The sequence below is a fragment of the Lygodium microphyllum genome, chromosome 4 (genome assembly GCF_053477565.2).
Source record: "Lygodium microphyllum isolate KBCC chromosome 4, Lygodium_microphyllum_v1.1.10, whole genome shotgun sequence".
Classification (NCBI taxonomy): Eukaryota; Viridiplantae; Streptophyta; class Polypodiopsida; order Schizaeales; family Lygodiaceae; genus Lygodium; species Lygodium microphyllum.
Window position 1 is genome coordinate 162617445 of NC_141138.1, and position 131642 is coordinate 162749086.

The 131642-nt window shown below is 41.8% G+C and overlaps 1 protein-coding gene across 3 annotated transcripts; it reads left to right on the top strand.

Annotated features, from left to right (window-relative positions):
- The first annotated feature begins 2184 nt into the window (after positions 1 to 2184).
- On the top strand, positions 2185 to 106043 carry LOC148037850 (Flavodoxin family protein). Of its 3 annotated transcripts, XM_087676810.1 has the most exons (13): positions 2187 to 2386; positions 2479 to 2834; positions 35744 to 35821; positions 35900 to 36004; positions 37497 to 37588; positions 50297 to 50457; positions 50547 to 50674; positions 51909 to 51983; positions 52079 to 52189; positions 54704 to 54823; positions 84955 to 85074; positions 104165 to 104381; positions 104898 to 106043. In XM_087676810.1, the coding sequence occupies exons 2-13, from the start codon at positions 2697 to 2699 to the stop codon at positions 105425 to 105427; spliced, it is 1875 nt and encodes a 624-aa protein (XP_087532936.1). In that variant the 5' UTR covers positions 2187 to 2386; positions 2479 to 2696; the 3' UTR covers positions 105428 to 106043. The 3 variants fall into 3 exon arrangements, with proteins under 3 accessions (XP_087532937.1, XP_087532936.1, XP_087532938.1); XM_087676811.1 differs by lacking the exon at positions 84955 to 85074 and having other exon boundaries at positions 2185 to 2834; XM_087676812.1 differs by lacking the exons at positions 50297 to 50457; positions 50547 to 50674 and having other exon boundaries at positions 2187 to 2834; positions 51909 to 51978.
- Positions 106044 to 131642: the final 25599 nt, after the last annotated feature.

The following is a 131642-nucleotide window of genomic DNA, read 5'->3' on the forward strand; positions in this document are numbered from 1 at the left end:
CGTGGTACGAAAACTAAATGGATGTTGCTAGCTCTTGCATGACCTCATTGGCATCTCTCTCATTCTGATGATGAGCTTTGTCATTCTCAATTCAATGTTCAAGATGCTCCCTTTGCCAAATGAGACTTGCATCAAGAGCCTCCCGCTCCCATGCAATTCATCTCTCCTCCGTTTTGGCAAAGTGCTCCATCAACTGCTTGGTTCTTTCCTCCAAGTCTCTTTCTAAGGTGATTTGATTGGGTTTTCAACACTTGTGTCCCCTTGTTGTGAAATTGTCCTGTGAAGGTTGCCACTTTGCAATGTCCTCTCTGTCATCTACCAGCAATGATGGCCCAACATCCATGTTTTTTGTTGCAATTCCACATGATGATGCAGCTAATGTTGCAAACAAAACACCAAATCACTTAATCAGAATGAATTGGTTAGATTACAAATATACAACCCTTTGCTTGAAACATGTATTTCAAGATCGTGAAACCAAATCAAACCAACAAAAGAAACCTAATGCACATGGAGTATTTGTAGATGTGTCAGTGACTTCATCTCCAAGATACGTTGCCCACCCACATGACTTTCGATTGTGTGATATATGTTTTGATTGAAAGATATTGGTAGCTTCCTCGCCCTCTTCTTTTGAGGTATCATATCTCAATAGGATGGATGACCTAAGAGTATTTGCTTTTTCTCATAATCAAATATTGACTTCCATTCCATGTACACTCTATTCCATCTTGTCTTGCATCACTTTCCTCATCTACAAATATTAGACCTGGAGCATTTCTCAACCATAAAATCCCATCTACAACTAGTTCTCTATAGATCAACGGGTCTTGTCATCCAAGTCCATCTTTGCTGTAATCAACACCAAAGTCTTCCAAGCATCCCATGGCTTATTGTTGAAGGTGAGAGGGTCATCGTTAGTATGCTCGCTTCCTAGTGGAACCCCTAGCTAGACATCTTCTTCAATTGGTGCAAAGGCTCAATTGGGACCATGCAATTCAACATTTTCAAGGGTTGCACAATATTCCCTCTGCACATCCAAGTCTTCATCAATTCTAGGATCTTCGGTGGGAGCTTGAATAAGATCAACCAACCTCATCACTAGAATCCTAGGAGCAGGTCTATGAATGGGAAAGAACACTTGTGCATGCATGGCGAGATTGCATTGATATACTATGCATGGGCAAAGTAGTCAATCAATGATGAGGCAATGCGAATGTTGTGTGACAAGGCTCTAGGGTTGGTTGTCATGTGTGGGAAATAGATGGGACACAAGATTATGGCAGGCCGATAGTGCGAATAGGGTAAGAACTATTGCTATAACCCCTCCATTGTCTTAGTGGAGTGACAAGTGGAGGTGCAGTTCAGAAAGGGGAGTTGAATTTAAGGAAAAAAAGAAAAAAGAGAATATGATGAATATAATAGTTTCTAGATGCAATAGGCCCTAAATCTAATGCAAAAAGCTTGCACAGTAATTTTATATTCTAGGTCATTATTGATAGACCACTCTCCATTGAGTAAGTTTCAATATCATATGTTAGTACGAACATTCTACAAACAAAAAGAGGCCCAATTCTATAAATGTTATGGAAGGGGGGAACTTGTGAAGTGCATTATAGGCAAGTGAATTCCATGATAATACATATGGAAAGCATGCTTGCATCCAATAAAATTTATTAACTCCTATAATCCTTTCAACACAAGCATTACATAGGGCCTTTCATCACCATATAGCACAAGACAACCACTAGTGCATGAATTGCCAAGAATTGGAAAAACTCATGATGTTGGATATGCTAGCTAAAAATAATAATTCCAATACATAGCAAAAAATTTCAGTTCTTATAATTAAGACACTTGCTTGTTTTGCAGGTTTGCACAACCATACAACATTGTAACACACGTGTGCATTGTAGAATTCCAATGAAGCTCGTGCTTGGTAGCTAACAATCAAACATGTTTACAAAAAAAAAACAAGTTCCTCTGGGACATGAGCAAGGAGAAATCATTGATGCAATACATGGCAAATTGAGCCTTAAAACTTTTCGATGATTAATTGCACATAGTAAACAACTCCACAGCACCCATACACTTTGTATAATCAAGTTTCAAAAATAAAGAAATCACAAACATAAATTGTGGATCATCATGCTTCCAATTCTGTTTTACAGGCATAAGGAAGCCTCGTAAGTAAGCCCATGTTCATCATGACCTTAAATCCGTGCATTTCATGGGACAATCTAAAGAGAGAGAATCGCCAAACATGTCTAAAAGTCATTCACCCTAGGTGGCGATGGCTATTCCTTCACCCAATTGCATCCGAATGCACTCGGGATTATCATACAGACCATGACACTTCCATCGAAGGGTGAAACATTCAGAGCGAGTGGGTGTACGTGTGTCTTTCTCTCTCGTAGCGACACCCTTGTTTTTCTGTGTTGGATAACAAACCTTTCGTCCTTGTGCCACATACGTTAGGGGGTCTTCTGGTTGGTTCCGGGGTTACCAAACCAAAGCTTTACATTTATAGAATAAAAGATTTTTGGACGGAGGCTGCTGGGATTCCAGCATCTGGTACACGCAGCCTTTTGATGCTTCCGATCGTTATCAGTTCATTTGATTTGAATTTCTGGTGATCGTGTCAAGGCGGATATCCGGGAAACACAGCCCCATCTGATCTGTATTACTTACTACTCATGGACCACCAACAACGGCTCCTTGTACTCTACGCCTCTCAAACTGGAAATGCTCAGGATGTCGCAGAGCGCGTTGGTCGTGAAGCTGAGCATCTACAACTTAATGCTGTTGTCATCTCGATGGATGCTTATGATCCAGTAAGTAACTATCTGTATCTTCCATTTCTGATTTGCTCTGCAGCACACTCAGACCCTCTAATACGATAATACCTGTAGCCCCTTGGATTTTTGTTTGGGGTTTTTTGTTAATCTATATATTTCAAGCACGTGCATTTATGAGTTCAAGAAATGGAATTTGGCGAATTATGTTATTTGGAAATGAACCCAAATTTCACATATGTAAGTCCTTGGAACTGCTATTTTCGTATTTGGGAACCCACCGTCGCATTGGTCTTTTCGGATGGACCTTTGAAAAAAATAAGAGAAAAGAGAAAAGCAAAAATCCTCTTAACACACCTTAGAACAAAGTGTCCCAAGGCAAACAGCCAAGTACAAAGCTTGAGTGAATAGCTAGCTAGTCACGAGGTTTATAATGCCAAACCATGTGGGTCTTGCAAGAGGAAAAGGATGCTAGAATCCCATGTCTCGAGAAAAGCATCTCTTCTCTTCATCGTAGCCTCTGTGCTGCCCTATATTCTCTCTCATCTCCCAAGAAGAGTATGCACAATCCTTATCCAAATCCTGAAGAAAGTCTTTGTAGTAGATATGTCCAAAAAATCAATAGCCTAGCTACATCTGGCTGTCCATACATACCAAGCAATAATGCTAGCTATGAGCATACCAATCAATAATGCTAGCTATGAGCTCCCATATGTGACAATGCCCTTGAGTCCATACTGTTTGTGAGAAATTTGGCATGAAAGTCCTACTCACAAGCTGCCCGGAGATGAGATAAGCTTGACACCTACCCTTGTACATCCTCATACTCACAAGGTGGGTCTTTGTTAGGGACCCATGCAGCTATCCTCCACGTAGCAATCATAGAATTTGTAGTGCCATGAAACACCATCCTAAGTGCTCTTCTCTAGACCTCCTGAGCCCGTGGGCAATCCCATAAGCAAGGCCTTTGAGTCTCCTCATGCCTCTCATATCTAGCCCAAGGAATAGAGTCTCTACCATAGCCAAGCTATCTACCAACTGTCAAAAATAATAGGTATGCTCTAATACCATGTCAAAATAAGCGATAGTGCAGAGAGACAGTAGGGTTTGTGGGGAATAATGCAAAGTGTGTATGGCAAAAATCAAGAGAGAAGAGAAACTCAGAAACACAAGAAGAACTCGGTGATGGGTTTGTGGGGAGTAACGCAAAGTGTGTACAACAAATATCGAGAGAGAAGAGAAACTCAGAAACACAAGAAGAACATGGTGATGATGCATTGAATCATGCTATGAGAAGAAAAGTTGATACGACAGAGCTGAAGCTCAAAATATTGTTGCCCTATTGTGTTTGAATCAGACAGCAACACCCGTGGGAAATCTGCACAATCAAGGGAGCGAAACGCAGTCCTCTGGGCAGTGGGCTATCAAAGTAATCACTCGAAGGTGAAGGACAGCTGTTGAGGGAGCTAACCGTAGTCCTTTGGTGCCGTCGAAGATGTGGAATATGATCACCAATTGTCGAGGAAGCGAAACCGTAGTCCTTTGATGTCGGGGAGTGATGTGGGCAGTAAAATGCAAATCCTAGATTGTTGGTGTTGTCAAACGCAAGGAGAGCAGCTAAGATGCTGACGCTAGGTGGATAATAATGATGCCAAATGATGGAGAATGAGCTAGGCTGCAAAAATGCAGGTCCCAACAGCCTCTGTCACACAGACGAGTGACGCCAGGTGATGGAGGAGTAGCTAGGCGGCAAAAATGTAGGTTCCAACATTCCCTGTGATAGACGAGTGATGCTAGGTGATGGAGAAGCTAGGCTGCAAAGTGACACTACGCAAGGAAAAGATCTACATACTGAAAAACGTAGGTGAAGGTGGAGCTTGAAGGAGAAGGGTGTTGACGCTAAGTAGATGATGGTGACGCTAGGTGGAAGATGGTCCAAACGCAAAGCTTGATTCTGGAACAGGGCGCTTGAAGCACAAGAGGCAAGGCGAAGGCAACCATGAGCCATGAACCGCAATGTCCTCCTAAAGAGGTGAGAGGGCAATGGAAAGGGCTGGTGAGAGAAGGGAAGGGTATTTGAAGACAGAGGAAGAGAGGTGAAGAATGACTGAAGAGTGAGATGAGAATGAATGAAATGATTGCCTATTTATAGGCATAAGTTGTCTAGGGTGGCACACCACTGTGTGGGTGCCCACTGAAAAAGTGACCAAAAAGTGGACACTAGCCCTTTTTGGGGCTGACAGTGCGAAACCCTAAATGAATGTGTGAATTAAAGAAGTGGTTTCTCAATACCAGGTGTCAAACTCTTGTATGCTAGTAACCAAAGAAAGAGTGAAATCTTTCTTGGTCTTAAGCTGTCCTACAATCTCCTCGAGAAGTTTGCAAGGAAAACTTGGATAATCTAATGCTAAGCTGTAGCTGGTACCGCTCTGATCCTTCTCATTTGTAAAAGTGGTATAGTCAAAGAGGGGCATGTCCTGAGGTGTCTCTGCAAATGGATCTCTCCATACCCACTTGGTAGGATCCCACTGAAGCCTCTGTAGTGGCCTTCCTATATGCCCAATGTCTCCATCCATCTTCCATGCAAGTTGGAGGGTCTGGGTCTAAGTACCAAGTCCTATCACAATGAGCCACAACTCTAATCCTTTGATGAGTGCATGGAGTGAACACTAACTAATCCAGCTCCTCTTGCCTAAGTGTGCCATCCATCTCGACTAAAAAAGTAAACACACTCTCTTCGTTGGTGGCAACCATTGTAAGAAGGATCTTGCCTATAGTAAAGAGTCCTATCTACGCCTAATTTGTCACCGTGTCATTTCTCCATTGAAGGGATACTATCTCCCTGATACTCTCCATTATGACTTTGGCCGCCCTGATACCTCAAAGTCTTTGTCTTTGTATATGGGCCGGCAGCTCCAAAAAGGCAAACCACTTCCCCACTGTAGAAGCTACTCGTGTAGAGAACCTCCCCGAAGATAGGAGGGTCCTCTCTTCAATGGTGCGGCCTCTCTCTGTCCGAGCAACTCCTCAAACTCTGGAATGGGAAGTCGGATGCCTCGAATACTTGCATTCCTTGTTAAGATTTGAAAAGAGAACGAGAGGGAAAGTCTACAAATACAATGACAGAATGAAAGTACAAAGCAAATGATATGTTTATTCTTAAAAGATGGGTGTTCTTTAATAGGCATACAACAAGATGGATTAGGGTTTTCTAAAGAGAGAAGGTTTGGTAGCTAAAGTGCATTCACACAGTACGAGGTGGGTGTAGGGAGACTCTCCCTTTAGATGGGTACAAACCATAGGATAAAATAAATTAGGCTAGGTAGCGTGTGCCTCTTGTGTAACCTCGAAAGTACATCATGTGTTTGTGGTTTTAACACCCCTTGTCAAACTCATGATTGTAGCCAGCTTTGTGCATGACCATCTTACAATAGCTTGGTCACCATGACTTACCAAGCACATGTCCAACCTTAAGCAGCTCAAGAGGCACATTGGCTTGTCTACTCAAGATGATTAGAGGCATTCTTTACTTTATTACTTCTGACTCAGAGGTTTGGATGGTTTAGGGGACTCGGGCCTTAGTAATGACTGTTACAAATAAATTTTACAAGCATTACATGACATGACTTGAGAGTTACAAAAGAGAATCACACATTTAGAGCAATCCTTCATAAGCCTTCTTAGCTCCCTTCTTCTTCTTCTTCTTAAAAGTCATGGATAATGCTTCATGCTTTTCTTCTTCAGCTTTTGCTTTTTCCTTGTGTTTTTCAGCTTCCTCTTCACTTTCTTGGGCAATCTTCATGAGAAACACTTTTTGAGCTTGCTTCCTGTGAAAGCAATCTTTTTCTTTATGATCGGGCTTGTGATAAAAGTCACATACAAGGGGTTGGTTATGAATGATTTTATTCTTTCCTTTGTATTTGGATTTGGTGTAGAGTGCTTTGTATTTTGAAGTAGTGTTGTTGGTCTCTTGTTTAAATTTCAATGTCTTTTCCTCTTCAAGCAGACTCTAGAGATGCCTCTTATTTCCACCAGTTTTGGAGAAGGCATATTAATGAGAGTAGTGACCACATGGTCATACTCTTTAGGCAATGACTTTAGTAAGACACCAATGATGATATCCTCATCAATCTTTAGCTCAATACCTATAAGTTGAGTTAGAAGTCCTTTCATATGATTAAGATGAGATGCAAGAGGGGTTTGAGACTTCATTTCAAGACAAAAAAACTCACCTAAAAGACCAAAGTTGGAGCTCTTTGACTGAGCACCAAACAATTAGTTGAGTTGGTCCCATGTGTCTTTGGTAGTATCACAACCATCAACATGGTGTACATAAGTGTCATCTAGTTCAAGCTTGATGATTGCTTGTGCTTTGTCATCCCATGCTTCCCAAGCAATTTGTTGAGCCGCTTCATGGGGTTTCTTCTCCTTTCCATCGGCTATATTCCAAAGGCCCTTCTTTATTAGAATCAATTTGATTCTAGTTTGCCAAGTATGGAAGGCAAAGCCTTTGAACTTGGTAGAACCAATCTCATTACTAGAAGCCATGGAGCCGTGTTAAAAAACACAGATTCTCTATTAGGATTATGTAGCAATAGATCAGAAATGAGCAGCAGTAGATGACATAAATTATCTCCTACTTGCTCCATAGTGAATATAGTAACCAGCAGTTCATTCCTTGTCTGGTTCAGCAGTGATCATTGAAGCATTTTCCACTTAACAAAATGCAGCAGAACAATGAGACATCAGCTGTAAATCTATCAAGAATGGACAGCAATATTCATGGCAGCAGCTCACGTGATTCAGGCTGGACAGCTCATCATTTGTATTACAGGAGATCTGATAGGAGAGAGCATCCGATCATGTGCTGTATAGCAGCAGCAATATTGTGTTGTTCAGGGACTGTAGTTCAGCGTGGATTGGCAGAATAATGCGCCTGATTCAACGTGTTTTGTCAGCTGAATAACAGCAGCATGTTTTCAGCCTCCATGTCAGTGTGTTCACCAGAGGAATGACGCCTTCATAATCATGTGGATGACAGCCAATAATGGCATCTGTTTTGAATAGCTCAAGTTTGAGTGGTAGCTGCTGCTGAGAGCAGCATCCACAGCTCATTCAACTTAGATCTGATCATGTTGTGCTGCCAGGGGCTTGACAGGCCACAAATCTAGGCTTGATTTTAGGCAGCAGCATGGATGAATAATAACAGCTTCATTGGTGTGAAAACAACAGCCATAATCTAATCTTGAACAAAAGCACAATGGTATCTTCATCCAGGAGTAACTGGCAGCCCATTTTGAGCAGAGAATGACACTAAAATAACCAGCATGAACAGCAGCATAACCAACAGATCTTTAGTGCAAAGATGTCTACAATAATAATGTGCAGCTCATTCTTGCTCTGATTCAGCAGTGAATGAAACAGTAGGTCAGAGCAAGAGAAGGTAGTCATAGATTAGGCTTCATAAGCTTTTCTGGGCAGCAGAAGGAAGCTTGAGATCTGATGGACCTTCAGTGAATAGCAGTACCAATGACAATGAGCTTCAAGGGATGGGTAACAGCAGGAGCTCAAGGATCCATACCTATTATTGCTCTAAGATACTATGTTAAGATTTGAAAAGAGAATCAGAGGGAAAGTACACAAGTTCAATGACAGAATGAATGTACAAAGCAAATGACATGCTTATGTTGTTAGCAGGATTGTCAGCTCATGTGTGAGTTTGTGCATGCTTGTTAGGGCTAGCACATTGTCCTTATTTTAGGCATTATTGTTGTGATTTATTAGTGTCATTTTAGGCATTTTATGCCAATCAGCCAGCATTTAATACTAGCCGACCATCTACTGTTTATGGCCTATTTTATGCCTATTTATAGTGGGGCTCCTCCTCCTCCTCCTCAGTCATCATCATCATTAGCAGGTGGACTTCCTATTGGAGAGAGGAGCCAGTGCTCGTGTCCACACAGCCGATGATTCATTGTTGTACGTGATTGTCGTGTTTGGTATATGGATTCCATTTCCCGAGTACACCTCTGAGTTCTCTTCTTTTGCAGTGTTCTTTTGTTTTCTTTCTCTTTTGTCGTGTTCAACAGTTTATTTCTGTCACGGGGACATGAAATTTTAAGATGCTTTAATCTTGCAAATAACATTTGATTAAGTTATTAATTAAATGTACAAGGTGGTTTAGCACATGTGATGCACATGGCAGTTATTTCATGGTAACAGGCCAAGGACCCTGAGGATGCAGTGGGTATCAAAGGCAAAAGTTATGATAAGTTATGTCTGACAAGTACTAGGTGGTACTCGGTGTCGAATTTTGGCATAGACCAATTTATTGGCCACTAATGTTAGTGGGTGACATGAGAGACTAGGCATTAATTAATTAATTAATGCTTGTCTAAGGATCAATAATTGCTCAGGATTACTTGGAAGACGAATTGGCCTAACTATTTTAATTATTGGTTGATGAAATTAATTTTTTGAACATTGGAATAATTATGAAAATAATTTTTAGGATTATATTTAAAAATTAATTTAATAAGTTGGATAATGCTGGAAAATAGTATCGGCAAAACTTGCCTATGCAAGTGGAAAAACGTTTTTAGGGGTTGGTGGAAGTCTATTTCAGCCATTGTGAGAGAGAAGAAGGCTTTTAGAGAGCAAGGAGAGACTATTGATGTGATTTGCAGCCACTAAAGATCAGTCCTACAGCATGTGATAGCAGTTTGGAGCTCTTTAGGAGTAAGTGACAGCAGCCCAAGATCCTAATGGTGCAGATGATAGTATATAGGAGAGGGCAACGGTCTTTTTGGTGGTCCTAAGCTGTAGATGACAGCTTCCATGGCTGTTTTGAGCAAGACAGTTGTAGCTTTCTAGTGTTTCTTGCGATGAAATTGTGAAATTTCTCTCTCTGTAGTATCCTCTCTCATCCCCCAGCCATCTCTTAAGTTATCTCAGCATTTTCCAATAGTCCGAGTGATCAAAAGAAGAGATTTTAGTCAATCTCTGTTGTAAACCCTAATTTATAGTAGAAATTAGGGTTTTGATAGCCGCCTTAGGATATGTGCTTAAAATTAAGGGCCTAGGACTTGAATTCTAGTAGCTGAAATTGAGGAATTTCGGAGAGATTCAAAAAGGCCAACCAGCCAATATGAGATCTGAGGTTGAATTTATCTTTCAAGGAGCAAGGTGAAGGCCAATCTTCAAGCAAACCAAGGGGCAAATTGGTTTGGAGACTTGCTGGTCAGTTTTGATTGTAAAAGGCACTTGGATTAGTGGAGGAGATCAAAGGATCTTAGTTGTATTTCTTCCATTTGCAATATAAGATAAAGAAATACCACAAGGGGCACGGCACCCGTTTTGGAGCCAACGAGTGTTGAATGTCCTAAGATTAAAGTGGTAAAGTGTGCATTTTTAGTTTATGTGAATTTTATGATTGCCGTAATTAGTACTTAATTAGATTATTTGCCACCCTATCCAAGGAGGAAGGCTGATTTCAAGGTTCCATTGTGCTGGCATACCACTCAATCCTTTGATTTGGTGGGCCCAAGATACATGATTAAAGGTTAGAAGCTTTGCTCTAGTGCTGAAATTGTATTTAGCTAAGCATTATAGCAAGAATGTCTTCAGATAGTGAGATGGGATCAAGAAGGGATGATGCCTCTCAATTTGAAAATTCACAAAGTGTTGGGGAAAATGCAATGCCTGATCTTGGACAAGGCACGTAGCATGAACGTCAAGTTAAGAATGAGGGAATTGGATAAGAGGTGGGTCCTTCTAGGTCTCTTGAAGTTGATGAGCAGCAAGAGCAAGATGAATTTAATTGGCAAATGATTCTCAGTTTATAAGCTTTTGAACCCTTAAGGGAGGGCAGTAAAGGCAAGAAGAGGAAATCATCTCTGAGAGCTTCGGGATAGCAAGATGCACCGAAGGAAGAGTCAATACAATAGCACGATGTTGCAAATGTGGATAGTGAGCATAAGCAAATGATGCATATGCAAGGCTAACTTGGAAGTGCCAATCCAATGCTTTTTGGATAGTAGAGCATGCATGCAATTATGGGGCAGCCAGGTTACTGTGGTGGTGGCACTAGTTTCCATGCTATGGTGGGTTAGGGATCGCATATGGGGATGTATAACACAACCCCTTATCATATGTAGCAATCAATATGTGGGGTGCAAGGCCCAATGCCTAATAAAGATTTTACTCGCTTTATGGTCCTTGGAATAGGCCAATCAAGCATTGCTTGAACCTTTTCGGGATCAATTCGGATGCCATCAATTGAGATGACATGACCAAGATATAACAGCTTCGTACGAACAAATTTCCATTTGGATAGCTTCGCAAACAATTGTTCTTGTCTTAAGATATAAGATGATACACAAATGTTTTGCATGTTCCTCCAATGACTTACTATAAATAAGGATGTCATCGAGGAAAATGTCTATTCACTTTTCGAGATATGGATGGAATAAGTTATTCATGTCCACAGAAGAGGCCTTAGAATTCCACAAGTGACATTTCTTAACAAATCAATTAAACCTCCAGATGTCTGAGTATGCAGAGCTTCTTGTCAGCTTCTAGGAGAAATGCAGAGCAAATAATTTGCTTAGATGGCTGCATGGCTGTAGATCAGCCTTTGCTTGTGAATAATGAAGCCTAGCAGTTCATTGGTAGAACCAGTGCATTGATCAGTTTTGATTGCTGAAATAAAGCAGATATCAGCCTTGCTTGAAGATGATGTGGTCTTTAGCCCTGGCTTAGATGGCTGTGGATCAGCCCTCCCTTGTGAATAATGAAACCTAGTTGGATCATGGTTTGCTTGGTAGAAGCAGTGCATTGATCAGCCTTGACAGGTGAACCAAAGTAGATATCAGCTTAGCTTGAAGAGGATGTAGCCCTGTGCAAGGTTAGAAAAGCAATGTAGCAGCTCCATTAAGGATGGCAATGGTAGTAGATGATCTCATTCTGGTTGGGAGAAACCCTAACAACTTTGCTGTAGTCTGCTGGAGGAGTTTAGGGAGGTTGAAAACAACAAAAGATGAAGGCATAATTGGTCCTTGGTACACTGTTCAGGAGGATCATGCATTGGCAAAGGCTCTTATAGTGTTGTGTTGTTGCGTGCTTTGAGGAGTTGTGCTAGTTGAAGGAAAGTCGCAGTTGTGTAAGGTTGCTTGAAGTGCAGGATCCATCCTCGGCATGTTTTAAGTGGGCTGCGCACTAGAGAGTGACCTAACATGTGTAATCAGTTGTCACTGGTCCATTAGGTCTTTCTAGCACTATGGTGGCTGCTTCTTAATTCGACCAGTCAGAGGGAGGATCATGGGAAGTGGTGTTGGTGAGGGGGCAGCCAATGCTTTCACTAAAAGCGTCTGACATACATCTGTTGGTGTTTGGCTCTTGTAATATTCCCGTTTGAAAAATATTACTAGACCGACATTCCACACCCCGCGTGAAACTCATGCAAAGGTTATTTTCGGCATTGGAGTTACCAGCAGTGCAACTTGTAAACTATACGCGAGGAATCATGACCTCCGCATTGGCAAACCGGGACCGGGGTTCAGAACCGCAGGTGAACTCCCTCTTGGGAGGAGGTTAAGAGGATAATGTTGAGATAAATTTCAAAATTTTTTTATTTATCTTCCCCAGCCGATGCGTGGCTGAGGGAAGGGGATGGGCTAGTAGGAGCTCCATGAGGAAAGGAAGGGAGAAGGCCATGCAAGGTACCACGTGGGGGGGAGGTCCCCTCTCTCCCAGACTATAAAAACCCCCCTTTGGGGGGGGGTAAGGGAAGGGTGGAAGGAAGTAAGGAAGGGAGAAGCCGCAGAATCCATGCGTGGAGGAGGAAGGAGCTGCCGCCGTGCTGGAGGGAGCCGCCAACTGAGAATGCCGCCGGATCCGCCTTCACTATGCCAACGATTGGCTGCTGCTGACGCCGCCTGCTGTCGTGGAGCTCACGGCCACCATTAAGCTTCCAAGTCCTCTATCTCCACGCCGCCACGTAGCTGTCAGAAGCTGTTAGAAGCTTCTAAGGGGGCTTCTCTAAGCCCCCTTCCCATTGGATCTTCATAAGTCCATATTACCCCCGGGATTTAAAGCCCCCTTCCCCCACCCACACCACCCCCCCCCCCCCCCCCCTTCCCGAGCTTCGAAGAGGAAGCTTATAAGGCCTTCCCATTAGTTTCCCAATAAGCCCTTTCCGAGACTTTGAAGGAGAGGAAGCTACAAAACCCTTCCCACCAATCATCCCTAGTTCGGGATTTGAAAAGAAGAGGAGAAAGCCTATAAACTCCCTTCTCACTAGATCCCCCAATAAACCCATCCTTATCCCCGGGTCTTTGTGGAAAAGAAGAGGGCTTCCTTAGATCCCCTCCCCACTGGATTCCACATAAGTCCGTTCCTACCTCTTTTTCCCCTGGAATTTCAAGGAGAAGAATAGCTCTCAAGCCTCCGTTGCCGCATGGGCCTTCACAAGAACCCTAAGGCCTTCCAAAGCCAAATTCCGCAAGTCGGTACTTCTGTCAAGGAGCCGTACCTCAAAGTGAATTGCGCGTACGAAGGAGACGGCCAAAGATCATAAGGCTGCAAACCAAGGCAAGTAATTCAAATCTAGGAAGGCTAACCGGAGGTCGAATTCACGATGGCCCCTAAAAAGTCACAAGGCGCAACCGCAGGAGCATCATCTCCTAATATTCATGTGGATATTTCACCGAATCCACAAGTCCAAGTTTTCTTCCTATTTTTTATTTACGTCGAAGTATTGCAATTATGCATGGTTAATTCATGGAATTATGATGCACTTATGCTTGTCAAATCCACCTAGTTAGATGCGATTGAAATACATTGGCTATTTTAAAAGAACCACTTCACGATTGAAGATTGGTCATTTGTATTTTTCAATGGAATGAACGAAAAGGAACATAAGGTGTCTATGCATTTTTAGCAAGTTGCCTTTCTGCATTACAAAGTAACGAATCTAGAACAACTAATGACTATCATTACAAAGTCGAAATTATTGTAGTACACCTTTGATTATGCATGGAAAGATTAAGTCGCATGTCGCAATTTTTAGACAAATCCTCTTCGTAACGATTCATTAGAAAAAGTAGTTATCAACCATAGGAAATTGCAAGGCATTGAAAGATTCTACGGCTGCATGAAGTAGGTTAACTCTAGCTTCAATTGGCATAAATCTCATTTAATTGCGTAGTAGTTAGGAAAGGTTGCATGGTTCATTTTAATATAAAACCTTAAAAGCTTAGTGGCATAAATCGTGAGTGCATGTCCTAGTAGGATCAATGGAAATTATGCCGTTAACTTAACATGTGCTTTGGTCTTAACAAGTAAAGTTAGGGATTGTGAATTTAGTTGTACGTAGAGGTAATGAATCGCGTGCTTACGTGAATTACGACGTAATGCGACTAGTTTTCCCATTTTAGATCAAATCAACATCCCTACGATTGGTTCGTCCTTGTCGTAAGACAAGTAAACTGGATTACCCAAAATACCTAAACCACAAAGGATTTGCTTAGGATGGTTAAATCGATACAATATACTCCAAGTGCTAACTAGGGTTAGCACGTTAAGGACTTAACCTAGTCGCACTTGTTGCCAAGTCGAAACCCTCATACTCTAAGGTCCTACCCACATTCATGGAATGTAGGGGCAGTTGGACACGCTTGCAAGAAACGATCGAGGGTTTCTACCCTAAGGACCACTTGTTCAAAAGATGAAACTCGGATTGAGTTGGAACCCCTAGGACCGAACGATATCAGTCTAGTGCAATCGGGAATGGATTGGATATGAAGACACCCTAAACCCTGTTTCTTATCTAATCATGATTTCGTGATTAGAAGACGCCGTTCGATGGGTGAAATAGTCCCATGGATTAGATGCGACACTTGTGCAACAAGTTGCAACGTTGCATGATCTTGTGGTTTGATCACAAGAGAATGGCCAATTCCTCGGAATGAGATTGACAGATTCTTGCGAAAGTTTAACTTGCAAGAGGATGAGTAGTCATCTTGCTATAAAATTGCCAAGATAAGGGAATCATGTATTTGCTTGGAAGCAAAGGAACAATCAATAATTTGGAGCAACATATTTGCCATGATTTACTGTTAATAGAACTTAAGGTATTGGTTAAGTTGGGTTAATAGGGTACAGCCCTAACCCAAGGACATAAGGGATTAACAAACAAACCCTTGGGGATTTTGCCTAGTTGCAATCGGTCCCGGATCGAATGCTGGATGCATTCGGAGAGAAGGAGTCACTCCTTAGCAGTTAGCCAAATGACGACCACTGGAAATGATTGTGCTTGTAACAATTTAAGGAGGACTGTTTGCTTTGTTTGCTCAAGGAACTAAAGGATGAAGAGATATCTAATGCTTCAGGTTGAAGGCCTGAAGAGAGAGGCAGCCTCAATTATCCCCGACTATCTGCCTGACCCTAACCAAGGGGGTTGTTAGCCGCGCCGGGAAGGTGGACCGAACCCGCCGTGTGAGGTCTCTCCGTTGAGCGCTACTTGGAGCAGGAGGACGCTCGGGTGCGAGGGGGGGACTTTGGCCGTAAATCCCTTGCCTTTCGGGCCCTGCACAAGAGGCCAATGTGACTCGGGATTGTATCTCGAGGCCCGCATACTAGTCTACGGGCGGAATCTTGGATTAGTAATCCTTGTGGATTGCTGGATAGCCTTCGGGCGGATTATGGATAAGCTTGCGGGCTGGACTTTATGAATGTATTCCAAAGATAAATATGATAACCTGTTGAAAAGGAACTTGTTTGGCACTGTTTTATTAAGGAAGCTGCTTGATGCCTGTTCAACTAAATTTTGTAGGTAATTGGACAACTAAAACAACTTGAGGAAAGTGCGGTGGATGTGGCCATGGGTCGGTCCTACGGATGGGTGGTCCTAGTTGGCTGGGAACTTTTCTCAATCATAATGGATAGCAAGGGGATCTTCTCAAAGGAAATAAATAGCAAGGGCGCTGACTTAGAGTCCAGGTTATAATAATCCCGGTTTATACTGTTTTAGGGGAACGGAATGGGATTATGCCTTATGGCAGAGAGGTCGAGCCTTGCATCCCTTTTGTTTCCCATTCTTCTTGAACCAAGTGCAGCGTGAATCCGCTTCGGCCCTGGCGTTTTTGCGTAAGGTAGTTTGCTCGGGGTTCGACGCTAGTTGCCATTTAGGAAATGACCAGTAGGGGAAACCCTGAGTCAGGTTGGTCGTAAATGGGAACGGCTAGAATACTTTCGCTACGTAGCAGATGTAGAAAGTCCTAGATCGCAAACTCCGTAACATTCCATGGGAGTGCCGGGCGGAGCTTTCTAGACCTCCTTTCCGATGGATTGCTAAGACGTGTCCTGAAGGGAACAGGTGGACACGTTACAGTTGGTATTAGAGCGAACCAACGAAGGTTTTTTTTTTTTTTTGTTTGAGAAATCTTAATAAGAAGAAGTAAAGCAAATGTTGCTGTTAAGAACATTTTCTTACTTTCGATGCTGTCTTGCAGAATTATGAAGTATGGAACAGGTTCTTAGTGTTCCGAGTCATGTTTATGACCGTGATGCATTCCCCGGATTATCCACAAAGGATCGATATGATGAACATCCTAGACCGTATTTATAATCCATTGCCTCTGTACGTGGAATGGAGTTGGATGGGAGACTCAGGAATTTACTACATAGCTGCCCACCGGTTTACGTACCTTCGAACCAACCTAAAGAGGATCAAGTGGTTGGAGGACTTGAAGATCGTGAAGTTGTTCATTTTTGTGGAGGCTCACGTAGACTCAACTTTACATATCAAAGGTCGGAGGGTTGAGTTGAACTCATATGTATACGAGGAAGTGACCCGCGTAATCCCCGCCGACAGGATCAAGGTGTTGGGACGCTACTTGAAGAATGGGTACCAAAGGAAAGGATACCCTAATCTTCCGATGACTTACCGATTCCTGAAGATCCATGACCCGAAACCATACTATTATCTGGTTCCCGTAGCTAAATGTAACACGACATTATTCTCCCCGAACTAATGTAACAATTGCTCTATCATCACAGGAATTATTGTACTCCGAAAGGATTATGCTCATATAAATAAAATAAGACTTTTTTTTATCAGTGTTTGTCTTGTCTACGAGAATTGATAAAAAGTTAAGTGGCTAGGTTTCTTGGCTGATAGTTGAATTGGGTATGAAATATAAATCATAACGATTAGCGAGTTATAACGTTAAGAATCCTTTATCCAGGCACAACACCAGGTACAGATTCCCAGTTTGCCTCCTACATCAAGTATTGCCGTGATCTAGGAGAAGAAGTTTCTTCTCAAGCAGATCAAGCCGCCAGAATTTGATGGGAAAGGTAGGACTGTCCAAGCGGATGCTGAGATTTGGATAGAGTCCATGGAAGATTACTTTGAAGCAGCCTGTATTGCACCCGCCAACCAGGCTATGCTCGCCAAGCTGAAGCTCACCGGTGAAGCCAGGCTTTGGTGGAAGCAATGATGCAGAGATCAGGGGATCTCGGAAGGATCCGTTGCTTGGGAAAAGTTGAAGAAAGCTGTGCAAGGAAGATACTTACCACTTGTGTATCGCACGCAGAAAATGAATGAGTTCTACGAGTTGAAATAACTGGGACTCACTTTTGACGCATACTACTCAAAATTCGTTTTACTTCTGAAGTATGCGCCACAGATGGACATGACATAGTAGGTGTCGAAGTTTTGTGCTGGCTTAAACCCACTAGTGTATATCCGCCTCGAATTTATGCGCCCAACAGATCTACAGGACACACTCATTCGAGCTGCGCCCATAATTCAGGAGGTGCAGGCTAGGCCAAGAGGTAACAAAACTTGGTCTTATAATGACCAGAACAGAGGAGCATATCGGCCCCAAGTGAAGAGAGTTCAAGGTCAAAACCGGGGACAAAGAAAGAAAGCACGGACTAATAATGTCAACAACTTTGTCCCTACCCAAAGCAATGGTCGAAATCTCCGTTGTTTCCACTGCAACGAGCCCGGTCATTTCAAAAGGCAATGTCCCAAGCTTGGTGGAGGACATCGTCAAGTACCTTTCCAAAGAATTGGCCGTGGCCAGGGAGCCGCCACCCGAGGCAAAGGAAGAACCGTCTTTGTTGCCAACAAGGAAATGTGCGAAGAAGAAGATCCGACCATGGAAGCAGAGTTTGAAAGGGTGACAGTCCATGCCGCCCTTTACAAGAAAGGCCCAAATCGCCAGTTTTCGGTGATTCAAATACCATCGGACTATCAAGGTAAAGGTTTCAAAACCTTGATTGATTGTGGAGTACACATTCCTTTATCTCACCAGCTTGTGCAAGAAGATTAGGAATAGCCACAGTAGAAGCACCTACCTTGCTTGTGGAATTAGCAAATGGTCGTGAGGTCACTTATACCAGGTAAACTGCTAAGGTGGAATTCTTTCTGGGAGAAAAGACGACATCAGTCAAATTCAGGGTCATGAACCTAGGTAACCATGAGTGTCTACTCGGAATGGATTGGCTTAAACCTAATGACGCCCACATTCATTGTGGAAAGGGCCAAATTTCCTTTCGAAACTCTGAAGGGGAATTGGTCACAACTCAAGGTGAGGCTGGAAAGCCGAAAATTCGATTGGCCAAAGCATCTCGGATTATAAAGGGAGTTAGAAAGGGACTACTTGTCTACTTGATTAAGCTCAATAAGTTAGATCAGAAGCAGGAGTCTAGTGAAGAACCTTTATGGCTAAAGGAGTACGCGGACGTATTTCCTGAAGAGCTGACAGAACTCCCGCCTCAAAGAGAAATGGATCATGAGATCAAGCTAGTGCCAGGAGCTGCGCCAATTGCAAAGAGACCTTATAGGATATCCATCCCGGAAGCAATTGAGCTGAAGGAGCAACTCAAGCAACTGCTAGATCAGGGCTATATCCGTCCTAGCAGTTCACCATGGGGAGCTCCAGTGCTGTTCCAGAAAAAGAAAGATGGAACCCTTCGACTGCGTATTGATTACAGAGGGTTGAATCAATCAACTGTTAGGAACAAGTACCCTATTCCTAGAATAGATGAGCTTCTTGATCGTCTTCAGGGTGCGAAGATTTTCTCCAAGATTGATCTTAGGTCTGGTTACTATCGGATAAGGATCAAGGAAGAAGATATCCCAAAGATGGCCTTCAACACAAGATATGGACACTTTGAGTTCCTAGTTATGTCATTCGGGCTCACGAATGCGCCTACCACCTTCAACAGGTTAATGCAGGATATCTTTAGACTATATCTTGATGACTTCGTACTCGTCTTCTTTGACAATACCTTAGTCTATTCCAAATAGGAGGAAGATCATGAATCCCAGCTTCGCATTGTCCTTGAGACAATGAGGGCACGCAAGCTCTATGCTAAGATGAAGAAGTGTGCGTTTTTCAAGCGTTAGATTGAATATCTGGGATTCATCGTCTCAACGGAAGGAATCTCAGTGGATCCGGCCAAAGTCAGAGATGTTCTAGAATGGCCAATACCAACAACTGTCAAAGAAATATGCAGTTTTCTTGGATTGACAGAATGGTATAGGGTCTTCATCAAAGACTATGCTTTGATTGCAGCACCTCTGACAGATTTACTGAAGAAGCAAACATCTATTGCATGGTCAGCTGTTGAATAATCTAGCTTTGATAGATTAAAGCAAAGTTTGGTATCAGCACATACTGAAACTTCCGGACCTCAGGAAGGAGTTCGAAGTAGTAACTGATGCTAGCACACTTGCCTTAGGATGTGTGCTCAAACAAGGTCATCCTGCAGCATACTCTTCAAGGAAATTGAAGAGCCATGAGAAGAATTATGCTACCCATGATCTAGAACTATTAGCTGTCATTCATGCTCTAAAGCTATGGAGACACTACCTGTTGGGTAACAAGTTTACTCTAGTGATGGATCATAAAAGTCTCAAGTGGATCTTTACCCAGAATGAGCTCAATATGGGGCAACGTCGGTGGATTGAGGTGCTGGAGGAATATGATTTTGAAATCAAATACCGACCTGGGAAGGAGAATGTAGTTGCCGATGCACTCAGTCGCAAGGCATCCCTTAATTCTCTAATCTTGCAAAATCCATCAACAGCTAGATCTCTAGCCACAAAGGTATCCATGCCAAACAACCCAATACTTGAGCTAGCTAGAGAAAAAGCATGCCATGATCTAGCCTATCAAAAGATGCTAAGGGTGATCCCTATCAAGGAACAGGTTCAGAAGCTACAGGCTAAGTATCATGAATTCTCTATCAATAGTGGACTTGTCTACTATAGAACGAGATTATGTATACTGGCAAGCCAATCACTTAAGTAGAAGATACTGTGGGAAGCTCATGATTCCCCTCTCTCAGGATATCCTAGCTATGCCAAGACTCTCAATGCAATTAGGAAGAGCTACTATTGGGAGAGGTTTAAAGGTGACGTCCTCAAATTGTCACTGAGTGTTTGTCTTGTTAACGTATTAAGGCCGAACATGTCAAAATGCCAGGAAAGTTGCAACCACTTGACATTCCCCAAATGAAATGAAAATTCATCAGTATGGACTTTGTTGTTGGCCTACCCCAAGTTCAGGGAGGATACAACTCCATCATGGTTGTGGTTGACATGCTTACTAAGGTTGCACACCTTATTCCTGTTAAGACAAACTATAAAGCCTCAGACATTGCAAGGTTGTTTATCAAGGAGATATTCAAGCTACATGGGTTACCCAGAAGAATCATTAGTAATCATGATTCTCTTTTCACATCACACTTTTGGAGAGCTATCTTTGAAGCCATTGGGACTCAACTCTGTTTTAGTACAGCTTACCATCCCTAAACTGATGGCCAAATGGAGCGAGTCAATCAAGTCATTGAGGATATGCTAAGGGCACATTGCTGCCGTGAACCAAAAAGGTGGATTCAATACTTGCCCTTGGTTGAGTTTGCCAATGCTTCTTACCGACAAACCATTCAGATGACCCCTTTCCAAGCATTGTATGGGCATGACTGTCGAAGTCCCCTAAACTTCTCAAATCCAACCTTGAGGGTTGAAGCTTCAAGGCAGATGCTGGAAGAGATGGATGACCAAGTAAAGTCAATAAGATAGACAGAAGGCATACGCGGATTTGAAGCGTCAAGATAGAACCTTCGAGGAATGAGACATGGTCTTTATTCGCGTACGCCTAAAGAAGAGTTCCGTATCCTTAGGAGATTGCAAGAAGCTAAGTCCAAGGTATTGTGGACCATACAAGATCCTCAAGTGCCTAGGACCCAATGCTTATAGGCTGCAACTCCTTGAGAACCCAAAGGTTCATAATGTATTCCATATCAGCCTATTGAAGAAGTATGTACCTAATCCTAGCCATGTACTTGATGACCAACAATGCTAGCCAAGGAGTCCTTGAGCTACGGCTTGACAGGATCTTAGATGTTAGGGAGAGACAACTGAGATCCAGAACCTTGAGAGAATGCCTCGTCTAGTGGAAAGATTATTCCAAGGTAGATGCCACTTGGATGGATGAAAGCACTCTCAATCAACAATATCCCTAGTTTATCTCAAGATGAGAACATCTCGATTCCTCCAAGGGGAAGAGAATGTAATATTCCCATTTGAAAAATATTATTAGACTGACTTTCCACACCCCGCGTGAAACTCATGCAAAGGTTATTTTCGGCATTGGAGTTACCAGCAGTGCAACCTGTAAACTGTATGCGAGGAATCATGACCTCCGCATTGGCAAACCGGGACCGGGGTTCAGAACCGCAAGTGAACTCCCTCTTGGGAGGAGGTTAAGATGATAATGTTGAGATAAATTTCAAATTTTTTTAATTTACCTTCCCCAGCCAATGCGTGGCTGAGGGAAGGGGATGGGCTAGTAGGAGCTCCATGAGGAAAGGAAGGGAGAAGGCCATGCAAGGTACCACGTGGGGGGGAGGTCTCCTCTCTCCCAGACTATAAAAACCCCCCTTTAGGGGGGGGGTAAGGGAAGGGTGGAAGGAACTAAGGAAGGGAGAAGCTGCAGAATCCGTGCATGGAGGAGGAAGGAGTTGTCGCCGTGCTGGAGGGAGCCGCCAGCTGAGAACGCCACCAGATCCGCCTTCACTACGCCAATGGCCGGTTGTTGCTGACGGCGCCTGTTGTCGTGGAGCTCACGGCCGCCATCAAGCTCCCAAGTCCTCTATCTCCACGCCGCCACGTGGCTGCCAGAAGCTGTTAGAAGCTTCTAAGGGGGCTTCTCTAAGTCCTCTTCCCATTGGATCTCCATAAGTATATATTACCCCCGGGATTTAAAGCCCCCTTCCCACCAATCATCTTTACCTCCCCCCGAGCTTCGAAGAGGAAGCCTATAAGGCCTTCCCATTAGTTCCCCAATAAGCCCTTTCCGGGACTTTGAAGGAGAGGAAGCTACAAAACCCTTCCCACCAATCATTCCTAGTTCACGATTTGAAAAGAAGAGGAGAAAGCCTATAAACTCCCTTCTCACTAGATCCCCCAATAAACCCATCCTTACCCCCGGGTCTTTGTGGAAAAGAAGAGGGCTTCCTTAGACCCCCTCCCCACTGGATTCCACATAAGTCCGTTCCTACCCCTTTTTCCCCTGGAATTTTAAGGAGAAGAAAAGCTCTCAAGCCTCCGTTGCCGCAAGGGCCTTCACAAGAACCCTAAGGCCTTTCAAAGCCAAATTCCACAAGTCGGTACTTCTGTCAAGGAGCCGTACCTGAAAGGGAATTGCGCGTACGAAGGAGACGGCCAAAGATCATAAGGCTGCAAACCTAGGCCAATAATTCAAATCTGCGAAGGCTAACCGGAGGTCAAATTCACGATGGCCCCTAAAAAGTCACAAGGCGCAACCGCAGGAGGATCATCTCCTAATATTCATGTGGATATTTCACCGAACCCACAAGTCTAGGTTTTCTTCCTATTTTTGATTTACGTCGAAGCATTGCAATTATGCATGGTTAATTCATGGAATTAGGATGCACTTATGCTTGTCAAATCCACCTAGTTAGATGCGATTGAAATACATTGGCTATTTTAAAAGAAGTAACTCACAATTGAAGATTGGTCATTTGTATTTTTCAATGGAATGAATGAAAAGGAACATAAGGTATCTATGCATTTTTAGCAAGTTGCCTTTCTGCATTGCAAAGTAACGAATCTAGAACAACTAATGACTATCATTACAAAGTCGAAATTATTGTAGTACACCTTTGATTATGCATGGAAAGATTAAGTCGCATGTCGCAATTTTTAGACAAATCCTCTTCGTAACGATTCATTAGAAAAAGTAGTTATCAACCATAGGAAATTGCAAGGCATTGAAAGATTCTACGGCTGCATGAAGTAGGTTAACTCTAGCTTCAATTGGCATAAATCTCATTTAATTGCGTAGTAGTTAGGAAAGGTTGCATGGTTCATTTTAATATAAAACCTTAAAAGCTTAGTGGCATAAATCGTGAGTGCATGTCCTAGTAGGATCAATGGAAATTATGCCGTTAACTTAACATGTGCTTTGGTCTTAACAAGTAAAGTTAGGGATTGTGAATTTAGTTGTACGTAGAGGTAATGAATCGCGTGCTTACGTGAATTACGACGTAATGCGACTAGTTTTCCCATTTTAGATCAAATCAACATCCCTACGATTGGTTCGTCCTTGTCGTAAGACAAGTAAACTGGATTACCCAAAATACCTAAACCACAAAGGATTTGCTTAGGATGGTTAAATCGATACAATATACTCCAAGTGCTAACTAGGGTTAGCACGTTAAGGACTTAACCTAGTCGCACTTGTTGCCAAGTCGAAACCCTCATACTCTAAGGTCCTACCCACATTCACGGAATGTAGGGGCAGTTGGACACGCTTGCAAGAAACGATCGAGGGTTTCTACCCTAAGGACCACTTGTTCAAAAGATGAAACTCGGATTGAGTTGGAACCCCTAGGACCGAACGATATCGGTCTAGTGCAATCGGGAATGGATTGGATATGAAGACACCCTAAACCCTGTTTCTTATCTAATCATGATTTCGTGATTAGAAGACGCCGTTCGATGGGTGAAATAGTCCCATGGATTAGATGCGACACTTGTGCAACAAGTTGCAACGTTGCATGATCTTGTGGTTTGATCACAAGAGAATGGCCAATTCCTCGGAATGAGATTGACAGATTCTTGCGAAAGTTTAACTTGCAAGAGGATGAGTAGTCATCTTGCTATAAAATTGCCAAGATAAGGGAATCATGTATTTGCTTGGAAGCAAAGGAACAATCAATAATTTGGAGCAACATATTTGCCATGATTTACTGTTAATAGAACTTAAGGTATTGGTTAAGTTGGGTTAATAGGGTACAGCCCTAACCCAAGGACATAAGGGATTAACAAACAAACCCTTGGGGATTTTGCCTAGTTGCAATCGGTCCCGGATCGAATGCTGGATGCATTCGGAGAGAAGGAGTCACTCCTTAGCAGTTAGCCAAATGACGACCACTGGAAATGATTGTGCTTGTAACAATTTAAGGAGGACTGTTTGCTTTGTTTGCTCAAGGAACTAAAGGATGAAGAGATATCTAATGCTTCAGGTTGAAGGCCTGAAGAGAGAGGCAGCCTCAATTATCCCCGACTATCTGCCTGACCCTAACCAAGGGGGTTGTTAGCCGCGCCGGGAAGGTGGACCGAACCCGCCGTGTGAGGTCTCTCCGTTGAGCGCTACTTGGAGCAGGAGGACGCTCGGGTGCGAGGGGGGGACTTTGGCCGTAAATCCCTTGCCTTTCGGGCCCTGCACAAGAGGCCAATGTGACTCGGGATTGTATCTCGAGGCCCGCATACTAGTCTACGGGCGGAATCTTGGATTAGTAATCCTTGTGGATTGCTGGATAGCCTTCGGGCGGATTATGGATAAGCTTGCGGGCTGGACTTTATGAATGTATTCCAAAGATAAATATGATAACCTGTTGAAAAGGAACTTGTTTGGCACTGTTTTATTAAGGAAGCTGCTTGATGCCTGTTCAACTAAATTTGGTAGGTAATTGGACAACTAAAACAACTTGAGGAAAGTGCGGTGGATGTGGCCATGGGTCGGTCCTACGGATGGGTGGTCCTAGTTGGCTGGGAACTTTTCTCAATCATAATGGATAGCAAGGGGATCTTCTCAAAGGAAATAAATAGCAAGGGCGCTGACCTAGAGTCCAGGTTATAATAATCCCGGTTTATACTGTTTTAGGGGAACGGAATGGGATTATGCCTTATGGCAGAGAGGTCGAGCCTTGCATCCCTTTTGTTTCCCATTCTTCTTGAACCAAGTGCAGCGTGAATCCGCTTCGGCCCTGGCGTTTTTGCGTAAGGTAGTTTGCTCGGGGTTCGACGCTAGTTGCCATTTAGGAAATGACCAGTAGGGGAAACCCTGAGTCAGGTTGGTCGTAAATGGGAACGGCCAGAATACTTTCGCTACGTAGCAGATGTAGAAAGTCCTAGATCGCAAACTCCGTAACATTCCATGGGAGTGCCGGGCGGAGCTTTCTAGACCTCCTTTCCGATGGATTGCTAAGACGTGTCCTGAAGGGAACAGGTGGACACGTTACAGTTGGTATTAGAGCGAACCAACGAAGGTTTTTTTTTTTTTTGTTTGAGAAATCTTAATAAGAAGAAGTAAAGCAAATGTTGCTGTTAAGAACATTTTCTTACTTTCGATGCTGTCTTGCAGAATTATGAAGTATGGAACAGGTTCTTAGTGTTCCGAGTCATGTTTATGACCGTGATGCATTCCCCGGATTATCCACAAAGGATCGATATGATGAACATCCTAGACCGTATTTATAATCCATTGCCTCTGTACGTGGAATGGAGTTGGATGGGAGACTCAGGAATTTACTACATAGCTGCCCACCGGTTTACGTACCTTCGAACCAACCTAAAGAGGATCAAGTGGTTGGAGGACTTGAAGATCGTGAAGTTGTTCATTTTTGTGGAGGCTCACGTAGACTCAACTTTACATATCAAAGGTCGGAGGGTTGAGTTGAACTCATATGTATACGAGGAAGTGACCCGCGTAATCCCCGCCGACAGGATCAAGGTGTTGGGACGCTACTTGAAGAATGGGTACCAAAGGAAAGGATACCCTAATCTTCCGATGACTTACCGATTCCTGAAGATCCATGACCCGAAACCATACTATTATCTGGTTCCCGTAGCTAAATGTAACACGACATTATTCTCCCCGAACTAATGTAACAATTGCTCTATCATCACAGGAATTATTGTACTCCGAAAGGATTATGCTCATATAAATAAAATAAGACTTTTTTTTATCAGTGTTTGTCTTGTCTACGAGAATTGATAAAAAGTTAAGTGGCTAGGTTTCTTGGCTGATAGTTGAATTGGGTATGAAATATAAATCATAACGATTAGCGAGTTATAACGTTAAGAATCCTTTATCCAGGCACAACACCAGGTACAGATTCCCAGTTTGCCTCCTACATCAAGTATTGCCGTGATCTAGGAGAAGAAGTTTCTTCTCAAGCAGATCAAGCCGCCAGAATTTGATGGGAAAGGTAGGACTGTCCAAGCGGATGCTGAGATTTGGATAGAGTCCATGGAAGATTACTTTGAAGCAGCCTGTATTGCACCCGCCAACCAGGCTATGCTCGCCAAGCTGAAGCTCACCGGTGAAGCCAGGCTTTGGTGGAAGCAATGATGCAGAGATCAGGGGATCTCGGAAGGATCCGTTGCTTGGGAAAAGTTGAAGAAAGCTGTGCAAGGAAGATACTTACCACTTGTGTATCGCACGCAGAAAATGAATGAGTTCTACGAGTTGAAATAACTGGGACTCACTTTTGACGCATACTACTCAAAATTCGTTTTACTTCTGAAGTATGCGCCACAGATGGACATGACATAGTAGGTGTCGAAGTTTTGTGCTGGCTTAAACCCACTAGTGTATATCCGCCTCGAATTTATGCGCCCAACAGATCTACAGGACACACTCATTCGAGCTGCGCCCATAATTCAGGAGGTGCAGGCTAGGCCAAGAGGTAACAAAACTTGGTCTTATAATGACCAGAACAGAGGAGCATATCGGCCCCAAGTGAAGAGAGTTCAAGGTCAAAACCGGGGACAAAGAAAGAAAGCACGGACTAATAATGTCAACAACTTTGTCCCTACCCAAAGCAATGGTCGAAATCTCCGTTGTTTCCACTGCAACGAGCCCGGTCATTTCAAAAGGCAATGTCCCAAGCTTGGTGGAGGACATCGTCAAGTACCTTTCCAAAGAATTGGCCGTGGCCAGGGAGCCGCCACCCGAGGCAAAGGAAGAACCGTCTTTGTTGCCAACAAGGAAATGTGCGAAGAAGAAGATCCGACCATGGAAGCAGAGTTTGAAAGGGTGACAGTCCATGCCGCCCTTTACAAGAAAGGCCCAAATCGCCAGTTTTCGGTGATTCAAATACCATCGGACTATCAAGGTAAAGGTTTCAAAACCTTGATTGATTGTGGAGTACACATTCCTTTATCTCACCAGCTTGTGCAAGAAGATTAGGAATAGCCACAGTAGAAGCACCTACCTTGCTTGTGGAATTAGCAAATGGTCGTGAGGTCACTTATACCAGGTAAACTGCTAAGGTGGAATTCTTTCTGGGAGAAAAGACGACATCAGTCAAATTCAGGGTCATGAACCTAGGTAACCATGAGTGTCTACTCGGAATGGATTGGCTTAAACCTAATGACGCCCACATTCATTGTGGAAAGGGCCAAATTTCCTTTCGAAACTCTGAAGGGGAATTGGTCACAACTCAAGGTGAGGCTGGAAAGCCGAAAATTCGATTGGCCAAAGCATCTCGGATTATAAAGGGAGTTAGAAAGGGACTACTTGTCTACTTGATTAAGCTCAATAAGTTAGATCAGAAGCAGGAGTCTAGTGAAGAACCTTTATGGCTAAAGGAGTACGCGGACGTATTTCCTGAAGAGCTGACAGAACTCCCGCCTCAAAGAGAAATGGATCATGAGATCAAGCTAGTGCCAGGAGCTGCGCCAATTGCAAAGAGACCTTATAGGATATCCATCCCGGAAGCAATTGAGCTGAAGGAGCAACTCAAGCAACTGCTAGATCAGGGCTATATCCGTCCTAGCAGTTCACCATGGGGAGCTCCAGTGCTGTTCCAGAAAAAGAAAGATGGAACCCTTCGACTGCGTATTGATTACAGAGGGTTGAATCAATCAACTGTTAGGAACAAGTACCCTATTCCTAGAATAGATGAGCTTCTTGATCGTCTTCAGGGTGCGAAGATTTTCTCCAAGATTGATCTTAGGTCTGGTTACTATCGGATAAGGATCAAGGAAGAAGATATCCCAAAGATGGCCTTCAACACAAGATATGGACACTTTGAGTTCCTAGTTATGTCATTCGGGCTCACGAATGCGCCTACCACCTTCAACAGGTTAATGCAGGATATCTTTAGACTATATCTTGATGACTTCGTACTCGTCTTCTTTGACAATACCTTAGTCTATTCCAAATAGGAGGAAGATCATGAATCCCAGCTTCGCATTGTCCTTGAGACAATGAGGGCACGCAAGCTCTATGCTAAGATGAAGAAGTGTGCGTTTTTCAAGCGTTAGATTGAATATCTGGGATTCATCGTCTCAACGGAAGGAATCTCAGTGGATCCGGCCAAAGTCAGAGATGTTCTAGAATGGCCAATACCAACAACTGTCAAAGAAATACGCAGTTTTCTTGGATTGACAGAATGGTATAGGGTCTTCATCAAAGACTATGCTTTGATTGCAGCACCTCTGACAGATTTACTGAAGAAGCAAACATCTATTGCATGGTCAGCTGTTGAATAATCTAGCTTTGATAGATTAAAGCAAAGTTTGGTATCAGCACATACTGAAACTTCCGGACCTCAGGAAGGAGTTCGAAGTAGTAACTGATGCTAGCACACTTGCCTTAGGATGTGTGCTCAAACAAGGTCATCCTGCAGCATACTCTTCAAGGAAATTGAAGAGCCATGAGAAGAATTATGCTACCCATGATCTAGAACTATTAGCTGTCATTCATGCTCTAAAGCTATGGAGACACTACCTGTTGGGTAACAAGTTTACTCTAGTGATGGATCATAAAAGTCTCAAGTGGATCTTTACCCAGAATGAGCTCAATATGGGGCAACGTCGGTGGATTGAGGTGCTGGAGGAATATGATTTTGAAATCAAATACCGACCTGGGAAGGAGAATGTAGTTGCCGATGCACTCAGTCGCAAGGCATCCCTTAATTCTCTAATCTTGCAAAATCCATCAACAGCTAGATCTCTAGCCACAAAGGTATCCATGCCAAACAACCCAATACTTGAGCTAGCTAGAGAAAAAGCATGCCATGATCTAGCCTATCAAAAGATGCTAAGGGTGATCCCTATCAAGGAACAGGTTCAGAAGCTACAGGCTAAGTATCATGAATTCTCTATCAATAGTGGACTTGTCTACTATAGAACGAGATTATGTATACTGGCAAGCCAATCACTTAAGTAGAAGATACTGTGGGAAGCTCATGATTCCCCTCTCTCAGGATATCCTAGCTATGCCAAGACTCTCAATGCAATTAGGAAGAGCTACTATTGGGAGAGGTTTAAAGGTGACGTCCTCAAATTGTCACTGAGTGTTTGTCTTGTTAACGTATTAAGGCCGAACATGTCAAAATGCCAGGAAAGTTGCAACCACTTGACATTCCCCAAATGAAATGAAAATTCATCAGTATGGACTTTGTTGTTGGCCTACCCCAAGTTCAGGGAGGATACAACTCCATCATGGTTGTGGTTGACATGCTTACTAAGGTTGCACACCTTATTCCTGTTAAGACAAACTATAAAGCCTCAGACATTGCAAGGTTGTTTATCAAGGAGATATTCAAGCTACATGGGTTACCCAGAAGAATCATTAGTAATCGTGATTCTCTTTTCACATCACACTTTTGGAGAGCTATCTTTGAAGCCATTGGGACTCAACTCTGTTTTAGTACAGCTTACCATCCCTAAACTGATGGCCAAATGGAGCGAGTCAATCAAGTCATTGAGGATATGCTAAGGGCACATTGCTGCCGTGAACCAAAAAGGTGGATTCAATACTTGCCCTTGGTTGAGTTTGCCAATGCTTCTTACCGACAAACCATTCAGATGACCCCTTTCCAAGCATTGTATGGGCATGACTGTCGAAGTCCCCTAAACTTCTCAAATCCAACCTTGAGGGTTGAAGCTTCAAGGCAGATGCTGGAAGAGATGGATGACCAAGTAAAGTCAATAAGATAGACAGAAGGCATACGCGGATTTGAAGCGTCAAGATAGAACCTTCGAGGAATGAGACATGGTCTTTATTCGCGTACGCCTAAAGAAGAGTTCCGTATCCTTAGGAGATTGCAAGAAGCTAAGTCCAAGGTATTGTGGACCATACAAGATCCTCAAGTGCCTAGGACCCAATGCTTATAGGCTGCAACTCCTTGAGAACCCAAAGGTTCATAATGTATTCCATATCAGCCTATTGAAGAAGTATGTACCTAATCCTAGCCATGTACTTGATGACCAACAATGCTAGCCAAGGAGTCCTTGAGCTACGGCTTGACAGGATCTTAGATGTTAGGGAGAGACAACTGAGATCCAGAACCTTGAGAGAATGCCTCGTCTAGTGGAAAGATTATTCCAAGGTAGATGCCACTTGGATGGATGAAAGCACTCTCAATCAACAATATCCCTAGTTTATCTCAAGATGAGAACATCTCGATTCCTCCAAGGGGAAGAGAATGTAATATTCCCATTTGAAAAATATTATTAGACTGACTTTCCACACCCCGCGTGAAACTCATGCAAAGGTTATTTTCGGCATTGGAGTTACCAGCAGTGCAACCTGTAAACTGTATGCGAGGAATCATGACCTCCGCATTGGCAAACCGGGACCGGGGTTCAGAACCGCAAGTGAACTCCCTCTTGGGAGGAGGTTAAGATGATAATGTTGAGATAAATTTCAAATTTTTTTAATTTACCTTCCCCAGCCAATGCGTGGCTGAGGGAAGGGGATGGGCTAGTAGGAGCTCCATGAGGAAAGGAAGGGAGAAGGCCATGCAAGGTACCACGTGGGGGGGAGGTCTCCTCTCTCCCAGACTATAAAAACCCCCCTTTAGGGGGGGGGTAAGGGAAGGGTGGAAGGAACTAAGGAAGGGAGAAGCTGCAGAATCCGTGCATGGAGGAGGAAGGAGTTGTCGCCGTGCTGGAGGGAGCCGCCAGCTGAGAACGCCACCAGATCCGCCTTCACTACGCCAATGGCCGGTTGTTGCTGACGGCGCCTGTTGTCGTGGAGCTCACGGCCGCCATCAAGCTCCCAAGTCCTCTATCTCCACGCCGCCACGTGGCTGCCAGAAGCTGTTAGAAGCTTCTAAGGGGGCTTCTCTAAGTCCTCTTCCCATTGGATCTCCATAAGTATATATTACCCCCGGGATTTAAAGCCCCCTTCCCACCAATCATCTTTACCTCCCCCCGAGCTTCGAAGAGGAAGCCTATAAGGCCTTCCCATTAGTTCCCCAATAAGCCCTTTCCGGGACTTTGAAGGAGAGGAAGCTACAAAACCCTTCCCACCAATCATTCCTAGTTCACGATTTGAAAAGAAGAGGAGAAAGCCTATAAACTCCCTTCTCACTAGATCCCCCAATAAACCCATCCTTACCCCCGGGTCTTTGTGGAAAAGAAGAGGGCTTCCTTAGACCCCCTCCCCACTGGATTCCACATAAGTCCGTTCCTACCCCTTTTTCCCCTGGAATTTTAAGGAGAAGAAAAGCTCTCAAGCCTCCGTTGCCGCAAGGGCCTTCACAAGAACCCTAAGGCCTTTCAAAGCCAAATTCCACAAGTCGGTACTTCTGTCAAGGAGCCGTACCTGAAAGGGAATTGCGCGTACGAAGGAGACGGCCAAAGATCATAAGGCTGCAAACCTAGGCCAATAATTCAAATCTGCGAAGGCTAACCGGAGGTCAAATTCACGATGGCCCCTAAAAAGTCACAAGGCGCAACCGCAGGAGGATCATCTCCTAATATTCATGTGGATATTTCACCGAACCCACAAGTCTAGGTTTTCTTCCTATTTTTGATTTACGTCGAAGCATTGCAATTATGCATGGTTAATTCATGGAATTAGGATGCACTTATGCTTGTCAAATCCACCTAGTTAGATGCGATTGAAATACATTGGCTATTTTAAAAGAAGTAACTCACAATTGAAGATTGGTCATTTGTATTTTTCAATGGAATGAATGAAAAGGAACATAAGGTATCTATGCATTTTTAGCAAGTTGCCTTTCTGCATTGCAAAGTAACGAATCTAGAACAACTAATGACTATCATTACAAAGTCGAAATTATTGTAGTACACCTTTGATTATGCATGGAAAGATTAAGTCGCATGTCGCAATTTTTAGACAAATCCTCTTCGTAACGATTCATTAGAAAAAGTAGTTATCAACCATAGGAAATTGCAAGGCATTGAAAGATTCTACGGCTGCATGAAGTAGGTTAACTCTAGCTTCAATTGGCATAAATCTCATTTAATTGCGTAGTAGTTAGGAAAGGTTGCATGGTTCATTTTAATATAAAACCTTAAAAGCTTAGTGGCATAAATCGTGAGTGCATGTCCTAGTAGGATCAATGGAAATTATGCCGTTAACTTAACATGTGCTTTGGTCTTAACAAGTAAAGTTAGAGATTGTGAATTTAGTTGTACGTAGAGGCAGTGAATCGCGTGCTTATGTGAATTACGACGTAATGCGACTAGTTTTCCCATTTTAGATCAAATCAACATTCCTACGATTGGTTCGTCCTTGTCGTAAGACAAGTAAACTGGATTAGCCAAAATACCTAAACCACAAAGGATTTGCTTAGGATGGTTAAATCGATACAATATACTCCAAGTGCTAACTAGGGTTAGCACGTTAAGGACTTAACCTAGTCGCACTTGTTGCCAAGTCGAAACCCTCATACTCTAAGGTCCTACCCACATTCACGGAATGTAGGGGCAGTTGGACACGCTTGCAAGAAACGATCGAGGGTTTCTACCCTAAGGACCACTTGTTCAAAAGATGAAACTCGGATTGAGTTGGAACCCCTAGGACCGAACGATATCGGTCTAGTGCAATCGGGAATGGATTGGATATGAAGACACCCTAAACCCTGTTTCTTATCTAATCATGATTTCGTGATTAGAAGACGCCGTTCGATGGGTGAAATAGTCCCATGGATTAGATGCGACACTTGTGCAACAAGTTGCAACGTTGCATGATCTTGTGGTTTGATCACAAGAGAATGGCCAATTCCTCGGAATGAGATTGACAGATTCTTGCGAAAGTTTAACTTGCAAGAGGATGAGTAGTCATCTTGCTATAAAATTGCCAAGATAAGGGAATCATGTATTTGCTTGGAAGCAAAGGACCAATCAATAATTTGGAGCAACATATTCGCCATGATTTACTGTTAATAGAACTTAAGGTATTGGTTAAGTTGGGTTAATAGGGTACGGCCCTAACCCAAGGACATAAGGGATTAACAAACAAACGCTTGGGGATCTTGCCTAGTTGCAATCGATCCCGGATCGAATGCTGGATGCATTCGGAGAGAAGGAGTCACTCCTTAGCAGTTTGCCAAATGATGACCACTGGAAATGATTGTGCTTGTAACAGTTTAAGCAGCACTATTTGCTTTGTTTGCTCAAGGAACTAAAGGATGAAGAGATATCTAATGCTTCAGGTTGAAGGCTTGAAGGGAGAGTCAGCCTCAGTTACCCCGACTGTATGCCTGACCCTAACCAAGGGGGTTGTTAGCCATGCCGGGAAGGTGGACCAAACCCGTCGCGTGAGGTCTCTCCGTTGAGCGCTACTTGGAGTAGGAGGACGCTTGGGTGCCAGGGGGGGACTCTGGCCGTAAATCCCTTTCGGGCCCTGCACAAGAGGCCAACGTGACTCGGGATTGGATCCTGAGGCCCGCATACTAGTCTACGGGCGGAATCTTGGATTAGTATTCCCTGTGGATTGCTGGATAGCTTTCGGGCGGATTATGGATAAGCCTGCGGGTTGGACTTTATGAATGTATTCCAAAGATAAATATGATAACCTATTGAAAAGGAACTTGTTTGACATTGTTTTTCTATGTTAAGTGCTAAGATTACGTGAAGGAACCAGTGTCCAAATGGCTAATTAAGGAAGCTGCTTGATGCCTGTCAAACTAAATTTGGTAGGTAATTAGACAACTAAAATAACTTGAGGAAAGTGCGGTGGATGTGGCCATGGGTTGGTCCTACGGATGGGTGGTCCTGGTTGGCCGGGAACTTTTCTCAATCATAATGGACAGCAAGGGGATCTTCTCAAAGGAAATGAATAGCAAGGGCGCTGACCTAGAGTCTAGGCTATAATAATCTTGGTTTATGCTGTTTTAGGGGAACGGAATGGAATTATGACTTATGGCAGAGAGGTCGAGCCTTGCATCCCTCTCGTTTCCCATTCTCCTTGAACCAAGTGCAGCGTCAATCCGCTTCGGCCCTGGCGTTTCTGTGTAAAGTAGTTCGCTTGGGGTTCGATGCTAGTTGTCGTTTAGGAAATGACCATTAGGGGAAACCCTGATTCAGGTCGGTCCTAAGTGGGAACGGCTAGAATACTTTCGCTACGTAGCAGACACGGAAAGTCCTAGATCGCAAAGCCCGTAACATTCCATGGGAGTGCCGGGTGGAGCTTTCTAAACCTCCTTTCCGATGGATTGCTAAGACGTGTCTTGAAGGGAACAGGTGAACACGTTACAGCTTTGCAGTGATTTGGTAGTGGTGCTTGAGAGAAAATTCATGAGTCTAGCCTTTTCTGTGTTTGGTGGCTTTGGGCATGGCTTTGCTTCTTGAATGTTGTGTGACAACTAGTCATTACGAATGGTTGAAGACTATTGGATGGTCTTCTTGGAGCTTTGAGTAGCTCTTTGGACATTAGGGAGTATCTTGAGCCCATGTTTTAGCTTGAGGAGTTTCCTTCATGGCACATTGAGTCTATGCATAGGACTGGAGCATCCACAGTTCCAATAGTTATTTGGTTTCGTTATATCATTGTATCCTTTGTTGCTCTATATTTACTGTGCATCAAGAGGGTGTTTGAAATATGCTTTGTGCTCTTTAAAGTGCTGAGGTGTTCATAATGAATCCTTTAAGCGCTATTATTCATGTCAAAACTCTCAGTGTCACACAGTTGTTGCCTCTATAAATACACCTTATGTGGCTTTGGCACGTACACTCATTGTTGCCTGTTGCTTTTGATTGAAATATGGTGCTATGCTCTTGGTGTCTACCTGCTGTGAGTCAACATAGGTGGCTCACTTTGGGTAACTCTTGTATGTACATTATTTGGTAAGTAGTAACTTCTGTTGTCTTCATTTCCCACCACGCTTTCAAGACTGTTAAGAGATTGTGTATGGAGATCTGTTTCAAGGCACTTCTAATAACGGAGTCCAAGCTAAGTACTACAACTCAAATTGTCTTTTAAGCTTGAAACATAAAATCCAGGGGGTGAGCTTTTCTCACCCAAGCCTCACCTAAGTACTAGGACAACCCCTCAGGCCGTTCTGGCCTTTGTGCTATTGCAGCAGTCTCTGCTGCTAGATTTTATGTTTAAAGTCCCCATATTTAACACTGTCTGAACCGCCTTTTTCTCACACATCTAGGCAGCTACCCTTCTCATTGAAGCATTGGATTGTGTTGTTACATTGATCAAAGCATAAGGTCATCCTGAAAAAAAGTCCATAGACACTATGCAAGATTTCAAGGTGGTCTTAACCAGCTAATAATTGTTCTTATCACGAAAGTTTCAGATTTATCTTATGTGTGAAATGTAGCTGATTATGTTATCAATTCATCAATATTTTCATAAGCTTGAGTCTAAAACTCAAATGATTTGTTTTCATTTTCACCACAGGGCAAACTTTCAGAGGAAGATATAGTGATTTTTGTAGCATCTACAACTGGTCAGGGTGACCCACCCGACTCCATGAAGGTTTGTTTCAGATTGTATTTCTAACAACACACTTCCACATTTGTGAGGAAATGTGGCTAATCTTTTTTCAATTATCAGAGCTTTTGGAGGTTCTTACTGAGGCGAAGTTTACAGTCAAGCTGGTTGAAGAATTTGCATTATGCAGTTTTTGGCCTTGGTGATTCAGGCTACTTGCAATATAACGTGAGTCAATGTCCTATATACAAGATTCGTCTTGTTATTCCTTTATGAGTTGTGAGATAGGTTTGCCCATGATGTATGGAATCCAGCCTACAAAAGAAACATATGTTGTTCTATGTAAGTGAACCTTTTTCTAAAGCTAAGTGTAGCTAAGTTGGGGTCAGTTTTGTGCTGGAAAGATAGTATTAGATGCAGGCTTAAATTACATTCTTCTGAAATTGGAGCAAATACATTATTAGGAACGGCATATTAAATTTTAGGGGGTAATCCTAAATTGAGTGCCTTTGAGTCTTCAAGTGATGTTCACATCTAGTGTGTAAAGTTGGTCCATGTTAGCCAAGTGCCTATTTTTTGTGCCATTACCAGAGAAGGTCACCTTTGTGGCTGTGAGCTGTCTTACAGTCTGCACCATTATCTGTGTAGCAAATCTGTAGATAATTCTGCTTCCCTCAAATGCTTAATAGCATTGCTCTCATCCAAAATGATGTATGCATAACCATGTATCCCTGTTTGATGATGAAGCCTTCCTTGAAAAGACAGAGAAGATGGTTCTTATAGGCTTAAACGAGGCCCTCTTTGTGCAAAATGGTGCTGTTGGTGAAATCCATGTCCTCTCAAGATCGATCCTGGTGATGTCCATCCTAATGACTCGGTTCAGCTTGGCATGGCCGAGCTGCATGATATACATGTGCAGGATGTATTGTCATGCCTAGTATGTACTGTAATGGTGGGAGCAGATGGTATGTACTAGTTTGTGAAAACCAGCATCCTGCATCCCTTCTTCTGGGGTGCTGCTATGAGGAGTGTAGTTGGCAACAGGCAGCACATTCTGAAACAGAGCAAGTGTGGGTCGGTAGAGGCTGATTAGCAGGGAAAAATATTTTTCTTAGATTGTTCCACATGTTCTCCAAGAGCATTGAGAAATACAGGATCATAAGAAGTGAAATGTAATGAGACCCAACTTTGGTTTACAACGTCTCCTCAAAGCTCTCATGTAGATGGTACACAAAGGAGTCTCGAATTGAGGTCAGTATATTTTACTGTTTGGTAAACTGGTAAAAAATAAACTGTTGCAGATAATATAAAAGAAATGATAGTTGTAGATGTTTTTACCAAGACCATAGGAGGAGTTGCTCTTATAGTCTATTGCCACTCAGCCTAGCCATCTCATTTGAAGCTAATTTTAAACCATCAGGTTGGTTATGCTGTGAGGAGTGCAGTTGTCAACAGGTGGTACATGTCTAGAGTTAGCTCTTGTAGTGCATTGCCACTTTGACTGGCTATGTCGTTGATGCTAATTTTGAACTATTAAGTTGGGTAGGTGCTCTCATTTGCCTTCCTGATTCAGAAGAAAATTTACTAGCTTGAGACCCAGCGAATGGACTTTTTTAAAATCCTAGCATGCTATTACCATCTGTGAAGTTTGCCAAATCATGTTATAAAGGAAGAATTAAACATTCTCTCTTTCAATTTAAAGTGCCTTTGTGATATTCAGGTGGTGGCAAAGAAGCTTGATAAGAGGCTAAGTGACCTCGGTGGAAAACCAGTTATTGCAAAAGGTCTTGGAGATGATCAGCATCCCTCTGGGTAGTTTGTCTGATCTTTTTCTTTTTGGGTCAAGTGTCTCTCTGATACATCATAGCTCGCTGGCTTGAAACCTTAAGATAAGTTGACTTGTAATAACTCAGTTCTTACTGTTGATTTATGCAGCTTTCAACTCTTAGGGTCCTGTTTGTTTTAAACAGCTTTTAACTTTTACGGTCCTGTTTGTCTTCATGTTTAAACACAAGCTCCGTATTCTTTATGAGCAACATAACTGTGAAAGAACAGGATATGCAGCTGCCATTGCTCATAATAAAGTATGAAACATTTCATTTCAGGCCACGCCCATATCTATGCAACCATTTGAAAGAAAATGGAGGAAGTTTAGTGAGGCATGCTAACATCCAACATAACTGTGAAAGAACAGGATATGCAGCTGCCATTGCTCATAATAAAGTATGAAACATTTCATTTCAGGCCACCCCATATCTATGCAACCATTTGAGGCATGCTAACATCCATATGTATAAGTTTGGACATAAGAAGTTATTCTGTCTTCTCATGCTGTCTCACCAGGCACCTATTGACAAATAATGTTGCTACTATATCCGCTTGCTTGAGTTGGTTTTCTCCTTCTCAGTGATGTGTCAAATTCTTGCTGCTGACATTAACCTGTTGTTTTGTCTATTTTGGGCTTCCTTTATTGTTGTTGTCATGATCTCTTTTCTTAGTGGGAACATGAGCCATGTGTCCTTTCTTTTTAACTGCCTCAACCACTTGGAAATGATCTCAATGAATTGCTCCAATCCCATGTCAAGTATTTTGTGTTTCAGAATTTTCCCCTATGCTAGATTTCTCCAAACATTTCTTTTTATTCACCTGCCTATCTACTGTTTTGTCAGTGTAACCAGTGGCTCTCTCATGGCATGTGTGTTTTGTCAGTCTCACTCAAGCTTCAGGTTCTTCATTGATCCATAGAAATTGTAGCTCTCTCGTGGCATGCTTTTTTTGTCAGTCTCACTCAAGTTTCAGGTTCTTCATTGATCCATAGAAATTGTAGCTGAGCAGCTGTTTGATGTTTCTTAAATTTGCTAGATGACTTGAGCTTGGCATCTCGGAACTCGTGTGGGCACTGGATTTTCATCTGTGTTTCTTCAAGTAAAACCTTTCAATTTCTCATCTTGTGGATGTGTCTTACATGCACAAGAGCGTGGTTAGCAAGACGTTTGTGACCTGCCTAAAGTGGCTATTTGTTGAGCTTTTGTGAATTTTAAAGGGTATTGCCTTGCAAATGGGTTTATTCTAGGTCTGGCTGCTCGTGTTTTCGTGTTAGTCTTGCCTAGACAAGCCACTGTGGAACACAGCTTTACCGTATAAAGCTGCTGCTCCTCCTCTTCTGTTTCTTCTTTTAAATCATTGCTGATTAAACTGCAAATGAAGGTAACTATTATCTGCTAGGATCGCCATTGTCAGAGGTTTCAGGCCAGAACAGCAACTGTCAAGTTCAAGAAAGGGTAAGAGAGTAAAGGAAGACGTCCTGATTGTTAGCAGTTTAGTCCACTCATTTGTGAATCTGGGCATGTCTAGTTGTGGGCTGGACACTGTAGACTATTTTAGGTATTTTTTTATTGTCATCGTTTTGGTGATTTGGGCCATTTATTACTGGCTGATTGCATATTTATGCTGGGTGGCCTGTTATTTTGATGACATTATTTTATGCCTACATATTATGGCTCCCTCTTCCTCAGTTTGTATCATCATCCACTTGTAGATTCCCATTGTAGGGCCTGTTGGAGAGAGGGAGTCCATGCGAGTGCCCACACAGCCAGTGACTCACTGTTGTACACAATTGTCTCATGTTTGGTATATGGATTCCATTTTCCGAGCATATCTCTGAGTTCTCCCTTTGCAGTGTCCTTTTGTTTTCTTTTGTTTTCTCTTTTCTCTCGTGTTTTTCAGTCTATTACAGCAGTCTTCTATGCTTCACACACCTATCTGCTGTTGTTGATCAGCCTCCTATTGTCTGCTGTAGCCTAGGCAACCTGTCCTTGTCGTGGATCGGCCTGATTTTCTTCCCCTGAAGCTTGTGTATATCTCAGAAGCCTGAGTTTTTGATTTTCTACATTAAATCAATGCTGACGACTACATTTAAAACCTTTTCTGTCTGCATTTTGATCTGCAGCTGCTGTTTTTCTGTATTTAATGCTTGCACAGGCTGGGTGGCAGGTTTTTTGGCCTTTAAACAGTGCTTTCTGATTGTTTTCACCTTGGTTATCTCAGATTTTGCAGTCATTTTCTGATCGGCACCTCTTGCCACTGCATTTGAACTCATCATCCATGCAGTCTGTGTTGTGTTTAGTTGTTCTCTCTCTCTATTCTTTATCTTCTCTTCCTTATGCTTTCCAAATGGCTCCTCTGTGCTGTTCTACCGATAAAAAACTTCACGGTCCTGATTACTTAACATGGAGTGTTGTTATGAAAGCATAATTTGTATAGAAGCGATTATGGTATGTGGATTCTTGAGCTATTGAGCATCCTCAGCCTCCCACTTCTCTTCTAGATGATTGCAACCAGGACAACCATGAGAAAGTTATGTGTTCATGGGATTTTGATGATATCTGTGCGTATTTTGCTCTTCTCTAATGTATCTCGAAAGAGGTACTACTAGTGCTCATCTCTTGCAGGGTAGCTTCCGTGGTATGGGAGAAGCTTTAGATATTGTATGAGGCTTGCTCAACTATGCGTGCATTGATCCTCTATGGCCAGTTCCAGTAGATGAAGTTTGAGCCTAAGGATACTATCTAGTCATTTATGCTTCATGTTACACAGGTACAGTATCAGCTTCAACACATGCAGTCCTCCTTTCCAGAGGCTCATCTCATTGGGACTATGCTCTATAAGCTTCCTCTCGAGTTTGATGGAGTAGCCAATGCTTTGTGGGCCTAGACATCATTGATGCCAATGAGCTTTACACATATATCCTCAATGTTGCTTGAGCATGAGGCATCTTTGAGATTATAGGGGAGGCTTCCATCTTGGTATGGTGGCCATGATGAGGCATTTGTAGCTTCAGAGAGGGGGAGACAGGGAAAAGTCGAAGGCCCAATACTATCATTGTTGGGTTTGATTCACGTCTACGCTCACAGAGGAGTATCAGTGAATTGTGGTAGGACAGTGGGGCAGTTTTTACTCTCCTTATGAGAGGTTTTTACCACCAATTGTATTATCTTTTATTTTATGTGCTTATGTTACACAATTTGAGCACTTATTGTGTTTTACATCTTTCGGCTGTGAACACATATTATCAACCCTTAGGTTTAAGGGTTGTACTTTGTACTTGCATTACAATTTTTGGTATTTGCATTGGGATTTGTGTCTTCAGTCTCTCACTCTCTTCACTATCAATTGTGCACTCTCAGATAAGCTTCAATCTTTCCCATCTCACATTTAGTATCAGAGCAGGGATTTAGCTCAGCTTTAGCTCGTTGCAAATTGTCCTGCTGCAGCTCACCATCTACCCCCAACAATAGTTGTCACCACCTCGTCTAGCTTAGTTGCCCATGCCAGCAGGTTAGCTTCTTGTGCCACCGACAACAATGCCAACAGCCAGCACACTGCCTATAGCATCTCCCCTGCCCTGGCCGCTAGTGCTAGTGTCACCACCACTGGACAATGCCGCCTGGGGCTTAGTAGACTGTGCCTTCTACTCCAGCTCATCTGTCTAGTCACCTGTCCTCGTAGGCCTGCCAGCGTTGCCTGCTCTTGCTCCTACTGCGCTTGCAGGTCTGTCCCCTAGCTGCCAGTTGCGCCATCAGCACCAGGCCCGCCAACGTCTCCTCCTGTAGCTTGCCACTGCCACCAGCATCCTCGAGTCACATAGAAGGTAACAGAGACACATTTAAAAAAAATCAAAATTTTGAATTTTAGTAAGGGTCTTCTTTTTGCTTGGGCAGTCTTGTGTCGTGGACATATATCTAGCAGTAATTTCTTGGGAAGCGAGCCAAGAAATTTGGGGCTTTTTGGTTTAGTGCAGGCATTGGCACATGTACTACAGGTTCAATCTGAAATAGACTAAAATTGTGCATTTTGGACAACAAAATTTTGGGGCTTCTACATTGATTGTGTTGTTGAGCACTGTTTGCACAAATTTATCAATTATAGCGTGGTGCATGCTGTAATTACCATGCTGTAATTCTTGGAAATTTCTAGGCTGTTTCAGCTTTAGCTCTTGCTCTTGTGTTCTTTGAAACAATGACATTGGCTTTTGGATGGAAGCAGTTATGTGTGCTTGTCATGTTTTGAACAGGTGCACTAACAAGGCATTTAAAAATGTTACGCCATTTGAGGCTTGGAACAGTCAAAAACCTTCAGTTGGCTATTTTCATACTTTAGGGTGTCTTGCGTATGCTCATATTCCCAAAGTACTAAGAAAGAAGTTGGACAACAAGGCTATTAAATGCATTTTTGTAGGGTACAACAGTGAGAGCAAAGGATTCAGACTGTATGATCTTGTTTCCAAGAAAGTCTTTGTCAGTAGAGATGTGATTTTCGCCAAAAAAATCAGAATTATCCCTTGCTGGTTTTGATACATATTAGGCTGCAAATGATGTGTTTGAAGGGTTTCTGCCCATTTCTTTTGATGATACAGCTAGAGCTTCAATAAATGAACACAATGTTCAGCTAGTTACTCCATTGAGCAATGCAGAAATTCAGTCTATGGCTGATCTGAATGTTCAACACGATGTTGAATTTGAGATTTAGTAGGAGCTTGTACACAATCAAGAAGCTAGGCAAATGCCTAGATAGTACTTGTAGAGTATGAAAGATAGTTATTTGGATGCTCCTGTTACTGGTCGTACTAGAAGACAAGCTCGTTTGCATGATCATGCTAATACAATGGAGTTTGTTATGGTAGCACACACACTTGATGAGGAGCATGGATATTTTGAGGATGCACAACAAAGTGTGTATTGGACGGCAGTAATACAAGCTGAATTTGATTCTATCATAAAGAATCAAACATGCGATTTAGTGACGTTGCATGTTGGAGAGAAAGCCATTGGTACAAAGTGGGTCTATAAGCTGAAAAGAAATGTGGATGGATTCCTTGATAAGTATAAAGCAGGCTTGTGTCCAAAGGCTACGCACAAAAGAAAGGCATTGACTATGAAAGGCCTGAAGATCATGGCATAGATCTTATCCTTGGAAGTAGGCCACCTAATAAGCCACCCAATAGAGTCAATGCAGCCCGGCAAGAGGAGATTATGAGTCAGGTGAATGAGCTGTTAGAAAATGGCTGATTTAGCTCAGCTTCTTTTCTTTTTGTTCTCCGGTGCTTTTGGTGTAGAAAAAGGATAGTTCATGGTGTATGTGCATTGACTATTGTGCTTTGAACAAGATTGACTATCCCACAGATTGATGATGTTATGGATAGATTTGTTAGGGGGCAACTATATTCAACGGTCTTAATTTGAAAAGTAGGTATCATTAGATACACATTAGATAAGAGGATGTACTAGCTTTCAGAATATCTTTTGGATTGTATGAGTTTCTTGTCATGCCTTTGGACTTCCAAATGCTCTTGCCACTTCCAATCTAGTGATGGATCGCATCTTTAGGCCACATAGAGCATTTGTGGGCACTTTCTTTGATGACACGATTTTCTATTGAAAGAATAATGTAGAGTATAGAAGACATTTAGACATTGTGTTCAATGAGTTGATAAGCGTAAGCTGGTTATTAATTAGAAGGAAAGTGGAAATTTTTGGTATGAAATTCACTTTTTGGGGCACATTGTATATGCTAATGGTATTCGTATGGACCTTGCTAAGGTTGAGGCAATATGTTCATGGCCACCTTTGAAAAATGTGACTGAGATCCATAGCTTGTTGGATTTATGTTCTTACTATAGGAAGCATGTATGTGGATTTGTTGAAATTGCATCTCCATTGCGTGCTTTGTAGAATAAGACTGTGCCATTTACATGGACTGGAATGGAAAGTTTAGCATTTGAAAGATTAAAGGAAAAGATGACTTTAGATCTTGTGCTTGTGTTACCCGATCTAAGGAAGTCATTCATAGTTTAGTGTGATTGCCGTATCAATGTATATGATCAGTTTTGCAACGGCCTGAGGCATGAGTACTCTGTGCTAAGAGATGGATTTGTGATGATGCATGGACGATTGTGTGTCACAAAGTAGTTGAGAGCCAGAGTGATAGCTGAAAGTCATCTTTCTTCATATGTAGGACATAGAGGTATTGATGCCACAGTCAAGGCAATAGAGCATTTCTTTTATTGGCCAGCTTTGAGACATGTTGTAGAGCAATTTTTGAGAACATGTATCGTATGTCAGAAGGTTAAGCATAATAGACAGAAGATGCCGGGCTTGTTGCAGCCCTTGTCTACTCCAAATAGGCCTTTGCAGCATTGTGATGGACTTTGTTTTTGAGCTTCCTAGGACACCTATAGGGAATGATAGGATATGGACTATCATTTGCAAGTTTAGCAAACAAGCCCATTTCATTTTGGTGAGGAAGAAAATAAAGGCTGATTATGTAGCACGATTATTTTTGCAGCACATCTTTGAGCATCATGGTATTCCAGAGTTGATTGTTAGTGATCTAGGCCCTTGGATGACTAGTTTAGTTTGGAAGGGGTTGTTTGAGAATATGGGTACCAAGTTGAAATTCTCATAATTCTTCCATCCGTTGACAAATAGTTATTCTGAGGAAGCAAAGTCGACAGTATTGGATCTTTTGAGGTGCTATGTTTGAGACCACAAGATACAGTGGGAGCATAGTTTCATTGATAAAGCTCCCGGCAATGAAACCATGAAACTAATCTCCTTTCTCGGATAGGGTGGTAATTCCTGATTAAGCACTTAATTACAGCAATCAGCAAATAAACATAAACTGAAAATGCACAATTTACCTTTAAATTCTTGGATAGTAGATACCGTGTTGGCCCCAAAATTGGCATGCCATCCAATGTCTCTTTGACTTTATTGACTATTGGTTGGGTATAAGCTAAGATTTCACAATCTCCTTGGCTGATCCAAAAGTCCCTTGCTGTAGATGCAATCAGCACGCAAAATGGGCCAATTGCTGCCCCGAATTCATAATGGATGGGCTGGCATTTGAATTCCGTAATAATTCCACAAATTTCAGGTGCTGAATTCAGTGTACAATATCTTCTACTGACGGCATGGGTCCCAGGTGTTTGTTAAACCCTAATTTCTGCAGAAATTTAGGGCTTTACAGAAGAATTTTCTCTGTTGTCAACCAAATTTGGCTGAGATCTGCTCCAAGTGGCCGAGATAAGTTGAGATCTTTCAAGAATTGATTGAAAGAGGCGAGAGATTGCGAGAGAGGGAAAAGTAAGAGATTTGTTGTAGAGAAACCGTCCAATCTATTTGTTGCGTGTTTCAACTAGCAAGAGAAGTAGTCGCTTGCAGCCTGGGAGCACCAAAATTGCGGTCGCCAGCTAGTTGACGATGTTGCCAGCCTTGATAGGCCTTCTCCTATAGTGGCTTGCTTGTTGATGGCTCTAGATGGCTGTCACTTGCTGTAATTTGCTGTTTTTTTGCTTAGAAAATGGAGTAGTAGCCTTCTCTCTCTCTCTCTCTCTCCTCCTCCAGCTTAAAATTGATCTGAATAGTTGAGATCAAACCTCAAAAACGTTCTCTCAGTTTGCATGGGTAGTTTTTCCAAGTGATAGCCTTCTAAACCTAATTTCCAACATTATCTAGCCATCAAATTAGTTTTTGGAATTAAATAATTTTGATGATTAATTTCAGCCCTTCTGACCCTACCCAAAATTAAATGTGGCCATCCATAATTAAATTGGCTAGGGCATTTGCAACCTTGAGTGGTCCCCAACCTCTGTTGATTCTTAGACTATCATTAATCAATGCGAGCTCGTAGTGTCACCATTGATACTTATTGGCCAAACAACCGTCCTAGGGTCAAAGCTTAACCAACTATCCACCAAAGCTTAGCTGGCATAACTTGTCAGAACTTTTGTCTTTGACACCCATTGCATCCTCGAGGTCCTTGGCTTATTACCATGAAATAACTGGTATGTAGAAATGGCCATGAACCAAGATACATAAGCAGAGATGTTATGCATCAGATGTGCTAAACAACTTTGCACATTTGATTAGTAACTTAATCAAATGTTATCAGCAAGATTAAAGTAGGTGAAAATTTCAGGTTTGCGTGACCGAAGATGCCCAAGTGCCATCTATCAAGAAAAGCATCACTCCTCCTCATAGAAACAGGGAACGCCCGTTCCGGCGCATAGGAACGGATTAACGCGTTCCGGGAGGTACGAGCCCAAGAAACGCCGGCGAAACGTTCCAGCCCGTTCCCTGGCCCGTTCCAGCCTGTTCTATCCCTTTCCCTGGCCGTTCCCTGGCCGTTCCCTGTTTGGAATGGCCGTTCCAGCCCAGGCATGTAAATTTTTAATTTTTTTAAAAAAATCTGTTGACGTTTCGCAGCTCGCTCCCGCCTCCCGCTGTCGCCTGTCGCCTGTGTCTGTCCCCTCCGCTTGTCGCGTGCGCCTGTCGCGTGTCCCCTCCGCCTGTCGCCTGCGTCTGGACTTGTTCCCTGTTCCCTGTTCCCTGTCGCCTGTCCCTGCGCCTGCCCCGCCTGCCCCGCCTGTCCCCTGCGCCTGCGCCTGCGCCTGCCCCGCCTGTCCCCTGCGCTTGTGCTTGTCCCCTGCGCCTGCGCCTGCCCTGCCTGTCCCCTGCGCTTGCCCTGCCTGCCCCGCTTGCTCCGCCTGCTTGTGCTCCTCTGCCTGCTCCTGCTCCTCCGCCTGCTCCGTGCACCTGCGCCGCCTACTCCTGCTCCTGGGACCTTTTCCTCCGCCTGCTCCTGGGACCTGCTCCTCCGCCTGCTCCGTGCACCTGCCCCGCCTGCTCCTGCTCCTCCGCCTGCAGGCTGCTCGGCTTTGACTCTCCCACCTGCCTCTGAGTCTCCCGCCTACGTCGCGTGCGGCACACGGTACACTTTGGACCTTGGTTTTCATTGAACTTTGACGCATGGATGTTGAAATGTTGGCTGCAAATTTCTGTAATTACTAATTTCATTGAAGTTTACAGTTTACTGATTATTTGTCACTTCTATATAGATGGCAGCATTGACATCTATGGGATCTTCATCATCCTCAGCAGGTACTTCGTCAACAACAGGACGAAGTCGAAGCACTACTTGGTCATGGTGGGATGAGGTAGATGCAGGGGTGCCATTGAGCGGTGGAGGGGCTCGCCCTTGGAAATGCAAACTTTGCCCTTATGCTCGCACTAGTGGGGCTGATAAAGTGAGAGCCCATCTTCTACATGAGGAGGGGAAAGAGGTGCGTTTTTGCACCAATGTATCAATTGAGAAAAGGCAGGAGTTACTTGACCGCATAGCCACATCTATGGGGAATTCACATGCCAGGAGGACGCCAAATATAGCAGTGGATCCAACAACATGGACTCCAAGACCAGCAGGGCATGGTGCTTCATGCAGAAGACCACCAGGATTAGTGGCTATGCAGCCTTCTCGTGGGCCATCAATGGCAACAGGTCGTGGTGCTAAACAGAGTTCATTGCACACTTCATGGGAACCAAAGAAAAAAGAGGAAACAGATGCAGCAGTGCCACGCTTTTTTTACCATGACCATATTGCATTCAAATCAGCCAGGTCACCTTATTTTTTAAATATGGTGACAAAGATTGCAGAGTATGGACCCACATATAAGCCCCTTTCATCAGAAACTATCAGGACTACATTGCTTCAAAAGGAGAAAGTAGCCATAGAGATTGCAACAGCAAATATTCGCAATCAATGGGTAAGAAATGGAGTGACATTGATAGCAGATGGATGGAGTGACACACGCCATAGGTCCATACATGGTATTGTTGCATATTCTCGTGGAGATGTATACTTCATTGGTAGTCATGATGCTTCAGAGACTGGAAAGAGTGCAGATGTATTGGCATCCGAGTGGTGCGAGGCAGTGCAGGCTGTTGGGGCAGAAAATGTAGTGCAGTTTGTGGCAGATGGTGAACCTACAAACAGGGCAGCAGGAAACATTTTAATGGCAATGTATCCACATATCACCTTTAGTCCATGCATGGCGCATTGCTTGAATAACTTGTTGAAGGATATTGGGGACTTGCCATGGATTGCATCTCTTGTTGCGAAAGGCAACAAGATTATCACATTTATATGTAATCATCAGTACTTGCATGCTGAGTTTCGCAAGAGAAGTGACAAAGAACTTCTTAAATACTCGGATACACGATTTGCATATAACTTTCTTATGCTTGGTCGATTGCACTATTGCAAAGGTGCAATTAGGGAGCTATTTGCTAGTGATGAGTATGAAAATTGGACTGGGGCTGCCACTGCTACTGCTGTGTTATGTAATGCATATGTTTCTGATAGAGATTTTTGGGATGAGGTTAATCGCACCAACCAAATGGTTGATCCTATTATGCACATGTTGAGGCTTGCAGATGGCATGGATCCATGCATTGGGAAGATCTATGAAGGTATGGATCGCATGATTGAGAGGTTGGAGAGTTTGGAACCAAATGCAGATAGGTATGAGCAAATCAAGGAGTTATGCATCAGCAGATGGAATGAGTATGACTCTCCTATGCATGCTGCAGCATATGTGCTTGATCCTGAGTTTCAAGGAAAGATGCAAGAAAGAGACCTTGAGGTGGTCAAGGCTTGGAACACATTGCTTGCAAGGTTTTATCCTAGCCGTGAAATGCAACGCAAAATTAAAAATCAGCTCTCTGTATATCGACAAACATTAGGGATGTTTGGTACAGAGGATGCACTAGAGGACAGGACAAATATTGGGGCTGCTTTATGGTGGGAGGACTATGGGGCAGAAGCTCCAGAGTTGCAGAGTTTGGCTATTCGTATTCTTAGCCAAACAATTAGCTCTTCTTGTTTAGAGCAACTATGGAGCTCCTTCAATCACATTCACTCAAAGAAGAGAAATCGTCTTGGTACAATGAAGACGAATGACCTAGTTTATGTGAGCTCCAATCTTCGCTTGCTAGCTCGTACATCAGTTGCAAAGGCTGATTCTTTTATATGTTGGGAAAAAGATGACGATGATGATGATGGTGATGATGATGGGCAGGATGTTGTTTAGCAGGATGAGCATTCAGGCACAGTGGAGCCATCTTCCATGAATCAGAGCACTTAGTAGCTAGCCTTTTGGAACTTTAGAGTATTGACTTGGAAATTGGAGCTCTTGTAACTTGGATCTTTACTATTTAGGCTTTAAAGTTTACTGTTTAGTGCATATTTTGTGTTTTTGCAATGCACACTTGTTGCCAGTTGGACTTATGCAACATTGTTGATTACAGTGTTGAATTATGAATGCGACAATCCATTGCTGGTTACAATGTTTTGAATCTTTATTATTGTTGAAAGTTGAAACTTGATTATTATGTCTCTAGAGTCTAATTTCATGAATTATAATTCATGGTTGATAATAGATATGATCTGTCTCTCTAGATTCTAAGACTAGTGTTGACTCTCTCTCTCTAGAGGATATATATATATATATATATATATATATATATATATATATATATATATATATACCGTTCCCGTTCCCTCGCTTTGGGCGTTCCCCCCGTTCCAGGGGGTCCCGTTCCCCGTTCCTGGTAACTATGCTCCTCCTCCTTCGCTCAAGAGTCACCTTGCAATCTCTCCCATCTTCCACATATGGATGACCTTTGTTTGAATCCTAGAGTGCATCAATGTTGTAGAAGTGTCATGTAAATCAATGGGGTGAGTAGATCCTGCTGTCCAAATGAACCAAGCAATCATACTAGCCCCATATATAAGAATATCTTCTAGCTACTTTGTTTGTGGTCAGATGCGGGAATCATGCATAGTTGCTATTTAGAATTATAAAGGGCTTGGCTCCCTTGAAAAATCCTCATAATATGTTGGACTTCTATCTATGAGCCAAGTTATTATCCCCCAATTCACTAGCGTCATTTGAGCTGTACCATGGAAGACCATCCTCAAGAGTCTTCTTCATAGCTGTTTGGCCTTGGGGTGATCCCATATATTCTTTGGGGTCTCCACATTTGGCACAAACTACTAGGAGCCTGCTACAACCTAGACAAGTGCAACTTGACAAACCCTTGTGTGCGTGCTAACAATAGGAAAAGAGAGGATCTTCCTAAGTCTAAAGTTGCTGTGTAGTCTCCTCCAGAAGTTAGCCAAGAGATGTGAAGTGTCTATATCATGATAAAGATAATGTTGTGGTATAACCAATTGCTTAACTATTGGACTGGACCAAGCATGATGCCTTGTTTGTGCCAATGCTGGGCGACAACTATTATCACTCTGGTCGTGCTCATCTGAATTTTGAATCTTCCTCCCTAGCCTGTTGGGACATCCAAAGAATGAGATTTCACATCTTGTACTGTAAGTGATGTGTTGGCTGTAAATTTGAATTCTTAGACTTTTTTCTCAATTGATAGAGGCACTTTTCCAGACAAGACCTCTTCTTATCAGCTTGAAGGGTTGTGCTGCATTGTGTATATTTGCAACCTTTTCCTTCTATAACTATTCTGATTGTGGCAGTACTGATTTGTGATGGTATTTTTCAAGAAGTTCCTTAGTTTTTTTTCCCAGTTTAGATTGTTTGTCATGGATAACTTCCACGCCTTTTCTTTGGAGTTATCTTTTATATCAAGAACTTGTTTCTGTCTGGATTTATAGATATGAAGCAGCATTAGACCCTTGGCTGGTCTCTCTTTGGAGTTCCTTGAGGAAAGTCTTTCCTTTGCAGCTGGGGTCATCACTTGTACTGTATGATAACACAAAACTAAGTAACCCAAAATATCGAGTTACATTTTGTGGCTCATCATTGAGGAAACAAGGTAATGCTCAGCTCAACCAAGTCAAGCATAATTGCTGTGTTAATGCACATTCCAGGAAGATAAGTATCCGAAAACGATGTGAAATGCAGGTCACTTTGCGAGACAGGACTATAGGGAAGTTAGACACATGTTTGAAATTGCAGATGGACTGATTGATACTGCAGAACGAGATGATCCTTTGATTATTGGTCCACAAAACCCCTTTCTGGCTCGTATGGTATAGTCTGAGATTAAGTTCTTGCGACGCTATTTTTGGTGAAGTTGTGTTTACTGCCCCATTTTTGGGGATGCATTTTCTTGTTGAGAATTAGATATTTAAATCCATTAAAGATTTCTTATGTGATAGTTGCATCGATTTTTCCCCTAACCTTAGATAACAGATGAGTGCCTTTTTCAAATTCATTATATATTGAATTTTCAGTTTCTTTTGTTCAAGAAAGTAAGAACCACGTCAATGCTTTTGAACACATTCTTTGAATTTATTAGTCTTTTTTTGATCCTAAAGATTTAGTAATAGCTTCAAATCACTTCTGCATGAGAAAGTTCAAATGCTTAACTGGGATTGGATCATTCTTCCAATGATAGCCCAGAATTCTCCTATCCCGAGGTAGGGTTTCAGGATTCACAACAATGAAGCTCTTGATATTATTATCCATAGTTGCATTCATACTACGTACAGACTGGTTCATTCCATATGGTTTGTACCATACCGTACAGTACATATCTGTACCAATTTGTACCAAAAAATAGACTACTTTTTGCCCATGAAGACTGGAGCATACAATATCTTCCAACTTCCAAGCCTTATGTTTATTATCATAATTTCAAGCCTCTCTTACACTCTCTCCCAACTTCCAAGATGAATGTGCAATTCCAAGCCTCTCTCTCTCTCTCTCTCTCTTTCCCCCTCTTTTTGTGTCTCTCTCTCCCCCTTCCCCCCCAAACTGCCAAGCCTCTCTCACACACACACACACACACACACACACACACACACACACACACACAAAAGAATGAAGAGCCTCTCTGTCCATCCACCCTACACTTTACTCTTTTGTATGATGTATGATGTATGATGTATACATTCCCATCTGTTTACTTGTAGTGCGTTGTGCATGTTGCACATCAGGTTTTGCCTTGTTACCCTTGTGTATTCATCTTATTAACTTAAGCGACATCTGATGTATAATACATATAGTATGGACACAGGGGTTTTATAATGTTTTTGAATATGAAATCATTCATTAAACCTATTGGATTATCTAGTGATTTAAACATCACATCTTTATAAATATCTGCCATTTTGTTGGACATTTCATAGTCAAACACAAAACAATTATGTACCATATAGATTGGTTTATGTCCATATTTCTTTATATAATTTTGAACTGTATTAAAGAGTTTTCTATGGTGGTCTTACGAGTTGAGATGTTCACATGAATATTTTTTTACAGATATGCAATAAGCGACTTACAGAAAACGCAGATGACAGAGATGTTCGTCATATCGAATTTGACCTTAAAAGTTCTGTACGGATATTTTGTGTGCAATGTTTCAGAAAATTCAAATTTAACTTGCAATTGCATCTTACTGCAGGTTCTTCATGTGCTCATTGACTGTGCAGGGTATTGTCTATCAACCTGGAGATGCCTTAGCAGTGTTGCCTTCTCAAGATGAGAAATCAGTGGATGCCTTTTTTGATCGATGCTGTCTTGATCCTGATACATTAGTGCTGGTACCAACTGAAACTACTAGTTCATTTGACTTGTGAGATGACTTCTTACTGATGTAAAGAACAGACATTAACTTCTTTCAGTTATGTTTACCATAGTCGGTTTCTTCCCAGATGGCCTTTCAGATAAAAACTCCAATAATATCCGACTTGTTGATTAGACTTGTACAAGATCTGGAGGGGTGCATGTTGTTCTGTATTACAACCACCATATCTCTGTTTTTAGATCATTACTCACTACTTTAATGAAAACTGCACCTATCCCGCCTGTCAGCTATCAGGCCTTATGTTCACATCATTCACTTGAGGGGGTTTGTTATACTTATTGTGTTCCTCTATCTTTCTGGTGTGAATGCTCCCTTATCCACGGGCACTTTTTACTTTCTAGCTGGAGAAAGGTTTCTTCCCTGTGTGAACACCTGTTAGTGGGTGTGGTACTTTAGTACCTTAGAGATTTACTTCCGTTATCATTCTCACATAGTGGATGTCACCTTCCAGCAACTCTCCTCTCTCTTGCCGTTCACTTATTCACTATGTGTGTGAGTGTGCTCATGCTGTTGAATCCTGAGCTAACATGTGGTGCTGCCACCTTGATTAGCTGAGGCAGTGTAGTCATCTTGAGTGAGTTTGTGAACTCCAGACTTTGTGACTTATGCCTCAGCTACAATCCTAGAGACATGGGGGCTTGAGGCCCCAGTATCATCATTGTACATTATTCATCATTCGATTTTGTGATTTGTGACTTCATTTACTATTTGTGTTTATTGTACATTCTATTTTCTTCACTGTAAATCCTATGGCTTCGTCTTATGCTCTTAGAGCAGTCTTAGGGTTCCCTTGTGTTTTTCTTCACAAGTGGTGCCCTTTAGAAAGTACCAATCAATTCCATATGTCTTCTTGAAATCAAGAAGTAATATAATGAGATCTTGTCACCTAAAGCACACAAGAGCTGTGGATTTCCTGAAGATAAAGATATTGTCCTAGATACTACGCTCCCAAAGAAATCCTGTCTAGGTAGGGTGGATGATGTCTAATATGAGGAGGTATAGTTTGAGACCGATTGCTTTAGCAAGGATCTTATATGCCATTCCAAGCAAAGTGCTTAGTCTCCATTGAGTAATCTCCAATCTATCTTTACCTTTCAGGATGAGATGAATTAATCCCTTAGACAATCTCTTCAACATATCTCCGGATGCCATTATCTCCTAAAATGCTGGTCAAGTCCTAGTGCTCAAGAGGAAGGCCTTGTCTAATCTATCATCCCTTGGTTCCTTGAGGGCAAGGCTACTAAAGTGTTCGTGAGCTTCTCCTTTGAAAAGGTGGTGAGGCACAAGAGCAATTGGGCATGCATGCAATGTGCTATGGACATGTAATCATCAGCAGCATGATGCAATGGAGGCACCTGCTAGAGTCCATTTGGGACAGTTTTATTGCATGAAATGGCACTTCTGTTGGTGAGAGCCATAGTGGACAAATGCACTAGGACAACCCTGAGTTGAATTTGAAGAATGTGCACTGAAGTATCAATGGCAAATTGGAGACTGATTTGTAGCAGCCAATATGATGGTTTGCAATGGGGCATTGATTGGTGTACCAGTAGTGCCTGGTCACTGGCAAATTCCATTCTGGACTTTGATCAGCTGGGCAATCAGCATGTGTAACACTCCATTCATGAGGATGTAAATTACTTCATTGCATAATAGTCCATGGTTGGTGAGAGCAACTAAAGGTAATTGAAGACAAAGGATTGAGCAAACAGGATTCCAGCCAGTTTTGTGTGTGAAGGGTCACTGTTGTTGCGAAAAAGAATTACAAAGGCATGGGGGACTAAGTGGGACTATGTACAAGGAACACCAATTAGTTTTGTCACATGAATGGTCATTATTTGTGGAAGAAACAAATGCATGAAGACAATGTGGAACTAACATGGAAGAGGGTGCTTAAAAATTAGGTGCAGAAATGAGGACTGAACTCTTTTGTAAGTCAGGGTTCTCTAGCACTGTTTTGCTGCTGTATGGACTAGAGTTTACACAGCTTATGGGCATAGATGGTTATTGACAAGTACGGGCCTGTATCTTAATCAGCTGAGGCTTCAGCTTATGTATTCTGAATTGTGAAGCTCTTCAATAAAAGTAAAGAAATACTGCAACAGGAGCGGCTTTGGGGCCAACTGGTGTTGTTGCTAGAGTAGGAGCATTTTAGCTCCCCTATACATGATCATTTAATTTTCTGATTTAGTGTTTTTAAGTCATTGTGTTTTTTGCCAAGTTTGCGTCAACTGCCCTTTGGCTTGACATTTTGTTGTAGCTTTCTCTTGAGTCCCACAAACATCTATCTTGTTAAACTGCAAGCTGAAAGCACATAAACTAGCATGACAATATCATAAGAAGATTTAAGCTAACTTTGGCTTCATGGATTTTTCATGATCATGCCCATTACTCTACATTTATTTGACTGTTTTGGCATTTATTAAAAAAACTTAAAGTTTGGTGCTTTTGTTTACTTTGTAAATTTCAGGTAGAAGCTCGAAGTCCAACTGTGCCAAACACAAGGCCTGCAAAACCAGTGACATTGAGAGCAATTGTGAATTCCATGATGGATATTGCTTCAGCGTCTCCTAGGCGTTATTTTTTTGAGGTACTTCTTACAGCTTATTATGATTTGAGGTGCTAAAGCGGCAAAAATGAATGCTCTTGTTTTTACCAACTCATGCCCTTTATCTTGAACCATAAAAAATCATAATGTCTCTAGCTGGTTCTGCTGGACATGTTTGTCCAAGGTGATTTTCACTTTAAAAGGAATTAATCAAATACTCTATAACATCAATTTGGTAGGGACAGTACCTTACGAATAGTGGTACAAAGAGTGGGTACTAAGACCATAAATTGCTCAAATTTGCTATTATATGGATTGTCGAAATCTCTACAAAACGGATAATAGCTAGAGCAAGAGGATATAACCAAAGATATCTGCATCATGCTCATTGGGCATGCCATTTATCATTGCTTGTCTGCATCTACAGTTATTGGAACTCTACCTACACGAGGACATCTCTGTGATTAGAAAATTCTTATATTATTGTAAATCATAATTTACCTCAGTCCTAGATATAGTAAAGAAGAGCCATGGTTAAAGATCTCAAGGGCACTCTGATTAGAGACAATGGCATAGTGTGAGGGTAGCAGGGTGGTGATCTGAAATAGGTTCCATGTCAAGCCATTGCAAAGGCAGCTTTGGCCGACTATCTAGCAATGGACATTGTTGGTGGTGAATTAGAGGGTCTACTGAGAGATCTAAAAGGCAAGAAAGTTTGGGAGCAGGTAGCTCAGAACTGGTACACTATTTTGTAGAAAAGATTCACATATATAATGCACATAAGATTGTAAATGCTAAAGTCTAAATTGTAAAGTATAAACTCATGCTCATCATAGCCCTCATCATGCGTATGTTAGTGCGGCAATAGACTAGTCGCTCCAACTGTCATGTGCTAAGCCAATTGCGAATCTTCGTGTGAATGAGAGAATAGACACTCCAGTTTCTCTCACATGCACTCGAAGAGCAATCTTGAGCAAGGACTCTCATGGCTAAGGACTGAAGGATCTCCAGCGTGTATCCAAAAATTTACCAACAAAATAGAGATTTCACAAGTAACTCTCTCATCTAGCAAGTGAGAGAAGCAAAAACCATATGCCCTCTTTGATGTGCATAACATTCTATCTCCTCCAGCATTGCGTTGTGGTCAACCATTGAAACCACATGAGTCAAATAAGCAAGTTGGTTCAAACAGAGCTCTCTATCATTTGTGACCGTTGGCGACTTGTGGGCCGGAGGTATCAATGCTGGAAAACCATAGATGGGCTTATGCATCCATGCCCATCTTCTCTGTGCTATCTCTAGAATATGTCCATGTTGTGTCTCTATGATTGCCATGCAAGCATGTGCCTCCACCAGTGCTGCTTTAAAGAAATGAACGAGAAGGCCCATTGTAGAACCCTCGCATTACTCATATGTAACATCCTATAAAAGGGAGTCATGACAATGACAATGGCATGGACTTTCTGCCAAAGATGCTCATTGAGGCACAAGCGCTGCATGGCTTTGGCCTCGTCTGTTTCATGCTTATCCTACACATTTCATAGAGTAGATACCATAGTCGGCAGACCACCCCTTAAAAATGCGCTTGAGCAACAACCACATGTAAGCAAAGTGAGTTAAAGAAGGCTTCTTCAACTCGAGTGTGCTATGCTTGTGATACATTGTCAATTACCTTTACCTTTACCGTGAAGAAGGTGACAGTTGATGTAGCGTACGGCCCTCTTCACCCACTTGAGCTTCTAGATGTCCTCCATGAGCAAGTCCAAACAATGACTTGCACATGGAGTCCATATAATCCTAGGGAACTCGGCCTTAGGCAAAGGGTCCATGTATTGACAATTTGATGCATTGTCATTAATAACTTGCACCACATTTGAGAGGTCCACCTACAACCACAAATTACATTACTTAGAGAGAGAAAGAGAGAGTTGTGTCTTGAAAGAGTCAACTTTTAAGGATCAAGAGAGATAGAGGCTTGGGGGAAAGAGAGAATTGAGATAGATGTTCGAGAGGATAGGGAGATAATTATGAACAATGAAATAAATAAATTTAAAAGACAATGTATACCTCAATGATAGCTTGCCGAATGTGGCGATAGATGAAGGCGCGTATTGTTTTTCTCCCCCTGTTGTTGGTGTGTTTGTCTTGTAAAAAGTAGGTGCGGAGATATGTTGATCATACCCTATTTCTTATGATCACTCCATCCATTAGTGAGGATGGAGCAACCATATTTGTCCATTCGGCCCGAACAGGATCATGGGCTCTATCAATCTTCTCTCTCTCTTCATCAAATTTTTTGTCCTTATGTCATTGTATGTGACACCTGTCCATCCTTCACATGGACCCACATTGGCAATGGTTTTTACCATTCCGGATGCTCATGTAGCTCATGTGTTGAGCATGACTACTTATCTATCCTTCGGTTTTGCTTTAGTGGGAGCTACTTGACACTTGGATGCTTACATTGAGCTTGAGCTCATTTGATTGAGACCATGGGACACTTATTTCATGTCTATGCTCTTTGGATGCTTTGGATGTAGTTATTGCCTAGTGGGCTGATCTGATTCATGTTTTGGAGCCGACATCTATCTCTATTAGTGTGTTGTTTGTGATGTATTCATCCTAGTTGGCTATGTATTGAGCTTTGTTACCCTTGCTCAATATGTTATGCATTCGGCAGTTCTCTTCCGTTATATATTTTTGAGGCCTACTATATGCATGATCTTTATGTCCATTGGATGTATCTCTCCCTAACACGTTGAGTTTGACGGTTCTCGGTACTAGTTACATGCTCAGTCACTGCTAGTTGCATGATATACCTAGCAATTGAACTTTCAAGTTTCTCAGTTGATTTCCCCGCACTTGGTTTTGGATTTACTGCTGTATTTATTTCAACATGCTGTAATTGCAGTTTTCAGCATTGTTTATGTCTTGATAGTTCATTGGTTGCGCTTAGTGGACAACTCACTATTTTGGCATTTTGTGTTGCTTAGCCCTTGTATTATTTATAATTTTTGGCTTATTTGCAGTAATTTACAATAACTTGTTTGCTTGTCTTGTACTTTAATTTCTTGGTATGATGGCTGGTGGATCAAATGATAGTGCCATCTTTAATATTGAAAAACTGGATGGCATCAATTACAGCTATTGTAAGGCACAAATATGGCAAGTTTTGGTGCAAAAATTGAAAATCAAGCCATTGAAACATGAGGGTGTAAAGCTCGAACGCTTTGATGCAGAGGATTGGGCTGAATTGGATGAGCTATGTAAATCTACAATCATTTTGTCACTCTTTAAGTAGATCTACTATAATGTTATCTCTGAAGGGCAAACTGAGCTTTTGAGACACGAGGGTATAAAGTTTCAAAACTTTGATGAGGAGGATTGGGCTAAATTGGATGAATTATGTTAATCTACAATCATTTTGTTACTCTCTAAGCATGTATTCTGGAATGTTGTCTTTGAAGGGTAGATTGTATAGTAGTTATGGGAGAAGATCCATGATGTCTATGATAAGGAGAGCCCTCCCTCTCAGATGTATTGACTGAAGAAACTCATGGATCTTTGTATAAAGGAGGCAATTTTCATGTTCGCTTACTTAAATGAGTTTCATTCTATTTTCAGCCACTTGTCTTCACAGGGGATTGACTTTAAGAAGAATCTTCCACCATTGCTCTGTGAGAGTGCGCAACGGAAGAAGAACACGAACACAGAGGAGGGGAGAGAGAAAGCAGGGAATGAAGGAAGAAAGTCTGCACTGATTGAGATGAATGCTGAATACACTGAAATGGACGGAGCAGTCCCTGCACGCAGCCCGGAGCGTCAGTGAGGGCACCAGAACAGACTGAAAGCAATGGCAGCACCAATGCCGGAGCGGGAGAGGACGGAGAGAGTGCTGAGCCTGCAGAAGACAATGCTGGGAATGACTGGGGGGCTGCTATATATAGCCCCAGGCCAGAAAACTGGCTGACCTGCCAAATCTGGCCGACTTGGCCAGATCTGGCCGACCTGCCAAATCTGGCCGACTTGTCCAGATCTGGCCGACCTGCCCAGAAATCTGGGCCGACTGCACATGAAAAAGCCCAGTGTGGGCTGTGTGACTCCCGAAGGCTGAATACAGACAAGAACAACAACTACTAAGCTGACAGAGCTCCTCTGTCTCCTGTCAGACTCTGACAGGAGCTCACAACGAGGAGATGACAGACCGAGAACGATAAAAGAGCAAGCTAACACCCCCTCTCAGATCTTGGGAGGATCTGAAGACCTAAGAACCGCATGTGATGAAGCAAAGAAGCCTGAGGCAAAGGCTTCGTGAAGAGATCAGCCGCATTGGCTGCCGTAGGACAATAGACCACCACCAGCTCCGAATCCACGATCCGCTCTCGAAAATAGTGATACTGAATCTCAATGTGCTTCGTGCGAGCATGAAACACCGGGTTCTTTGCTAGAGCAAGAGCACTCTGGTTGTCCACGCGCAGCTCCGTAGGTCCGGTCTGGGAAAAGCCAAGCTCCGCCAGTAAGCGACGGAGCCACACTGCCTCCATAGCGGTCGAACATAGGGCCCGATACTCAGCCTCTGTAGAAGAAAGTGCCACAGTAGGCTGCTTCTTGCTGCTCCAAGAGACAGCACCGGATCCAAGGGTGAAAGCATAACCTGTAGTGGATCGTCTCGAAACCACATCACCTGCCCAATCAGAATCACTCCATCCAGAAAGGGTAATCCCATCTCCATACATGATCCCGGAGGATCGAGTCCCCTGTAAATAGCGAAGAACACGCAAGGTTGCCTGCCAGTGATCCTGTGTAGGAGTCTTCATAAAAGAAGACAACAAAGCTACTACAAAAGAGATATCCGGCCGAGTGTGAAGCAGCCAGATGAGAGAGCTGACAAGGGACCTGTAACGAGTGGCATCTGGAAGAGGGACTCCATTTGCCAAAAGCTTGGACTCAGGGTCCATGGGGCATGAAATAGGCCGACACGCGACCATATCAAACTCCGAAAGAAGCTCGGAGATGTACCTGTGCTGCGAGATAAAGATACCCTGTGTCATCTGATAGATCTCCAGTCCTAGAAAGAAGTGAAGGATCCCTAGTATGCTCCACCTGCGACCATATCAAACTCCTGCTAAAGAATGGACCGAGTATGCTCCACCTGCTGAGTGTCGCTCCCTGTGATGATAAGATCATCGACATACAAAATAAGGAAAACAGAAAGGGAATCCACAACCCGTAAGTAGAGATTGGGATCATGAGCAGAGCGCGCAAAGCCACTCTGTAGAAAGAAGCGGTCAATCCTCTGGTACCAAGCACGAGGAGCCTGCTTCAGGCCATAAAGAGCCTTCGGCAGCCTGTAGACATGATCCTCCTTCCCCTGCACAAGAAAACTAGGAGGCTGTGTAACATAAATCTCCTCCTCAAGGACGCCATTCAGAAAAGCAGACTTGACGTCCATCTGATAAACAGGCCAACGGTGGTGAGCGGAAAGAGCCAAAAGAACTCGAATAGTGGACATCCTAGTTGTAGGAGCAAAAGTCTCGAAGTAGTCCAAGCTTGCGTGCTGTGCAAAACCCTTGGCAACAAGCCTAGCCTTATGGTTGTCCAAGGAGCCATCTGCAAGATACTTGGTCTTAAAGACCCATTTCACACCTATCACCTTCCGTTTCTTGGGACGCGGAACAAGCTCCCAAGTATGGTTTCGCTCGATGGAATCGAGCTCGGCCTGCATAGCCTGTCTCCAAATATCCTGTGCAAGAGCCTCCTCCACGGTGGAAGGCTCGGAATCCTGAAGAATCTGTGACATAAGACCATAGTTCACACATAGTGAACTATCCTGTTGGGCCTGTAAACGGGCTGATCGACGTGGACCTATAGAAGAAGCAGGAAAGTGAGTAACATCTGAATCCTGCATGAGCCGGCGATACCATAAGGGAATCCTAAGAGACTCCTGCTGCTGCAAGGGAGACCGGATAGTCTCCGGAACTTGCAAAGCACCCAAATCGGAGAGGGACTCCCCCTCACCAAAGGAAGGTAGATCCTCCGCATTGGAAGAAGGCTGTGTATCCCGTGAAGATCCCGAAGTGGAGGTGGAAGAGCTCGTAGAAGACGGAGGCACATCCACCAAAGGGGAAAGGGAACCCGAAGGAGGAGGAATAGGGGGGGTGCTAAGGGGTATCCTGGAAGGAAGAGAAGGTGGGGGGGTCCGTCGATGACGAAGAAGCACCTGTAATGGAACCATCAATCGGATCCTCAGAGGCCGAAGCCTCATCAAAGATTACATTCCTGCTCACCTCAACCTTCCGTGTCGTCGGGTCGTAGAGCCGATATCCCTTCGTGGTCGTGCTATAACCCACGAAGATAAGCTTTCTCGACTTAGAGTCGAACTTCGTTTTCCTCTTCTTCTTGTCCACATGGACAAAAGCGTTGCACCCAAAGATGCGAAAATGGGACACGGAAGGCTTCTTCCCAAAGAAAGCCTCATAAGGAGTCATGTCCTATAAAGCCGAAGTCAGAGAGCGGTTGCGAATATGCACCGTTGTAGCCACCGCCTCACCCCAAAGGAAATGAGGAAGACTCCTATGCTCTAGCATAGATCGGGCCATCTCCACCATGGTCCGATTCGCACGCTCCACCACACCATTCTCAGATGGTGTGTTCGGATGTGAATACTCCACCCGAATACCATGATCCCTGCAAAACTGAGAGAAAAGGTGAGAAGTGAACTCGCCACCGTGATCAGCTCGAACGCCACGAACCTTGGAAGTTGTTTGGGTCTCCTCAAGCACCTGCCACTCACAGAAACGGGAGTACGCCTCGCTCTTATACTCGAAGAAATAAGGCCACACATAACGACTAAAGTCGTCCACAATCAACATCAAATACCTGGCCTTCCCAAGGGAGGCCGTGCCCATAGGTCCGCAAAGGTCGGTGTGAACCAACTCAAGCGGAGAAGTAGCCCTCCTAGAAGCAACCTGAGGGTGAGGCTGCCTATGCTACTTGCCCCTCAAGCAGCTAGGACACAAAGTGTAAAGAGGAGGGAAATCTGGAAGTCCCTCCACCATCTTCCTCCGAGAAGCCCGCCGAAGAGAATCGAGGTTCAAATGACCATACCGAGCATGCCAAAGCAGCCCAAGCTCATGGGAAGTCCTCGCAGCCAAGGCTGTGAGCGTATAAAGCCCACCCTCCTGTGTACCTGTCCAAAGAGCATCACCTGTAGAAGCATCCTCCACTGTGATTGCATCCTGAGTAAAAATGACTTGGGTACCTAGCTGAGTAAGGCCATGCACAGACAATAGGTTAAAACCCAAATCAAGGACATAGAGAACTTTGGCAGAGGAAGACCGCCTATCAGAAAACATAGGTAGAGTCCCCACGCCTCGAACAGGGACTGTAGAATTGTCACCAATGGTGACTGTACCCCCTCGGGAACGAAGATCCTGAAGCCAATCCTGGCGGAAGGTCATATGTGAAGATGCTCCACTGTCTACGAGCCAAGGCTTCTCCAGAGTGGTAGAAGCTAGGGCTGTATCCTCCTCAACAAAGACATGTACAAATGCAGATTCTGTCGTGGCTGGGGCCGCCTTCGAGTCCTTCTCCTTGGGCTTCAAATGGGGATATTTCTGCCAACACTTCTCCTCGGGATGAGTGCCCTTTCCACAGTGGGGACATTTGGGCTTCTTCTCCTTCGCATCCTTCTTGTCCTTCTCCTTCTTGTCCTTTGCCTTCTCCTTCTTTTGTTTCTTCTTCTTGCCATCACCTGTGCCTGCCGTAAAAGCCTTGGTGGAGCCACTGGCTCCCACCTCTTTGAGTCGCTCGTCATGCTCCAAGACAAGCGGGGAAAGCTCCTCCCATAGGAGTGTCTCACAGGTCCTCGAGGTGATGAGGCTGGTATAGAAGACATCATAACGGGGTGATGGCAGCCGAGTCAACAGAATCATTGCCATATCCTCAGACGATATCATACGACCAAGAGAGGCTAACTCGCCTCGCATATCCTCCATCTTCGTGATGTGCTCCTTCATGGAAGGAGAATCATCAAGACTGAGCATCCACAACTTCTTCTCCAAGAAAATCTTGTGGGCAAACATCTTGTGCTGATACAAAGACGCAAGCTTCTTCCACACTTCCGCTGCGGTCTGTAACCTGTGAACATGTACAAGAATATAATCATGTAGACTCATAAAAAGAAAGGAAAGGGCTCGAGAGTTGAGCCTATCCCACAAGGCTGCACGGTCCATAGAGGTGCCATCGGACGAATCCGCGGGGGGACGGTCGATGGGCGAAGAAACAAGCTCCCAAAGGTCAAATGTATCGAGGATGCATGCCACCTTGCACGACCAGAGGGAGTAGTTGGAACTATCCAACTTATCTTCCTTCGGAAAGGAAGGGAGAATCGGCACCTGAATGGAGGGAATCAAGGAAGGCATCCGCACATCTGAAGCAGTCTTCACGGAAGATACCTTCACGGTAGATGGAACCCTCTGAGATGCACGGACTGAAGAAGGACGAGTGCGAGGAGGTTCTTCCCGACGTCGAACCTCCTGATAATCCCGCCTCCGCTCAGAGGAATGATGAGAAAGGAGTTCATCCTCTGAGTCGTCCAAGCCTGAAAACTGGTAAGACATCTTCCAATCTGCAAAATACCAAAGAAAATTGTGCCGATGTCGAAGTATGACCAGCAGTTTGGTCACCAACCACCAAGACGCAGGCTGAGAAAGCCTACAAACACCTGGATCTGCAAAACGCAAAGACAACTGATGACGATCACCAGAAAAGAGACCACCAGCACCAGGACACAGCCAAAAAATGAGTCGCCAGCAGGAAGTGTGCCGCCAGGAGTGGTAGCGACCAGCAGAACTGCAAAACGCAGGCTGAGGATGTGTCGCCCAGCAGAAGGAGGGACAGCCTGATGGAAAACACAGGGAAGAAGGGTCGCTGGATGACGTGGCAGCCTCGGAAGACTGCGTTTACAGCAAACGCAGGAAGAAGAGCCTCCTACAAGAGCCGCCTGGGCAGTTGCAGATGAGATGACAGCAGCAGTGAGGTATCTCTCCAGCGGTTATGTCCTCCGTGCTCTCAGTCAGGCGATGATACCATGTGAGAGTGCGCAACGGAAGAAGAACATGAACACAGAGGAGGGGAGAGAGAAAGTAGGGAATGAAGGAAGAAAGTCTGCACTGACTGAGATGAATGCTGAATACACTGAAATGGACGGAGCAGTCCCTGCACGCAGCTCGGAGCGTCAGTGAGGGCACCAGAACAGACTGAAAGCAATGGCAGCACCAATGCCGGAGCGGGAGAGGACGGAGAGAGTGCTGAGCCTGCAGAAGACAATGCTGGGAATGACTGGGGGGCTGCTATATATAGCCCCAGGCCAGAAAACTGGCTGACCTGCCAAATCTGGCCGACTTGGCCAGATCTGGCCGACCTGCCCAGAAATCTGGGCCGACTGCACATGAAAAAGCCCAGTGTGGGCTGTGTGACTCCCGAAGGCTGAATACAGACAAGAACAGCAACTACTAAGCTGACAGAGCTTCTCTGTCTCCTGTCAGACTCTGACAGGAGCTCACAACCAGGAGATGACAGACTGAGAATGATAAAAGAGCAGGCTAACATGCTCTTGTTGGTTACATTGCCTGAATCATGGGACATATTCCCTACTACTTTGTGTGCAAATATGCATGTTGATGGATTGAAATTGCTGGATGTAGAGGGTGCATTATTAAATGGATAAGTTAATAGAAAGAATATTGATGCTTCCCATAGCTCTCATGCTTTGACAATTAGAGGTAGTAATACTAAGAGTGTTAATGACCATTGTGGGAGAGACTCTTAGAAGTCTCGTTCTTAGTCATGTGAACAGTTTTGAAGTGAATCCCGTGGCCATAACTACATATTGACTTGTCATTATTATGGGAAGCCATGTCATATTTGGCCATAGTGCCATGAAATCCGTGATGACAAGCGTAAAAGAAAAGGAAAATGGCAAAGTGCAAGAAAAAAATGATGATTGTAGTATTGTTTTTAGTAAGTCCAGCATCAAGCTTGAAGAGATTAATGTACTGTAGATTAATTGAGATAATGATCACATACTCACAACTTCTTCTCTTGATGTTTCATAGTTGACTGATGTCTTGTCTTCTTATACTCAGTGTTGGCTGATTGATTGAGAGGCTTCATTTCATGTTACGCATCATTGAGAGTAGTTCCACTCCTATCTTAGCATAACAGGCTCTGTCAGATTGGGTAATGACCTAGCCTTAGATATTGTTGGTATTGGAGATGTACATCTATAGTTTGCTTTAGGCAACATCTTTACTTTGCATGATGTATACCATGTTTCAGCTTTGACTATAAACCTATATTTTGCTAGACAGTTGGGTGATGTAGGTTATGTTGTATCCTTTGGGGATTCCTCATGGAAGATCACCAATGGGAATCTTGTCCTGGCATGAGGTGCCAAGTTTGACACTTTTTATCCCTTACTTGTCTTTGGGCCTATCAACCATGTTTTGGTAGTGGTTGCAATACCATATATATTGTTATAGCATCGTCGCCTTGGGCACATGCTTAAAGGGAATGAAAATGGTTACCCTTTTGTAGTGTCTTCCATCCCTTGATTATAAATGCTTTGATTCTTGTGGTCATTGTCTTTATGGCATGCAGACCCATAGTTCGCATAAGAAGTCTGGCATTATGTGCATGGGTGAACCTCTGGCTGTTAAGAGTTCATTTTTATGTTTGTGGACCTATGGCCTATAAGTCATTAGGTGGTGTAAAGTGTTTCATTACTTTCATTGATGATTACTCACATAAGCTCTAGGCATACCCCATAAAGTAAAATTCGAAAATCTTGGATACGTTTCAGCGTTGGCTTGCTTTTATTGAGAACTAGTCCATGTATAGGTTAAAATGCCTACAATTTGAGAATGAGGGTGAGTATATATCTTTAAGCCTTTGAGTAGTTTTGTGATAAGAGGGGCATTAAGCATGAGTTGCCTATACATCCCACCCAAGAATGGTATGGTTGAGCGCATAAACATGACGATTGAAAAATAAGTCCGAGCGAGGCAGGCTTACTATAGCATTTTTGAGCATTAATGTAGTGGTGTTCAACACTAAAAAACCACCTAACTAAAACATTGGGCACTGCCCATAGAGTTGGCAAATTTTTAATACCTAGGACAATTGATTTGCCAATAAGTGTGAGTGGTGACATTAGGGACTAGGCACTAATTAATTAATTTGTACCTGCCCAAGGGTCAATTAAGGCAGGGTACCACTTGGGGTTGCAAATGGCCTAGCCAACTAAATTGTGGATGGGCACATCTAATTTTAGGTAAGGTGAAAAGGGTTGAAAATAATTTTCTGAATTACTTAATTCTGAAAATTAATTAAATGACTAGAATTCATTGATAAATGGGATTAGAAGGCTGCCACTTGGCAAAAGTACCTATGCAATGAGGGAGAAGGTTGTTTGGGGGCTGTAGAGGTCCATTCAATTCATCCAAGTTGTGTGAGAGAGGGAGCAGGTGTTGTTGATCTGATTTTGGGATAGGAAATAGCCATTAGCAGGCGACAGCAGCTAGAGGCCTTTAGGAGGCAAGCGACAATAGTTTGGTGATTCCTAAGGGCTAATGGGGGTTTTTCCAGCATGGAAACTTTGAGTTTTCTCTCTTCTCAACATTCTCTTACTTTCTTTAGTCCATTCTTGTTATCTCAACAATTCTCAGCCATTTCAGAAGTTTCTCAACTAGATTTGATGGGCAGCAATGAAATTTCTGCAGTAAATCTTAGTTTACAGCAAAAAATAGGGTTTAGCAGCCACCTTGGGACCCATGCCAGCAGTTAGAGGCATTGTACACTTAAATCAGCAGCTGGATTTCAAGGAATTGCCAAGGATTTGAAATGCCAGCCCATCCCAATAGGTAGATTTGGCTAGTCATGGGTCCAATTTGTACAAGTTTTGGGTAAAGATCAGGGGGGCAAATTGCTTGAAAGACTTGATTGGTTGTGATAGTAAGGGGCTGTTGGATTAGCGGAGGAGATTAAGAAATCTTAGTTTGTGCTTCATCCAATAGCAATACAAGTTAAAGAAATACCGCAAGGGGTGCCAGTTTTGGGGCAACAAGGTGTCCAATGTCCAAGAATGCTATGGTAAAGTGTGCATTTTGGTCTATGTTTATTTGTTAATTATTTTAATTAAGTGCTTGATCAAGTTTTACCACCCTCTCCAAGAAAGGCGGCTGGTTTCAAATACAATTATTTGTTAATGCACGCAATGACTTTCTTTGCTCAACAAGCTAGAATCACAAGTATCTTTGGCTTTTCAAGGAGGCTTGATTTCTACTACTAATACCTTTGGGAGAAACCTTTCTTGAAGTGAAAATACACATTAAGCCGTGTGTAGGACCCCAAAGATGTATAACAAACATGGACTCCATTACAAGGGAGCATGTGGATGGTGGAGGTGCCCCAATAGTGGAGGCTTGTCCTCCAAACAAAATACTTTTGGGACATTCTTCGCATGGGTTATCTACTTATGTATTCTCCCTCTTGAGTATTGACTATTTGGTACCACTGTTTTGCTAGCATGGCATTACTACTGGACCTTCTAGTTATGTTCTTGTGTCTTAGTAGTTGGACAAGGATATCATGTACTAGTACCTCCTCTTGTAGTATCCTATGGAAACCCTAATCATATTCTTGCCTGCCAATCTTACCCATCCTACTCTTCTTAACCCGTCTTACCCTTCTTATTCGACAGCTCATAGTTCTAGCTTCTTATCCGCCTACTTCTTGAATTTCACTTATAAGTACAACACTTTGACCTTGCATCATGAGCTCCAAGAGTTCAATATCATAGACCAAGATGACCTTAAGGTCAAGTTAGTAAAATACCAATGTTTACTTGCTTAGTTTGCTAATACAAGACTTCCTAAGTTGCCTATTGACTAGGTCACATTGTCTCTGAAGTTCAACAAGTGATCTCATAGCCTACTATGTCCACCTTTATGAGTTTGAGTATTAGCTATTGCATTAGTATCGGCTGCTCGATCAATTCCATAAAACTCTCTCTCACGTGGAGAGTGGGCCCTTGTTACTTCTCAAAACAGGAAACAATGGAAGGGCAAGAAGAATCAAAATCAAATTCAAATTCAAAATAGTGCGTTACAAGGGAACACCTAGTCCTAGCTTAAACCATAATGATAAAATATATCCACAAAAAACAGATACTATCAACATTTTCAAAAGGCTAGTTGTTTTGAGGAGTATCGCTCAAAGGCTAAAGGTACACAATCGAGATACTTGATGTTATAAGTGGTTTAGTGATTGCTTGCAATGAGGTACATGCTAGTGGCCTCTATATGATCACACACTCTCTCTCCTAGTTAACACTTGAGAACTTTTGAGTTCCATCAACCCTAGCCACTACTAGGGAGTCTACGAATGATGGCCGTGTCTGGCAATTATGCTTTGGATACCTTGGGTACGCTTGAAATTGTCCAAGGACATCTATCAAGCTTATCAATTTGGAAAACAACGTTGAGCTGAAAATTCATTACATAATGATTAGCTCTTTAAAACAACCCCAAAACAGTAAATTATGAAATGTTTCATTAAATGGGGAGTTTCATCCCTCCAACCAGCTTTGCCACTACATTTGGACTGGTTGGTGCGGCAGGCCACCTCTCCAATCTATTTGGGATGATTAGGGACCCATCTTCTTCATTTGCTAGGCCCAATGTCAAGTTCACAATTCCTTTTGAGTTGTATGAATCAAAACCCTTCAAACTTTAATAGAGGGGACTCTCGAAGTAGACATCCTTCATTAGGTATATCTACATTTTCTGTTTCATTTGAGCATGCAAACCACTTTTCTCAAATCCCTCCCACCCTCTCTTCTTCATTCCAAAACCTCAAATTGCACTCCACTTCAGCATCCAACACCCTAGGAGTTGTATCCTCCTAGGGAATGCTACCCTTCCCCACCCTTCAACAATGTGCTGTCCACATACCCACAAGTGAGCACTTCATTTCACCTCGGAATGGTTGTGATGGGCACCCCCTCACTACCCCTAGTTACTCACCTTTCCATTCATCGACCAACACCCTAGGAGTTGTATCCTCCATCTCCACTCCTAGCGCTCTCTTTCTTCACCCCATATTTCACCTACCCTCACTTCACTATCTCTTTGCACCACAATATATTGTTAGGGGAAATGACACCCTTTTAACACTGTGCCTATACCCAAAAGTGAGCACTTCTTTTCACCTTGGGATGGTTGTGATGGGCATCCCCCTCGTTACCCTTGGTCACTTACCTTCCCATTCATCGACCTTCCAGACGCAATGATTTCTATCCTTTGCTTATGGTGTGTCAAAACATTGTCCATTGGTCATTCATACGCATAGATTTCCATCTTGTGCTCCACGTGTCTCTATCTCTTCTCTGTTGGCTACTCATGCGGTTACCATGCCCATGTCCACATTTGGATCCACTATGCACACTTTTCATATGCATGGTGGACATTGTGGGATTAATTCCCAAGTATGCTTGACTCTCCCTCCCTATCCACCCTACCGCCATTACACACCTTATCCATCTCCTAGCACTACCACTCCTGTTACAATGGCCAAGAATGCCTTTACAAATAAGACTTGTTTTAACAGGTCAAATTTCACTACTTGGTCGAACTTCATGCAACAAGTGCTTGAATCTTTGGGCCTTTGGGACCTCATCCTTGGTCTAGTGTCTATGCCAGACCCTCGATTAGCTCACCCTGGTTATATCCATCAATGGAGAGCCTGCAATGTTGAGCTTAGGTGGGGATTGCTTCTTGAGTTTCACTCTGGCTCACCGAAGTCAAATGACGATCAAGTTATGTTCTTCTTAAATAAGATGCCTGAAAGATACTTCCATTTCATTCAGCACATTATCAATTGTCTTGATTGCCGACCTTCTCTGAGTTCGAGTGTTAGTTCTTGTGTTACGCGAGGTTGCACAATCAAGTCCATAGGAAGTCCTTCACATATTCTTATTGAAAGAGGGGTCTGGTTGCCTCTTCTTCAGAAGGGAAGATCGTAGGTGGCAAAGACTCACAAGATGCAAAGGCAAGCCAAAACAAAGGTGACACCCCTTCCTCTAATAGAAACAAAGAAAAAAACACATCTGGCAATGACTCCCTTAAGAAAAATAGGTTTTGCACACATTGCCAGAGATCAGGCCATACGGCGGAGTGTGGTACCAAGGTCCAAGGTCTTCATTCTAAGAAACCTCAACAGACCACTACGACTACCTCCACTTTTGTTGGACAGTCCAGTGGGGCTATGCCTCTCGCTGCTGCCCCATCAACTCCTTTTGCCCAAGTGGCCATTGGACATGTGGCACATGGTCAATCCCAACAGCATGTATCCTTTAGTGCCCCCGAAGGATTAGTTGATTGGTTTGCTAGTTTCTCATCCATTGCACTCTTTGCATCCATTCTGAGGTAATCCTTTGCACCTCAATCTATGACCACTTCTCTACCTCATCAGGCATTTCATTGGCAGTGACCTGTTGATGAATGTATGCAATAGTGGCCACATCCTTAGTTTTTCCTTCTTTAGTCTTTTGCTACCTTCACTGATATACACGTACTCATTGTATGTCTTTCATTTAGCGTTAATTTTCTATTTTGTCTTCTTTTGGAGCATCTCATCATTGACCATTGTTTTGCAGATTCTAATCTCTCTTTGTAGGGTTTTGTGTTTTAGTGTAGGTCTAACATGCAGTTTTGCACATGTTCTTCCTGGGCTGGAGGATTTTGATTCATACAATTCAAAGGGGATGTACGAATCTAACACTGGACCTAGCTGAGATGAAGATGGGTCGCCAATCGTACTAGATGTTGTATGTCCTCCATGATCAGAGAGGTGGCTAGCCACACCAACTACAGTGATGTGTGAGTACTCTTGAAACTCCTCTATCATGAGATTGAAATCTAGAACAAGAGAACAAAAAGAAGGTGAAAATGACGGTGATGTGTGATATTCCTCGTCGAGTTCATAATACCTTGCTAGGGCCTCCAATGATAGAGAACCCTGATAAGATAGCGTGGGATCCCGAGAAGGTATCTGAGGCATTATGAATCAGTTATGTATCGTTCATGAACCTCGCACAAAACCAAGCCTCCATAATATCTGTAGGATACTCTTTACAAGAACATCGGTTCTAATACTATGTGAAGATATGCTAGGGTTTGCACTAAGGAAACACAGAATGTATGGCCATGACTGAAACACAAGGACCTAAAGAGTGACATGCACAACTAAAGTCCTAAATGCAAAACACAAAATACAACAAAAATACAAACAAAAAAGAAACAAGATGCTCAAGGGTAGAGCTGTCCAACAGCTAGTGGCCCTCATGAGAGTGGATTGAGGGAGGTGTTGAGGTGTATTATCCACCAAAGAAGGATCCCAAATGCAATAACCACCAACCCAAGCAAAGGCTGATGAAAAAAAGTGCTGAAAACACAAAAACGCCCAAATGTAGATGGCGGAGGCTAATCACTGGCAATGGTGGGAGGTTGAGCGATAGTTGTAGACCATGTAATAGTAGTCGCTGGGGATTGGACAGCTAGTGGAAGACGGTTGATGGCTGAAACCTGCAAGACAAGGAGAAGGCTAAATGGTGGGCAGCCTGTTTATTTATAGATATGGAAGGATCCTCCCAAATTAGGCTTTTTTATTTGGGACATTGAAACTCTCTAGAACCACTCTCCATTCAATGAAACATTTGGTAATTTTTGTTTTGGGGCCATTTTAAAGAGCTAATCAGTATGTGATGAATTTTTAGCTCAACACCCCCTCTCAGGCCCAAAACTAGAACCAAGAAAGGACTAGAAGCAGAGCTCAAGCCCAGTTTTATCCCAAGTCATCCCACCCCAAAACAACCAAGCATCGAACAAAGGGTATAGGTTGGCTGCCCAATGGCCTTGCAAGACTACAAAGGCAATGCTTATCTTATCAAGGGATTCCAAGTAGTCATTCCAAAGAGGACAAGGTATCAGACAAAGAGTGCTCGTCAACTACCAAGTGGCCTACCAAGTCCTGCAAAGGAAGATGGAACCATGTTGAACTAGGCCTTTCAATAGATATGAGTGGAGAATAGATATTGTTTGCGGCCTTTTAAGTAATTGGGCCCCATGGTAAGTTGGTAAAGAATCATCGGTAAGAACAGCCAAGTGTGCTTTGAACAATGAGATGCATAGAGTAGTGTGCTACATAATGAAAATGTACATGCAACAGGTGCCACTTGGAGAATGTCCCTCACGGCGAAATTGTTCACTTTTCCAAGCACCCTTTATGAAGATTATAAAATCATGCCATGCAAAGAAGAAGATAACAATAGGAGGGGAGGCCGACATCAAAGATAAATGCCGAATCCTGTACAATACCAAGGAAGGATAGGAACCCCTCTCAACCCTAGATGTTGATGCAAAAGGAAAAAGCAGAGCCTAATGTTGGTCTTCGCATGGTGCCAGAAACCATGATGATACATCTGAATGAATCATCATGACAAGAAGAGCAAGATAGAACTCACTACCACAATAACATCAAGAGAGATGTTGCACGATCCACCTTCAAAGAGAAAGTGTCCATACTAGTAGAAAAGCAAATCTCCTACAAAGATAAAACGACAAAAGGAACGGTGTGCATCCATGTTTCTTCTTTTGTTATGCAAGGTCTAGATGATTTTTAATATGTAAACTTTAATAGAAGGGGTTCTTGAAGTAGACATCCTTTATTAGGTATCTACATCTTCTGTTTCATCATTAGTATGAAGACTAAACATATTGATGTGTGCTACCATTTTATTAGAGAGCAGGTTGAGCTAGGTACAATTCGCCTAGAGTTAGTGCCTTGATCCGATAATTTTACAGACATTATGACCAAGCTAGTCAATAGATTGATTCTTCAGTTCTTGCTTCCACAAATTGACGTACTTTACCTTGATGGGGAGAGGGGCTTCCCTATAGCTTTTCCTTCCATTGTTTGGTGGTGAGAGGGGGTGGCTTCTTTGCTTGGGGCTTATAGGATTTTGGTCACCATCTCTTCAATGATAGATGTACTTTATATCATCATCCATTTGCATATTGATGAGCATGATTGTAAAAGGGTGCTTGTGAGAAGTGCACAATTCCCCTATGATAGAACTATCCAAGTGGCACTGTTGCATAACATTTTCCTTGAACATAACACTCTGCATTGCCCCTTACATTATCCCATGCATTGGCATTCCGTTCTTGTAAACATGAATCTGTGCGTATTTATCCCTTTTGCTCCATCAGAGAGTGGTTGACTTGGATCCATCATATTCATGGTAGCTTATATGGCAATCTCCATGACAGGACCTCTATGGCAGCATTTTGCATATACCCCCATATTTTCTCCATCACTGACACCCGTGGGTGATTGGGATAGCTTTATGTTTTGTGATGTTGGATCTGGTCATCCCTTATTTTTGCCATGGGCACAATTACTTTTCACTATTACAGCCTGTTTGAAGCAGTTTTCAGCCTGACAACTATAGCAGAGGCTGTGTTTTCTGCTTAGAAACTGCCTTACGTTGTTGATGTCATTTGATCTACCGTTGCCCTCACCTCAGCACTCTGCATTTTCAGTGTGGACCTTCCACCCTGCTTCCACACTGCATTAGGGAGGTGTTGCTTGTCTTGGAACTGCTGCGCACTTTCTCAATCAGTTCACATTAAGTGCAGCCCTTTGTTTTTGGGAAAGAGCAGACTCCATTTCTGTTTATAGTAGCTGATTACTGTATGGAGGCTGCATGTTATGTTTCGGGATCTGTTTAGAGACGCAAGTCTTCCGAACCATGCAGAGAGCTCAAGCACCATGCTCGTGGTTTTGTAGAAAGGAGGATTTCCTAAGATCTCATGGCTTCCATTCCACCCCATGCGATTCAAATCTTTAGATCAAGACCACTTGAGAGGGTGTCAGCTATGTGTTGTTAAATGTTGATGATCTATTAATTACAGGCTCGAATGCTACTATTATTGCACATCTTAAGGCACAACCCTTTTCTACCTTTTAGATGTTTTTGATCTTGGTCACTTTTTTAAAAAACCATAGAGGTTGTCTAGCAAGGGAATGGTATGTTTGTATCCTAGCAGAAATATCAGTACTGCTCACATGAGACAACCAATTGTCACACCTGTAGACCTTACTATGAAGCTCACAAAGGATTTTCATGCACAACTTTTTGACGAGCATACATACCGATCGGTACTAGGAAAGCTCATATGGCTCATTCACATTGGGATTCCATACTTAGTTTATACTTTTAATGTACCAAAGATATCACAATGCATCTCCTATTTGTGTGTTAAGGTATGTCAAGTGTACTTATGCTTATGGTTTAAATTTCAACTAAGGGTTAACTCTATAGGGATACATTGAAGTTTGATTCTGACTAGGCTAGAGACCTAGATACCTGGTGTTCCCATGGCAACTACATGGCCTCTCTGGCCTTGGCTCCCATTGTTTGGTTAAGCCAAAAGCAAGATACAATTTTTGCATCTTCAACCGAGGTTGAGTATTGGGTTCTCTTTGATGGTACAATTAAAGCCAACTATTTGAGGAGTTTGCTAGCAAAGATATAGTTTCCATGTCACATCTTGATATTGTGACTTATTGTGATAGCCGAAATGCCTTAGTATTTGCTTGCAACTATATCATTGGTTCGAAGACAAAGCACATTGAGGTCCACTCTCATTTTACTAGACAGCAGGTGGAGCTAGGCATGATCTATTTAGAGATCATGCTGTCAAAAGATGACGTACCAGCGAGATAGTAGGGTTTGCGGGGAGGAACACAGAGTGAACTCGGCAAATATGGAGAAGAGAAGAGAAGAGAGAAGAAACTCTGATGAATGGAATGATGAAGTTTTGAGTCATTGAGTGAATGTGATATAAGGGAACAAGGGTGCCGTAGCACAAGGAAGATGATGAAGACAACCGCAAACCATGAACCGCAATGTTCTCTTGAAGGGGTGTGAGGGTAGTGGAGAGGTTGGAGAGAAGAGGTGACAGACTGAATGAATTAGCCGTGAGGAATAAATGAGAGAGTGGCCTATAAATAGGCATAGTCAGTCTAGGATGGTGCCCCTTTTTGGGGCTGCAAAACCTAAACACAAAATGTAGAAACGCAAAAATGTTAACTGCGGGTGAAGGGTTTCTCAACACCCCCTCTCAGGCCCAAAAAGGGGAATAAGAGAAAAGTGAGGTGGAGATGTAATCTACATGCTGAAGAATGCTTATGTAGCAAGTGCCACTTGGACAGTGTCCCTCATGGGGAAATTGTTCACTTGCCCAAGCGTCCTAGTACAAAGATGATGAAAACATGCAATGCATAGGAGGAATGTTGGAGTTTGTGAGGTGCCGAGAACTATAAGAATATGCCCCTACTTGATCTCGAGAGGTGGCTCCATGCTGACCAAGAGACAAAGAAGATCCACCCTGCAATCTGAGAATACCACTTGAAAGGATACCTTTGAAGATAGTGAGGACTCAAGAGACTGGATGAGCTGTAGAACCCGAAACTCAACCTTGGGAGAGAAGCCACTAGCTCCGTGACTCCATGCTGGAAGGAATACGAAGGCCTAGCTACCAAGTTGCTGTTGAAGACCCAAGGGCCCCAATCTAGGTAGATCCTCTAGATCTAGGTTATGAGTAGAGGAAATGACTGCTCAAAGGAGAGCCACTCCTCGAAAGTGAAAGGTGGTGGTGTGTGAAGAACTTCATGGCACATAGGGTCCCTCTCTAAATCTGAAGGAGTAGAAGTAGAAGCCTCCTTTGAAACCGAAGAAGAATTGGAAGCCCCCTCTAAGGGCGAAGTAAGAAAATCCCTCTTTGAATCCCAGTTTGAAAGAGAATGAGAATCCAACCACTCATGGCTCATGGATTGCGAAGCATTTGATGATGAAGGAAGTGTCGCCGGTCGTGCCGAAGAAGGTATCCGGGGCTCGGAAGAAGAAGCTGGAAAGCACCCAAACGTGGCCTCTCGAACTTGAGTGAAAGAGGGTGGAGAAGATGGAAGCTCCTGATGAGCTAGGGGTGGGGAACAGTCATGGACTCTCAGGAGAGTGGACTATGGAGGAGATGTGGGCCATGGAAGCCACTGTATCCGAAAGTGGGTGGGGGAAACCTCCGCGCAGTGGGGTGGTCTCCAGGAGGGCTTATCGCCTTGTAAGGTCTTAGAGCCTCCATGTGCTCGAAAGGACTTAGTGCGCATCGGGTGCGGCTTATTGCCTTGAGCAAAATACTCTGATAGCCGATGCAGAACGATCTCTGTGGCCCAGAAAGGAGAGGTGGCACAAGGAGTGCTTGGTGGAAGACGCATATACTTCGGAGAGGTGGGGAGCTAAGGCCGATGTCGACAGTATTTGGTGGGATGACCGTTCGTGCCGCAGTAGTAGCACCCAGTAGAAGGGAAATTTGTTAGTGGAGACGCCATGGTACCGGTGTGGCAAATTGGAGAAGGGAGGGTGGGAGGATAGAGAAGGGCTGGAAGTGGCTGAACCACCAGTGGTTTGGGAATAACCACCAGCAGTTAAAGTGCAGCTGCCGGCTGTGGGAAAAAGCCGCCAGTTGGGAAAAATAGTGCTGGTTGTGGCGCCAGTTGACTGGCTGAGCCACCAACAACAGCTTGTGCAAACGCAAGGAGATAGGGAGGAACCGCCTGCTGTAAACACAGATTAGTAGAAGGAAGGACCGCCAGCTGGCTGGGCAGAACTGCCATTCTGCAGCCAGTGCTGCTAGCAGCAGTCGCCTGAAAAACGGAGGCAGATTGAGTGTAGCCGCCGGCAAGAGGAGCTGAGCCACTGGCTGATAGGAAACGGCCACCAGGATGTAGGGCGGAGCAGGCCAGCGGCAGAAGACAGCCGGCAGGAGCTAGGCGGAGCAGGCCAGCAGTAGAAAAACAACTGCCAGGAGCTGGGCGGAGCAAGCGGAGGTCAGCTAGCTGCAAAGGCAAGCTAGGCTGAGCCTCGGGCTAGTTTGGCTGAGTTGCAGGCTGCAAACACAGCTTAGAACAGCTGCCAAAAAAAGTGTTGATGCAGCGGAAGAAGAGAAGTGGATGCCAAATGCGCCACTGGTCTTTGCCTTCACTGGAGTGGAGGATCTTCGCTGCTAGGTGAGTAGATCCAGCTGTGATACCATGTCAAAAGATGACGTACCAGCGAGACAATAGGGTTTGCGGAGAGGAACATGGAGTGAACTTGGCAGACATGGAGAAGAGAAGAGAAGAGAGAAGAAACTCTGATGAATGGAATGATGAAGTTCTGAATCATGGAGTGAATGTGATACAAGGGAACAAGGGTGCCGTAGCACAAGGAAGATGATGAAGATAGCCACAAACGACGAACCGCAATGTCCTCCTGAAGGGATGTGAGGGTTCTGGAGAGGTTGGAGAGAAGAGGTGACGGACTGAATGAATTAGCCGTGAGGAATAAATGAGAGAGTGGCCTATAAATAGGCATAGTCGGTCTAGGATGGCGCCCCTTTTTGGGGCTGCAAACCCTAAACGCAAAACGCAAACTGCAGGTGAAGGGTTTCTCAACACATGCCATTGTTTGACAATTTTGAGGACATCTTGGCCAAATCCCAATCCAATAATATCTCCTTCTCAGATTAGTGTTGGAGCTGCCTCCCCTTTGACATTCGCATGATGGGGAGAGGGGGTCCCCAAAGCTTTCCCTTCCATCATCCAATGGTGGGAGGGTGTGGCTACTTCTCTTGGTGCTTACAAGATCAGTGTTGGAGTTGCCTCCCCTTAGACATCCGCATGATGGGGAGAGGGGGTCCCCAAATCTCTCCCTTCCATTATCCGGTGGCGAGAGGGGGTGGCTACTTCTCTTGGTGCTTATATCATCTGTATACTTCTCTTAACTTCCGCATGATGGGGAGAGGGGGTCCTCAAAGCTCCCCCTTCCATCATCCGGTGGTGAGAGGGGGTGGCTACTTCTCTTGGTGCTCATATCATTATCTGTATGTTTGAGCCTGTCACCTTGCATACATCATGCATTTGCATTGTGTTTATGTACAAATGGGGCCCATTGGATGGGGAAATCTTGTATTTCTAGGTGCCCATCCAAGGATGAAGACTCTTTGCATGTGGCTTACTTATGTATTATCTCTTCATAGGGCGGTCAACTTTGGATCCAACAATTTTGCAGCATCTTCATATGGCAATCTATCATTGCAGTGTATCATGGCAGTATGCAGCAGATACCTCATGATTGTCCTCACCATTCACTTTGTCATTTACCTCGTCACCCATGCCTCACCTTGCATGGCTTTTGTTTATGAATGATGTTACTTTTTCCCCCTTACAGTCATTAACAACCGTTTTCAAAATAATGCATGAATTGAAAATAAAAATCAAATAATCTTTAAAACTGTGCATTCGTCAACAGGCAAAGCCCCTTTTGAAATTGTTGAAGGTGGTAAAAAGGTTCCTCCCATTTTGCATACAAAGGATAAGATTTTTCAGGTAGATCAGTATGTGTAGAGTATGGGTGAAATGTATCAGAAAGTTAAGCATGCCCTTGAAAGGACTCAGGCAAAGCAAAAGAAAGCTGCTGATTATCACCGTCGTGAATTAATATTTTCACTTGGTGATTGGGTACTGTTGCGGTTTGAAAAGGCACGCTTAAAGAAGCGGAAAGGCAAGGAAAGTCTTTTCACTAAGTTTAGTATGCGATACTATGGGCCTTTTCAAGTAACATAGAAGATTAGTGATGTCAGCTATAGGCTGAAATTGCTTGACAATTGGAAGATTCATAATGCTTTCCATGTAAGTCTTCTTAGACCTTATGTGGGTGATGTGCCAGAAGATACGCCAGCTGAGGAACAGCCCGAAGTTGAGGAACTTGATGAAATTCTTGTTCCAGAACAGATATTGGCACACAAGGTAAGGAAAGTGAAAGGCAGAGTTGCTAGAAGGTATTTCGTTAAGTTCAAGAACTATCCAACTATAGATGCTAAGTGGATGGATGAAGGTGAACTTGCAGAGTCACCTAATGTGTTGGAACTTTACCTTGAAGCATTTCGCTTGCAACCTACCTTGACCCCTTGTATCTCTAAGCTGAAATAGGTTGTCAAAGTGACAATTGCTTAAGAAAGAAATTATGTACAGAAACAGATTTTGTACAGGTTAACACTTATTGTGTCCATATGGTTTTCTCAGTGCTAAAGAAGTAAGTATTGCTTGCAAGAATATAGTTTTTACTTCTATTGAATTGAATACATGTTGTAACAATGGTTACTCGACCGGGCATGTATTCTGTGAATTGACTCAGTGGGGATATCATTTTGATGTACCGGCCACTAGATCTCTAGTCAGGGTGATGTGGAGTCATTAAATGAGAATCTGCCACTATGGGGATATCATTGTAGTGTACTGGCCACTATCTCTGGAAACAGTGATGTGGAGTCACATGATGATAGTCTACCATGTTTCACAGTTAGAACATACATGTGTTAACAGTGTGTTCAGTACACAATGTTGACTGATAGCATGTATATGTTGTACATATGCTGCCAAGTGTAAGTTCACTGGGTTAGGTGGAAGCATGTATGACATTCATGCAAACGAGGACATTTGCGATTTCGAGAGGGAGGTATGTCACAAGACTGTGACAACTAGTACATTTTTGTTGATTTTTTTATTACATGTTTTATTTGGTTTTTCTTTTTGGAAGGATCCCTCTTGAAATCTAAACGCCTGAGTTGCATGGCTAGTATGTGAAACAGACAGGAATGTCTCGTAAGTCAAGATTGGACAGTTAAGGTCCAGTACGAGTCTGGAAGGGACTGATGGCACTGTAGATTGACAAGCCTGGAAGAGACTTGTGAAAGTGTATATGGACAAGTGTGTTGAAGAACTAGCCTGGAAGAGACTAGTTCAAAGGGAAGATGGACAAATCTTCAAGAGATTAGTCCATGTGGGGTCATCAGTGGAAATTCACTTTCAGTTGAGCTACATTATAAATTTGGATGTAGCCATAGTCTGCAAAGATGGTTAGAAGACTAGTGGGGATGCAATGGAAGCAACTCCTAAAATTTAGGGAGTTACTATTTTTGGACCCCAGAATCTGTTTGCGTCATTATTTTCGTTTTTGTACGAGGATTAATCCTCTGGTCTGTGCCGAGGTCAAATTTTGAACCGAGGATGGAGAATTTTAGACCGAAAGGTTTAAACAGGAAAATTGTTACATGTATGCCATGTGTCACAATTTGGCCATAAATTCCCAAATGAGAGAGAGAGGGCAGCACAAAAACGAGTTTCAATGCATGGGGGGCTTATTTTTTGTGAAAGGGAGATGGATTGCTGCAGATGGAGAGCTCTTGAGAGCTGGTCTACCTTGTCTATGGTGCACAGAGGACTGGGCTTGCTTCCTACTCTCTCTCTCTCTCTCCCTGACAGTATGGTTATGCTGCAGAATCAAGGGCTTTTCTTCTGATTCAGGTACAGCTGTGTGGAAAATGTTGTTTTTGCATGAGGCAAGAGCCTCCTTTCTTCAGGAACAGGAGCAGCTGTTTGCAGTTCCCAACAGGGATAGGTGAGGGTGGTAACCTCACCAAGCAAGTGTCTGAAACAGCACTAAACCAGAACTGATTCTGGACTGTTCAGAGGCTATTTCAGAGCCCAATTGATGCCAGAATCAAGGGGCATTTGGCCCAAATGATGCAGGACAGTGCAGGGAACAATATGAGCTGAGAACAGGTCTGAACCAGTGATTACAGTGGGCTGAATAGTGCAGGGAACAGTATGAACTGAAAACAGGTTTCAGAACAGGTCTGAACCAGTAATTACAGCAGGCTGAAATGGTCAGTTCTGCACTCCAACTAGAAGTTTCAGACTTGGGCAGAGTTTCCCCTCCTGGTTAACTTGTTTTGGGTCAGTAGTTGTACTGTTATGCTGCCAAATTTCACCCAGAATAGGTGAAAGACAGCCCATTGTACTCTCTCTTTTTTTAAAAATAAAGAAATACCGCAAGGGGCGCCTAACTTAGGGGCCAACAGGGTGTCTGTGTGGCAACAGGAGCATTTTAGCTTCCTGTTTTTCTTCTTGATTCTGTGTCTTTAAGTTCAGGTAAAGTGGGCGACTGTTAAATTGGGTGAAAGCATTTATGTATTTTGGTTGTACACTACCACTCTCTCTAGTGAACAGGCCGGTTACAGGGAAACCCTAACCCTAGCCATCTAGAGGCTATATAAATAGCCTAAAGGTCACTTTTAATGTAGAGGAGAGTGTACTAGTTATACTTGTGAACAATTGATTAAGCAAGATCTTCTTCCTGTACTTGAGCTCTCTCTCTCCCTCTTGTGCACACTCATACTCTCACTCTGATATTTCAACATGTTATCAGAGCCATCTCGGATCCAACAAGCTTCCTTCAACTCCATTTTCCACTAAGTGCACATAAATATGTCATTTTCTCACTATACCTCTTTACCTCCATAGTTGCATGTCATACCCACCTCTGTTGGAGGACCGTGAACAAAGAGTATATTTTACCTTGCTTTCTTTTGGAGAGTTACTCCGTAGCTCGGGTCCCTTTAGCATGCCAAAACAAATCTCAACATTGGGCAGCTAGGAGGACGCCATTGCGAGAATTTGTGAATCTGGCGCAGATTTCGTTGAGATCAGTTCAGCTCGATGGCGGAGCCTATTGAGGGCACAATCATCCAAAGCTACCATAGGGCTTTGTTAGCTCCCCAAGTGAGCTATCTCCACCTAAGAGGGTTTGGTAAAATTCCATCCTTATTGCTCACACAGAGCAAAATCCTAATTGGGCACCTTGTTGGCAGCCATAGCCACAAGCTTGAAAGCTCGACTTTCTTGCTTTTTTCATCTTTTACTGTCATCAACAATGATTTTAATCACTGAGTCACTGTCTCCAGAGTTTGTTAATGACGTGTAGTCTTCATTTCAATGATGATTCTTCATTTGGTAGGCATCACTAAGCTTGCCAAGATGGATACTTAACATCTCAAGTGGTCTTAACTTTGAGATGAGTGCTTCTTAGCACTAAATGCATTTAGTTGCCATTAGTTACTGTTGTTTTATGATAAGACAGAAATATGGATGTAATTGAAATCTCCTCTAACTCCTCTACAAGTATTGAAGTCCTTGGTCGACCTTGTTTAAACAAACACTCATCCACTAGACCACAAGATTGGGAGGAGCCAAAAGTTCAATCCAAGTTCACTTCATTAAAGCCCAAGACGACAATGAAAAGTAAACAAAGGGCTGTCCAAAGGAAAGGACCACCAAAGTCTTATTTTGAAGTACTCTACATGTATGACTTTTAACCTTTCTCATCCTTGCAGTTTTAAGTCTACACAGTTGTAAGGCTTTGTGGCATCTATGAACACATAGATTATTTCCTTTAGTTGGTTTGCACTTATTGGCCATTGTGTAAAGGACTAGACACTGTCATTGCCTAAAGCAATGGGTAAGACCTTCCTATCATGGCCATGGCTCATACCGATGTAAGACCTCAAATCCGTAAGTTTGATGGAAAAGACTTTTATCCATAGCAGGTACTAGTGAAGTATAAAATGATGGAACGGGGCTATTGGCCATTCATCAAAGGGACCAAGGTTATTGATCTATCAGACCCACTTGATGTAGAAGATGATGAAAGAGCCCAAGCCATAATAATGCTTTATCTAGATGAATCACTAATCCATCACATTGACCAACTCTCCACTACCAAGGAGAATTGGGATGAGCTTGAAAAGCTTTATGGTGCTATATGAAAGAACTCTAAAATTTTCTGTAAGATCAAATTTTTAAGCTTGGAGTATAAACAAGGAGAAAACCTTGGTAAGATCATTTCTTACATAAAGGGGCTCATGGCATAGCTAGCCTCAGTTCAAGCTCCAATCCATGATGAAGATGCCATTGCAATTCTCTTGAAGGCTGTAAAGAAGGTATTTTCAACCCTTGTAACTACTCTTACCAATATCCCCTTGTTTAGATAAGGAGAGAAGAAATTAGAAAGAAGGTAGCACTAGTCAGGCATCCACTTCAACAGCCCATGACCAAGTCTTGGTTTATACTGTATCCACTAAATGCTCCTTTTGCTACAAAAAGGGACATCTTGTCAGCAACTGTTGGAAAAAATATATTGACAAAATGAAGTGCAACAAATGTAAGAAGACAGGGCATATTACCAGTAAATGTCCTACCATTCTTGAAGTACCAAAAGCATTGGAGGCCAACTTTGTCTCCAACGCACCTGATGATCAACTTTTCGAAATCTATAAATCCTCTACCTATAAGCACTCTTGTAGCCTAATTTATAAAGACATCCCACTTTGTTTTTGGGGGGGTGGGTGGGGGGGGGGCATTAATATGTCTTGTAGTCCAATGCCAGTGTGGCATTGAGGGGAGGTGTTGAGAGATAGGCATGTGAACCCTATGTATGCAAGGGTGGATAAGGATAGCTAGGTGTGAATGAACGAGAGGGCAGGGGGAAACCCCATAGAAACAGGGAACGCCCGTTTTGGCGCATAGGAACGGATTAACGCGTTCCGGGAGGTACGAGTCCAGGAAACGCTGGCGAAATGTTCCAGCCCGTTCCATCCCATTCCCTGGCCGTTCCCTGTTTGGAACGGCCATTCCAGCCCAGCCATGTAATTTTTTAATTAAAAAAAAAAAACTCCTGTTTGACGTTTCGCTCCCGCCTGTCGCTTGTCCCCTGCGCCTGCGCCTGTCCCCTGCACCTGCCCCGCCTGCTCGTGCTCCCCTGCGCCTGCGCCTGTCCCCTGCGCCTGCGGCCGCCTGCCCCGCCTGCTCGTGCTCCTCCGCCTGCTCGTGCTCCTCCGCCTGCTCCTGCTCCTCCGCTTGCTCCGTGCACCTGCCCCGCCTGCTCCTGCTCCTGTTTCTCCGCCTGCTCCCCCGCCTGCTCCTGCTCCTGCTCCTCTAGATTCTAAGACAAGTGTTGAAACTGTATTATTGTTGAAACTTGATTATTATGTCTCTAGAGTCTAATTTCATGAATTATGGTTGATATGATCTCTCTCTCTAGATTCTAAGACAAGTGTTGACTCTCTCTCTCTCTCTCTCTCTCTCTCTCTCTATATATATATATATATATACCGTTCCCTCCGTTGCCGTTCCCTCACTTTGGACGTTCCCCCCGTTCCAAGGGGTCCCGTTCCCGTTCCCGTTCCCCGTTCCTGGTAACTATGGGAAACCCTAATCCTAGCCATCCACAGGCTATATAAACAACCTAAAGGTCACTCTCAAAGTAGAGGAGAGTATACTAGTTGTACTTGTGAACATTTCATTAAACAAGATCTTCTTCTTGTACTTGAGATATCTCTTTCCCTCTTGTGCACACTCATGCTGGCTTTGATATTTCAACAATGGCATATATGGACAGCTTGGTCATAGACATGTAGAAAATACTGGAAGTGCATCTAGGACACTTGCAGCACATGGTTGCTCTCAATACTGGTCAGTTTGCACGTCCCCACCCCTGACTTTAGCATAGACTATGCATGTCTCATCTGAGATGATGCTAGCACAGCATGCCATATATGGACAGCATGCTTGGTCATAAATGAGGAGAAAATACTGAGTATGCATCTAGGCAGCTTGCAGCACATGGACCAACTAGTCTCTCTAGGTGTGGGCTTTAGGGCTTTCCGTGAAGAAAAGCAAGGCAATATGACCCAGCAATATAGACCACCACTATAGTAAGGTGGCTAGCGATCCCCACAGTTTTCTTTTTGACCTTTTTAGTTCTGTAAAGCAACTTGACAATTTTTCGCAGAAGTGTTGTCTATCCTGATTCACATGGTGAGGAAATTTGAATCCAAGATTGTGGCCAGTATCTGTTTTAGATTTATTGAAGCAATCAGGGGCATTCTGACTAAAAGTTCATGATCAAAATTTTTAGTGCATCAGCTAATCTGCAAGAGTTTAGCTTCTTCCCACAGTGCTGATACCTGATATTCATGTGTGTTTTCTTGAAGGCATCAAAACTCCTGAGATCAGACATTGAGAAGATCATTGTGATTAGATTGTAAAGCATATATTTTAGTTATTGCTCTGATCGGTGTATTAGTCTTATCATGCAGTGTTGGCAATGTTAGGTGATAAGTCACTTTGCGACCGCCGAACATGAGAAAGAAAGACTCAAATATTTTGGAAGCCCTGAAGGACGAGACGATCTTTATCAATATAATCAACGAGAACGGCGAACTGTTTTGGAGGTACACTGAAATTGGAACAGATGTAGTGTATAATTTTTTCTTAATCATTGAAAGTTGGGTTAACGTAAAAATACAAATAAGCCTTGTGTATAGGATCATACCATTTGGACTTATGAATGCTCTAGCTATGTTTAATCATATGATGGACAAGATCTTTAGACCACAGAGTATTTGTGGAAACATTCTTTGATGACATGATTCTATATTCAAACAATGGAGAGGAGCATAGAAGACACCATGACATGGTGTTCAATGAGTTATATAAACATGATTTGCTTGTGAATGACAAGACAAGTGAGTTTTTCTTACATGAACTCTGCTTTTTGGTCCATATTGTATCAGTTGATGGGGTATAGATGGATCCTACAAAGGTTGAGGTGATAATTCATGGCCATATTTGAGAAGTGTACATGAGATTCATAGTTTCATGGGCTTATGTTCTTATTGTAGGAAATATGTTCATAACTTTGCATGCTTTGCAAAAGAAAAGTATGTCATTTAAGTGGACAGCAGTGAAAATTACAACCTTTATAAGTTAAAGGAAAAGATGACTTCGGATCCAATGCTTCTAGTGTTAAATCTTAGGAAGTCAGTTGTTGTTCAGTGTGATGCATTTGGAAACAACATTAGTAGCATATGTGAGCTGGCGGAGAAAGAAATTTGCAAGTCTATGAGAATGAACTATTGTTTATAGTTAATGTATTTTCCACATAGAAACACTCTTTCTTGGGGACTGATTTTACTATACAAACAAATCATCAGACATTGCACTATTTTTTGACTGACACTAAGTTTTCTGAGAAACATATGAGATGGACTTTTTCTCTCTACGTCTCATTATCAGATTGTACATATAGATGGCAAGAAGAATGTAGTGCATGATGTACTGTCTTATAAGCATGAGATTTTAGATGGTAGTATGGTTTATCACACTGAGTTAGATACCATGAAGGATTACTATGTTGCTGATTTTAAGTTTTCTAATATTTATGATCAGCTTTGCAACGGCCAAAGGCATGAGTATTATGGATTTAGAGATGGATTTTTTACTATGCATGGGTGATTGTGTGTCACGAAGTACTTAAGGTCAAAGGTGTAGAGAATCATGCTCCTTCTTATGCAAGGCATAGAGGTATTGATGCTACAATTAAGGCAATGGAATACTTTTCCATCTACCAACTTTGAGATATGATGCAGAGCAGTTTATCCATACATGCATTGTGTGTTAGAAGGTCAAGTATGATAGGTAAAAGATGCTAGGCTTGTTGAAGTCTTTGCCTATACTTGATAGGCCCTAGCAATAAGTAGGCCCACTACATTCTCCTCAAGAAGAAGATAAAGGGTGATCAAATGGCATGATTGTTTACGTAGCACATATTTAAGTATCATGCCATGCTCGAGTCAATCATCATTGATCAAGATCCATTGATGACCCTGCTTGTTTTGGAAGGGGCTGTTTGAAAATATGGGTACTACGCTGAAATGTTCTTCATCTTTCCATCCACAGACAAATGGTTAGTCCGAAGAGGCAAATTCCGTTGACTTGGATCTCTTGAGTTGCTATGCATCAAAGCATAAGACGCAATGAGAGCAGTACTTGCCTTTGGTTGAGTTTGTGTATGACAATATAGTGTATAGTTCCAGTGGTAAGGCTCCATTTGAGGTTGTGGAAAGTGGCAAGAAAGCGCCTTCTATTTTGCACAGAAGGATAAGATCTTTGAGGCTGATTACTATGTTGAAAACATGGATGCAACTTATCATGAGGTAAAACAAGCACTTCGAAGGTCGCAAGAGAAGCAAAAGAGGGTAGTTGATTGCCATAGATATTGGGTTTCACTCACGCCTACACCCGTAGAGGAGTGTCGGTGATCCTCAGTAGGACACTGGGACACCTTTACTCTCCGTACGAGAGATTTTTTCCCCCAGATTTATTTCCTTTATTTTATGTGCATATGTTACAGAGTTTTGGGTACTTATCGTGTTTCACACACTTCGGGTGTGAATACCCTTTTACAACCCTAAGGTTTAAGGGTTGTAGTTTGTACTTGCACGTTATACTTTAGTCTAATTGCATTGGGTGTCGTGCTTCCACTCTCCACACTGTCTACTTCACTCTCAACTGAGCTTTGATCCATTCCTGTTCTTACAGTTGGTATCAGAGCTGAGTTCAGCTCAGTCTTCTCTCTCTACTCTGGCTTGAACTTGGTCAGTTGCTCACTAGCACTACTAGCTGACGTGTGCATCAGAAGTCATCACTTCAGCAGGAGCAGTCCTGCTCCAGGAGTCCCCGTCAAGTGCCCCGCCCTGTACTAGTGACCTGTAGTTTGTGCTACCCAACGCCCCCTCAGCTGGATCCGTCTAGCTCCCGCCAGCCAGTCGCCCACTTGCACCAGGGACGCAGCCCCAGCCTCTTGCCTGAAGTCAGCGCTGCCTACCTACAGTCTGTGCTGTCTGTGAGCCAACGCCCGTTGTTAGCCATCAGTGCAGCTCTGCTGCTGCGCCTTCGAGTGCTCACCCATTTGAAGCTTCGCCCTCTCCCTGGTGTGGCGCTTGCTCGTTTGGCTGCACCTCGTTTGCAGCTCCTGCGCCTGCCTGCCTGCCTGCCTGCCTGCCAGGTCTGCTCCCGCCACTAGCTCGACTGTCTCCTGCGCCACCAGCCCGATTGTGTCCTACGCCACCAGCCTTCAGTACAGGCCGTCGCCTCTAGCATAGGCTGTCACCACCACCATAGGCCTCTACATTGCCTCTCCTATTGCTGCCTGTCAGCTTAGAATTGGAGGTATAAGTTTTTTTCAAATACTTTTTAATTCAGACTCACTTCTGAAGGGGCTTTTACCTGGGCAAGCACTATCAGCTTCAATACGTGTCTGGGACACCATTATTGCAGAGATTTCTTGGCAAATTAGTCAAGAATTTTGGGGCTTTTGGGTATTGAGCAGACACTGGTACATGCAGTACAGTTTCAGTCTGAAATAGACGAATTTTGAGCATTTTGGGGCAGGAAATTTTTGGGCTTTTGCTTCTATTGTATTGCTGAGCATTTATTGCACCTTGGACTGTGTGCATTACATACAATTTTGACAGAATGTGCTTCAATTCGCTAATTACAGCCATAAAATTGCTGTAATTTCTTGAAATTCTGAGATTTCTAGGTTGGTCCAGCTTGGGACATTGCTCTTTTGCTCTCTAATCAGCATTGTTTATCATGGAAAATCAGGGAGGTGATACATTTACTTACGTATCCAAGGAGGATTGGTTGGATGGTAACAACTATTCACTCTGGTCCTTCATGATGAAAAATGTGCTGATAGCAAAAAATCTTTGGGATTATGTCAGTGGTGAAGAAGTGAGGCTCGGAGTTGTGGCTCCAGCTACTCCTCCTCCAGGAGGACGTGAACAACAGGCAACTCAGCTTGTTTAGCCTGCTCCAGCTCAGTCATTTCCCCAAAGATCAGTAGCACAAAAGGCATGGGATACAGGGGATGCACAGGCTTTGTCATTGATTGCATTGGTAGTTCAGCGGACTATTATCCCTCACATTTGGTCTGCAGCTTCTTTACGAGAAGCTTGGCTAACCTTGGAGCAGATGTTTGCTGGAAAGAATGAGACTTGTGTCTCTTTCTTGAAGAAAGAGCTTGAAACAATGAAGATGGATGAGGGTGATTCTATGTAGGATCACCTAAATAAAATTCAGGACTTGCGTGAGCAGCTTATGAACGTTGGTGAGTATTACTTAGATGCAAGTTGATATCTACTACATTAAATTCATTGCCACTCTCATACTTGGCCTTTCATACGGCCTTGAACCTTACCATGAGGATTGCCCCACAACCACTTACTTTCCTTCAGCTGGTCAGTTTGCTCCTAGAGGAGGAGTAGACACAAAAGAACAGTGTTGTGGATATTATAGCTTGTGAGCAGGCTTTTATGGCACGAGAGAAGGGTAAGGGCAGCCAAGCAAAGAATGGTTTGCAGAGCTTTGGGAGCACAACAACCTCAACCTTAGCCTCATTCCACCATGCATCCTAGGAATTCTTAGAATATCTAAAGTTTTCATACTAGAGCCTCTTGCACTGCATGTAGAATAGATAGAACTACTAACCCTCACCACTAGAACCTTCAAGTCCTTAGGATCAGCCTCTTGCATTGTATGTAGAATAGGTAAAACTACTAATCCTCACCACCAAAACCTTCAAGGTCTTAGGGTCAATCTAGTTGACTCTCACACTGTACCTAGGTGTAGTTTATCTAGGATTAGGCCGTTAGGGTCTCATTTCACATAGGCATATAGGTTAAAGTTTCATTTTCTCTAAGTCCACTCACTTATCTCTACACAAGTTAAGCTTCATGTATTGACACCTTGTTTTGGTTGTATAAAGTATCTCATCTCCTAGGCATTCCAATAAGGGGGCACACAAACAAGGAATGGTAAGTGCCAGTATTGCAAAAAGCCAGGCCACTACATCACTGAATATAGGAAACACATAGCCAAGGAGAAGAAGAAGGAATGAGAGATGTCTATTTCTGATGCTCCTTCCACTGGTATTGAGTTAACGTCCTTTGTTGTAGATAGGGACTATTGTTTTTATACATGTAGTTATGACTCTTCTTGGATTGATAGAGCATTTAGCTCTACTGAGGATGCAGACACATGGTTTTTTGACAGTGGTGTATCTAGGCACATCATATCTCGCAGAGATTTGTTTGCTTCTGTTATTGCAGCCCCAGTTGGCAAGTCTGTACAGTGTGCCAACACTGCATCATACCCAGTTAGAGGTATTGGGGAGATGTCCGCTTACATGATGCTTTGTTTGTGCCAGGTATAAAGAAGAATTTGTTATTTATTTCTTCTTTGGCACGGTGTGGTTTGTAGATCACCTTTGATGATGACAGATGCATGGTGAGAGATAAGGAATACATGACTTTGTCTTGATTGGCACTCTATGTCATGGGTTATATGAGTTGGATACTCTTTCAGTTGATTAATCGGCCTATTTAGCGTCCTCTCTTACTCATGTTATGTTACAAGCGGAGTTATGGCATGCTCACATAGGGCATGTAAACTATGGTAGCTTGATGCTTTTGCAGCATATACAGATGCTTGATGGATTCTCTCTCTTGGAGAGACCTCTTGAGCACTTATGCAAGGGATGTATTTTGGCGAAAATGCATCGGTTTTCATTTCCCCGTGATGTTGTTTTAGAGTCACTGCCAGGTTACAAATAGTGCACTCAAATGTATGTGGCCCTATGCAGACAAAGTCATTGGGTGGCTGTTACTATTTTGTCACTTTTACTGATGACTTTATCTCCTTCTGTTGGGTCTACTCTTTAGTGAAAAAGTCAAAAGAGTACGATGCATTTCTGGCTTTTCTAGCACTTGTTGAAAACCAATCTGGCTGCAGGGTGAAGACTCTCTGTTTGGACCGCCGGGAGGGGGGGGGAGGGGAATGCATGCCCTCTATGCTGAATTCTTTTTTGAAGCAGAAGGGCATTGTTCATCAATACACTACTGCTTATACTCCATAGTAGAATGGGGTTACAAGAGAGAAATAATCTGTCACTCATGGAGATGGCCAAATGTATGCTGAAAGCAAAGAGCTTGCCACACAATTTTTGGATGGAAGCAGTTATGCGTGCTTGCCATGTTTTGAATAAATGCCCCACCAAAGCATTAAAGAATTTCATGCCTTTTGAGGCTTGGAATAGCTGGAAACCTTATGTTGGGAATTTTCGTACTTTTGGATGTCTTGCATATATACACATTCCCAAGGTACTTTGAAAAAAGTTGGATAACAAGACTTTCAAATGTATTTTTGTGGGGTACAACAGTGAGAGCAAAGGATATAGATTATATGATCCTGTCTCTAAAAAGGTATTTGTTAGTAGGGATGTGGTTTTCGATGAAAAATCAGAATTATCCCTTGCTTGTTATGACATATATCAGGCTGCCAGTGATGCATTTGAAGGGGTGCTGCCCATTTCATTTGGTGATACAGTTGGAGTTTCAGCAAGCAAACATAATGTTCAGCCAGCTGCTCCATTGATGAATGCAGAAAATCAGCCCATGGCTGATCTGAATATTCAGCAAGGTCCGGAATCTGAAATTCAGCAAGAGCTTGTACACAGTTAGGAGGCTAGACAAATGCCTAGATGGTATTTATAGACTATGAAAGATAGTCATTTGGATGCTTCCATGGCTGGTTGTACTAGAAGGCAAGCCCATATGCATGATGGTGCGCATACCATGGAGTTTATTATGGCAGCACATACAATTGATGATGAGGAGCCAGAATGTTTTGAGGATGCACAACATAGTGTGCATTGGATAGCAGCAATGCAAGCTGAGTTTGCTTCCATCATAAAGAATCAAACATGGGATTTAGTGTCTTTGCCTATTGGGAAGAAAGCCATTGGAACAAAATGGGTCTATAAGTTGAAAAGGAATGCAGATGGATCCATTGACAAATATAAAGCCAGGCTTGCAGCCAAGGGCTATGCACAGAAGAAAGGCATTGACTATGAGGAGACATTTGCTCCTATCTCTTGCACGACCACCATTAGGTCTATGGTTGCTTTGGATGCCCATTATGGATGGACTGTGCATCAGCTAGATATAAAGATTGCATTTTTACATGGGGAACTTCATGAAGAAGTATATGTACAGTAGCCCATTGGTTCTGCAGTTGAGGGATCCGAGCACTTGGTTTGTAAGCTGAAAAAGGATTTATATGGCTTGAAACAAGCTCCTCGAGTTTGATATGCAAAGATTGATGCTTTTTTACTCAGCCAAGGATTCATAAATAGCTCATCAGAGTCTACTCTTTACGTATGTAAAGAGGGGGATCCATGTTGATCATTTGTCTAAATGTCGATGACCTTTTGCTTATAGGGACACATGCTGATCAGATTTCAGCATTCAAACAAAATTTACAACAAACTTTTGAGATGTCAGATTTGGGATCTTTGCACTATTACTTGGGCATTCAGTTCATTCATGATGCTAGAGGCATTGGTTCATATCACAATTGAGATACATTGGTAAACTTATTGAGAGGTTTGGCTTACAAGATTGCACGCCAATTTGCACAGCAATGGAACTTGGGCTAAAGTTGTCATTGCATGATGACAATGACTTGTTTGATATCCACACATATGCTCTAGCAATTGGATGCCTTATCTACCTATGTAATACTAGGCCGGACATACAGTTCGTAGCTTCAGCCCTGAGCAGATATATGCATCAACCACGCATGTCACATTGGCAAGCTGTCAAGCGTGTTTTTAGTTACTTGCAGGGTACCAGGACTTTTGGATTGCTTTATGCCAAGGGGGGACCACTGCACTTACATGCTTACAATGATTCTGATTGGTTTGGTGATTATGATTCTCATCACTCCACCAGTGGCGATTGTTTCTTTCTTGGCTCATCTTGCTTTTCTTGACTTAGCAAGAACCAATCCATTGTTGCCACATCGTGATGTGAAGCTAAATATAAGGCAGCTTTCACTACCACAGTTGAATGTGTATGGCGTAGACGCTTGCTAGCTGATCTGGATGTATTTGTCATTGAACCTACTTCTTTGTTTACTGATAGTCAGAGTGTCATTGCAGTGGCACAGAACCCAGTGTTTTATGCACGCATGAAACACATTGAGATCCATTATCACTTTGTCAGAGAGAGGCTACATGCCGAAGATATCAGCCTTGTCTATTGTTCTACCACGAGTAATGTGGCAGACATCTTCACCAAAGCTCTTTCTCGTGACAAATTTGAAGCATTTCGCAATGCTTTAAATTTGATTTCCGTTGGTGGATGATCCTTGTATTTTGATCACTCTTCACTCCAGGGGGGTTGGTTGGGTTTTACTCATGCCTACGCTCACAAAGGAGTGTGGATAATTCTCAGTAGGACACTGGGGCACTCTTTACTCTTCATATGAGAGGTTTTTTCCCCCAGATTTATTCCCTTTATTTTATGTGCCTATGTTACATAGTTTTGGGCACTTATCGTGTTTCACATACTTCGGGTGTGAATACCCTCTTACAACCCTAAGGTTTAAGGATTGTACTTTGTACTTGCACGTTACACTTCAGTCTAATTGCATTGGGTGTCGTGCTTTCACTCTCCACACTATCTACTTCACTCTCAGCTGAGCTTTGATCCATTCCTATTCTCACAATAGACATGCTTTGCATTTTGTTGAGGGCGATTATGTATGTGTTTTGGAAAGGCTAGGCTGAAAAAGATTAAGGGTAGAGAGAGATTGTATTGAAAGATGAATACGCATTATTATGGGCCCTTTCATGTGTTGAAGAAGATTAGTGGTATTGCTTATCAGCCAAAATTGCCTTCGCACTAGGGAATACATGTCCTAAATCTTTCATATGATCTTAGTGAGATCTTTTCATCACGATGTTCCAAAGAATATGTCTGCCGAAATTCAGCTTGAGATTGAGGAGATGAATGAGTTTTTGATACTTAAGAGCAAATTTTGGCATAAAAGAAAACAAAGATTAGAGATAAAGTTTCTAGAAGGTATTTAGTGAGGTTTCAAAACTATTCACCAATGGGTGCTAAATGGATGGAAGAGGGTGGCTTGGCAAACCATCCTCAATTGGTATAGCTTTACCTTGATGTTTTTCAGTTAGAGCGAGGGCTCAATCAGGTTTAGCAAAGTAGGGGTCTAAAGGATTGCCTAATGCTCAAGGGGGGAGAGGTAGCACTTCCACTTCTCTAGTCATGGATAGCTCTAGTGTATAGTGGATCTTAGATGTATTCAACATGCATTCAAGGTATTGTTGTTGATAGTATGTATGCCATGAGGATCACTATTCAATATAATAGTCATTGCAGTTAGTATACACATAGTTACATTCGTACTACGTACGGACTAGTTCATTTTGTACGGGTTCGTACCGTATCATACAGTACATATCTGTATCATTTCGTACCAAAAAATAGACTATTTTTGGTCTATGAAGACTAGACCACAGAATATCTTTCAACTCTCAAGCCTTATTTTTATTATAATAATTTTAAGTCACACACACACACACACACACACACAAAAGAATGAAGAGCCTCTTTGTCCATCCGCCCTACACTTCGCTTTGTTCTATGATGTATTACATATACACTCCCATTTGTCTTCTAGTAGCGTGTTGCGCATGTTGTGCATGAGATTTTACCTTGTTACCCTCATGTATTTATCCTATTAACTCAAGTGACATTCGCATTTTAGCTCTAAACATGTGTTCTATTATCTATAATCCAAAATAACCAAGTTTTTGTTTTTGTTTTTTTTTTTCGTACTAATATCATACCGTACCTTATAAAATCATAAGGTACCAATTAGTACCGTATGTTATCGTATCGTACCGTATTGTACCTTTCCTACTTGACAACCCTGAGTATACATATGGATATAGTTTTCATTACAGCTTTGAAACTATCTTTTACTTTTGGCACATTGTAGTGCAATTGACGATAATTGCAAGGATTTCAAGGAGAAGCTTTGTCATGGGAAAATGATTTTTTATGCTTTGACATTTGGCTTAGGCATTAATCAAATGTGCATAGGTGAGGTGCATATGTAATGTGCAAGTCAATTAAGTCACAATGAGGGGCTGAGGACCCTCAGTTTGTAGTAGGTGTGAGTGGCAAAAATTTTAATAAGTTGTACTGGTTAGATACTAGTATATGCTTGCTATCAGTTTGGGTGTGCCTCAAGTCCCATCTCAACAGACTAGTTGGAGCTCATGAAAGTCACAAATACATCATATATACAAGCCTCTCAAGGCGGTCTGGGGGGGATTGGGGCAAGAAGCCATGGAGGGGGGGTGTATCACCATCTGGGGCTGCCTGTCTGCATCATTAAAAACAGTTCTTGGCCACCCCAAGTGCGCATGAAATGACATCAGAGCTCTTGACGAGCCCTGGACTCGCCCTGCACCTCATCTCATCGGCCGTGGAGGGAGTGGATGATGGAGGTCTAGAGCTCTGCCAAGGTCGCTTGTACTGAAAGTCTCTCTCTGCTAAAAGCCTCTTGACACCGCGCCTTCCAGATATGCCAACCAGTAAGACTCCCTATGATCTCCCATACCTCAGAGCGGTCTGTTGTGGGCTCTAGTACCTGGCAGATGGGTAGAGCCTCCCAACCGACCACTGCGTACGACCCTGCCTTGATAATGAATATTGTGTCTTGCATCCCGGCCTCATACAAAAGGTGACGGCCTGGTTGACTGCTTGTCAGCAGCAAGCTTCCCATGAGATACATTCAAGACTGAGTGTTATATGGCAAAGGATGTGGCATGCTCCTCTCCACACAAGCTGCGCCACCTTACATGACCAAAGGCAGTGCTTTGGGGTTTCCAGAGGCTGCAGTGTGCAGCGCTTACAACCTCCCTGTCACGAGGACGTGAAAATTTGATACTTTGCTTATGTTTAATTGACATTTGATTAAAGGATTAATCAAATGTGCAATTAAAAGATGCACATGTGTTGCACATGTGAGGTGCAAGCTACTTTTTCACAGTTGAAGGCCGAAGGACACTGTGAAAAAGATGGGTGTCAAAGGCAAAAGTTGTAACAAGTTACACTTTTTAGATTCTAGGTGAATTTTGGTGTCAATTTGCCCCTAGGACCATTAATTGGCCATTAAATATCAGTGGTGACACTAGGGACTAGGCATTAATTAATGGATTAATGCTTGTCCAAGGGTCAATCAATGCATGGGACCACTTTGGGTTGCAAATGGCCTAGCCAATTAATTTTTGGACGGGCAAGGTCAATTTTCTGGACATGGATTAAGGGCTGAATTAATTTTCAGAATTAATTAATTTTGAAAACTAATTAAATGGCTGAAAATTACTGAAAATGGATTAAGAAAGTTGCCACTTGGCAAAACTTTCCCATGCAAGTGGGGGAAATGCTAAATAGGGTTGAAGGGAGAGGGAGATCTCGTTTTTTCATTTAGGAGCTGTTGGAAAGAGGTGTTGGACTGTTGCTGCCAGCTTTTGGGGCCAATTCCCAGCCATTGGAGACCATTTTGGTGATGGAGATTGCATATTCTTAACCTTGGGAAGATGACAATCGCTGCTGATGCACTTTCTCTTGAAGATCACAGTCTTTGATGCTCCTATTGTTGTTGGTGCATCCGTTTGGGGCTGGTACAGCAGGGCAGCAACTGATTTTGATCAGTTCTTCGCAACAAATCTCAAAATTTTCTCTCTTTACAGCATTCTCTCATCTCCTTTAGCCTATGCTCAGCCATTATCAGCAATTCTCAGCCATTTTTGGTGGGCTGATCTGTAATTTCTGCAGTAAACCCTAATTTACAGCAGAAATTAGGGTTTAACAGCCACCTTGGGATCCATGCCAGAGATTGAAGGCTCAAGGGACTGAAATCAGCAGCTGATAATTGAAGATTATCAAGGGATTTCAGGAGCCAGCCCATCCCAAATTGATTTGGGGCAGCATTTGGCCAGCCAAGGGTCAAATTGGAAAAGAAGTCCTGGGTGAATCAAGGGATAAATGACCCAAAAGGCTTGCTGGTCATTTATGACAGCAAGAGCAATTGGTTAGCAGGAGGAGATTAAAGAATCTCGAGTTGTACTCCTTCCAATTGAATGAAAGCTAAAGAAATACCGCAAGGAGCGCCAATTTTGGGGCCAACAGGGTGTCTACTATCCAAGAATGTTATGGTAAAGTGTGTATTTCATTTTATGTGCATTTATTTATTGCTGTAATTAAGTGCTTAATCAGGTTAAACCACCCTATCCGAGAAGGAAGGTTGGTTTCACTCCCTCCTGTATCTGGGCAAGCTAGCTTCCCATCACCTAGCCTCCATGTGCCACCAGCCATAAAAATACGATACCCTCCTTGGCCTCGAGCTATCCCATAGGCGGCGCTAGAAGGTCCGTCGGAAAGGCTCCATGGTGCTGTGCTTCGCCCAGTGCCTGCGCCAAGTGCCTGTTACCTGACGGTGCCCAATCCATATTCTCCCGCATTAGTACGTGTTTGCTAATCCTGGTGGTGTACTCTAGGAACCTTGGTGGCTTCTTGGCGACCGCAGTGTCCGGCCATAGCCACTCTCTCGGATCTCACTCCAGCTCATTAAGTGGCCTGCCCTCCCAGATCTGGAGGTGCCACTGCCTGAGCTCCTTCCAAAAGACAAAAGGATCGAGCCGCCATATCTTTCCCTGAAGGCCAATCACCGGGATCATCTTCCATGAAAGAACAGCTATCCCCTCATCCTGCTGCCCTTTGTCAAGAGCTAGATGCCCCCCCACCTGTACGGTGAAGAAGGTCCTAGGTGGAGCGCGGCCCACTCTACCTGCCACTTGTAGGGGGATGCCTGCTAGTGAAAACCTAGCGGCCCATACCTCCCTGGGCTCTATCGGCTCTCGTATCGGGGGAGCAAGCCACTCCTGAGGTATTGTTGCGTCTATCTTCCTTCTCCACAACTTCACTTCTCTCTGGCAGCTTGATACTCGCTGTAGCACCTCCTCGTCCACCATCCTGTATATCTCCCGCTATGTCCTGATGGTACAAGCTGGGCCAGCTTCCCAACAAGCCCACCGGATGTAGGGGCGCTTGCCAATCTGTGCATCTTCCCGATCTTTGACCTGGGGGTTCCAGATCACCGGCTGGTAGTCTATCTCCTCTTGCCAGCTTGGGGGGCTTTGGATTAGGGCCTTACAGAGGCCCTGCCACACGCGGAGCAAGCTACAAAGGAAAGGTGATCTGAGGGGGGTGATTTGGGCTGACGTGAAGATCCATCTCAGGATGGCCATACTGATCTCGAAGGCTGCGTATTTGCTCTCTTGAGGTGCGAGGTTGGTGCACCTGGAAAAACTCCGTGCACATTGTGTCCCCCTTTCGCGCCCAGAAAGGTTCTGAGGTGCGGAAAGAGAACTTCGAGTGCCTGTTCTCTAGGCCGGCAATGACTGCTTGTGCGCGCACCTCTTGTGTGTGGAGGGTGGGATCTCCTTGTGCCTCTTGTAATAATCTGTGCATAGCTGCAAGGTCCCACCGGAGTGCTCTCTCCTCCCAGCTCTGTTGCCTGGCCTGTATGGTTGCCTCTTGGCAGATTTTGCTCGATTCGGCTAGGACCTCTGCAACCTCCTCTGTGATCCGGTTCCTCTTGTCCCACTCCCTGGTCTAAATATGCTCTATCTGTCTCGTCACCTTCTCCCTCCTATAGATCGTGCCAGGGATTCGACAGGATCGTGTGTCTAGGGCAAATGCTGGGGGATCAAGTGTTAGAAGAACCAGGTAATGATCCGATAACGTGGTGCTTGCCAACTGCCCAGTTTGGCCTCCACGAGAGCCTTCCTACTCTCCCACATAAAACCTGTCCAACCACTCCAGCAAGACTCTACCTAGCCGCGTGTATCCCCAAGAGAAGTAAAGTGATCTCTTCCTCCCGTGGAAGGCAAGGTCTCTCCAGGCATCGCGTGCTCCTACTGCCAGTAGAAAGACGCCCCATGCCTCCTGCTCCTCCCCAGCCATGCCCTTGGTAGTTTCTGCCCTGCCCTGTTGGTCCTCCAAAGCCTTCAGGTTGTTGAAGTCTCCTCCAATGATCCAGGAGTCCACCTCTGGGAGTCCATCCGCGATCTCTACCCAGAACCTATTGCATGTCCTAACCTTCATAGGGGCATAGACATTGAGGACTCCAAGGGAGGAGTTCCCAATATCCAATCTGATCCATAGAACCCTCCCTGCCATGATCGTCCCGTGGTCTTGTACACCGGTGGTGAGACTCGGGCCAATAGAGGTGCATACGCCTCCACACATGCCGTGGGTACCTATGGAGTGCTCCCAGTAAGTGTGCAAGCTGCTTAGGAGTACCTTCCCTACCCGCTGGGCCTGGGTGGGAGTGAGCTTGTGCTCCTGTAGAAGTAAGATGTCGATCCGTCCGGCAAGGGTAGGCTGTAGCTCCTACCGAACAATCAACTTCCTGGAACCACGTGCCCCACTGTAGTGGAGACTATTTACCTTCCAGGATGCAAGGTGTAAGCTCATGGGGAAACCTGTGATTGATCGAATAGAAATCTGTTCGGTGTGGAGGTTGCTGATGAGGAGGAAAAACTATGGGACATGCAAGTATGCTTTGCCGCAGGTCTGGACAGTGAACTCCAATTCTCCATGGTGGCTCTCGGCTGGACCATAGGGGTGATAAATGCTCCAGGTGATACTATCAATACATCTATCAGCCATGTTGAGAGTCGTGACTCTGTACACTGGTAGAAACGGGCTGCTTGTGCCAAGGGCCACTCGATCACATCCCTTAGAGCTCTCCACTGTGGAGGGGCTTAAAAGATAATGCTCAAGTGTGGAACCTCGGCACCAGCCGACCAGTTAATGTCCAACATGCAACCAGGCCATTGCTGTTCAAACAGTGCTAGTCCTTCTCCCATCCACTGACAGATGTGGTCCGCCACTTGACTCTTCAACTCCTGCTCTATCTGTGTCGTCATCCAATCCCCTGAGTGAGAGGATTGAAGGAAAAAAGCATAGTTTGGTCCATCTGGTGGTGCTAGTAGATGGACCTTGCCTCTCCTTGACTTACGAACCACGAAGATCCCCACCTCTAGAGGATTGGAAACTCTCCGCACTCCGCAACTCTTAGGTAGAACCATGGGCCATTGTGGAAGAACTCCTGTGGCAACAGCTGTGCCTATCTTGGGAAAGTGTGACGGGTGGTAGGGGTAGATGAGCTAGTGGTTGTGTGGGAGGGGGAAAACTGTTGTTGTGACGAGGATGTAGGCATGTGTGACTCATCACCTCCCGTGGGAGGGGGGGGGGTTTTGGGGGGGATCACTTGAACTGGGTGCGGATTAGGGGGTTTCCTCAATAGGAGAGGTGGTGGGAGGGAAGAGAATCGAGGGATGGTGGGATAGTCGGAGGAACGTGGCGGGTGTTGGGGGGGGGGGGGCGTTTGGTGGCCTTAGAAGGGGGGGTTGTGTGCCAGAGTCAGTTGGGGGGGGGGGGGGGGGCATGGGAGGTTTGGGGGGGCGGGTGGGTGTGGGGGCTGTGGGATCTTAGGTGAGGTAGTTTGTGACGCGGGTGGTGGATGTGGGGGACTGTGGTCTTGTTGGGTGGGGGCTACGGAGTGCTTTGTCGAGGGGGCATCGCTCCCCCTCCTGCTCCCTGTTGTTGAAGCTGCGTTTGAGGAGGTGGCTGTGGTTTCCCCTGCGGTCTCTCTCTTTGTCAGCTCTAGACCTCTGTGAAGCCGTCACTGTCCACCTACGGGCCTGTTGGCAGAGCTGCCTTGGCTCTGAAACGCGTACAATCTGCTGCCTGATGCCCAAAGTCGTGGCAGCGCAGGCACTGACCTGGTTGCCCAGTCACAATGACCTACTGCCTAAAGGAGTGACCCTCCTACCTCAATCTCTAGGAACTTTGGTATACTCTTTGTGTCTTTCATGGCCACTCGTACCTTTGGGACTCTAGTAGCTGTCACTGCATCCACCAAGGAGACAGGAAGAACTATGCCGAAGAGTCGGTCCAAAGTCCTCCATTAACTGGCGGTACTCTACCGCCATTCCGGGGAAAAGTAAGGTGACTAGGTGGCTGAGAAATCTATTGTCGAGCGCAAATGTCTTTATTGTGAAGCTGCTATACCAAGGAACCATGTAAATGACCCCCTTCGTGGAGGCATAGGGTGAGCTCTCTAGTAACTCATGAGTTGCGTCCGCAGAGGTGAGTCGAACCATGAAGATCCCTCGGTCCATGAGGAATGCCTCCACGATCTGCGCTATGCCAATACACAGCTAGAGTGGAGCCAATCCGGCAGGTGGGTCCTCGATGGGGAGTGTCCAACGACCTGACCAAAGATCGTTGTTTCTTTCAACTCTAGCTCTGTGACATGAACGGCTAAGAGCTGTTCCTTTGAGAGGATGATGCGCAAGGTGTTTGATTGGGGGGCACTCGCAGGATGTGCCGACGTTTGACCAGAGGTTTCCATTGTGTGTCCCTGTTGGGAACCTACCTATCATGCTGCTGTGCTACCGGGGGGGAGAGTTGCTGCAGGGGGAGGGAGCAACAGGAAGGGCGGGGGGAGTTGATGGTGAGGAGGGGGGGATTGTTGTTTTCAAATCGGTGGTGTGATCGCCTGGCTAGGCCTTAAGGCGAGGGAGGTGGGGGCAGCGCGTGGGGGAGGGGGGGGGGGGCGGCCAAGGGGAAAGGCGGAGCGGAGGGGCACGGCAGGATAGGCGCAAGGGGGAGGCGGGCGGGGGGTGCAAGGCAAGCGACGGGTGCAGGATGGGTAGGCGGCTGCAGGGTAGGCGCCCTCAAGTCCCATCTTGGGTTGCGTGCTTAAAAGATGAAGACCTAGCACTTAGATTCAGTTTCTGAAACTTGGGAAATTCTAGAGAATTCAAGAGGTCATTCAACCACAATTCAATTTGAGGTGCATTTTGATGAGCCAAAGATCAATTAGAGGCTGATCCCCTATTAGATCAAGGGGCCAATCAAATTGAAGACTTGGTAGCATTGGATTATGAAGGAGATTTGAGCAATCTCAATGTACTTCTTTCAATAGCAACACAAGTTAAGGAAATACCACAAGGGGCACCATTTTTGTTGCTTAATCAATAACATTTGGATTTTGGTTTATGTGGATTTGTTGCTCGTTGTAATTAGTGTTTAATCCAGTCATCAACCACCCTTTTGGTGCAACCTTTTAATTTATTGTCTAGGTTGTAACTTAGTTTTAAGGTGCAAACTTTCAATTTAATAGAACTTTCACATTGCTACTAGTTCCTTTTGCCCTGGCCTTGTACCGCATAGTTTCTCATCCATTGCATGTTCAATTTTAAATCCTTCAATATCAATGCAATTGTCGCTATGCCAATAGCGAGGAATACCAAGATTAGAGTTCATTTTAATCAAATCATTAAGTTCATTTCTCATTTGGGTGGCATAACCCCTTTTGTAACATCACAAGCGACTCCAATTCCACCACACAGTTAAGATCCAACACATCACACGAAATGTCCAATACATGTTTCCAAGTAACAAAGGTCACTATTGCTAGTCCATGCATTGTCAATGTCTAGTTGCCCATATAGGTTTCCAAGTGACCAAGCACATTGTTGTTACTCCATAATAGGGGCAATGTTAAATTAATACATGTTTCCAAGTAGCCAAGGAGAGTGCTATTACTCCATGTATTGACAATGTTCAATTGTCCATACATATCTTCAAGTAATGAAGCACATTGTTGTTACTCCATGCTGCTTATGTACAATTGTCCATACATGTTTTCAAGTAAATAAGCACGCTAACAATGTAAAGTTACTACTCCATGTACTACCAATATATAGCTGTCCAAGATGGTAGTCACTGCACTAGTATACAACTAATCGCTAATGTACAAATCCACAACATTAAGGTGGTACTCATTGCACTAGTAAACAACCAAGCATAGCTGTAGAAACATAAATGTCTAGTAGGCTTATCATAGAAGTCTTAAAGCTCACTATCCACAAAAGGGAAAAGGGTGCAACAAATCCAATAGCTTCATTCAGACAATGCAAACTTCTTACAAAAGCATATGTCTCTTGTCTGAAAGATGGCTAAAGAAAGTTGCAAGTGCTTTCTTAGTACTTTTACACCAAAGATGCCTAAGCATTTTAAAGAATCCATCCATTTCGTTCTCAAACTTAGCATTGCATATGCTTTACCTAGTGAGGACCAAATACACCAAGGGTCCATGACTAAAGCCTTTCATCATGAACATGAAGGCTTTGGCAAGCTGTAACTAACTGCCCAATAGCAATCCATGTCATAATGCCATTGCTCTATCTTGTGGCCATCCCAAAGCCATATTCTATGCAAACATGCATTTGCCCACAACACAAATGGAAGTAATATCCTAAATACACTCCATAAAGTATAGTAATGGTCAGTAAGCAAAGAAACATCATAGGTCAAAAGTGTAACATGCTTCTAACTCACATCTCTTGCTTATTCTTCAAGAACGAGAGTGGCTACAGGCTTCTAGATTTTCTTGTGGAAAATACTTTTCACAAGTATCCACATGCCACACTATAATTGCTTTCACAAACACTATGCTCCACTAGACACCTTAATCACCCATGATGGCTACTTCAAATGACTTCTGCCCTTAGCCATGGCTACTTCATAAGACTTATACCTATATCTATTCCAATAAAATCCATGTGTTGCTGTCCATCTTCCATAGACCTTGCACTATGTAATGTGTGTGAACTGCTTGTTGAAGCTATTGATGCATGGAAGCATCTTGGTGAAGCTATTGTAGAAAGTAGCTTATGGAAAAATTGTGGATGGAAGGTTGGAAAGAAGCTACCTTGGAGAAAGCTTGTGGTAGAAGTTTCCATGGAGGATACATAATGGTAAAAGCTTTTGTAGAGAACAACTCTACAACAATAATAAAGTGTGACCCCACACTCAAGGAGAATGGAGCATCCCACCAGCCTCAGTGAATTGGTGAACATCCCTGTCAAAGAAGGACACGGCACTTAGCGGTGTAAGCCTGAACATTCATATCCCCTTGCTTCGGACTTTGTTTTGACTTAGTTCTGAATTCTTGTAAGAGAAGGCTTCATATCTTGTATTGAGAGATTGGAGAAATAACTTTATTGTGACAAATTTGGACTCTTCCCAACCTAAAATTGTGTCTTGTGTCTCTATTTGTGGATCGTTTCTTCTATTATTCGAATTGAGCAACCTGAATGGTTTGAACTGTTTGCCATCCACCATGAAACATTATTTAGTAGCCTTGAAACGTAGTCCATGTTTCATTGCTGAAAGGTTTTGTTGTGACCAAAATGCACCATGTTTTGTTTAACTAAACTTTCATTAGTTTTTCTTACTGCACAAAATTTGATTCAGAAGTATGTAAAACGTTTCTATTATCTCACAATGGTAGGAATTATTTCAAAGGTGAAACATTTCGACCCTGAAATGTTTTGCTGTATTTTACACTTGATTGCACATGCACGCCATGAATTTGTCAAAGCATCTTCAGACAGACAGTTATAATTTGAATTTTGGAACTCAACAGCGTATTTCCACTTGGCACTTTCCTTCTTTACAGGTGCTTGAAGATTTTCCTTCTGTGCAACTTCCATTGGAATGGTTGTTGCAATTGGTCCCAAGGCTACAACCAAGGCTGTTTTCTATCTCGTCTTCTATGCTTGCTCATCCATATCAAGTGCATATCACTGTTGCTGTTAAAAAGTGGAAAACCCCATTCAAAAGGACACGACATGGACTATGCTCAACTTGGCTATCTCAGCTGGATCCTTGTAGAGGTATATTGCTTGTAAAAGGGATCAGTGGAATTTCTTGTGTACGATTACATGAGGTATACATTACTTGTTTGTAAAAAGAATCAGAGGAATGATAAATATCACAGAACTTTCAAGTGGGTTTATCAAGAAACCATGGGAGCTGGTCTAACATGTAGAAGGGATCAGTGGAATTTCTTGTGTACAATTACATGAGGTATACATTACTTGTTTGTAAAAAGAATCAGAGGAATGATAAATATCACAGAACTTTCAAGTGGGTTTATCAAGAAACCATGGAAGCTGGTCTAACATGTATTCGCAGAAAGTGATGTGTAGGGGGTTGCAATCTTGTAGACTTATGGAAATCTCAGCTATGCTAAAGCTCTAGTAGTATGGTCCCAGTGGTAGGCATATGCATATTGAGGCACTTCATTTTCTTTCATCTGAGAGCCACAAAACCTGCGAATATTTGAGGCTTAAAAAACTTCTGGTTCACTGTTATTTGATTATTAAAAACATCTCTTTGTGTGGTAGCAGGTGAAATTTCTGTGCCAGTTTGGACACATGAAGGCTCCTTAAAACTTCCTCACCCTTCTGTGCCGCTGCTTTTAATTGGACCCGGCACTGGTTGTGCACCTTTTCGGGCTTTTGTGGAGGAACGGGCTGCATTATCAACATTGCAAAATGTTGCTCCAATAATGTTCTTTTTTGGTTGCCGTAGTGAGAAAAATGATTTCCTTTACAAAGAATTCTGGCTTGCCCAGGCATCAGGATCTGGAGTCCTGTCAGAAACTGTTGGTGGCGGTTTTTTTGTAGCGTTTTCTAGGGATCAGCCCACTAAAGTATATGTGCAACACAAAATTCTAGAGCATTCTGCAAAGGTATGGAGGATGCTGCAGTCTGGTTGTTCAGTTCATGTCGCAGGTTCTGCAAATAAGATGCCAGCAGATGTAGAGTCTGCACTCGCAGATGTTTTGATGAAGGAAAGAGGGGTTACCAGCGATTTTAGCAAAGAATGGTTGAAGCAACTGCGGAGAGCTGGCAAATATTATGTAGAAGCTTGGTAACTGATGTCGGCATGTCCATCCTTGCAGATGCATATTGTTTCAAAGATTTCTTTATAACGCCATGCCTAAATCAGGGGACTGAAGTGTATTGGTTGATGTTTCTGTCGGGGGTTAGCTTGTTGTATCCTGCTACGGAAGGGCATCAACTCATCAACCTGCCTGTGTTGAAGTTACTGGTGGACTGGAGACCTGCACTCAGCACTCTCCTGAAAAGATGGGGACCTGAAATTGGAAGTGTGCCATCACTGTTCTTATTTGTCAGTTGGAAATGAGGCAGGTGCATTGAAGAAGAGAAATGAAAATCCAAAGTACTGAGAGGCCAGCTGCTGGTTTAGAACTACTTGATGACTGCTTTTTTTTGCTGTCAGTTTCTCACCAGTAGGCATGGCAATTCTTTTGCTGCAGCTCAGGTTTGAAGACCAGCCTTATTACACATTGACTCCTGAGATACGTGGCTCCACCAGTGTTCATAAAAATTTCACAAGTCCGCCAGTTGCTCAATAACAATGGAGAAGGCAATTAGAGCTGCAGAAAAATGACTTCATCTCTTGGATGACTTTGTTCATGTTGTTTTATTCATCTTGAAATGTTTGTAGTGTGTCCTGTATGTGCTTCACCGTTCCTCTTGCATGTCATGCTGTATGATACTAGGTGTTTGCTCTTGCGTCCATGCATTGCCACTTTGGTACTAACATTGCTTGTTGTTCAAGGTTAGTGCTAGCAAATGAAGTTGTACTTAGAAGGGGGGTAGTATTTGTATTGGTTGAGGTAGATATTCTCGAGCTGGTGGTAGGGGAATCTGTTTTGGTACTCACTCTGTTTGAACTTCACATTATCATTGCTGGAGTGACTGATCCTTCTTTAGAAACGTATTGTTGTTTGTGGAACGCAGATATTTGGTTGCCTTTTGTGCCCACAAGATTGAGCAGTAAATATTAGATTGCATCTATAACAATCGTAGGAGTGCTTTGGAACTCTACACCACCCACCACATCGACCAGAGTACCTCCACCCTCTACTTTCCACCTTTCAAATGATTAAGTGTCCTATTGAGATGTATTGGGGATATTTTAGGGTAGTGCATGGATTCACATATTGATGGTAATAGAGATCTCATTAAGCAGTTTAATGATTATTTACTAGAAACACACACTCCTAGACAAGTACATCAACTTTTCAATTGTGATGATCAGTCTATGATATGGGGGTGTGTAGAATCATTACCTTTCCTAAATTTCTCAGTCTACGATATGGGGGTGTGTAGAGTCATTACCTTTCCTAAATTTCTCAGTCTTTTGTTACCTTTGTCTCAGGCGATTTCTAAAAGTAGCTTGATGCCCTTCTTCTTTGTCTTTAGCAGTCATTCCCAATAGATTCACTATTGTGGCATCATATTTTTTAATTTCCAAACTCGTCGAGAATTTCTTTCAGCGGCCTTGTATTTCTATTACACTCTCTTGTTATTTGCACTTATTTAGTAATAAGCAGAAGTTTCAAGGTTTCGAGGAAAAATTAAATATGGTTTGCAATTCCATATTGTTCTCTCTTGGTTATTTGAAAATGTATCCTTGCACATGTCCATGAATTTTTGGTGCTCTTTGATGTCATTGAAGTCCTTCACATGTACAAATGGTCATTGGTGAGTATGTTTTGTTGTCCTCAATAGTCACATTATCAAGTAGCTTTGATTCTCTCTACTTATTGACCTTTTCTTGATGTAGATTCGGAAGAGGTGTGAAAGTTTCAATGTGGTAATTTTATTTTTGTTGTAAAAGAAATACATAATTATTACCTGTTTTGTCCTTATGGTGTATCTTGTGCATTTATTTTTTCATTTATAGATCTTGTTTATCTTAGTATAGTGTCAATATGAATCACATTGGTATGAAATTAAGGGTATATAACTTAGTGTAACAATTCCTTAAAGAGAAAGTGGTATATTATCTCCCCTTTTTTGGCTTTAAAGAAGTAAACAATATCTAAAAAGTTTTATGTTGTAATGTGTTTGGTTATGTGGTCCTTTGTATATATTATTCATGGTCTCATTCTTGGTATTAAATTAAGGCTGATGAATTTGGTGATCAACTATTTGTAGGTTGACACTTTCACTCACTCTTAATAGCATTCATTAATATGCAAAGTCTTGGCGCAAATGTGTTCATTATGTGCAAGAGAGCTTTTAGAATCATTTTAGCTCATTGTGCTTCATGATCAGTGTGGTGGTAATATTGAGTTGTAAAATCATTTTTTGTTTAGTGCCTTGCATTGGCGTTTACTTCATCACAGAGTTGGCTTTTGGTGTGGATTGAATTGTGACTTGAAATCCCATCAATTTTCATCTTTTTTTAATTCAATTTCAACAAGTTAGCATGATGTGCGATTTGAAACACTTATTTTAGATCAATATTTTCTATTTGATATTCCTTTAATTTTCGTTTCTACTATATTGTGAAAGTTTTTATCTTTAGCTAGTTTTGTAATGTTTGCTTCTTATTTGCATTCATTTGAATTTGCATTACGTTGATTTCTTCTTGAATATAATAGTTGTGAAGCAATTGTTGTTAATGTACGCATCTTCATGCTGGTGTGTTATATTGAGATTGGGTACTGCCATGTGTGGAGTGGTATCTTGAACTAAAAAGGAACAGTGATGGAAAGACTATGTATTCTAGTTGCGACCACTCTTATGCTTGATGTTAGCAAGACATTTCTTATCATTGGAAATAAGCGTGTAGGTGTAATAGATGAGTTTTTCCTGTTACTAGTGTCCTATTGACAAAGTGTGAGTAAGATCTTACACTTATTAGTCAAATAAGGATTGTGTATTGCTCTTATGTGACAATCCCTCACAAGTGGGCAACATAGACTAACCTTTTGGTTATGTGCAAAGGATAAAGAACATGACAAGCCCTCACAATTAGAAAAAGAGTAACATTAGGCCTTCTTTAGCTCCTAAAGTTATGATCCTATATGTAATGATGCCACTATTAGGTACACCTTTCGATAGATGATTAACTAAATCATCACATTGGGAGGAAATGCTTGGATCACTATATGGCGACTTTATAGCAAAAAGGACAAGGCAAAGTGTATAGCCTTTTTGGCCTATAGTGAACATATTGCGCATATGGGAATGGAGATTACTACACATCTTTGCCAAATATTAGAAATAGGAATTTAAAATTTTATATCAATATTGTACTATTCACACAGTTGATAGCTCCAATATGCTAAAGATTATGGAAACGTATTATCAATAAGATTAATAACATGCACTCGAACTTCTTGTACTAAATCAAGTTATAACCCATGTTGAAGCTACATTTACAAGGATTAGAAGCTCAATGTTTTAAGCCAATTTTTTGTTGATACTTGGTCTTCATGTATGGTTTTTGATATATATATATATATGTATATATATACACATATATATATGTATATATATATACATATATATACATATGTATATATTTACATATATATATCTATATATATATATATATATATATATATATATATACATATGTATATGTATATATATGTACATATACATATGTATATATATGTATATATATATACATATATATATGTATATATATACATATACATATGTACATATATACAGATATATACATGCACATAGAGAGCATGTGAAAGTGACACACACACACACACACACACACACACACACACACACACACACACACACACACACACACACACACACACACACACACACACACACACACACACACACACAGAGGAAATAAAACATGACTTTTAAAGTCATTATCCCAAGAGAGTTTCCCTAGGCTTAAAATTTTCAATTTGTGTTATTAACATTTCTCTTTGTGGACCCATCATCATCTACAAGATCACAAGTTGCTAACAATATCTACATATTTATAAGCTTTCTCACTTTTAACCAATAGTGTGGCACATAAATAGGAAGTTTCTATTGGTCAAGGAGGATAAGGTTTTCATGGGCAGGGATGAATATATTCTATCACCCTTGCAAATGGTTACATATAAACTATACCCCTTCATTTAAAAGCAGCAAGGAAGTTACCCAAATTGTTTATTCAAATCTTTAGTTTCACACAACTATCTTGTTTGAGCGAAAAAATGGGGCCACATCACCACCATGACTCACCATGAATAGCACCAACATATTGTGCAAATTGGAATAAATGATGCTCATTGTGGAGGGTTGATTGAACCCTTAAAGGATAATGAGCGAGAAAAATGTAGCAATAGTTAATGTGGATGATGAGCCATGAGTGAAAGCAAAGGTAATAACTAAAACTGAAAGTATAGTTAAGTAGCATAAAGTCTTGTGGGGAATTGCATCGAGTATTGTGTCAATTGCTTCTAAGTGCCGGTACATTGAAGAGGGTGGATAAGATCCCATTTCTAATGTAGCATGTGAGCTACAATCGATGGCACACCACACCTTATGGAGGGTACGGAATAGAAGTACGATGGCCATTGTTGAACAAAGCCTACATCAACAGTAATGGCATTTTATGGCATAGTTAAGCAAAGCAAGTGTCAAAGAACTAGAGTAACTCAATGGGCTAGGAAGCTTGGCATACTTCTATTTTAATAGGACCCCCATTTTGCTCTCCAATTGTCAACTTGACTTGTTTCTATTACAATAGTCTCCCGTTTTTCTCTCCAATTGCAAGTGTGTAGCATATTGGTGATATCACAATCAAGGATGATAACATTTTTCAATCATTAGGGAAAATAGAAACACTAAATGCAAATATGCACTTGTAGAGCTAATTTGAAGCTTCAAATGACTATAGAAGAAATGGTGAAAGACTTCAATGTAGCTAGTCCTTGGCACTTACAAATAAGTGGTTGCAATCAAAATGTTTCTATATCAACAAGGATATCTCCAAAATGCCCAAGGAACTTCAATGCCTCGTTCAAATAAATAGGTGATGCATGCTTTGTGGAAAGGTGAGACCTACTATATTGAAAAGTGCATCCATGGTAGAATGTTTGAGCATATGGTTTGTGCAACCCATGCGGAAGGTGACCAAAGTATGGAATCTTGGATTTTGAACTTCAAATAGAATTTTGTACACATATGTCCATGGTAGTATTTTTCCTAGTCAAGCTATTGATGATGATAACAAGTACTTTTTCTTCAAGATCTCAATAATAAGACTAGTGTTAGCGGTTGATTTAATGAACTATATACAATAAGATGTCACTGATGACTTGCACATTAGTTGGATATGTTTTTGACCATGTGCATCTTATTATTAGCATTTTATAACATTGAAGAATTAATTATTGTGGCAATATGCGAGTGAAGAAAGAAGACATGGATGTGGTCTTGTTTTGGTCAAAGCTCAATGAAGTGATGAAGAGGTATTAGTATCCTAAAGCTATCTTTTGAGGATTTATGGCAAACAAGGTAGGTACTAATTGGAGGGTGGTCTGCATAATAGTGCTCAAAATTGGGTACAAATCCTATAGAGGTTGCAAATTGGAACATTCCCACATAGGATTGTTGGCTTAGTTAGTGACACCTTCAATATCCATTGTGGTGAAGACATTTTTCTTGGGTAACTTCTATCCTAAAGCCCCAATATTGATGTGTCTGGTTTTAGTTGTTTCAATGTAACATTTACTTTGCACTTCTACAAGTTGTAGAGGACATTGCTAATATGCCAAATACAAAACTTGGTAGATCTAGTGCATGCTAGTTGGCTAGTAAGTGAAGGCTTCAAAAGCACCATTAGCTTATGTGACACAATAGACAATGATCTAGCAAGTGTATTATCACAAAGCATAAAATGATATATATTAATAAGAGAAAAGATACATGGTTTTGAGCCAAATGTAGAGAAGCTTACAAAGTAGATGTGACAAGAGAGTAACCATACAAGAATAGTAGTAGCAAGGATTTTTTACGAGGTGACATCTAAAATGCCACTAATAATCCATGGTGCTCTAAGTTGTAATGCTGCCTTTATAAGGAGAAGCCATGTGTGAGCTTGAGACATTTGTTGGGTCATGACTAGTATGCTAGATGAGGTCCATGTGACCAGATGCCAAAAAGGCGTTCTTTGTGGATCTAGCCTTTGGGTTAGATAGAGTAGTTAAGCTAATAGCAACTCAAGGCACATTATATCGAGTTGCGGGGTGGGAGAGTTATCAGGGACCCCTATTTTGTGATCCAGGGGATATGGAAGTGACTTGTGGCCGGGGGTCCGAGGGCATTGCCCTTGATCGAATGATGAAGGAAATATTCCTTAGTCGACTAGAGAAGGTTTATAATATTGTTAGACAAGCCAACTAGACTAGCTTCTCAAGCTATAAAAGGAAGACCCTTCCAAAGCCATAATTAATCTATCTTTCACCTAGTCAGAGTTCTTTTAGCTAGCCTTAAACTCTTCGTCTGTCATCCATTTGGATCACCATTTAAGCTTCACAATGGAAGCATATGGTGGATAGAGCCATCTTTGTATCAATTTGTTTGGAATTAAAGAAGTTTATGTTATTCTGATATTTCTTGTTAATTCTCTACTCCTTTCTTAGATTTTGTTCACTCAATGTAATTTTTACATGATATCAAAGCTTAAGGGACTCTAAGGAGTGAAGAGTATGTGAGGCAAGGGCTTCAATAGTGAAGAGGAGCAATGTCATCTCGAGCATCAAGTAGTGGTGCTATTATATCCATAATTCAAAAACTAAGGATTTGTCTACTAACCTTGAGGGTAGTCAAGTGAAATGGTACAAACTATACTTTGTGAAAGTTTAAAATTATACGTATCCTTGATTCTTACGAGCTTCTCGAGACAATGTTGGGGATTAACCCAGAACCACAAATCCACCTCGTGACCCATCAAATTCGAGTATCATGCAAATATTTTATGAGTTTGGAAAGGAAAGAACACATATACATTGTGTGTCTTAGTTACAAGCTATTCTCACAATGTTTCAACCTTGATTCAGCATACAACTAAGGCCTCAAAGGCTTAGAATATATTGAGAAGTTAGCACGAAATGCGAAACCAAACAAGGATTCAAAACCTCGAGAATAAACTAATAATATAAAATTTTATTGAAGGAGAGAGAGATGAAACATTCATCACTTGGATCAAGAATCTATGCGACCGGATGGCTAGCACTAGGACATAAAAGACTACTGATGAGCTAGCTTGAAGATGTCTTTGGATATTTCTACCAAATTTTGACAGAATAGTTACCCTAAACACATTGGTGAGATACCAAGCTTTGACATTTGAGAAATTTTGTACACTACAGAGGAGAGATTGCAACTTTAGGCTCAAGAAGAAAGGAGTAGTGGAGATATTGCATTCTCCAACAATACAAAAGGCAACAGTAGTTCCTCTACCAACGGTGACAAAAAGAAGAACAGTAGTAAGAAAATGTTTCGAGGAGCGTGCTTCTATTGTAAGAATAAAGAACTTTTAATTGCGTCTCATCTCTAAATAATTTTAAGAGGTCTATGACTCATAGAGCACAGCATGCCACATTATGGCATTAAGGTCAACTTTAGAAGTCCTCTCGGTTTCTCAAACACTACTACTCCATTGCTCCAATTCTCTATGAGTTTAGCATTTCCATTTCTCATTCAAGATTCTAATTGTTATGGATTCTCAAGGCTATAACAAAAAATACAAGAACATACAAATTTGCTGACACACAAATTCATTACAGCCATAACTTCTACATAGTTTCCAATAGCCATAATCGAAAACATTCAAAGACACATAATTCATGATCAATCACTTAGAAAAATCAGAGAAACGAGAGACAATAATAGAGATCAACCATGAGTAACCAAACAAGCATGGCATTGTCATTCTCCATTTCAGTTTCATTTATCTCATCTCAAACGATACAACTGTCTGAATATCAGGACATGTGCCTGCATTTCAGGTAAAGGTATCACATGACATATAAAGTTGGTTTTACATAGGTTGATCTCTGATAACACATGCACACAAAGAATAAGGTATGAAATAGCATTAAATATATGGCCGCATTTAGGTCCTAACACCTGACATAGCTCGGTGGATGACAAGGACAGTTAGGCCCGAACCCACAAGTAGCTAAGTAACAGGCAACATGACTCAAAGAACATAGTTATGCCTTGCCAAAGGCCTTGCACCCCTTAACAAGCCGCACTGAGCTACCATGAGTAGAGCTCCTCTAGGATACTCAATAGTCCTCTTGTGTAGTTGAATAACCTGTTCTAAGTGCCAATAAAAATGCATCTATAAAGTATGAAGAAACAAAAAAGAAGTAAGAACATAGAGCTATAACAAGCTAAAAAGAGATAGGAACATAAACAATAATGTACTTGCAAGAAGACATCTGAACTCCAGAATGCTGACCACCATATCCTGCAGGTAAAGTATCATCCATGTCATGGAACTCCTCATGTATCTCATGAACCACTTCGTGCACTACATCACTGCCATCTACTACCCGAAAATCCTTCTGCTGTAACAAAGTAACAATGTAATCTTCACTAACTCTCTTGGCATCCAAAGCCTCTTGCAATTTTAGTTCCAAGTAATGACACCTCTCTGCCATCATAGATACTCTCTCATGCAATGCTTTTTTCTCATTGTAGTGAACTTGTTGTTGCTCGATAACAAAAACAACTTTAAAAATAGCATAGGGTCTAGAAACCAAAACATCCAAGTTTTGAGCAACCTTTTGCCATGCTTGCTTGACCTCTAAAATCAAAGCATTATGAATCTCCTCATATTCTGATTTAAGTACCACTGATCCATCAACAATAACATCTAGATTCTGAAGTATATGGTGTTCAATAATTTTCAAGGGGTCAAATCTATCGAGCAAAAATTTATGATTAACCTGTAGCTACCCATACATGTCCATAAAGTGTTGCATCTCATCTGCACGCTTAGACTTAAGCTCCTCGATCCATTTTTCAAACACATGCACTGAAATTTTATTATGCTCAATCACCTATTGCAATTCTGTAATCTGAGCCTTATGTTGAAATAGCAAGGCATCATAATAAATTGTTTTCTGCTGTAGCCTGTAGAGACAAAACATTAGTCTTCATTTTTTTGACTGTCAATTGATCCTATACTCTTCGAGCCTCTATTGCAATCCCGGACTTTACCTTTTCATATTGCTTCAAATACATCATAACTCTTTGCATCAAATCCATAGCATTTGTCATGCTACTAACCATGCAAACACTAGCCCCAAACTGACTCAAAGTAGATGGAATGTCAGATATACGAGTGGATTCAAAATGTTTATCCAACGCCTTCTTAATGGTGACAAGAGTACCATCGGACACATCCACTGGATTCTCATCAAACTGAGAGTTACCCCTAAGCCAAATCTTTCCAATTTTTTGCTTCTTTTTCACTGCATGGACATTATCTGAAGTCTTTAAGATATCTAATTTAACCTGCTCATTCTCATGCATTACATGATCAACATCCATATGCTTTCCATGGTCTTTCAAAAAATCCAAGGCAACCTGCTTTGCATAAGATTCCGAATACCTTGCTTGAAGCAAATCTTTATAGATTGCATATCTATCCTCATTACCCCCAAAAAGAGTATTAGCATCGTCACTATCTTTACCATGACTATGATCTTCCATCATAGTATCCTCATCACATGTGTCCACAGAGATAGAATTAGGAGTCCATTTCAACAAAGCATCCATAGTGAAGTCAGGAAATTGCATCTGAGCATATTCATACAAAGCAACCCAAAAACAACCCATGCGTGATTTGTGAAACACCTTCTTGTCTTGAGCACCTTAATTTCCATAAGCTAATCATGTATAACCCCAGCCTAATTAGGTACATCAACATTTTCAACATAATAAATAAGCCCATAGGTCTCATGAGTAATAGAATTAGTTTTGATGTACATCATAAACCTCTCCATGAACCATCGTAATTGCATCTTTCGGGCTACATCGATGTGCTTCAAGACATAGACATTGCGCGGACGTGTAGCATCCCCAAATGCTGCATTCATTTGCTCATCCGAGAATTCATAGGCAATGCAAATACTTGTCTCACCACAGTCGTAGTGACATCAATACGACTAGCAATCTTTCCCTGAGATTGCCTCATAATGTCAAGTTGAACTGAAGCATGTACATTTGATGCCCATGCTGCCCAAGGTAAACATGCAAACTCATACAACCCAATCTTCTCCAGCCACAATTTGGTGGGAGCACGATCAACATCCAAGACCAATGTAGAGTCTACAAATGGTGTGTGAGTATTGCTAGGGCTAGCTACCCGAGATGAAGCTTTCGATGCTGCCTCCGTGTCATGCTGCTCCAATCGCTCCTCCTCTACCAAGTCAAAGTATGCATCATCGTCATCATCCATGCAAGCACGCTTCTTCACGGATAGCCGCTTTGCTAAGCTGCGTTGAGTATGGGTCACGGCGTGGATTGTAGTCAGATTCACTGATGACGATGGTGAGAAGGAGGAAGAAACAAATGAAAGGGGTCTTCTCTCCATTTGAATCAAGAAGTCAAAGTCGTCTAAGTGTTGAAAACCTTTTGTGCCATTTGTCCCATCAAAATGACACATAGAAGACCACTCTTTATCATCACTACATGTCACTATTAACTTTGTACAACATGACATAAATAAATTAATATTTGTAATAAGGTTGAACCAATATTTTCAGTCTAAACTCGTTTACTACATGCTTCAATACATTTCCCTGCAAATCCTTTAATAAAAATGTGCCTTGATCCATATCCTTGAAGATCACAAATGGGCATGCATATCGAAGCTTTAATTTGTTGAGAAATTTTCCAAGTTAGGAGTTATAAACAACAACCCAATCTCCTTCTTGACAATTTTTCTTTTTAACATGTCTATTTACCCAAGCCTATCTCCGTTACTGTGTAACTCTTGAAATGTAGGCAGCTAATACCCTGTCCTCCTCTAGCTTTAGGAGTTGTGCCAATCTATGCTCAATTGACTTCTTAAGATCCAACCTTCCCTGTTATCCTCAAAAAATTTTCTTCAAGATATGGAGTGAAATCTTGCTAGAACTTTCAGCTTGACCATTAGCTTAAGGATGATAGGGGGTAGACTCCTTATGTAAAATCATATGCCTGACAGTCGGTTCCTGGATAACCTAATTTAAGAAATGCTTACCCCTATCATTGACCAACTCAATAGAGCATCCAAACCTGTTCATAATATTAGAATACTGAAATTTGGCCACACTAGAGGCTTTATTGTCCTTCTCAATGCTTGAGCCTCCACCCATTTGGTACTATAATCCGTACAAACCAAAATATATATGTTATCTATTCTTTTGGTTGCTGGTTTAATTGGCCCAACAAAATCAATTCCCCACTTTTGAAATGGCTCAAGTGGAAGTATAGGATGATCTTGCATCTTGTCCCTATCAAGAGGTTGACCCTCCTTCAGACATTGCAAACACTCTTTAGTATACTGATGAGCATCTTTCAACATAGTAGGCCAGCATAGACCTGCATGTAGTATTTTTCGACCTGTAACTTGAAAAAGACTAATTGATAGTCCGGAACGAGCTTCATGCAAAACTTCTGGTTGCTTGAATTCAGGAATGCACCTTCTCAAGACATTATCTACTCCCCTTCTATGCAGTGTATTCACAATAACTTGAAACGCTTTGTTCTTTAGTGCAAATCTTATTCTTTGATCAGCTATAAGGTGTGCTGGCATAATCCCTTCCTTCAAGAAATACAACAAATGATCATAATATGAATTAGGATATATTACCTGAACCTCAAAGAGTTCAGCATCATGAAGCTAATCTGAAACACCTACTTCAGGCTTATCATTTTCCAATCTACTTAAATAATCAACTATAGCATGTTATTTCCGTAGGGTATGGATAACCTTGAAGTCAAACTCGTGTAACAACAACATCCATATCGCCAATATACCCGTCATTAAGGTTTATTTATAAGGAATAAGAGTGCTCTGATGATCTACATGAAAGATTACTTGATTTCCCAACAAATAATGACTAAATTTTTGCACAGAGAAAACCATGCCAAGTGCTTCTCTTTTTGCAACTGAATAATTCTTTTCAATAGTACTCAATCTTCTGCTTGCATAATAGGTACTTTATCCTTCATAAGTACAACTCCCACAACCAAGTCACAAGCATCAACATATACATGGAAAGGTAAATCCCATGTTGGAGGTTGCAATATTGGGGCTAGGAATAACATCTTCTTGAGAATATTAAAGGCTTTCTCCTGATCTTCCCTCCAAATAAACGTTATCCCTTTCTTGGTTAAAGTTATAAGAGGAGAACAAATATGTGACATGTACCTTAAATACCTTCTATGCCACTTCACTTCCATGACAAACCTCATAACTTCTTGCACAGTAAAACTGAAGCCTTAGCTTTTGGAATAGCTGCAATCTTCCTTGAATCTATGCTCATACCTTCCTCAGACAAGATGTGGCCTAAAAGCACGCCCCTCTTTGTTGCAAACACTGACTTGAAGGGGTTCAATGACGCCAAATCTTCTACATCTCTCAAAACATAACCTAAGGTGTTTTAAATGTTCTCTCTTGCTACCAAAAACACAAAAATCATCAATAAATACCCTCATAAAAGTTGTTAAATATGGCTCAAATGTCTTATGAGTAGCTCCCTGAAACTCAAGATGTCCATTCTTTAGTCCAAAGTTCATGATTGTGCTAACATATACTCCCCACTCAGTGATAAAGGTTGTCTTATCCATATCTTCCTAATTTGATTGTATCCTAAAAACCCATTCAGAAAACTGTACATTTCATGACCTGCCACATCATTAAGAAGAGAGTCGATAAAAGGAATCGGGAAGGGATTTGTAGTGGTAACTGCATTTAATTTCCTGTAATCCATGTAGACTCTAATCTTCCCATTCTCCTTGGGCACCGTAACAATAGGAGAGAACCAAGTAACCTCATTAATTGGTTTGATGAATCCAACTCTCAAAAGCTTGTCAATTTCTCCCTTGACGCATTTAGCATAGTTAGGGTTCATTCTATACCTCTTCTGAATAATTGGCTTAGCATCTTTCTTTAAATTGATCCTATGCTGACACACAACTGGATCAAATCCTTTCATATCTGTATAATCCCAAGAAAAAATGTCCTGAAACTCTTTACACAACTTCACTTCCACAAAAATACTGACCTTGATAGGTTTGGCCTCCCCTTCAAGATTAAAATTAACTTCTTGAACCTCATCCTCACCTACCCTTGCAGATCCTCTCATTGTATACTCATATCTTAATTTAGCCTCAATAATGGCTTTCTATCCTTTTGCATACAATACATCAAGACTGTCCATAGAACTATCCACACCAATTTGCTACTTTTCACGTACTTCACGCTAAGAAACTTCAAGATAACTAATTCATTGGTCTTGAATTATTTTATACAGCTCATTTCGTGACCTATCCTGAACTTTAGGTTACTCTTGACCTGTAGGAAAGCCTTTGAAATTCTATCATTGACTGGTTAAATAAGAATCCCCAATTTTCGACATTTGTAACACAACAAAACTCATCCTGAATTTCAACCTAGCCACATGAATTTGTTGATTCCTAAGAATACCCAAAGGCTGTAATCTCCTGTGGTCTGCCATCCTCACGTGAAATGGGGCTTGTAGTAGCGTCTCTTGCTTGGTTTCCAAATGTGTATGTTCATGAAGTATATTAACTCTTGAACCCCCATCCAACATGACATCATCATGCTTTCTTCCTGTTCTTCTTACATACTCAACTTGAATGGTAGGCACTTGGTAATCCATGACTTCTTGTTGGGTTGGTATAACACCCTGACAGTTAGGAACTGCTTGATCATGAATTGTTGTACTTTTAAGAACTTTCTGTTGCTTTTGCCTGATCTTCAAAGGTAGCTTTTCCTTGAATCCTAGTATTAAATCCAAGATCTACTCTCCAAGGTTAAGTGTAAAGAGCACTTTGCTAGGGCTTGAAATAGCTCTTATGAACCTCCTTGATGTAACTTTCCACAAACGGTAATATCAAGAAACTATTCCTGTTGACTAGGAAATCGATCCTACTATTTAGTAAAATAGCCATGTTGTTCAAGAGGAGGCTCTTGTAGTTCATGCTTCTGAATACTTGAATTCCCTACCTCATCAAATTGATCAACTTCTAAGTTTTTAGCAAGTTTTTGCAACTTTTTAACTTGTTTTATTGCCTTTTTCCTTGTCATTTCTTGTTTCTACCAATCAAGCTTCAAACTAGCTTGGCTTCTTGTAACCGCTAAGACCATTGCTTTCTCCTGACAATCCTCTATTTCAATACAATTAGAACAATCACAATGAATATGTACACTTCCAACATGAATGTTACCTGACACCTCCTTTGCCCTTTCTTGAACCTTCTCTTGCTGAAGTTTCCTACAACCAGTAGTAACTGTACCTTCAGGAAATTGCATTTTCTCATCTTGATCAGGTAACTCTATGAGGACTCCTACAACTGGGGTAGGTGGATGAGATGATCCTGCAGGTCTTCCGTCATTGTGGGACCTTGCTACTGGCACTCCTCTCTTAGTCCTATGCCTTACCCAAAGTTCATAGTTTGGTCCAACAAAGTGTCCTTGATCTCCACAATAGTGGCATGCTCCTGTTTGGGTGATTTGCTACTATGTCAAAAAATTTCCCCAAGATTGTCTTGCTTGCATTTTTCTAGGTCCCCTGAAGGGCCGTTGAGGTATTGTATCAATAATAACCTGATTGACTGCAGCTAGCTGAATAGGTTTGCCTAGGCTGCATGATGTGTCATCCTAACATTAGGATTGTACCAATGAGTCTTAGTCTCATGACCATTCCTTTGACATATCTCATAGTACTTTTCTTTCTTCTTGGCATTAGAAAGACCCAAATTCTTTAGCTTTTGTTTAATCTTCTTATCCATCTTGCTATCCTCTATCTTTTTCTTATCTGTATTCTTTATTTTTCTCGTTTTAGTCATGGCTAATCCTGATTTCTTCATTTTCTTCTTGTGCTTATTCTTGCTAGAATCATCATCATTAGAGTCACTAAAATCATCATTTGATTCTGAACTCTAGTCACTGTCCTTATCATCACTATCTATGTCTGAATTAGAATCTAAATTTGAAGAATCCTCATCCTTACGGGGCTTTGATTGGGAGGTATCAAGTCTCCTCTCCACTCTCATAGCAGCTCTAATCAATGTGTGCAATGTGTCATTTCGACCCATCTCCACATTGGCAATGGGGTTCCTAATTTTACCCCTTTAGCCCTTCACAAAATAAGTGATATGCATTTCAATTGAAGGTACATCATAAGCATCTAACCTGCTTAGCAAGTTCTTAAACTTCTGAGCATAGCCCTCCACCAACATATTCTTTTATTTGATCTTCTTGATCTCCCTTAAAAGATCTCCCGAAGTTTTGTCCTTATGGAACTTTCCTAAGAATGCTATTTTTAGAGCGTCATATGTATTGAAAGTTGCCATACCGTAAGCAGTAAACCAGTCCATGGTCTTTCCCTGCAAGCATTAGGGGACTTTTGAGGTCTCGAAAATGCCCTGTGTAAGCGATCCTAGAGAGAGAAAATATTTTTGAAAATAAAATAATTTTTTATATTTTTTAAAAATTTTATATTTTGGTAAGTAAATATATAAAAAATTGTTAATCAGTCATTGTCGCGATATTCTCGTGGTCACATCAAACCTAGAAATCTAGGCCGCCATAAAAGTGACAAAGATGGTCATAATGAAGATCTTACTCATCCTCATTAAAGTGAAAATTAATATTCAATTTGAATTTTGTTCGATGTTTGATTACTTTCCTCCATTCTCACTCTCCTCTTTCTTTCCCATCCTTATTAGTTTCTTCTTCATTTTCCTTCTTGTTTCTAATTCGCATATTTTTTCAATTCAATCTTTTAATCACATGCTTAGCTATGGATCAATCATCCAATGATCTCTGTAGCCCTAGTAAAAGACCTTTATATCATCTTCATATTGCGTTGGATAGTGAGTTTGAACCAATAAGGAAGAGAACAAAACCCATTACTATTACAAAGTCTACGAAACATATACTCAGGTTTGAAGGAAATAATAATCTTGATCTTTGGTTAGATGGCAGGCTATATCCTAAAGATCCTAGCAAAAATAGCACTCTGCCTTTCTATGATAGCTCTTCATTGTTGAGGTCATTGGTGATGGTTATAATGGGTTTCTAGGTTATACACTTAACTTGACTGTAGAAAAGGACGTCCTCAAATTGGAGAACCATCTTTTATCAAAACATAAAAACAAGTTATTGCAGAAGGTAGAGGGCTATCAATAGAGGATTCATTCGTTGGAGAAACACATCAAATCTTATCAACGAAAGCAAACTATTTTAGGCCTTTGAAATCGACAAAAGACTCTTAGAAATATTGAGAGTCTCAGACGAGGAGAAGATGGTTGTAGTAAAAGGATCCAAGCAGCAATGTATATATTTTTTCACTTTAAAAATATTAAATATGACTTTGTTTATAATTAATTGCATTGATTTGTGATGTTGATTTTGTTTAGGTCTCTTCCTCAACCGAATGCAAGTGAAAGAGTTTCTTTGAAAGCATCTTAGTTTTATTATCATCTTTTTTCTTTAGTAGTTTCAAATGATATTTTGGAGAAGAAGAAATTTAAAAAGGCAAAGAAACAATGCTTGGAGTCATTTATAAAGGATCATTCTTTGGATACTGAGTTAGTGCAAAAGACACTAGATAATATTGGTATTAGTCGAGATGCTTATATACAACTTTTTCAGCTTTTACAGTCAAATATGAAGCAATGACAAGTACGTAATTGCATACTTTCAAGGCCATATATGGTAAGAACTATTAGACAGAGAGTGAATAACAAAGTGATGGAGATTTTAGGTGAGCCTTTCCATATCAAGGCTAGCTTTAAGGGCAAGAAAAAGGAAGTTGTATTCAATGAATTTAACAATATATTCCTTGACTTGCCCACCCTATAATGTTTAATGATTAGATTCTATGACTTGCCACCAGAAGAGGCACAAGGAGTGGCTAGATTTTTTGTTAAACTTGATGAAAGTGAGATTCTAAAATGTACAAAACTAGAGAGGGTCTCTACTGCCTTGATGAAAAGAGCACTTTCATAAGATCATTGCAATCACTCAGTCATTTAGTATTCAATTGGAACACAACATCTGGTGGCTAGAAGCATTGGAAGTAGATACAAAGGATTTTGATATATTGTATTGGGTTTTTCATCGAAGACCAATACCTGATATTACTAAGAGACAACAAGTAGGAGAAGAGCTATTGTTTGAAGGATTTGGGAACTATAAGATTGAGTGGCACATAGTTGGTGACTCAAAGGCACTTAAATGTATGTACAATGTATCAAAGGGAGCCAAATCTAGATCTCCTTGCCTATATTGCATGTCCCTAGCCATAGAGTTGAACTCAAGCTATTGGAATAGAGCTCCCTCTAGGCACAACAAGGATCCATAGTTTAAGCCGGTCCTAAATATTCCTTTAGTGAACACCCATATCTGTACACTTCATGCACTTTTTTGTAGGATAATTGAAAAGCTTATTCATCTTTATATAGGATTTTCATGGAAGCTAAAAGCCATTATCAGTTAGAACATATGCTATAACAAAGATTGAAAAAGTCTTATTTGCAATTGGTTTGCATGGTGGTAATGTTGTTATTGAACCAGATCTTCAAAAGTGTAAGGATGGCAATTGTGTCCCAAAAAATCCATCTATTGGTAGAGAGAAGGCTAGAAGGTTCCTAGACTTTTAGGGAGACTTAGTAAGATAAACTCTAGGAATGGTGGCTTAACTATTAGATACAATAAGTGGAAGTGCCTACATAATGTAGTTAAGGATCATGCTGAGAATGGACAAGCTCGAAATAGAAAAGCCAATGTTTGGGAGACACTAGACAAAGTATTTTTTTATTGTGATAAAATTGAGTGGAATGATGATGATCTCAAAGACTTTAAAAACCAATTGAACCTTTTTAAAAATGCAATGAAAGAAACTTGGGATAATCAACCCTTCACTCACTATATGGTAAGAAGTTTGCATATGTATGTCTCTTTATTGTCTAACTCATATAGAGTTTTCTAACTGAATTTCTTTATAACTATGCAATATATTTTATACATGCTTTTTATTTTATAAAAAAATATGGACCTCTATTTATCTGGTTAGCCCAAGGTATGGAAAAATCACGTTATCAAGCAAGAACTAAATACTTTAGACACACAAGACATGGAGGTGGAAGATACAAAAAGCAAAAAATTTATTAGAGGCCTTTCAATGGTTCTACAGACAAACTTGACACAAATTCAAGCTCAAAGACACAATTGCATATGTAATACATCATCTTTGGCAAGTACTATATTCATTATTACCCAAAGAAGAAAAGAGGGTTATTTGAACTCTTGTGCAAAGCAAAGATATTCAGAATGGTTACAAACTACACAAAGAGATGGAAAAAGATGGGTTTAAAGAAACCCTCAACATCTTTTAGTTTGACTCTATTGCAGAAGAGTCTTTAGTTTTAAGCAATTTACTAGGTTCTCCAAAGGAATCTTTTGTTTCATCCCACTTGATGAGACCTCTACATTTCAAGAACTCTTATTTCCTATAGCTTGGAAGGAGCTTCAAATTCTTCGCATCTCCTACATGGGAGAGCAAATAAGAGGCAAGAACTCCAAAGTACCATGCCCACTGGATCCATGCATGAAGCCAAAAACTCTTACAGCTTCTTCCTTCTCCACTAAAATTATCTCGTTTGAACCTCTATTGAAAACTTGGAATCCAATCACCTTGGAGATAGCTTTCAAAGCCATTATTAGTAAGCTTAGAGAGCTTGATAACCTGCTATGATAAATTGCAACTGTTTGATTATTTAAGCTTCCAATATAATGACCAAGGCCTTGACTTTTTCCAAGCTTCAATGGCCTTGAGCCCTCGGCTCTTCCAAGAAAGTTGTCTAGATATTCAATTTCTATTTGCACAATAAACCATAATAGTATAAGATGTCAATAGATAAATATCCAATAATATTTGTCTATAATGCATAACATACTCTAATATAAATCACAATGGATATCTTAGAATTATCTTTCATACCTTAGGGTTTTCATCTTCTTCAAGAAGACTATAATCATAAAGATTTATTGCATTTTTTGGTTTCTCCTCTAATGGAGACTTCAATTTCTCTTCATATCCCATGTTATTAATACCAAGTCTCTTCTGAATTTATAAGAACTCTTCCTCTGTAGGTATCCCCCCATTTTCATATTCCATGATTTGATATTCTTATCTCAGTATTAGAAAAGAAGTCAACAAATATGTTAATAGGCATGAACAAAGTAACTTTGCTTAGCCTACTTGAGATACTAGGTTTTAATGCTCTCTGTATCTCAGAAAATATTTTGCATCTATAGCCCTCACTAGTAATTGGGACTTGGCAAAGGTCACTCAATGCTTGAAAAATTAGGCAAAGGAAGGGGGGATATTGATCCCGATTGGCTACGCTGCATGGGGACAATATAAGAATTGTCATAGAAAAATATTCCATTCTCTACAAGCTCTGTCTTCTTTCTACCTTTGTATATCTCTTCTCCAATCAAGCCATGCATCACATCAATAACATCAACAATAGACTCAACCGGTTGCCATTCCTCAATATTAGAGAGATAGACATCTACAAGACAAATGAACAAATGTTATAATGAAAAACCTTAAACCAGGTTCAAGAAAATAAATACTTTAAGAATCAAATCTTACAATTTGGTTTATACATTGGAAGATTTAAAGTTTCAGGTTCCAAATATAGCTCTCTATGCATAAACACATGTTGCACTAGTACTCCTTTTATGCTATTCTTATTTACTCCAAGCTTGAAATCTCGGATTCTACCCTTTCGAGTAGAGATGAATGAGCTCTCATATCTTCACCTTTTCCCATGTTTTGCATGTTGCATGGTGATCCAGTTGCCTTTGTTAATGATTGTAGGAATCCATCTTCCATCTTTTGGAATGAGTTAAACACTGATATGGATGTGATTTGGGAGCTTGGATGCCTTGTTAAAGGTCAAATTTCTGTATCCATGGCACAGAGAGAGAGAGAGAGAGAGAGAGAGAGAGAGAGAGAGAGAGAGAGAGAGAGAGAGAGAGAGAGAGAGAGAGAGGACTAAGCTACCATAAATGAGGGAAAAACACGAGAGGGATAAAAGAAAGGAGAGAAAAAAATAAGTATCAATCTCTTTATTAATTTAATTTATATTAAACATGTCACTATCATTAATCCAGACATATCATTAAATAAAAGTGGCCGAGACTGTATATCATTAATGCAAAGAATGTCATAATCACGAATATAAGAGGCTAAAATAGATATTGATGATACAAAGTCATTATATATATATATATATATATATATATATATATATATATATATATATATATATATATATATATATATATATATATATATATATATATATGTAAAATAATTTTTTTGTATTTTTTAAAATAGAACTGTTACAGAGGCTTTGCTCTTATTGGTCTAGACCACACTCTCTCTATCTCCTAAAAGGCATTTTTGAGACCACAAAACTCCCCTAATGGTAGCAGCAAACTATTACTTTTTGCCTTGATTCCCATACATCTAGTTGAATCCACTGGGCTGTCCACCTTGTCTCGAATTGTGCCACATGGCAATCAGGGTCTTCCTTCTTTTTGCCTAAAAATTTAGATGTTCGAGCCTTTAGATTAACAAGATGATTTGGGATCATTATGTTTTACTTATTGGGCTTCCTTTGAGATGGTAAAGGATTAAAGTTTTATAATCTATGAGATGGGATTCTGGCACTTCATAAAAGAAATGTCCTCCCTAACACTATATGTTGTAACCTCTCAAGTGCATGTCTAGGAGGAGTATCCTAACGTTCAAGTGGTAGTATTGCTCCCTCATCATCTAAAAAAATTGGAGATTCTGTTGAGGTTGAAGGGGAATGAAATGCTATCAAGGTACCTATAGGGGTACCCCCCTCCAACGAATTCTCCCTACATCAATAACGTGCACTTCATCCAACCTGTCTAGGCCTTCTGCTCTGCTCCTAGCATTCAGCCCTGCAACTTGCTGTTGTTGTCTTGCTAAGGCTTCCCTGAATTCTTGAGATCTGCTCCTGGTAAGAATACCCATGAGTTCCCAAGCATGCAGCAAAAGCCACTTGTGGATAAACAAGTGTCATAACAATTGGCTGCCAAAATCTAAATAAACATGTAAGTACAAGCATGGTACACTAATCCATGAAACTGCCAATGCACTCTCATTCTCATTGAAGATAGTGGTGGTAGTTGACTATCCAACACCCAAATCAACCAAAAGGCATACGAGTCAAACACACTTTGCCATGTACTCAACCTCACAACTAGAATAGGTAATGATCCTTCGTTAGTATAAAATAGCCTAAGGTGTTGATTAATGGAAACTAAAATGGAAAAAGGAAACAATATGGAGAATGATGGGTAAGATGGAGGGTTCAATAGTCGTCGTCTTCTTCTTCTTCACTCTTCATTCTCTTCTCTTTCTTCTCTTATACACACAATTAGAGAGATACAAAAGTGGAAAAATGTAACTTGTTGACTTTTCTCATAATGTACTTTCACCCTATACTCCTACTTTATTTTTCTCACACACACATAGTCATAATCATCATCACTCATTCTCAAGCTCAAAATGAGGTTGCACATAAACTACTCCTAGTGCACTTTTGAAATACTCAAACTTATCTTTACCTAGTGCTTTGGTAAATATGTTTGTAACTTAGTCATTTGTCTTCACATGGACCAAGTCAATCTCATCTTCTAGAACATTTGTTTGATGAAGTGATAATGCACTTCTATATGCTTCATCCTTCCATGATATACTAGTCCTATGGCTAACATAATGTTGTTGATGTTATTTGTAGTATAATATGACAATGCCATCAATCTCTATCCCCAAATCATATAGAAGAAGTCTTAGCAATGTCTACTGACATGTGGCAATAACTATCCCACGACATTTTTCCTCCGCACTAGGGATAGTGCTACAATATGATGTTTCTTACTACTATAATAGACCACAATTGTCCAAAATGAAAAGGTATATCCACTAATAGATCTTATGTCCATGATGTTACTTACTATTATAACAAACCACATTTGTCCAAAATGAAAAGGTATATCCACCACTAGTAGATCTTATGTCCATGATGTTGCTAGCCAAGTCTACGTTTGAATATCCAAATAAAATATGTGTATAGTCTTTTCCATAGTAAAGTCCATATCCAAATGTAGCTTTTATATATCTAATGATTCTCCTCACTACATCCAAACCATTTTACATGGCTTCTTATGTGTTGGGACTAATCATTTCAACTACATAGCTTAAGTCTAATCTTGCAATGGTCAAGTAAATCAAGTTTCTAACTAGTTGTTGATACGTTGTGACAACTTCAATAGAATTTTAATCATCCAAAGACTTTGCATTCTAATCTAATGGTGTATCCATTGACTTCCATCTTGTCATGCCTTACTTTTCTTACATCTCCAATGCATACTATCTTTGTATAAGCCATGTACCATGTAGTGTATCAATCAATTCAATGCCCAAGAATTATCTAAGCTATCCTAAGACTTTTATATAAAACTCTTTATGTAATCCATCTTTGGCACTTGCAACTTGTCAATGCTTCCAATAACGACAAGGCCATCCACATACATGACCACCACAACCAATCTATCATTTGCATGCTTCACATAAAGAGAATAATTGGTTATACCATGTAGTGTATCAATCAATCCAATGCCCAAGAAGTTTCTAAGCTATCCTAATACTTTTATATTATACTCTTTATGTAATCCATCTTTGATACTTGCAACTTATCAATGCTTCCAATAATGACAAGGCCATCCACATATATAACCGCCACAACCAATCCATCATTTGTCTGCTTCGCATAAACATGATAATTGGTTTTGCTTTGTATAAAACCCATACGTTCCAAGAATCTACAAAATATCTTACGCCATGCTTTATATGTGTGTTTCAATCCATATAGTGCCTTCTTCAACCTATACACATACTCATGGTATTTTGGAGCCTTTTGTTTGCTGCACATACACTTCTCTTTTCAAGTTTCCATATACAAAACTATTCGTTAAGTCCATGTACCATAGTTTCCAAGAATATATAGCATCTGAGGCAATAATGGTCCTCACTATAGTCATTTTTGCAACCAAACTAAATGTCTCATCATAATCCAAGCCATATGTTTGCACCTAGCCTTTTGCAAACAACCAATCTTATACCATTAAGTATACAATCAACTTTGCACTTGACTTTTAAATCCATTTACATCTAATTGCTTTCTTTCTTGCTTGTAGTTTGACAAGTTTCCAAGTTTTGTTATTTTCTGATGCATCCATTTTTTCATCCACATCATCTCTCAAATCTTTTCCCTTCTCAATTGTAGTGCACTAGTTGGTATTTTTTCACCTCTAGCACTCAATGGTATATACTTTGCAATACTTGTAACTCCAAGAGTTGTCATGTGAGGAATTCCATATTCCTCATCCACTAATTCATATTCTCAACTATGATCATGTAGTCCCAATACATTCTTGACCTAATGCTCATCATGAAGGTTGAAATATTTCCTCCATTATTATGCTCATCATTACCCTCATAAGCATCAACACATCCAACATGCCTTGCTTTGTACCACGACTCATACTCACCGAACTTGAGATCCATACTAATGAAAGCTTCTCTCATAACTAAATCATAGCATGTATATCCCTTCTTCTCATTAGGCTGCCAATGCAGATACATTTCACTACTTTTGGCTCCATATTTGTCCTTAGTCCTTAGGCACGTGCATTGAAAAACATCCAAAGACTTTTAAGAAAGCCACTCTATGTTTCCTTCTATACATTTTCTCATAAGGAGATATAATATATGTAACTATTATCAATATTCTATTCATAATGCAAATTGCATATAACCAACGCATCCAAAGACTTTGAAGTAAGCCACTAGGTTTCCTTCCCTATATCTCCTCATATGGAGATATATTGTAGGTAATTGTTATCGGTGTTCTATTCATAATGCGAACTATTTTATGCATTGCTTCTACCCCATATATGAGTGACATATGCATTTGATTCATCCATGCTCTTGTAATTTTAGCTATGCCCTTCTATTGTGATGTGTACATGTAAGTAGCTTGCCTATTTATGCCATTATCTCTCAAATTATCAATTAAATAATTCAAAATGTATCTACCACCATTGTCACAACTCAATTATTTTATGTAAGTTCCAAATTGTTTGTCAACCAGCCTTGAATTCTAAAATTTTCTCAAATGCTTCACTTTCATATTGCATGAAATGCACCTATGTTAAGCTACTACATACCAAGTTGATGGTAGAAATTTGTATCTCCAGATTGTTGAATGCTAAAGGCGTTTAAGTCAAGATTAATCTCTTCAATCAACAAGAGTGACATCACCTCCCCAAAACAACCACCATGTACAAATATGGAAGTATTCAAAGATTTGTATGCATGGCCTAGATTATTCAAATAATTAAAATAAAATAATATCACATAGGTGAATTCATAGATGCCAAGTCATCCACAATTTTCTTAATTTCTATACATTTCCATAATGTAGCTGTTGATGCTCCAATTACCTCTCCATGCACCATGTAGCCTCTACTTCAATTGAATCTTTTGCACCATGTAACGTCTACTTTAATTGAATCTTTTGTGCATTTGTCCATGTACTATATATCTTCGCAATTCTTTTTCAAGCATATTTGCATATGCTAGCCTTATTAATGTGCGCAATAAGAGTTATTGAGGCATATATTTTCATAATGTAGTCATTGATGCTCCTACTACCTCTCCATGAACCATGTAATCTCTACTTCAATTGAATATTTTATGCCTTTGTGCATGTACTATATATCTTTGTAATTCTTTTCCAAGTATCTCTGCTAGCTTTATTAATACATGGAGTAAGATTCTTTGATATATATATATATATATATATATATATATATATATATATATATATATATATATATATATATATATATATATATATGGAAGTCTATTCGATTCTTTCCCATCCAATTTTCGTAGCCCTTCTTTTGTTCTTTAGCCAAATTGTCTTCTCGAAGTTCAAGACATACATCTTCACATGTAATGATATCTCATAGACCTCTGCCCATCAAGAAGCTCTTCATTTAGAAAACCAAACATGGTAGTTAATCTTTGTAAGCTTATTACCAAGAATCCATGTGATTTGAGCTATTTTTGATATGGTTACAACTCAAAAATTTCTGCAAACCAATAACTAGATAATAGCTCAAATAGAAGGCAAATGCATCCAACAAGACATGCACCAAACCATCAAATTTTTGTAGTATCCAAAGTCACAATATAGCCAAAATGAGTACATATTGATACATCCAAGTTTTATTGCCAAAAAAACAGTCTATTTGTAGGCAAAAGCAATCCAACAATATACTAAAATATAATAAACATTCATAACTGTCAAGGGTGTAGCCTTACAATGCTTTGAAGACAAAAAACGAGCATATCTATGAGCCTAGAAAACATGACGATAATAATACCAAACTAACTGATGCCTAGAAAACATGACGATAATAATACCAAACTAACTGATTTCTACTACCAAAAATGTGCTCAAGCACTCTTCAAAACACAACAACATAAGTTTTTTTAATCCCAAAACATGCATAGAGAGCCTTTTTTGCCTCTAAAACAATAGTTTTTCTTACTATAGTGAGAATAAGGTTCTATTGAATATGTTTTTGGATGATCTAATTTAACCCAATGCATAGTGTGAAACCAATTTTTGTCAAGATAGCTTCAAGATAACCAATGTTTGTCAAGACAACTTCAAAATAACCAATTCGACCTTTGTATAATTATAAATACAGAACTTTTTCCAAGTAGCTCAACTTAATCTAGTTCAACTTAGACTTAATCCCGAATCTAACAAATTCAAAGCACACAAGTGTGAACGAAGTCTCTGTGAACCAATTTCTCTTGTCTAATTCAATATTCCTAAGTGTTAAAATGATTATTT

Bases quoted from the DNA above. Each gene is read 5' to 3' on its own strand.
- LOC148037850 (XM_087676810.1), top strand. From the start codon at position 2,697: ATGGACCACCAACAACGGCTCCTTGTACTCTACGCCTCTCAAACTGGA. The intron at 50,675-51,908 runs GTATAGTCTGAG...ATTTTTTTACAG, and splicing joins ACCCCTTTCTGGCTCGTATG to ATATGCAATAAGCGACTTAC. The intron at 104,382-104,897 runs GTATATTGCTTG...GTGTGGTAGCAG, and splicing joins TCAGCTGGATCCTTGTAGAG to GTGAAATTTCTGTGCCAGTT.